This window comes from Pezoporus flaviventris, unplaced genomic scaffold (genome assembly GCF_033815535.1).
Source record: "Pezoporus flaviventris isolate CSIRO_AGI_PZ_B2104156 unplaced genomic scaffold, CSIRO_AGI_Pfla_v1 ptg000078l, whole genome shotgun sequence".
Lineage (NCBI taxonomy): Eukaryota > Metazoa > Chordata > Aves > Psittaciformes > Psittacidae > Pezoporus > Pezoporus flaviventris.
The window spans coordinates 12821671-12965849 of NW_026892626.1; the positions used below are offsets into that span (position 1 = coordinate 12821671).

The 144179-nt window shown below is 41.6% G+C and overlaps 1 protein-coding gene and 1 long non-coding RNA gene across 3 annotated transcripts in view; one reads left to right on the plus strand and one right to left on the minus strand.

The window, feature by feature from the left end:
- Positions 1 to 438: 438 nt before the first annotated feature.
- On the minus strand, positions 439 to 95421 carry LOC133279683 (uncharacterized). Its single transcript, XR_009746951.1, has 4 exons — positions 95349 to 95421; positions 62085 to 62183; positions 55191 to 55314; positions 439 to 2047 (listed from the first exon to the last, which is right to left on the minus strand). It is a non-coding gene; the product is annotated as an uncharacterized LOC133279683 (long non-coding RNA).
- A 1690-nt stretch (positions 95422 to 97111) lies between these two features.
- FAM20C (FAM20C golgi associated secretory pathway kinase) overlaps positions 97112 to 144179 on the plus strand; it is a 60060-nt gene continuing 12992 nt past the window's right edge. The window contains exons 1-5 of one of the 2 annotated variants that reach the window (XM_061474025.1): positions 97112 to 98885; positions 100686 to 100858; positions 109799 to 109877; positions 116510 to 116602; positions 142746 to 142838. In XM_061474025.1, the coding sequence (XP_061330009.1) occupies positions 98356 to 98885; positions 100686 to 100858; positions 109799 to 109877; positions 116510 to 116602; positions 142746 to 142838 (968 nt within the window). In that variant the 5' untranslated portion in view covers positions 97112 to 98355. The remainder of the gene's footprint in view (positions 98886 to 100685; positions 100859 to 109798; positions 109878 to 116509; positions 116603 to 142745; positions 142839 to 144179) is intronic. The other variant, XM_061474026.1, reaches the window with a different exon arrangement.

Sequence of the window (144179 nt, forward strand, 5' to 3'; positions counted from 1 at the left end):
TCTGCCACTGTGAAATATTACTGAAATAAGCCGTTTTCAAGCATGATGCTTTCAGTAAATCAGCGTTTCACTGGCAAGTCAAAAAACCATCCTTATTTATGCAAGACCCCTTGCAGAAACGTATTGTTTCTGGAAAAGGCAGCCATCATAAAATGTTTCTCTCAGGAAACACAGCTGTCATCCATGACAAAGAATTATCCAGATCTCAAAGCAAGACAGAAGCATGGAGAGTGAAGTGAAGAAGATGAAGCTTTGTTAATGGAAGGACGTCATTTTAATTCTGCTCTCTTTGCTTGGGAGGCTGTCAAGCCTTTCCTGCTACTGCTAAGGTTTCTTCTCCCTAGCAGCCTATGGACAGTGCCCTCTGCCAGCCCTTCTCTTAGCACACATTTGCATACAAACCATTTAACAAACAAGAAGTTTCTAGTTGATGAAACTCTAAAAAAAGTAGTAAAAAAATCTGTCCCCTCTTACAGATCCTGATGTCTGCTCTGCCTTTCCAAGACCTCCACTTCTGGAGAAAGGGATTGCATCCAGCCAAGGCTGCCACTGGGACTATGTGCCCTGAAGCAGGTCAGCCTAGGCATGTATTCCACTCTCTACAGACTCTGTGAGGCACCAATTGCCTGGATAAAAGAAAATGCTTAATACCCCCTAACACCATGAAGAAGTCTTCAGGTATAATCAAACCAGAATATTCCAGGAACAGTCAGAAATCTGTTCAAAACCACATAGCAAAGTTAGATTTCAAAATAAAGCATTGTTTGGGACAGGAGCAGGGTTTTGACACGCTTTCATCATCTGTGCTAATGGACATCAGCTTCTGCATAGGACAAGCATGTTACTCTGAAACAAAACCTGCCCATTTGATACAAGGGGGTCTGCCAAAGGGCCAGGTCTCTGCTGCTGTTCATATACTCTTTTTAAAGCCTACTTACCAAGAAACACAAGTAGATTATATAGATTCACTTTTTCAAAGTGGCTGGAGTAAAGGCTTGTGAGTTTTGAAAGGTCAGTCATGGTTATTGACTGCTTCATAACAGTACTAAAAGCCTTTTCATAGCAAAAGCACTTGATCACTGACAAAATATCGATTCAGGCACCAGAAAATACCACTATGTAGGACATGAAGCATATTGCAGAGCAGGAGAACTTAAACATACAAAGAACAATTCATAAAAGCTTTTCACAGTTAGCTTTAAAGAAAAAACATTAGCTATTTATTATTTTTAATTGCTACCTGAACAAACCACTGCTGCATTATGTTGATTTTAAGGAGCAATATAAACACATATGCTTTTTTTTTTGCCCTCTATGTGGTTTGCCCTCTTTGACTTTCCCTTCTTAGAGAATCTGTTGCCTGGCTTGTGGCAACTGTGGTATTCACGCCCAAGGGGTTGACTTCTCTCCATTCCTAAACAAAATCTCATTTCTTCACCTTTTGCATCATATCCAAGGCATTTGGGTATACAATGGGATTAGCTTGGAAAAATGGGACAGCACCTTTCAGCTGAACATTTTCTGTTGTTCCAGGTCATTGTTGCAATAGGTATTTTATTAAAAAGAGTACAAGTGCCTATACTTGGGAATAAGTGGATAAACGCCAATCCCACAGTCTACACCGTGAATGCACAAAACTTTGCAAGCCACAGATGTCAGGAGATTTTTTGAGTCTGCCAACACATATGCAAGGTTGCTTCCAGAAGGGACATTTGAATGCAGTTTTAGACAACTGCATGAATAGACAAAAGTGCCAAGCTGTCCCTCGGGAGTAAGTTCATGGCTGCAATGTTAACATGGAATGTCATTCTAGAGATACAGAAGTTGCTTAATCCAGGATTAAGATGTTACGGTTCCTTCTCTTAGGTTTCTAAAGCTCAGGTGGCAAACAAGGACAATTGAAGTCATGCATCCTCTGAGTCTATGCCATAAGAGGAACATACTATAAATAACTTGCCCAATATCCTGTGGCATTTTCTGGGGTTAAATCCTAGAAGAGGGGGTTAGTTGGCCTCAAATAACATCACAGTCAAAACCAGGGAATTTCCTGAAAACAGGAAAACAGAAATGAGCTATGGTGACCTGGAGTCAGCTTCTTCTACAGCTTCAGTGGTAGAAAAACCATAAGAAACATAATTATGACTTTGAAAAACTTAACTTGTGACACTGAATAAAGCATTAACTTATCTGGCATTTGCTTTGAAGCTTCAATAGCACCTTCTGTTTTAGTATTTGCTATACAAGATATACCTTGATCAATATCAAAATAAGATGTATTCCCCAACATAGTACCATCCCCACATGTGACGCTGACGTCCATCAACATATATTGTTCCAAAGCTTCCTAAATAATCAAACAACATGAATTTGGGAATGGCTTTTGCATCAGAGTTCAGAATTCAAATATACTTGCTGGAATAGAATCTTGGTTTTCTTCCCTAAGCAAAGCAACTTCAGTGGCAGTGGAATAGTTGTTTGCTACCCATTGAAAATTCACAAAGTTTTTCTAAAAAATAATCTCCAGTAATGCAGCTCAGTTGATTACTATCACACATTCTCTTCCTTACATTGCTGCAAGAGACCATTCAGGTTTCAGTCATAGGAGCCATGATTCACCAAGAGGCTACCCTCACTTCCATTAACATATTCTGGAGCAACTCTGTTTTCCAAGCCACAATTATATCTATAAGGGCTGGATGGTTTTGCAAATACACACACATACTTTATCAGTGCATCACTACAAGAGAGACAGATGTGTTACTGATGGTAATAGGAGCAAAAGAATCTCATGTTATCATCAGTCCATCCTGGAACAAAAAAAATCCGTTAAATCAATACCTAAATCCCAATGCATTTGGTCTATACTAGAGTATACATTAGCACAGTCTTTAAGACATGACAATCTAGGTTGTTTTTTTTTTCTTTATGTATTCTGTCTGCTATTCTACTTCTTCCATTACTGCATTTTCCTTTTTGCCTTTTCTCTACTCAGCTTCACAAACGCGGATAATAAAACCAAAGAAAAATGTTTTTTCTGCTGTGAGAGTCTCATTTTTTTAAGCAAATATCTTGCATTTAATACACTTAGGGAAAGTTCAATTTCTCTTCTTCACCACTGAAGAAGGAGAAAGATGCATCTGAAATTATTTACCTCTGGATAAAATGCTCTTGCTATGCAAGCAGGAACTGAAACCTGCTTTTTCCCTTCTGTAGGTAGGTCACCTACCTAGCACATGTGCTTCCAGATGCTATCTAGTCATAAGCACATAATGTAGATGTTTTACCCCAAGCCTGTAAGTAAAGAGGTACTCAAAGAGAACCACTTTAGAGGGATTTTGGAGAAGAATGAAAATCTTCCACAGACATCCTTAACAATTATCCCCATGCATGTAAGAAGAGATAAAGATTTAAACCACAGCAAAGAGGCTTTTCACTATAAAAACAGGACAACTTTTCATTTGCTGACTTGTGCACAGAGATCATTTTTGAACTGCTTATGTATGGAGAATGCATTTTTCACACCAGATAGCAAATATGTTCTTCTGAAAGCTAAAACCATACTCTGTGGCAGTGTTTGCTATATGTTCATTAGAGAAAGATTAATCATATAGGGCTAGTTTTTGAAGATGAGCTGTGTAGCACTTTGTTTGCATACTATTGTACTGAGCATATGTTTTCTGCTACAGTTGACAGGTGGTACTTTTTTATTGAAAACAATTAACATCAGGGTCAAAATGGTTGGATATTTCATTTTCCTGTTCCAGGTCTGGTAAAACCTAATTAAAAATAATAGACAGGTGCTTATATTAATCTTTAACCATGCTCATGCCCACTTGGCTGCATAAACAGCAGTTAAACCATAAACATGTTACACTGTTCATACCTCAAAAGGCAAATGAACATGTTAGACTTGAAAAGCTTATTTCCCTCTGAAGTGACACAAACCAACATACACGGAAATTTAGTAGTATCTTTTAGTAGCAGGGAAGTGAGGGGCTCAGTTGGCTTATAGGCAGATAAACCTCATTTATGAGGTCTAGCAAAAGCTTCCCCTTTGATAGATCCTGCATTTACACAGCTGGTGTTCACTTGGTCAGTTACAGGGTAATAAGGAAAATTGTAATTCCAACTCCTAATTTGGAGGTTTTATTCCTTCCCCAGCAAATATTTAAAGTAAGCGCAGAATTGCATATTTATTTTTTCCTATTTTAAAGACTTCCCAAATTTTCAGTAGCTTTGAAAATCCTAGGAAATATTTCCTTTGAAAATCTTGCCCTGATTTTCCCCAAATGACTAGTAAGCTCTGCCTACAGTGCACGGATCACCTGCCCTTTAGCTCTGTCTTCCGCTGCCCTCAACCGCCTGTTGCTTGTATAAATGAATAAATGCATATAACCTGCTTTTAAAATTTCAAATTGTAGGAGATTTAAGAAGTTGTAAGGTCCGTTCTTTAAAAAAAACCAACATTGGTCTACTTTTTGCTTAAAGTCTGGATTTTTTGTGATTTATTTTTTATTTCTGCTGAAATAAAAAGAAAAAAGCTCAAAGCAAGCAGTTGTGAGAATAAGATTAATACAGGAAGAATATTACAACTGGATTTTTATTTACAAGGATCCTTACATCTTTTGGTTTACCAAAATTAAGACTTTAAATTAATGACTAAGTAGAAAGTTAGTAAAATGCTCCTTTAATTACAGATTGTCCTCTAGTCTGAAGCAATTGTAGACAAAATACAGACTAAACTGAACCAGTATTTTAAGTGAACTTGTATCATTTAGTGCAGACAGAAATGAGGTTACAAACCCCATCAAACTAAAAAACCACCCAGTTTGTTCAAGCTTATTCACATCATTGTGGGGGGAAAAATGTACTAAACTATACTCAAATCAATAAATGAAATTTAGAATTTCAGAATAAATCTCTGAATAAAGCTGATCACCGACCTGCCATATTATAATCATTCCAACTAAGATGAATTTTAGAAGTTGTTCCAACTTATGTATTGGACCACTTAAGAATAAAGGATTGTACCTTGATAAAGTACATTGCCAGAGATGTGAGAAAATAAACACGTGTAATGTTTAGCATGAAGCCAGTATTAATGTAGCTATTAAAACTATTAATTCTGTCCACAGCTCTGTGATTTCTTAACCAGTTTCAATACAGTATTACTATTACCATTGTTAAGATTTATTTCCTGGCTTAATGTCCTATTTGAACTTTTAATTTCAAGCCATTTTAAACTCAGCATATAAACTGTCAGTTCAGAAAGCATGTTCATTAAATTATAGAAACAGGCAGAAATTTTGTAATTATCTCTGAGCTAGAATCCAGCTTCTAAACCACACATCCCGATTTTCCCATTATTTAAGAAAAACACTTACATGGGGGAAAAAGCTTCTGAAGTGTATTTAAAGGGAATTTTTATCATAGGGATTATGCCTTATCTAAGTTGATGTTATTTAATTTGGCCATCACAAGCACTAAGGTGTCCTCTGTAGATGAATACCAAGTCTCTGCAGCAGTTCTGGGATCAGTGTACATGTATCTGGCTGGCTGAGTTGCTAACTGCTGCGTATGACTCGGCTGAGGACTCAAAGAAAAGCAGGCAGTATGTCTAATACTCATAGATAGCATCCCCTATTCATACCTCAAACTCCAGTAGTGTTACTTACTGCTGTACCCAAATTAAAATTACTCCCTGATTGGTATGTGAGGTAGCAGTCTTCAGGACCTGTCACCTCAAGTACAAATTCACAACTTAGCCTAACATCTAACATGAATTTCTATCATGTGGAGCACCTCTCTGGCTATAAGAAGCTAACGTGGCAATGAGGAGAAACACTATCCCAGTGTGACCTATTCCTTCTGCTTTCAGCGGCCAGGACCACCCTTCGCATCACCATGCACAGTGCTCGGTCTCTGCCAGTTTACAGTACCTAAAACACCTTGATCTTTTTCCAATTTCCAGTGCATGTTGTGGCAGATTATTTTTAAGAATCCATAAAATAAAGCCAAACATTTTACATCAAGTAAAACACAGTACTTATTTTGCAGCCAAAATAAAGTCTTTCTCTTTTGTGGGAACTCAATTCAGCATCATCACATCAGCATACCAAAGTGGAAATGACACTGTGGGAACACAAATCTCAACATAAATCACTGTGAGCTGTCCCCTACCAGCACCTACCCCTCTCCTAGCAAGCAATAACATAGCTGACATTTCTTTTTTTCCCCCCAGGATATCCTGAAGCCAATTAATCTGTTGCATGGATTAATGAGATGAAAGAACACCCTGACAGGTAAAAAACCTGGAAGAACCATTTTGCCATATCTTTGTATTTTAAATGTTAAGAAGTGAGCATAAAATAGAGAAAACTTTTATTGGTAGAAACAAAGTTGTAGATCATGATGAATGGATCCGGAAGATCTGGTGCGACAGCGCATTGCTTTTAAACATGTATAGTTAAAATGCACTCCTACTAATAAGACTCTCAGAAGTCAAGTTTTTATCACTCAACTCCCATTTGCAAAACTGGTGCACTGTTTTGCACTACCACCTCTGCTGGCAGGACCCAAGGAGTTTATGATGCTAAATACATCACATTTTATAAAGGGAAGTGGCAGATGACTACCATAATCAATTATTCTTATGCTGTAACACCCACCCACAGCAGGAACTCTGCCTCAGACATAACAATCTCAATGACTTGATGCATTTTATCTGTTTGAATTTACAGATCATATAGTAGTATCCGAGATGCTCTTACAGACTCTGCTGGTGCTCACTGAAACTGAGTGCTAGTTTCAGTGCTTGTCTTTGGGGATTCAGAAAGACAAATTGGAGTCATTTTCTTTTAAACAGACAGTTGAAAACTTCATTTGCCACCCCTTATATAACAAAAGAACACAATCTAGCCAAAAAGAGATAAGAAACCTCAAAAAATAATAATTCCTCCATCCAACAACTCAGAAAAGCCTTTTATATTTATATCAATTTATAAATGTACACATTTGTATAATTTATAAATGCACTTTATATTTCATTTTGTGGCCTTTTATTTACAGGATGAGCCTTCTCCATGAAGTCATCAAGCTCGCTGTAGGGACAGCAAGTTTCACTTCCAGAACTCGTCACCCACCAAACTGATGATTCATGGAAATAAATGGCTTAACCATGCTTTAAAAAAATTACTCTCTTGAATAATACTTTCATTTTAATGCAGAAGCATCTCCATTATTGTTCCTGTGTTTAAAACCTGATTTGTCTCTTGCCAAGTACTTCAGAGATCCTTATTGAAAAATACTGGGAATTGCAGAAAAGATTTCATAGAAACTTACACTGCCTATCCAAAACAGCTCAAGTAATTGAAATATTTCCTCCCTAGAATCTGACAAGTCAAGTAGTGTGTATATAAGGTAATGATCCACATCTCCAACTAGAACAAAACAGAGATAAGAGCAAAAAGAGAGAAAATGGATGTACTCCAACTACTGTAGCTCTAAAGCAGGGGAACAGATAACCATAATATTATGTTCACATCGTTAAATATGCTTTAATGTAGACAATCATGTTTTAAGAGGATCCTCCGGTCAGACCTATGTGACATGGCCCAGACTACACTTTGAATTCCTATTCATGAGCCTAGTGAAGTGCTCTGGCTTAAGGGCACAACCTATGCTAGGATAAAATCTTTTTGGCTGTGTCTTGACTAGAAGCCACAGAAGCCTATTGTTTCACCTGAAAAGCTCTTCACCAGGGATATTATGTCTCACATTAAAAGTGTGCTTTACTTCTTAGCGTTTGCCTGACTCCATCTTTTAGCTACTGCCTCCTGCAAGACCGCACTGCTTAGATCCAGCATGGAATAAAATGCACAAAGAAAATCCTCAGTTTATGAACCCTCTTGCAGGAAATGTGAATCCAGTCAACTGCAGAAGCAGCCCTCACTCAGGACATGTCTTCCAACCTGAAAACCTGAAAACCACTGCTCCAACCTTCAATGCTCTCAACAGCTAAATATCAGCCATTTAACTCTCCAGCAGACAAGACAGGCTTGTTACTCCTGCATAGTTGTCAGCCCCTGCAAAGCAGCACCATGACGATGCTCATTTTCTCCACACAGAAGTGCATAGTACAGCCCTTGGTTAAGTGCATCATTATTTAAGTAGTAGAGTAAGTGCCCTGAAGAAAACATACACCTCTCTGAGCAGAGGACTACTGGAAATTCAGCCATGCTAATGGGGTTGCCTGAAGGGTGGTCTGGGCTCAAAACACAGTTTTCTGTACAACCTGAAGCTCAAAGACTCACAGCCACAGACCCAGCATTGGGGCAGGGTTCAAAGCTTTCTGCAGCTGATGCACCACTTCACCTCAGGCCAGCAGGAATGCAAGCACAGCTCCCCAAAAGCTCCAGGCTTTGAGAGGAGAATTCAGCTTCTTTGCTGCCCTTCCTCACGGAAGAAAGCAAAACACTTGGGCTTTCTGCAAGCAGACACCATATCTCTTGCTCCTTGCCAACTTTAATTCTGTTTAAACATAGGCACTGTAGGCTTCCTCCCTGTGCTGCCCTGCACTGCCTGTCTCCTTTGACCATCCTGACCAGAGCACAAAGACTGCCAACATCATTGTGAAAGTGGCCTGTTTCACTCAAGCACAAACAAGCCTTCTTTTGCCCTCCCTCCTGTTTTCCCCAATAATCTTCCGTCTTCTTGCCACACACTGCAAGTGTTGTTGTAAATAAAAATTCAAACAAAATCACCCCCCAAAACACCAGCTTCCTTAAATCCTCATTCTAACATCTTACACAAAAGATGCTGTTTAGTCCAAAGCGGTCTCAAATCAATATGCAGTTCTTGAGCTGAGTATCTGTAGTGTTCTGTGTAGGCTATAACAACTTGAAACTGTAAAGAATGAGCTAGGGCTGTTTTGTCACCATTTATTATGTTGATTGTGTATTTATTCCTTGAAGCGGGATTCTGCTTAATGTTCTGTGCTCTGAAAAAGCCTGGCAGCTGGTGTAAATGAGTTATAGACCCATTTGCCACCAAATCAAAGCCCAGAGCCAGATCAAAGCCAGATCAAAAAAATCATTTTTCTGTCACAGACTCGATGGCTTCTTCTTTGCCCTGTAAATAAAATTGATATTATTTCATCCAACTTCTATTTTCTCCTGATCAAAATATGATTATGTCTAATACTATCCTGTCCAGGGCACTGAAGTTATACGAGATGTGAAAGCTTATTGATGTATTCAATTACTGGATGCAGCTCCATTGTCTGCTGAGCAGAGATGCTCAGTTATCAGTCCTTTAGAGCTGTACATTTCTGCCTAACAAAGTCATAACTCCCACAATTACCTGCCTGATGGATGGAAAACAGAAATATCTCACGAGTCCAATGCCGTTATCAGCTCTTCTCCATCTCTAAAATTGTTTTATATTAATGAGATTAGGACTGTGAAAAAGGTATCACAAAATTTAATTATTTATATTTTTCCTCCTGTGGTAGCAACACTCATGTTTCTTGATCTGCATAATGATTTTTCTAAAGTACAGCATTTCCACAGTAAGAACTGGATGAAATATGAAAAGCAATGAAATGTAACCTTTCTAAAGGCTTAGGAGATTAGGACTTGCATATCTATTTTCCCACCATTTAGACGTGTAACCCATACACCACAGTAGTTGTCACAAGAGTCTTTAGCAGAACCTGCACTGAAAACATAAGAAACAACCTTGTGTTTAATTAGGCTGAACACACAGTGTAAGCCCTCAGTAGCTAAGTGAATCTACTGCAGGCATCCTTACTATTTATAAATGTACTGAATATCAGTGACATTTTTCTCCCTATAGCTTTCCAGCAACAACTGTCCATGCGCTATAACTGTACCAAGTAATGAGCTGGCAAATGCAGAATCCTGCTTGCCAAATGCCAATATATTTTCACCTATACTGTTTTCCTAGCAAATTTAGTTGGAGGTTATATGACCGCTGCTGGTGTATTTTACCCCTGCCTTAGGCTTGTACAAGTTTGGGGGCTTTTTTCATCAAATTGAAACACCTTCTCCTACTACAATTTACTCTGACGAGGCAGACAAAGAGAGATATTTTCCACACAGTTGTTGTGGGATAGCCTTGCAGTAAATGTTGAGATTTTAATATAAACAATATAGCTGTGATACAACACAACTGCCCTAAAGGCTGTTGAGGCTAGTTCTATGTTTATTAGTGTTTGTGTTACACAAAAAGGCATTTCAGCTTTGTCATCATTAAACAGAGCAAGTTTCAATCCCACAAGGAAGAAGTTATTGTGGGAGTGAAGCACATGGAGATGACCCTGTAAGTATAGCAAATGGAAAAAAATCCTGGTCCAAACTAGGCTTTTTTAAAATGCTGCTGCTCCCTGAAGTGTGCAAGTAAAATATTTAACCAACTAAGAGATTAAATTCGCTTTCCTTAACACTTGGTAATAGATGATTTTGGTTCGTTCCAGCACAGGGTGTAGTTTAATGCTGAGGCTCCCTTGACCTCCTGGGAGTGATTAGATCATTTAGCAGCACTTTCTGGCACTCCTGACTGCGTATTGCATGCAGTTGGTGACATTTAATTCATCATCCTCAGCTCCCAGGAGGTGGAATTATGGAGCTCTTGAGAAGTGACCGTACAGCCCCACATCCTGCTACTCCTCCCACCTACTTGTCTCTGCTTCTGACTGACGGTCTTTCAAACAAAAAGGGTTAAAGTGTCACTGCCACACAGATGATTTTAAGCGGTATTTCTCTTGCGCAGCTCATCATTCTGCAGCAGCCTGAGTGCTGCCACCCTCCTTTACTATATACAGCAGATGACAGGAGTAATCTTTAGTTCAGGGATGACAGTTTGTTTTATCAAAACCTTAGCATGGTGTACACAGTATTACTTGGTATCACTGGCACATAGCTTGAGGTACTCACACCAGTGACAGAAATAACATCTTTCCTTTAGGCCCCAAATTCACTTTGGATGCAGTAACATAGCATTTTTGCCAGAGTTCATCTGTTGTAATATTTAAGGAGGGAGACATTACACTTAAGGTCGATACTGCATTTCATTCAGAAAAGCAAAATAGGCATTTTTCGGACCAGAGTAATTAAAGCAGTATAGATAAAATCCTGGGACAGCAGCTTTGAAGGCTAAACATCTGCATTTATTTAATGATCTCTTTGGACTTGCACTTTTCACCATTTATCATGGTTTTCCTTCTTCACTCAAGAGCCTGTAGCTCTACTATAAGAAACTGCGAATCAAGATAGTTCATTGGTATTTGTTTAGAAAGCATATGTTATCATGTGAAGTGGAACTACTCATGACATTTTCAGAAAGCTATGAATAATCACACATCATTAAAACTGTTGATTGAAACAGTGCTTTGCCATGACATTTTTAATCCATGGCGTAAGAAATGTAAAATCTCCCTTGCAAAAGGAAAAACCCACCCAAAACTCAGAATATTATGCCCCAAAGCATTCCATCTACTGTATTCTAGATGTAAAATAAAGAAAAGGAATGAGTTACTGGCAAAGACAATAGTAAAACTTCCATTGATTTCAGTGGGATCAGGTTTACTCCAGTTGTGGTATTTCGTAGGGAATAAAGAGTATATGTTGCCTTTGGAAAGAAGCTCAAGGCTCTGTTCCCTCACACACTGAATCTTTCAATAGCTCTACATTCTTCACATTAAAAAGCTGCTTTATTTCACTGAATTCAGAATAACAGCCTACTCTGTTAAAACCCAAACCAGTAGTTTCTTGTAATGTACATGCTGGGAATAAATCCTCTTGTTTATAGAAATTGTTAAGACCCAGGAGAGTGAGAAATTGAAAGTATAAAATTTAGCCAGCACAGAGCATAGGAGAACTGGTTTACCAGAATATGGAGCAAGTTCTTCTCGTACCCCATGTGGTGGGAGTTGATAGATTTATCACCTACTGCATATGAACTCAGTACGTCTGAAACAGGCTGCCATTTCAAACCGCCCAGGAAACAGTCCTCACGAACATCAAGATACTACTTTTTGCCAAACATGTCTATTCTAAACAAGAAACAACCACCTAGGAAGAGACATTCGTTTCAAACCTGGTTTCTTAGTGGCCAACGGGAAGAAAACAAAGTACGTGATGCAGAACAGTCTTTCCTATCCTCCGTGGCAGACAATAGTATTTTAAGAATATTTCATTCCTGTAAAGCTAAACTGGAATTTTATATATATATATATTAAAAACTACTAACAAGGATGCTGTGTGTGGCTGACATTTCAGAAAAAAAAAAGAAGTCATTAAAAAGAAAATTAATCAGTAAAGAACATGATCCAATTTCCAGCAGAAAAATATCTTCATATAGAAGCTATGCACAGGAGAGCATTCCCCACCTTGTCTGCAAAGTCTCTACCCTCTGCTATGAACATTTTCAGGCAGCATCCAACTCTGCAATCTAAAGAGAACACCACCAGCCAGGTAGGTTTTCCCTTGTGTCCTAAACCTATTTCTTTAGTAGAACTAGGGGCACTTTCCCATGTGGCTCCACTTCCATTCAAGATTAGTAAGGAACAGGAGGTTGTGAGAGTGCAGCAGACAGCTTGTCTGACTGAAAATCTGAACCTTGCAGCAAGTGCAAGCATCATCCTGGACCTACCCACCTCCCTGTACCCCAGCTCCTTGTTTTATTTTCAGCCTCAATAGCTCTTTCCATATCTCTTAGTTCTACTAATCTCTCTGCAATACCATGAGTTGGGCACAGCTTTAGACAGAGGTGACTGTCAGCACATGCACATACCCGATGTGAGCTTGCCAAAGACAGAATTTAAGTTCCTAAACCTCTGTCCGAAAAAACCAAACCCAAGTATTTCTTTAAACAGAAAAACAAAGACAAACCCTGTTCAACCCTGAACTAAAGCATACTCAGCCAGATCACAATCAAGTTGGACTATTTTAGGCTGGATGGTATTGCTGAAGCTCATTTGCTCTACCACCATGGTCAGGCATTGTCAGAAAGGCCTGTCCTATCCTCTTAAGCCTGTGAATATTTATAGTATTTATCAATAACACACCTATTCTCTGCGAGATGAGTACATCACTGGAATGCGGACACAATATCTGCAAAACTCCAAAGGGCTACACTAGACCTTCACAGAAGCATTCCATTTTGAGCTTAACTAAAAACCATCAGTTCTCACTAGACTTTCTGGCTAGTTTTCCACAGGAAACCGTGGTCCAAGACAGATAACTAATTAACTTCCTCTCAAACTGGTGAAAGTTTGCCAAAATTACAAGCAACTGAAAATGGGTGCATATTACTCCTTAAGGGTAACTAATGTTTCCCAATGTCACTGCTTTCATCTTGCATAAGAGACTAATATACAGATTTTAAGAACCCCGCTCTAAATATTTCTCAATATTATGCATTTACCCACCTTAGAGAATTGCCCCAAACCAGGCACTGCTATTAAGCAGCAGGCTTTTCAGTTGAATCATATTCTACATCATTGAGACTCATTCCATTTCTCAGTTGTTTCTAAAATCCAGAATCCAGTAGCAAAGTTACAGTTGTGTCTGGTCCCTGTATCTAAGCAGGTGTAAGATATGACAATATCTTGAAAAAAGAAAAAAAAAAAGAAAAAAGAAAAAAAAAAAGAAATGCACACACTGAAATAAATCCTCACTGCTGTTTTCCATATGCTTTTTATTTCGGACCTAATCCAAAATCCACTGAATTCAGAAGAATGATATTCACTATATTTCGATAAAGCCATTTATGAAAAATACTGCTTCCAAGCATGCTCCGATTAAACATAATAATGTACCCACATCTCTCAAGCAGCAGATAGTCAAAGCAAACAATTTACAGGCTTTATTTACAAGATCTATGCAGCAAATACCTAGGAATAAATAATGTGTTTGCTGAAATCAGGGTCAACTCACACATCAGAGGGACAGAAAACCAAGACTAAATGAGGAATGAATTCATTTTCATTGCATGGGTTAGCCAGCTCTCACTATATGCAAACTGGACAGAGTTGAGCTGGCTTTGAGTTAATTTGATTGGGATTATTTTACTGCACTGCAGGAAAACTGTAGGTTTGGGACAAGGGAATCTGAGCTTTTTTAAAAACATACCACTCCACTCCCCCCACCAGAACATCACTAAAAAGCACACATGGCAAAGCTTCCACTTTGACACTTGGAAGCAGACAGTCAATAGGAAGAAACATAAACCCCAAATAAACAGCCACGTTATACAAAACATCATCCATCAGGAATGGCTGCACTGCCCTCCACAAAAACTCAGCCTGGCTTCATGCCTGCCAACGCGAGGATGGCAGGCAGCAAGCCATCAGCACTAAGCACTGGCAGCAAAACACCACACTGGCTTGCCCAAAATGACTGATAATTGCCTTGCACAAAAGCATATGAATTCCACAGAAATGTTGTCCAAGATGCCATAGAGATGTAGGGTGTGCGGCTGCTGGGGACCATCAGCTGAAATCCCACACACTGATGCTCTCCTTCCTTTATGCACTTTATGGTGTCATTCTGTGCTGGCAGTTGCTTTTCAGAGCTTCTGGCTCCAGTGAATTTTTAGCATATTCATTAAAAAACTTGGACTAAAGTTACTGCCTTTCTGCCAAGCAGATCTGTTTGTGAAGGTAATGTCACTGGTGGAGATATTTATCTTGAAACATCAACCTTTCAAGCTTATATTGTCCAGTGAATGGTTCAAACAACCTCAGATATCAAATAGTTCAACAGAATATACGTGAAACTTTATTCCCATTTACATTAGTATTACTCCTCTTACAGTTTAAACCAGAGGTGAAGTCTGAGACATATGGATCTGTTTACTGGCTGGAAGGAAAGTTTAGCTGCTCATTTTGTCCCTAGAAAATAGTCTGATAAAATAGTCAAATACACATCTCACTTATAAGTACAGCTTCCAGAAAGCAGCGTGAATACTTGCCTTATTCAGATTAATTTTTCAAGTGTGCAATTTTATTTCTGCAATAGCATGCAATGTAATATTGTTTAATGCTGTAAAATAGGATCCCTGGGATACCAAATTACCATCAACTACACCTTTTGCAAATGTAACCTAACTTGCTCTAGAAATGTTAGTGAGAGGCAAAACTTACTAGGAATTAAATATTGTCCCAAAAGTAATTAAAAATATTAATGATACTAAACAAGAATACAATTATGCCCTCTGGATGCCCAGTCTGAAGCAGTAAAAATAAGCTGTAGAAACAGAATATGGCAAATAGCTGGATTTCAGAAAGGGCCAAAGAGATTTTCTTGACACAATAACATTTATTTCAACTTCTTCAATATCAAATGAAAGCTGTAGCGCTTTCTGAAAACACAGTGCTCAACAGCAGCACCTGCTTGTGCACTTCATTCTGCATGCCAAATGCATAGGCAGGAAATCTTTAAACTCATTTAACTTCACAATTTTTACAAAATAAGAGCTGAACACATGCCAGATCTGAAAAACCTCTAAATATGGTTCAAGTTCAATGAAATAATCACATTTGATTTGTTTGCACTGAAATACTGCCTTTGACTCTTTTGTGGTAGAGATGGTCATAAATTTCAAGCCTCAAGAGGTTTTTATAGTGTCATCTTTTTTAAACTCTGATATTTTGCTCCCCAGAATCTTACAAGCCATAATACTCTTAACCGCACAGTCAGTTCAAGGGGATGCAGTTCTCAAAATGAGCCGCTATTAAAATTCCTTGCAACTGGATCACATTTTTTGGCAGTATTAGCAATAATTATTACATCCAAGCAAAAAACTTTTGACAGAAATCTGGGGGTTTGACCAAAGAGAATATTTATGAAAAGTATGTGGTTTTATTTTAAAGGAACTTTCCTTGGAGAAAGAACTTATTCTGATTGCTTTTGGTTTACAAAAACATGAAGTTGACATTTTCTGCAGGAAGTACAGCATTTTCTGATTAGCTCTAATAGCCACTTTTGGAAGATGCTGCAATTTATCCCAGCATTTGAAGTAGTTGAGTGTCATTAATTGCTATTCACTAGGGTATTGAAGGCACTTAGTACCTGGTAAAGATGGGAGCTAGAAATCAGACTGCAGGCCAGGACTGAACAAAACACTTCAACACACGAATGACGACTGAGCTTAACACAAAACTCATGCACTTTGCTGACCTGGAATTGTGCTTTATAAACCCCTGCAGATGTGTCAGATCAAGTGCTAGGTTAAGTATCCGATAGCAAAATGTGTGTCCCTTATTTGTTTTTCTAGTTTCAAAACCTAAGCATCTTTTTTCATATATAAAGTGCTGCTAGAAAGTTTCCAGATTTTCTCCCCCTACATCACTCTCTCTTCATTCTTCATGTTTCTCAAAAATACTCCCTGCAAACTAAATATCCTTCAGCTCAATATTAGAAACACAACTTTGTCACCCTGATAAACCACATCTTGATAATGACGAAGCTACAGTAATACGTAATTCTTGTCAAAAGAGTCACTTACTTCATTTCCCGTCCTCGGAGATTGGTTTCTGATGGAAACAAATGAAGGCAATGGTTTGTCTTGAATAATAAAGCACCTGCAGCTGTTTGCAGCATTTAGAATGATGGCTTATCATTAGCAGAAATGCTTATATATTCCAAACACCCTACATGCCTTGCAGGTAGGATGCCAGGGTCTGTGTCATTTACCTTAGTTTCTCATAATTTTCCAATAACAAGATCATCAAGGATGCAGCATATACATCACCTGCCTACGAGCCTGGATTCACTCTCGACAGCAACCTTTGAATAAGTTCCCTCTGCCCCTCACCAAATGTCAGTAGGAAAGATTTCCTTAGACTTGAATCTATAGAGCAGAACTTCCTTCTGGGTTCAGGAGTCAGTGAGCATAATGGGAGCCTGGCCTGTGGCTGGGCAGTGATAAATGCTAAAAAACTTCAGAAAGGATTTTAAGGGCAGTTGTACATGCAGGTATTCCCCAAGCTGGCAAAGCTTTGAAGACCAACTGCCAAGTTTGTCTGTCTTTGTTCTTAACAATCCCAATGAGGTAGGACCCATGCACACAATCCTGTGCAGACTTGAGCATGAAGCAGCAATACTGCTGGGGAACTGGAAGCAGGGCTGTGCCAGCCAGCTGATTTGGGGAACTGGAAGCAGCTTTTACAGTGAGTAACTCAACTTCATTCAAAATAGATTAACTTATTACAGAAAACAGGAGAATAAATTGCACAGAAATAACTGAAGGATTTTCAAGGGAGTTAATGCACTCTAAACCACCATGAAGATCCTGTATGACTAGAAAGGATGAATTTGTAGCAGCGTAATTTACAATTTAGAAAGTTCAAATAATTACACATGAATTGCTAAAATATTAATTAAGAGAACATGTCAGATCCCTTTACTCAATAGAATAGCTTTAGTTTTTTAACAATTCCATAAACACAGCCAGGTGAATCAGTTACTTGTCACTATCATTCAAATCTTTGGCGACCTATTAAGAAATAACAACTCCATGCAGCTACTGTTTCACGATTACATCTTTGAGTCAGCATTATCTCTAGCTGCAAACTGACAAGTTACAGCTCCAGTGCAGAGTTAATACTAGATCAATTACTATAATTAACAAGATCAATAATAGGTTAACAATAATGTATTTTTCCTCTTAGGATAAACTGTACTGCCTTCACTAAGCTAAAACAGATCCACAGCTGAACACAGAAGCATTAACATCAAGCACAGAACCTTCCTGCCAGTACTTGCATGAATCCCTTCCCAAACTCAGTCTGACATCTGGTTTTGCTTACAACAGACCATAATCAAAGCACAAAAATTAACTGGGCCAATTTTCACTGCCTTCCATGTAGTCTCATGCAGCCACACCATGGTCTTTGAAACACCACTGACCCAACCCAGCAACACATGTCCAGAAGGAGCTGTACCTGCTGTTTTCAGCATGATGGTAACCACATTTGGTTGCTGTGTCTCTGAGCATCCTGTACAGCTTTTGCTTGTCCTATTTTCAGTTTATTTCAGTTTAGACACTGCTGCCTTCAATTTCCTCCTACCCGTGAAAGGATATTCCCAATTCCTCTGCTCCCACTCTCTGCCTTCCCAAGTATGCTCCTTCCAAGAAGCAATACTCTCACAGACATTAGAGAAGACATCTTACAGCTCTACCAGTCCAACAGACCCATCTCCACCCATCTGAAGGCATACTGCAGCATGCTCCACAAGCCAATTTTTATATTTGCTGCATGCCATACACTATGCATCATCAACCTAGCCCACAACTGCTCTGTCCCAGAAGGAGAAATGAAGGAGGGCAGCTGCCTAACCTCCTCTTTGGCAGTATGAGGCTCAGTGCTACAGAGGAGTGGAGTAGTTTTGGACAAACACAACCAGTTTTCCCAGACAGCTCAGGGAGATTGTGGAAGTGGCACCAGACAAAAAAGAGCAGCAATCCGCAGCCAGCAAGATACAGTTCTCCTTTTGCTGAAAGGTTGATTTTAGCAGCCAGGAGACTGCTTAGTTGTATTTGCACTTTCAGTCAGGGCATGGGAGAGAAGCTGGGAGCTAATGTTGAATAGTCTGGCAGTGCTTCTAGATCAATTCCTGGCCTCCTACTGGCTTTCTGGCCAAAGCACCCTGTCCCACTTGATACAAGCCATGGTGTCTGATCTTCTTTCTGTCCCCACAGAGACTATGTGACCACTGGCTCCATCACCCCACACAAATGGGCACAGAGCAGGCAGGAGAGTGGAGGACAGGCTTGTGCCACACATAGAAGATGAGGGGATGGCTCCTTTCCCATGCATGATGCTTGTGAACAGCTGCACTCACACATGGAGTTAAGAGAAACCTATTTACAACACTGCCAACAAATGAAACTCTCCTTCCTTTGCTCCCCTCAGAAGAAACACGAAATCTTAGAAAAGTAGCACTTGAAAAGTCACATAATGTATGCCCTCAAACCCAAATCACCATCAAATGTATTCCTAGCAGACTTTGTCTAATCTAGCCTTTAAAAAGCTCTGGAGATGGAGGGGTTTTTTACTGTGCTTGGTTAGGCTATGCATAAATGTTAAGAGATTTAGGTAATAGCATGCAAGCTACTACAGCAAATTTTGCAAGCTTGTGCACAAGGCTATTATCATATTCCAATATTATTGGCCTTTACTTTTGCTGTGGGTTGCTGAACTAATATGAAATTCTGATTGAATTTGCACTGCCAGTGGAAAAGCTGGAAATCAGTAAACACACCAAGAGCAGACAGTGTCTGCAAGAGCACCCAGCAAAAGATTGTCATGGGAAGGAGGTAAAAGCCTTGAAGAAATGCTTCAGAGTGAACAAGCCCTGCTAAGCCCTCCAGAATTGCTGTGGGAAGTCCGCCCTTTGTTGCGGGGATGCCTGCAGTGGTTTGAAGCCAGTGGGTAACACATTATCTAATGGCAGTTGAAACAAGAGCAGAAAGAAGAAAAGCAGAGAGGAAGAGATTATTTCAGAAGCTTTGCTCACACCACAAAGAGGTTTCTGCTTTACAGAAAACATCATGTTACCTCGGATTTCTTATACAGCTGGATCTTATGCAATCTGTCAGAGATTACAGTTTGGGTTTATTTCCATGCATTTTCACATCTCTTTGGCGTGACCTTGAGAGCTGCCATTCTGCAGCAGCTGAGTTTCAGGGAATCAGCTTAGCTGAAGCATATCATCTGCAAGGCATTTCCCCTTTTCCTTCCACAAGCTTGTGCATTGATGTTAGTTACCAAACACTTGCAAGTCTGATAGAGCTCACATAGTCGCTTTGGCCCCCAAAAAGCCTTTTCTCTTGCATTAAGGCTCTGCCAGGCATGTTTTCCACAGTTCAAGATGAACAAGCATCACTTCCTTCTGAAAAAAGAAAAGGTGAACTCATGGGTAATGCCCAGAGGCCATGCTACTCCATCCCTGGACAGGCACATAAACTCACTGTGCCAAGTGAATCAACACTAAATATTACAGAGCTCCACTCTGGCTCTCAACCACCGCAAGGGACTTTAATATGTATTAATTTTATCCTGAACAAGTGCGTGCTTCAAAGTGGTGTTGCAGGCAGACATGGTTGCATACATCTCTTTTCAGTCCTTAATAAACATCTTCAAATGGATGTTTCATCTAAGCATAGACATATCCTATAGGACTGCTGTTAAAAAACCTAATTTTTCTGAACCAATGTAACAACGCTAATCATCACCCTCACTATTCTTTTTAGCTGTTCCCAAGTGATGACTGCACATGAGCAACACAGAAGTAAAATTCAGAATTATTCATGGTACCCAAAACACATTGACAACAATGCTACTCCTTCTTGTGTTCACTCTGGCTCTTGGTTTAGGAACAGAGAGCATAAATTAGGATTAGGAACAGAGTGGAAAGAGCCAGGACAAAGATTAGGATCCAATTGTTTATGTAGCAACCCGTTTTGCCTTGAATCATGGTTTATTTTTCATGTCAAGCCACACACAAAAGGTTTCAGGAGATCTACACTTCATTCCCAACACTTGTACAGATCTAATACACCTGTGACCAGGCCATTTTATTTCTCTATGACTCAGTTTCCCACACATGAAAAAGCAGCTAATTTTCAAAATAGGTCATTAAGATAAAATGAATAATGTTTGAATGGCTTAGCTATTATTGTGGTGGTCTATGTGACCCAAAATATAGCTGAAAGCAGTGCTCATTTAAAAGAACGTCTAGGGCAAACCAGCTTTCTAGATCAAAATGAGAAAATCTAATTTCAAATCAGAAAGGTAGTTACGCATTTATTTAATTATCTTGCAATTAATGCTTTTACTTCCCCCCCCCCCCCCCTTCCAACAGAGGATGTTCGGTTTCCTGAAGTGATTCTACAGACGCCTCTTTCAAACCTTAATTTCTCTGAATGAACCAGCCAGATTCAGGACTAACTAATGATTGAAACTGCCATTCATTCAGAAAAGCAATTTAATTTTGATCAGGACCTACCTCTCAGCTTTGAATTCAAATTAGGATAGACCACAATGTTTGAATGTAGTTACTTTTAAAATGGAAGAGATTTTGCTGCCTGCAAGAGACAGACTCCTACCATACCAAAAATTTGTGTTAGACAGTTGGTACTTGAAACACAATTCTCATTAGACTGGTTTGTAACATTCATGTCCTGAAAACATGAAGAATAGAGACTAATGGATTAATCCATGGAGAGTGCTACAATAATCTTTACCTTCTCCTTGCTAGAATAGCCCTCCTACAATCCCCTTTCCTTTATTCAACTTCTAACAAACAAGGAAGCCAAGCTGAAAACAATTCATTGAAATTAAAGTGGCCAAGAATCTTAAGCATGCCTCTAGTCGTATGGTGCGACATAGGTAATGGCACATCTGACTGCTCCATTAAGTCCAAAACTACCTTATAATATCTGCATGTAAGAGAATGTACATCCGAAAAACGTTTCCAATATTTACATTAGATACATTTTAATGAAAATGCACTATAAAAATAAAACAGCCTGTACCCACAAACCCCTCACTTGCATAATACCAAACAGCTGAGATTGGGTGGAATCAAATTTCATCCTTTCCAGCTGCAGTGATTTTTTAAAAATTAATTTCAAGTGATAGCATTTATCATCATGTACTTTTCTAAAAGGAGAATACATTGACTAGTTCACTGTATTTTAAAGCTCCTGTGATAAAGCCAGGAATTAGACATTTGCATGTGAAAAGTTCTGCAGAGGACTGCTCTTAGGCCAGTAATTCTGCCAGCTTCAGCATAGTGACCAGTGAATAGAAGACTTGACATTATACACATTTCATTTCTACTACTTCACCAATAATCTGACTGAAATATATCCATTGTAGATGCTAACTGTATTTAGAGATTAACTCTATAAAGATCACAGAAGTGATTAAATAACTCAGTAGGTGACTAGACTCATTGATGTAGGGGATCACTTTTGGTCCAATGTTCCCAATTTCATTGCCTATGACCTTGGAGGAGAAAGTCAATATCTGTGCTGCTCTAAAACTGGCATTTCATTACACTTCTGCTTTGCTGCTAAAACAGTCAGTACAGCCTGCACAAGCCACCATCCTTTCAGCTGTCCAGCTACACCGTTTGTAACTCATAATGAAAAGCTGCACACACTGATCTATGAACACATATATCAGCATATCCATCTAAAACAGCTCTGCTCAAACATCATGCAGGTTTATAAATTAGTGGGAAGGGGCAAGATGTGTCAGGCACAATTCTGATACAAGATCTGCCCAGTAGTTCAAAGCTTCTTAAACTTTGCAGTGTAGGATGCTTTCACACTGGTGAACAACCTCATTTTAGAGAGTCTGTAGCATAGGCCCAGCATGATTATTTATGAGACTTGGATAAAAAAAGCTGCCCAAGACCAGGAAGTGAACTGCAATGGTATGAATTTTTCTTGGGTACAGGTGAGCTAGCTCAGCTGTAGTGGGTGTTTGAGCCTTACCTGTGCATGAGAGCTACAGAGGTTTCTATCAATCAAGCAAATCTGGAAGGTATTAAGCAAGTGAGCAAGTGCTTAAAATCACCTTCCTCCATTAACATCCATAACAGCCCTGGAATATTACATATAATTGTATGAATAATGCCAAAATGGCCATTCTTTCAATCCTGACTGGACTGCAATGTCACATGGAGGAAACACAACTATGACTATTCAGTGTCTGACAATGGGGTTATCCAGAGAATGCCTTCCTTCCTGTACCAGTTGAGTGGCATGATGTGTTGTTGGTCTCCAAATCATACTAAGCAAGCTGTATTAACAGACAGAATTAACCAAGTGCACATCAAAAGAGATTAGTTAAAACTTGACTTAAAATTTGGTATCCAGCAGGTAGGATTTCAATTAGAGAGCCACTGCATAAAGAAGATGCACCTCTAAAAGTGAATATTCGAGTGTGAGCTTAGTTCAACTGAGAACTTAATTTTAACAGATTTTTGCCCTGCAGCAAAAGGTTTGCTGGGCTGAAAAAAAAAAAAAAAAAAAATCAGATATATAGTTAAAGTAGTCTGTTTTCAAAGTATTAAGAGAAGTGAATTGGTGTTTAAAGACTGCAACACTACAAAGCAATGGAGCCTTCCAGTGCCTTGCCTGGCAGGAAGAGTACAGAATTGAACTGAGCATACACAGCTTCAAAAGAAGTAAGTCTGCAAAGTCCCCTTGACTTTTCTATAGAGGTGGAATTAATATAATTGCATCAAAAGAAGCCAGAGTTCCCACCCCACTTTCCTTACCAGCAGTGACTTTTCAGAAGGAGCAGAAAGGAGGAGAGGAATTGTAGAATGTGTATAGAAACAGAGTCCTGTAACGCCAGAAAGGGCAGGTGACAGGAGTGGCAGATTCAATCTGGTTTGCTTTTATAGTTCCTCTGTTGCAGCAGCGTTGGCATCAGGGTAGTTTCATCTCTACACATCAGCAGCTCTTCTCCTCCAGTTTCACTTCTTGCTCTCCCCAAGGGGAACGCTGGTCTCACCCTCACCAACATAAGTCCACATTTGGTATTTTTAAAGCTAGTAATACAAGCGAGTTTGAAACCATAAAGCCAAGAGACTGGGAGTGGTTGGTGGAACACTACTCCACACAAATGGAAGCGCATGGATACAGGGCACTGCTCCCACCTTACTAAAAAGGCGCAATCTAGTGGAGGCCTGGGTACAGCCAGGCGTGAGTAGGGTCAGCCAGGTGTAATACTACACAAATCCTTCCAACCTTTTCATCATTTCTGCTGACACCAGAAACTAGTATAATCCTGGAATACACTAATGCTTAGAATTAAGGGCATAGATGTGGGGAAGTGAGAATCTTATTTCTTAGCATTAAGCTTGAAGATCCATCCAAACTACCCAAGAAGAATTTTCCAGTAGACTTTTATTACTCTGTTCATAACTTTCTATATAGATGATAATTAAGCTGTTACCATGTGAGGCAGTTAACTTTACATCACTGCTCAAAAGCAAACACTGCTTTTAAAGGAAATATTCTGGTCCATCATCTTTTATTTATTTTTGAGAGAGTGAATTTTAGTTGAAGACACTTCTGTCTGCAGCACAAGACAAAGAATCAAAGTCCAAAATAGGGATTTTATAATTCAGAGCAGTTCCACATGGCTGCCTATTCAACACATATAATTCATAACCAATCCCAACCCTGCTTACTCATTGTCATGTACCACTTATGGATTGGATTTTATCTGAAATGGTATTTAAATGGTCGCTAGCAGCATTTTAATATGAATCTACAGAAGTTTGATCACACAAAGTCCAATTAATAGCCCACATGTCTATGTAATCGAAAGACCTAACTCCAACACCTGTTTTGTATTTAACAGCAGGTCACAGCAACAAAGGTTGATAGAATACCAGAATAAACCAAAACTCTGTGTGAATATTCTCCCTCCATTGAACTACTAGCAGATGAACTATTAACCCCATGATGAAATTAACAGGGCACTTGAATTACTTTAAGAAAAAAAGATGGCCTTTACTTTACGTTCATTACTTGCTTTCTTTTACATTTAATTTACAGTGCAGATTTAGTGTGTACCTTGGCTAGATCTGATACTATTCAATCCCCAAAACAACTCTTTAATGTCTGGATCAAATAGACTCCCAAAAGTGTATTTTTCTGAAACAAGTTTCCAGTAGAGTTTTACAGATCTCATCGAAAGTGCTTTATAAACTTGGAGAGCTAGCACCAGAAAAAAGTGAAAATGGTTAAAACCATTTAGGTTTCTGGTTATTTTAGACAATAATTAACTCAAAGACAGGAGAATGATTTAGCCTTGACTGCACTAACCCTCCACAGAGGGTGCTCCTCATGTGCAATGCTGAGACATGATGACAAGAGGAGCAGACATGGCCCTCCTGAATGATGCTGCCATTGCCAATGGGAAATCTATGTCTTTGTCCTGGGTTCAGCAGTAGCAGTCATTTTTATCCTTCTTAGTAGCTGGCGCAGAGCTGTGGTTTTTGACTTTCAGCCTGAGAACAAAGCTGATGACACCGATGTTTTTAGTTGTTGCTAAGTAATGTTTATTCTGACCAAGGACTTTGAGTCTCATGCTTTACCAGGAAGGAGTGGAAGCCTGAAGGAAGCAGAGACAGGACACCTGACACAAACTAACCAAAGGCGTATTCCATACCACAGCACGTCATGCCCACTATATGAACTGAGTGGAGTTACCCAGAAGGCCCAGACTGCTGCTTAGGTCAGGCTTAGTTTCAGTCAGCAGGTGGTGCGCAGTTGTATTCTCTTTCCTTGTTGTTCCTCTTATCATTATTATTCTTGGTGGTAGCAGCAGTGGTTTGTGTTATACCTTAGTTACTGGACTGTTCTTATCTCAAACAGTGGGAATTAAATTCTTTTGGTTCTCCTCCCCATCCCTCCGGGAGTGGTGGGAGGAAGAAGGGAGGGAGGGAGTGAGCAGCTTCATGGCTCTGAGGTACTGCCTGGGCTTAAACCATGACAATCTTTGACATCAGTTCCTCATCTGGAGCAATTGTTCTGCCTGACACAATGCTCCTGATCCCCAAGCTGGGGAAAAAGGCCCAAAAGTGAAAAGCAGATGCTGTGTCCATTGCTCTTGGCTACATCTCACTATTATGGGACCTGCTGTTAAACTAAAGATGTGTGCAGGATAGTCGAGCGGTGAAAAGCCACACATTTCAAGCTAAAGAGTTATGGGAGCACACAGACACATATACTTGACACACATCAAGTCAGGGAAAGCTCCGAATACTAAGATGGTGATGGTGATATTGCCAGCCTGCTCCAGAGCAACATGCACCACTACATACCAGTTGATCTGGTAAAAAGAATTAATTTCCTTAGTACGGCTAGGCACAGTCAATGCCTAGAGACTAACATGACCTTAGATAGCTTGCATTTCTCGAAGTATGTTGTTACTTTTCCATCTGAGCCTACTTCATTAGAAAGGAAAACTGAAATACAATGCATGTCTTCTCCTTCCTCCATCTTCCAATGGAGGAATCATACCACAATTTGGTGTCCTAGCATGAACTGGAGCCTAAAGAATCAGCCTAACCTTGAGACTTCAATATAAGTTGCAGCCTTCGCTCACATGATAGTCTGAGAAACGCTGAATGCAGGTGATTGAAAACAAACATGTTCTCAAATTATAAAACCATAATGAACATTATGTGTTTATAAATGTTTAATGTATTTGTATGTAAGCATACACATGAAATGATAACCCTCTAGAAGAACATCTAGATTGAAAACCTAGTGTCATTCTTCCTGAACTTCTCTCCCTTTTAGTTACCGTTACGTACACTGAGGCCGAGACAATGTTCGTCCACACTTACACATACACCACAATTGTTATCTTAATCAACACAGCAAGAAGTAGATAGATGCTTTGTTGAGAATAAGTTTTAATCAAAATAGTGTATTTTGATCTAAACTGAAATAGTCATTCCACCTAAAATAAATACCAAGTGTGAAGTACCATGCAAATACAGTACCTGTAAAGACTGTAAATAGCTATATGTAAGGCAAAGTCAGAAATAGTAAAACCAGGATTCTGCTGAAACGAGAATTTGGAAAATTGGTGTAAATCGGGGGCAAGTTCTTGCCTATTTCTGTTCATCTGTGGAATTCATTACAGGCAAAAATGTGTGAGTTATTCCATGTGCGATTGTGTCATAATATGAGAAAGATATTCTTGTACCAACAGCTCCTTAACATGCCTGCATCACTGAGCAATATTGTGAAGGCAGTTTAGATTTAAGACCTCTTATTTTTGGAAAATATACCTGGAAACACAAATCACCAGACAAAACCCCCACATATTTCCACCTATTGAAATAAAGTTTCAGCATCACATATCTAAAAGAGCAGAGCAGGAGGCAGTGTTGTCGTCAGAGATGTAACGCATCAGAGTAACAGAAACTCGGGCTGACAACTGGCTGGATTTGTTCAGTGTTTGGAACAATCTAGTGGAAACAAAAGGAATTTAGAGCTTAGAATTGTTTTCGATTGTTATTTTCCAACTAGAGCATGAAAAATTAAAAAAAAAAAAAACACAAAAGAGAAGAATCTATTGGAAAAGATGCAACACTATCGGCTTTGGATCAAAACCATTGTCTTGTTAAAACTGAAGATATTTCAAAATCACGGTCGATGAAAAGAGTTCAGACACCCTATTTATTGTAGGTGCTCCACCCAGTTTTTTATTCAGTAATATTTTGCTCCTTCAGTGAAGGTTTTCAAATGATCTTATTGAGGATTTTTGCAAAAGTTACGTCAAAGTGGTAACCTGACATCTAAATAAGACTGAAATATGGAGAAATGAAAGCTTTTTCTACAGCTTCTGTGCATTCTGACAGACAAAACCAAGTCAAAATACCACATATCACTCATGCCCTGCAATCTGCAGTTGAAGGCTTAAACTTCAGCCCTCATCCTGCGATGCTCATACAGTCAGATGCATAGAAGTAATTCCCTTTGAGTTCAGCAAGGCTCAGCCTCATGGTTTGGGGTTTACTGTACATCCTGGCTCATTCTAGCACAGCAGATGCCAGTATATCATGGCAGTCAGAACCAGAGTTTTTACAGCAGGTTTTTAACTATTCTTTTTAATTCTACTGCAGCTGGGAAACTGTTTGCACTTTCCATTAGACATCTTGGACTAGCAACAGCCTTGTTGCTAAGCCCTCATCCCTCCCATCCTGCCATACACTCAAGCCCAACATTCACAGTGGCTGTTGGCCAGTGAAACTCAAGTGTTCATGGTCTTCCTCTCCCTACCACCCACCATGATGACACCGTAACGCACCTAGACTGGGGGAAAAACTATTTGGAAAGCAAGAGCTCCAAGGTTGTTTAGACATTGATCATGCTCTTCTTACTTTAGACATTGTTCATTTAACTTCTCTAAGTGGAGAGCTTGGAGGGCACCTGCAATGCAAATCCTGAATCATCAAAACCAAAAAGTGTTAGTCCCTGACTGTTTTGGAGAGCAGACGGACACTGTTACTGAGGCCCCAGGGCAGATTGCAAGTATATAAAGGCACTTTTCATGGTCTGGCACACACTTCACTAACTCATTTTTGCAAAATGGTGTTCATGCCTTCAAATGTTATCACACACTTCCATCATCCTAATTTTTCTCAAGCCTGGTTACAAGGGACACATCTGTTCTGGAGGATCTAGAATCCCCCAAATCCTACTTTCATACTAACTCCCTGCTGCAGAATCTGTGGTGCCATGAGAAGAGATTAACCTAAAATGTCAACATATTCCTCATAGGACATAACTGAGGCCTAACACAACTGCTGACTCAAAACCACTACCTAGCTCTTCATAGAATCATACAGTAGTCTGGGTTAGAAAGACCTCAAAGCTCATCTAGTTCCAAACCTCCTGCCACGGGCAGGGATACCTAGTGACAAGGAGACAGGGTCTCTCATAGGAACACAGAAGATAAGCTTCTAGTTACAGCCTGGCTTGGCAAAGAGAAATCATCTCTAGAGGAAAATGAAAGAAGCAAACACAAGATTTCTCTCAAGTACACAAGTTGCCTTATAAAAGGCAACTGACCTTTCTATTCCTTCATAAATAGTATCAACAAATATTTAATCTTAAAAAATTGGCTGGTACCTAGCAGGAAAACAAAAAAGCAATATCATAACTGATGATTTAGAGCTGATATAGCTGCCCATCTTCATTATCTGTTGCTGTCTATTTACTGCAAACTTCTCAGACCACATTGGTCATCATCACACATGCATGGGGTGGCAGGGTAAGTTCCTTAGTCCACTTAGCTAAACTTAGATTTCAGATATTAATACACAAGGCAGTGAAAGCATTTCCAAAGATCAGGAAAACATCGTTTGTTTTTAAAGTGGTAAAACTATATGACAGCCAATCTGAACCTTCACAGATTTGTAAGTAGGTAGCTATAAATCGCAGTATATTCTGACATTCTTTACCAACTATAACATTAAGCTGACAAATTATACTAATACAGTATGATTTCAAGGTGTATCCACATTTGCAGCATGTGTAAATTTCTCAAATAGAATCCGATGTTTGCTAATATGGTATGATCTAAGTTAATAAGATCAAATTATGTCTGATCATACTACATTAGTAAATGTCACATCAAATTAGTCATTTTCAGAATTATAATGAAGCACAGAAAGCAACCAAAAATAACTTTTCCAACACAAGTAAGCAGTGCTGAAACTGAAAACTGAGCTAAATACCAAGCCCCTAGAGAATGCTTTTTGAATTCAAGGTTAGCTGAATTTTCAGTCTTATTTCAGAGAGCTGTCACACATTACTTAAATAATGGTTCAAGTCACAGTAGAGTCTTGTCCAAAGGTCACTAATAGGGGCTGAAGATAAGGTCAAGAACTAGGAGAAGCTGATAAAATCTCTACTGAAAGGCTGTTAGCTCAGGGGTAGTCATCCGTCTGCATGGTTGTGCTCATTGTAAGGGCTCCAAGTAGGAAAATTCATTAAAATCCACTGAAAGGGAATTTTGAAAGAGAAAGCACTTTAAATAGGAAGTTGCATAAACACTTATTAAACTTTCCTCCTTTCAAGTGTTTTACCTGGAAGGTTGTAATTAGGCTTTGTAAGATTTATTTTTCTTTTGTGTTACTGAAACCAAATACCTGTCAGGTGTGCATTTAATATCATCTCATTTATTTGAAAACAGAGTGGGTTTGGTTTCTTTGAACACAGTAGGAAAACACTAACAGCTTCTTAGCTCAGGAAGTCCAGAGTCTGCCCTCACCAAGCTCCTCAGCCTGACATCCCTGGCCATATGCTGGATCTCTGACCCACAGGCTATTTTTTCCCATGTTCTCCTGCCAACGTGGGAAGCTTCCTACACATTTCCTCCATGTTCCAGTATGTAAAGGTAGAAAATATGTCTCAAATACCCACATTTAAACTGACCTGTCATGCAGCAGAGGCTTCCCAAATAGGGTGCCCACAATCTTAAAGCCTACCCTAAAAATAGAAGGCTGAAGTCAGTCCTGTCAGGCCTCAAGGATGTCTCACGCATAACCTTTCCCAGAACCTTTAACAAGGATAAAAACCCCTGGCATACGGCAGAAGCATAATGAGCAGAAATCTGAAGAAACATTCAGCTGCCCCACGTTCACTGGGAACATGAGGAATGTCAACCTCTCCAAAGCTCCCCTTCGTCTACTTCATTGAGAGACTGCAACAAGAGGAAGAAAAATCAACCCAAGACAGCCCAGTAAAGGCAGTATAGGACAAGAGAGATTTCTTCTGCAAAGCTGAGCAGCCTCCCTGTTGGAGAAGGAATTTTGCCCCTATGCCACCAGGTAAACCAGTGTCTAGGATTTCCCCAAGCCATTGCATCAACTCCAAGAGACACAGTTTTTGTCCCTTTTGATGAGCTAAGAGACACTGGAAGGCAACAGATACTTGAGTGATTTCATTTCTATGCCGAGTTAAAACATACCTATACAGCTACAGCTTTCTAAGTCTTCTGGATAAATCACCTTTATTCCCAGCTGAATAAATTAGTACCAGTGAAAACACTGCAAGCTCCAAGCTAAAAGCACTTTTCTGTAAAGTGTTTAAGAAAGTGAAGGCCAAGGTGGTGTTGGATACCTAAGTGAGCAGTTCAGTGGGTTTTTAAAAAGGCAGATTAAAAAACACACTAAAGATGTCCACTGTTAAAAGGAGAATTTCTAGCTATTTTCTCAGAAGGTGGAACATATGTTTATTATTGTGACCTATAGCGTTTAATATTAATTTTCTTGATTTAGTAGACACTGGCGTATGCTTCAGAGTATATTTTCCCCCACAATGGCTTTACCAGTTCCTATTGCTCATGAGCTTTGTTTATTTGCTTGATATTTGTTTCTTTTTAATCCAAGCTGTCTGCATGAATTTTAACTGAATTATGGGTGTTTATATAAGGCTGTCTGTTCAGGGACAAAGTTGTTGATCCCTAGAGAAAGCATTGTTCCTATCCTGCCTGTATTTCAGCAGATTAGGTTTAAACCAGACCTATCATCAAAATACACTCACTAGCACACAAGCTTTACATGTGTTTTAGTTTTAATGGAGTTGTTGTAATAGTCCAGCCTTTTGTTATTAGCAATTATGAATACTTCTGTTGATTCTGGTATGCCAGTGGACTAGGAACCCTTTGTAGTCTTTAAGCTAATGTCTACATTATTCTGCATTTTTTGCTGCTTCTAATCCTTCCCCTATCCTGAAGGATTTTAGCAACATCTTACTGACATTCCGTTATGAAACTTATTTTCCCTTGAGCATGTGGCAATTTCATTAGGTACCTGAGGATCGCATAAAAATCAAATGACAACATAAGCTCAGCAAAAAAAAAAAAAAAAACCAAAAAAAACATTTCTACTTAGCTCAAGACAAAAATAAAAGCACATGGGAGGAGGAGGGGAAAGAAAGAGAAAAATAAGTGAAGCATTATTAGCTGCATTTTGTTTAACTCTTTACTGGCTCTGTTTTGTGGTGGATCTCAAATGGTGGCTGTGCAGGAAAGCCTGTAGGCAGATCACTCGTGACTCCTGTGGTTGTCCACAAGCCTTTCTCCAGCCTGTGGCCTAGGACAGGGCACTGTGAGGCCAGGAGTATCCCCTCTCCACCAACTCTGCTGTGGAACTGGCAGCAATAAGTGTAACTTGAAGGTGGCAGCATTCGCTATTTTTGTATGGGTGCCTTTCCCTCTTTCATAAGGAAACACAAACTATATGCTGTAGTGATGTCCTTCCTCCACCTTGCTCTCCCCATGCCTCCCACCTACTCCTTTTGGCTGAACACAGCTTGAAATTAAAGTGTTGGAGGAAGTCAAGTGAAATTACACAGGATTGGACCTGATGACCCAGAAGACACTTCTGGTCTTTTCCCAGGGAAATTGTTTCAGCTAATCCCAGAAAAACACAGTCACATGTCACAGACTGCTCTACAAACTTCTACGATTCTGTCTCTGGCCAGATTAGACTGCTTTGGACTGCCTAGCTATTTTAATGGGACAAGGAAGAATTTCCACCATTTTAGCAGGGCAAAACCCTATCCTTCTCATTACATCAAGTTAGACAAGAGGTTCCTTCTCCTTGGGACTATTAATTATATGCTTGAGCATTTTCTGAAACATTATTTGGCTATACATAGACACAACTTGATGAGGGTTGTCCTATTGACCTCTGCTTGTAGAATCCAAGAGCCGCTCTTCTTACAACCTCATTCACATTCATTTGAAGTAGTCAGTCAGAAACTCAAGAGCTTGGACATGTAGTGTTTGCATTTACCAGATAAGGAATCTGGATATAGCTAACATCATCTAAAAATGGGTATAAATCAGGAGTAAACCACTCAAGCCAGTTTTCTGTGTAGCATCACTGTACAAAAGTTGGAATATACGTACATGTTCCAGCTAATTAAGCACAGTTCAACGACACCAATACAGTAAGCAGCATCGAAAAGCTGGCAACAAAGAAAACTACTTGGCAGAGAAGGCACTGTGTGCTGCTAATGCTGTATGAATAACATTTTAATTAAAGCCAGGTTTCCACAAGTCACAAGCCCCAATCTCTTGGCTTTGGCTTAAATCCTGGGTAATATTTCTGTTACACCCAAGCCCCCCTCTTAGGATATAGTATTGCTATGTTTTTACATACACATACACCCTGGAGAAAAGTAACATCAGTAAACAGCAACATCAATAAAATAAGCTTTTCATACATTAATTTATGGCCACAATGCATGGATGGTACCACACAGGCCTTTGCCAGGCACAGAAAAATGGAACGTAAGCTGGCCTTGTAGTGTGTCAGTACAGCAGCTGTGATGGATCACATTTTTCCAAAAAGGAGATTTTTAAATTTGAAAGTGGCTTATATAAAATTGGCTTAAAATGAATTGGTGCCAAATTAAACTGAATGCTTTCTAAATTCTTTCTTAGAATAGGGCTAAAAGACAGCAGAAACAGCTTTTGCTTGTGTTTCAGTGTCTTGAATGGGATTTTCAAAGCAAAGCATTTAACTGGCCAATGCTCATTAGGCTGAGGTGAGAACTGGGCAAACCTGAATTGGCTTTGATAAATGCAGTTTAATATTAGGAGTAGAAATAAAAATTCTCCTTTTGTTTTTAAAAGCAAGTCATGTTTACGAGCAAGAAAATTAGAACAGGTCTTTGTTCATCGCAGGAGAATTAAGATGTATTTGAAACATGCAAAACCTTTGCTTTTAATTCGTCCAGAGTTACCCACCCTGAGTGCTTGCCCTGCCTGACCTTTCCAAGAAGCAGTCCTTCCCTCTAAAACTGTTCACACCCTTTGGACACAAGAGGTGCCTACATCAAGACAGCCATCTAAGAACAGACCAGCATCCAGGCAACAGGAAGACTTAACCAAAGAGAGGTTTTAGTGAACAGAAGAGTTTCTTTCACTGCAAGCACAGCAAAGCTCTGTGTGTCCTGGCTAGCCCAGGCAGATGCTACAATATCTCAGTTTTATTATCTTCAGCATTACTAAACAATCGATTCCGGCCTCATCTAGTGCCCTTGAATTAAGCAGTGTAACAGCATTTTCATCTTTGCTTCCTAATGAGCAGCTCTCAATGACCTTTATGAACCGAGGTTGGCCAAGTCTATTATTCTTTGTTCAAGCACATTACGCAGCCCAACAGGACAGAGAAGACTAGTTCTACTGCTCCACTTACTCTAGCAGCAACCTAGTGCTTATTCTGTGACAGGCTGCTCATTTTAAAACTTTTCAGCCACTTGCAGCATTAGATGAAATGCAGACCTGTGTTTAAGGCAGTGGAAGACAAGGGTGGCCTAGGATTTAAGAGACCATCCAAACCGTAATTTTTCTTCTGTTTCTTTGCCAAAGCTAATCCACAGCTGGCCTGTGCCTACAGCACAACAGACAGACAGACACAAGGTTCAGCCCATTCTTTGGGCATTCACCCCAGGGTGGGATTAGACAGACACATTCAGCATCTATTTTCTTCTGTAGGGCTGTTTGAAAAGAGACAAAGAATCTCCCTATTTCCCTCTTACACGTGTGCATTGATAATTAATGAGCCCTATACAGTCAAAGTTCCAAGAGACAAAAACCCCATGATTACTCACTCTTTTCTCATACTGTACAGACTGTTTCCCATACCCAGACCACATCTAGCTAGAAGAATTAAAATAAAGCCCTTCTCCCAGTCTCTCAGCAATTCTGAGGATTTATCCATACCTTATAAAGCTCCATGTTACCAGAATACTCCTGAAAGTCTGCTTGCTACTTGCAGAAATGAGTAGTAAGGTGGACACCAGCCTCTTCCCATGCAGGATGCATGAAGCACAGAAGGGTTGCAGTGAGGTGTTGTTACCAGGACTGAGTCCTGCTCTGGAGAAGCTACCTCTTTGCTTGAAGACCTAGACATCAACAAAGACCACCTATTAAAAAACAGAAGTCTGAGGTCTGCAGACATTTGTGTATAAAGCTTTCTACTAAGATACCTTATGTTATCTCAGACCTATTGGTCTGTTTCATCAGTATTTGTTTCTTTTCCTCCCATTCCCTTCTCTGGTTTAATCTCCTGAGAGGTCTTCTGCCCATTTAATTTTTATTTTTGTGGGAAAAAAAAAGCACAGAAGCAGGAAGCAAACAGAGCTTCCTAGAACCAGCATCCAAATAGTCCCCGCAAAACCCACAGCAACCAGGCTTAGAGCACAGCAAAAAAGGCAATTCTGCTACTTTACCTAACTACACTCATAAGAGAAAGAAAAGGAAAACAAGTTAAAAAGCACAATTTTCTCCTTACCTCAAACCCTCACCAAGTCCTCCACCCACCTCAGCTTCAGTCAAACAAGCTTGCTGGAGCAAAGGGAATGTACAAGGGAATCCCCTAATTCAGGACAGCTGTCCCTGCCCTGACACCCCACCATGTACTTAGGGCATGCAGCTGGGGTCCCTCTTCTGCTAGGAAGAAAGACTTAATCCCTTTCCTGCTAATCCCAAATGAAGGCTACAGACACGAGAGCAGACAAAGTGAATGAGGCCAATGACTTTTTATGAAACCTTGTGCATGTGATTGCTATCAACTTTACAGCTGAAACAGATTCGATGTCCAAACAGAAACAATTGCCAGACATTGCTCTTCACCTGTGGAGTGACCACACCACATGCTATTCCAGTTCCCCCTTTTTATTCCAGTTTTCTTCTTTTCTGGGATTTCAGCACCTGGCAATGAAACATGGTCTCCAGAGGTTCCTGAATGATGCTGAGTTCAGTAGATCCACAGCATACAGAATAGAGATAACAGACGGTGAGTTTGCATTAGTGTGATAGTTCAAGACAGATAGACACTTCAAAGACAATTTCCCAAAGGCCCCCAAATTCAGTTCATCCTGCAGAGAGGTGCAGAACATGTGAAGTGGATTGCTTAGGTAACTTCAGAAGTATTACTCCATGTGCCAGAGGAAAATATCTCCCTGATAGCAAAGGTACCACCAGTAATTGCAAAAACCAGGTGGCAGAGAAAGATGAGGTAGGTGTTGCTATGGAATAGACCGTGTCCTTCATTCGGGTTAATGTGCTAGCTGAAGACGGAAGGGAGATTGTGCAAATCTCCCATCTTCTGTGAAGGCATTTTGCTCCCTCAGCCTCAATATTTCCCACACATATGCCCAATTCTAAGCCTTTGGACTTCGATCTTCTGTAAGGACCAGATCTCATTCTCCACTACACTACTGTACATGGGGGAAATTTAGTGGTTTACAGTGGTTTTACTGGAAGGACAAAAAGTCCCATGTGGAATTATAGAAAAAGGATTCTGTAAAGAAAAAAAAAAACAAACAACAATTTACAAAAACACAGGGCCCAGCCTGAAGCTTACTGTAGCCTATGTGAATCAGGAGTAACACGGAAAGCTGATGAATTTAAACGGACAGAAGTCAGAGCAGAAGAAGAAAACGGATCTTTTAGCCTTGTAAAAACCAGTATGTGTATTTATCCAAAGGCATTAAGAAGGGGGTTTAGTTCCCACTAGTACCACCAGCTGCCCCACACTCTCACTTTTCACATGATACCAATCATACGGCCTCAAGACACCTTCATTTTCCCATCAAGAGAGAGCTGCATCTGCTGTTAGCACATTTCAGATCTTATTTTGGATTCTGATTTGCCCTGTAAGCTGCTGCATGCCATTTGGCAAGGGTTTACGTCATTACACGCAATTAATCTGTGGCCTTTTCTCTTTGGATTGGGAAGAACAAGCTACAACTGTACTCAGCACACACCCTCAGTGGGCTGCAGCTTTTTATCCTGCATCTGGATCTGCTCACTGAGGAAACCAAGCGCTGTAAATATATTTTAAAAACACCAAGACTTGTAAACACTGCAAGAAATATTACTGTCTCTAAGGGATTGAGGAGAAATATGCCCTTTCACAAATGTGAACCGTCTGACCCCAGCAAAGATAAAAAATAAAGAACAAATGAGGGCAAGAAACTGCTATTGCTTGCAGTTGGCTTAATCCTAACTGCAGTACATCGACCTGACGCCGTTACGATTACATCTAATGTCACTGCATGTTGACCCCTCTTATAGATGTCAGAGGTAGATAATCCCTTCATATTTCCCAGTAGCTGGAACTTGTGTGGCCTTCAATACTGTAATCAGATGGACAACAATACTAGAGGCTTTCTGGTACATGGCTACATGGGAATGATCAGTTTAATTAATTTCTGGGTCATTATAGGAATCAATGCTGGTGTTGTGGCCCATTAAACTACTTTGGTTTGCCCCAGAGCACTTGGTCATTATTAGGTCAGAGTCAATAAGCCACATTGCACCACCGTTATTAATAGATGAAAGAGATTTTGTAGGAAAAGGAGAAAAAAAAAAAGGATGGATTTTGATCTCACTTAGATCAATAATTTCCCAGAAATTGGTGGAATTCCCTGATGCAAAATCAATGTGAGCAAGCTCAAAATTGAGTTGTTTTGCTTTGTCAAGAAGATAAAACTGAGAACTCAGGCTGTGCCTTTAAAGAGAGATGTTTATAGATTAAATATTATTTGCAATATCTGCTCCCCAGAGATTTTCTCCCCATTTATAACATAGAAATATCCGTGTTCAAGGGAGGAGAGGATAGAGGGATTTTGCACATCTGCCTGAACAGAAACTTTGATAGTGCTTTAGGTCAATCATTATTCACAAAAATATTTATTTTATCCTCTATCCTTACTTAAGATAGAGTAACTGTTGCTCCATTTAAAACCAGTATTTTCATTTAGGGCACAGCATTGGAGACATCTGATGTTTATTCCCCATGGTTTTAGCATTAGCCTAACATCCCTACCATGTAGTCTGGTCCAAATGTCACCCATGGGGATGTATCTTTAAGTGAGCAGCCCCATTACCCCATCCATTTTGTGTAAATGCATTATGATTGCAGGTGCACTTTTGAGTGCTGTTAGCATCAGACTATCTCACCCTGGGCTATAACATTCTATGGGATAAATCCCAGTGTGACAGAGATGGTGGCAGCCTTTAGGGACCCCTGGAGAGAAAAGCTGCTGAAGGATATATAGATGGGCCAATTCCATACAGTAGGTGTTTCCAAATCTTAGACTGAAATATGTACATAGGTAAAATAAGCTTTTTTTTTTTGCTAGTGATCTTCTTAAAAAGTTCCAAAATGCTTTTAGATTCCTAACCGGCAAATACCAAAGCATATTTCACACAGGACTAGAAGATGTGTGTAAAACCACACATAGTAGGCAAGTGCATGCTCTTCTAAGTTCAGACAGAATTTGTATGGCACCACTCAGTAAAATAGCAGGTTGTAAAATCATAGTTTTATGCATTAACTTGCTATGCACAAGCAAAAGAGGATCCCCTTATGCCTGCAAATTAACAAGTTATAGAAAGCTCTTCCTTCAAGTCCAAGCAGGACAAGGGATTAGTGAAACTGGTTTTCACCTCCGAAGTTTGAACTTGTGTTTGGCCACTCATCCGAGGAAGGTGTGAGTCAGTCGCATAGTCTTACACTTGTGAACATAATAAAAACCATGAATGCTACAAGACAGTGAAGCACACCTTCATGTAACAATCTGCCACTGCTTAAAATTTCAAAGGAAGCTTTTGGTGAAAGAATAAGGTGGTGTGCTGACTACAGTCCCTGAGAGCTCAGCATACCTCCAAGTCCGTGGTATCTGTGCAGCAAGTCAGAGGCTGTGATCTTCAAAGGGTACAGGCAGGGACTGCTGCAGCATTACCCTCAGTACGAACCTGTGGGCACTTGGTTATTTTATAGTAATTGCCTGTTTCTTGCTGCTGTAGCATTTTCTGCATATAAGAAAGTTCCCTTCTTAACTGAGGTACTGCTCATCTACTGGGTAGCTGATAGCAGTTCTTAGGGGTAGTCAAAAAGCTGCAACTTCAACACCTCTTTTTCACTGTAGTGATTTGTTAAGCTCCTTGTTCTGTAAGAAAGTTACAGCCCCAACAGCACTTTATAATCACTGATAACTGGTAATGGTGCTCCCCCGAGCTTCTTTGAAAACCCTAGCCAAAACTGTCATCTCCTTTAGTTATCAACTATCTCACTGACTTACAATGTAAGCCTATAAGATGGAAACACTAAGAAAAGTCATTCTACTACAGTTTTCAGGTTTGGGTTGTTTTTTTTTTTTTCCTTTCTCTTGCTTTTGGGGATCTTTTTTCTTTCTGCAAAATAGTACATCTGTGCCTGCTGTAGTTCATTTTAGAGTTTTGACATTTGGCAAGCCCCCAGAAGCCCCAAGTGTTCACTAACAGTATGAGCCAATATGCAGCAAGGGGTCTGACAGCGTGACACTGAACCCACCTCTTTAGGCTGAATCTTTGCAAAGAGGGAAAAAATGCAAATAGCTGAGAAAAGATGCAGATAGAAACTTCACACCCATTCTGCCCACCCAACTGAACATCAGCTCCTGTCCCTATTTCAACTCTTCTGCGGTTAATGGTTGCTTTGTAATGAATGTTGACTGTTAGGATGAGAAGCACTGTCAGCATGGAGTAAAAGTTGTGATTCAGAACACAGATTAGTTTCCAAATTATCTGTAAAAAATACTGGAGCATCATTATAAACCTGAAAGGGCTTTTGGCAATTCAATCTCCAACACCATTTATAAACTGTTTTGCTACAGCTACCTAAATGATGGTAGTGACAGCAAGATGTGATGACAAATTTTGCTCTGTGGACTCAGAGTGGAATTCTTTGCCTCTACCTTTCACCATCTAAGGAAAGTAAAATTATCACTGCTGTGAATTTTATGTGAGGGTGCACCAGAGGGTTGAATGAGTCCAGCTTTGAAGGTTAAGACAGTTCAGGCCTGAGCACAGTAAGTACTGTTTATCAGACTTTTCAGAGTGCCAATCAGTGCATGAAGCTAAACTCCATGAGACAGAGCAGCAGCTCTGCTGCCTTACAGGTGTATCTGTTTCTGATGTAACACATATCTGTGTTTCCAAAAAGCCACATGAATTGGTATTGTGTGCATTTTAATGTTTTGTTTGTTCTCCTTCCTTCTAGAAGAGTAATTATGGTCTTAACTCCTCTCATTCATTAAATCAAACCTTGCTCCCAGCACAATGATGAGCATTCACCACTAGATATACTTGCTCCTGCGCTGAGACTTTGTCGGCTCAGTTTCAGCCCAAAGCAAATTTTTCTGGCTGGGTTTATAAGCTCTTCAATATAAAGGTATTACAATGGAAATTGTAATTTTGCTTCAACTCTGAGAGCCTGCCTGCCCTGCAGTGTGACATTCAGAACCCTGCTAGACTACTGCACGTGCCCTTGTGCAGTGTGAAATGACCACTTTCTTGTGTGACAGCCAAACCTCATGACTCAATACAACTGTGTGGTGTGGTTCATTGCTCCACTGATTTGCTTTTGTAGGAGAATAATTAATTCGCAGTGACTGACATCGCTTTATTTCCACCCCATCACTGACATCTTGTCTGAGTTACATCATATCCCATAAGTTGCCTACCTTTTCTGGCTGCTGATGCTCTTTATTCCCTCTATTCCTTAGTATGATACTCATCATAATCTGCTCTCTTATACTAAGGCCAAGACTCCTGCTGTGTTTCCAGGTAAAGTATTATTTTATTGAGTGATTCATTGGGGAGGAGAGAGGGAAGAGAGAAGGAAAAGCCTTAAGAGGAAAAATATCCAAGTTCCATGATTTCAGAAACTCTGAAACAGCTCCAAAATTCCTTGGTGTTCTGGAGGTCTTTCCCTGCATGATGAAAGCATAGGTCTTTTGTGCTGTTTGCTTTCTTCTGCAGTATTTTATGGTTCTCATATATTCTGAGTTGTGTTGATTTGTGGCTAGTTTTTCATTATTAACCCAGGAGGAATTTTCCTTGGAAACGTAGGAAAGAAACAACGCCCTGAAGTAAGACACTGCAAATGAGCAACTGCCATCAGACGACGGATTCTGTTATTTACCCAGTTCTTGTAGAATACTGCAGTATTTGATCACCTCCTAAAATGATAAAGTGGAAATAAAAGCATCTTTCTTCTCCCCCCCCCCCCTTCCCATTTGCTTGCTGCATCAGCTCTGTAGGCTATTACATAGTGAAGAAGAAACATAGTCTTCCCCAGCCAGGGAAGTAGGCCCTGTGATTGAAGAGGTAAAAGTGGATACAAAACATGTCAGCTCAATTCCATCCTCCAACACATTTTCTGGAGCAAGCTACCTATTACAGAGCATTGAAGTCCCTTGATTTGTAATGAAACCAATAGAAATTATAGATCTAAATCTTGTTAGGAAGCAAGACTCCAGTCTCTGTCTCAGATGCAGTCTGTGAAATGAGGATATTAGCATCTCCCAGCTCACAGGCAATAATTGATCCACATAGAGACAGAAAGCACTCACATTCTGATGCGATGGGAGCTGTTGAAGTATCTACAAATGATGACTCCATCTCCCCTGCTCTTGGGTTATTCCTGATTTACAGAAATATGAATGAGACCAATTTCTCACCATTCCTATGTGAAAACACCTCCACAAAAACAGTGATTCCTTGAACACTAGAATTCAGGATCCTAATTTCCTGTGGATTTGCATTTCTATGCTAGGAGTCCCTCTGGATCCTCTAATAAGCACTGAATTCATGACACAGCCATTCTTTTAACTGGGCACCAATAGGATTTCTCCTCTTCAGGCAGCCACCTACATTCATGAAATGTGTTGAGATTATTCTCCCTACCTGTCTAACTGGCCACCAAGGCTTGTTTCCACTAAGAATCTGCCTTCACTAATTTAAAACATTCATACCTCAGCTGCTGTAGCAGAAAAGATATAAAGCCTAATACAATTAGTATCAAGCCAGCTTTACTTACATTGGAAAAAAACTATGCTTTCAGTGCTGATCTCCCAGGAGACTTCCAGCATTTCAAATTCTGTTGGTATATCCCTGGAACTACACTGACATCAAATCAGCATAAGTTAAGTGAGAATCAGTTAATGGAAATTTAATCTATATCACTTAAAATTTTGTTTATCAAGATCTTGGTGTCATTATACAGTGTAAGAGGTAGATACAGAGTATTCTCACTATAGCTTGTAGAACTACTCCCAGTGTGCTACTATAACTAAAAGCAAATCTGCAAATATATCTGTATCTAGGGAAAGCAGGTAAAATCACAGAATAGAATGCTAGAATCAACTAGGTTGGAAAAGACCTTTAAGATCATCAAGTCCAACCGTTACCCTAGGACTGCCAAGACCACCACTAAACAATATCACTGAGGGCCTCATCTATACGGGTTTTGAAAACTTGCAGGGACAGTGACTCCACCACTGCTCTCATGACCCTGTCTGTGAAGAAAGTGTTCCCAGTATCCAATCTAAACCTCCCCTGGCACAGCTTGAGGCTGTTACCTCTTGTCCTATCAATTGTTACTTGGGGAAGAGACTGACCCCCACCTCACTACAACCTCTTTTCAGACAGTTGTAGAGAGCGATAATCATAGAATTATAGAATCACAGAATAGCTAGGGTTGGAAAGGACCTTAAGATCATCCAGTTCCAGCCCTCCTACCATGGGCAGGGACACCTCACACTAAACCATGTCACCCAAGGCTCTGTCCAACCTGGCCTTGAACACTGCCAGGGATGGAGCATTCACAACCTCCCTGGGCAACCCATTCCGGTGCCTCACCACCCTAACAGTAAAGAATTTCCTCCTTATATCCAATCTAAACTTCCCATTTAAGTTAACCCCTTACCCCTTGTCCTATCACTACAGTCCCTAATGAAGAGTCCCTCCCCAGCATCCCTATAGGCCCCCTTCAGATACTGGAAGGCTGCTATGAGGTCTCCATGCAGCCTTCTCTTCTCCAGGCTGAAGAGCCCCAACTTCCTCAGCCTGTCTTCATACAGGAGGTGCTCCAGTCCCCTGATCATCCTTGTGGCCCTCCTCTGGACTTGTTCCAACAGTTCCATGTCCTTTTTATGTTGAGGACACCAGAACTGCACACAATACTCCAAGTGGGGTCTCATGAGAGCAGAGTAGAGGGGCAGGATCACCTCCGACCTGCTGGTCACGCTCCTTTTGATGCAGCCCAGGATACGGTTGGCTTTCTGGGCTGCGAGCGCACACTGAAGCTGGCTCATGTTCATTTTCTCATCAACCAGCACCCCCAAGTCCTTCTTGGCAGGGCTGCTCTGAACCTGTTCTCTGCCTGACCTGTAGCTGCGCCTGGGATTGCCCCAACCCAAGTGTAGGACTCTGCACTTGGCTTGGTTAAGCTTCATAAGGTTGGCATCAGCCCATGTCAACAAGCGTATCAAGGTCCCTCTGAATGGCATAAGGATGGATAATGTCCCGTTTGATCCTTCTCCACAGTAAAGCCCCCCAGTTCCCTCAGCTGCTCCCCATCACACTTTTGCTCCAGACCCTTCACCAGCTTCATTGCCAATTTCTTGACTCCCTCCAGCACCTCAATGTCTCTCTTGTAGTGAAGGGCCTAGAACTGAGCACAGGATTCAAGGTGCAGCCTCACCAGTGCTGAATACAGGGGATGATCATTACCCTGGTCCTGTTGGGCCACACTATTACTGATACAAGGAAGGATGCCACTGGCCTTGGCCACCTGGGCACAAGCTAGCTCATGTTCAGCCGCTGTTGACCAACATCCACAGGTCCTTTCCCACCAGGCACATTTCCAGCCGCTCTTCTTCCAGCCTGTAGTGTTGCAGGCTGTTGTGGCCCAAATGCAGGACCCAGCCCTCTGCCTTGTTGAACCTCATCCCCCTGAACACAACCCATCAATCCAGCATGTCCAGATCCCTCTGCAGAGCCTTCCTATTCTTCAGCAGATCAACATTCCCAGCCAACTTGGTGCTGTCTGCAAATTTACTGAAGGTGCACTCAATCCCCTCATCCAGATCATCAGTTAAGGTATTAAACAACAGTGGCTCTAACAATGGTCCATATTAAGCTCCTCCTGTTTGCTGCCCATGCTGCAGGCATTGTCATAAATGCATGCAAGTTGCCTGTGGATCCAGACTCCAACAGCAGCATGCTACCCCATGGCTCATTTCTAGTGAGCCTGATGTTATCCACTTTCCTCTTCAAAATCCTGCTTTCAGCTTTGTAGTTGAATGTATAGGGTAGCAATTTCAACCTGAGTTTTCTTGGGAGCAAGGAGGAGTGATTTCAGCAGCTTAGAAGGGTGTTTTCATGTCCCACATTGTTCCATAAAGGAAAATTAAAGCAGCAAAAGCTAATTTTCTTTGGAACTGGCTCTTGACTGAGTTTATAAAGACTTGTAATAAAGAAGCACCATCTTTGAAGCATGTATACATGCCCAGTTTTGAATGACAAGCTTCTGATGCAGTCCATATTTTTTACCTATAATTTTGCTTCAAAAGCAAATGAGTCTTTTTTTGGGTAACATATAGAACAATGTCTTTTGGATAGCTTTCACATTACGTGTCATTTTATGAAGCTGAGTTTCTTATTCTTGGCTACTCACACTAAAGCTGCAGCTCTTATGAGCACATTTTAATGTATCAATTTATATTCAGAACAAAGAACCTAGGGTTATCCCACCATCAGAAATCCTTATGAGCTTGATTTTTTACTGTTTCCATTATGTAGGGTTATGGTTTCCATAGAAAAAATAAAACAAGGTTTTCCTTTATTTTTCTTTTTTTTTTCCCCTCCTTTAGTTCCACAGTTTATTTTCAGAGTAGCAAATCTTGTGGGGGTTTTTGTTTTGCTTTGATTTTTCCCTGTGCTGTTTTTGGTTTTGTTTTGGTTTTTAACCAACAAGCATTTGTTGTGCATTATAAATCGGAATGGAATTTGCTTTTTCCCACAAACGCATTAACCTGCTAGCCAGATGTGTAGCTTGGCACACTGACTTAATGTTGTTTCTGTCATGTAATGACCCACAAGACAGTTTTGGGCATGATCCATGTTATCTAGTAGGGCAAAATTCTTACAGTATCAACCAGTATCAAAGAGGGGTTCCTTTCCTCCACGTTTTTTCAAAGCATTGAGGAAGCCTTATAAACTCAAACAATTCATGTGAAAGCATTTAAGTGCCTATTAAAGACGCTCAAGTAGGGAAATTTTCACTAGCATAAAGAAGCCAAAAAAAGAATAATCTGTTTCTTGCTGATACTCAGAGATCTGCTACTTATTCACAAGACAATGAGATGACATGTCAGTGTTGTACCATTTGCCAGAACGTATGTGTGTGTTTATCAAGGCAGCATGAGTCTACAATTCTCAAGGCAATCTTTTTTTCCAATTCAAAACTGCAAAAAGGCATCAATTCCTCCACCTTCAGAAATTGTATTTTCTTTTGAAAAGCATTTTGATTGAAAATTCCTACTCAGCTCTTCTTTGCATAAATTCTTATAGGTGTAGAAAGAGTAGTGTGAATTCTCCCATGCTCCTCAGTGGGCAACAACGTCCCTTGAGGGCAGAATCTCTTTGCAACTCTTCTTGTACAGAGCACCATCAGCCTCCAAGGACTGTGCACAGACATGTGTCAGACATGTGTCCTTGCAGGACCAAGCTCTTGCCTGGTATTTTTGAATGTTCATTTGCATAATCATCTGTGAAGAAACATGCTCTAAGTATTTTGCTCTTTTTAGGCCCATAATCTCAACTGAGGAAAGGGGAACGGAGACAGAATTAACACCAAGACAGAAAGGAGCTATGCTTCAGAAAAGTCTCTGTCCATCAGCTTAAATTTGTCTTTTTGTTGCCTTCTATACTATAATCACTTCACACAGCAAACTCCTTAGGCAATACCTTCAGGCTTTACACTATTTGGGTGTAGTGAACAATCTGCATTTTTACAGGGTGCTCCACCCCTTTCCTGGAGTCTTGACATGGCTTTGGAAGTCAAAAGAGCTGAGAATGAACCTGGGAATCAATCCAGCTGCGTATTTAAATCAGATAGTGCTGGAAAGATTTCTTCCTGAGACTGTACTCCTCAGAAAAGAATATATGCTGCATCCATGGAGAGAAAATGTGTTATAAAGAAAGCTGGAGTGCAGGAAAAGATCCCTAAACCTCACCCATAACACATCTTAAGAGAAATAGCACCCCACTAAACTACTGAAAGGTATCAAAGATCCTCAGGTTCATTTTGCAGAAGACTTTTGCTTTGGTTGCTTTCAAATCCTAGGGCTTGCTTTCTTTTCTATCTCTCACTCTGTTATTCCTTTAGTTACTTGAACTGAGATAGAGTTTGAAGGAGCTTCTTGAATGATACCACCTAGAAAAGTCCATGGACTGGAATTTATCCATCACTGATAGTAGAAATAGATACTTGGCATTCAATCCAAACATGTGACACTGCAGGAGAGAGCAATGGATGTCAAGAATATGTATTTATAAGGAAAAGATAATGGAGAAGAGCTGGGCTTTGGGTTTCTGTCCACTACTTTTCTCCACTTTAAATGTTTGCCCAGGCTTTGCTATATCTCTGCATATTGTATTATCCCTAGAGTTACATAGCTCTGCTTTCATTATTAACCTACAGAGGAATTACTGGATGTAATTTTGGTTAAATCACATAAACCCTCATAGGGCTGCTATGGCAGCATTCCCTTTTTAATTCCCTGGGGAATGGACTGATACTTCAGAGAAGCAAAATAAGTTGCCCAAACGTAAGTTACTTAGAGCTCAATATTATTACATTTTTCCCTGGAGAGGTGGTAACAAGAGACTAAACTGTATTTGGGGCTTCACTTTCTGTAACATCCACTTTTCTGCAAAAAACAAAGTCAACTTCATTGTTTATCCTCACTTAGGATTGCAAGAGATGTTCGGGATCCTGTGCAAGATGATTAATGTCTTCAGCTGCCAGTGAGGCAAATGGGAGTTAAAGATGCTCAGGTTCTCACTTTAGTTAAATAGATTTCTGCTTGGACCCAGCAACTGGACTGCAATGTCTGCTCCTATGGGAATGCCAGTGTCTATGGTTGCTTTGCAGTTAAGGAAGAGCTCCTGAAAACAGCCAGGCTGCACCAGAACAACACGCCAGGACTACCTGTTTCCAGGTGTGCTCATCAGAAGATGCTCGGGAAAAGTGGCTAAAAATGAGGATCTGTGTAAACCCACCCTTACCAGGTACAGCCAGTTGTCACCCGGAGCTTTATTTCTGCTTTGTGAAGGTGATGCTATTCTTCAATGTTTCCAGATTGTTCCCTGTTCATGGGACAATGGCATCTCTCTGCAAACAAAGGGCAACATTCTCCATTTTGACTTGTCTCTCTAACCTGCACTGCACATTTGAACCTTGTCCCTACCACCAGCAGCACAGATAAATAATTCTTCCAGCCCACCAAGAAGAGAAAGGGAATGAAGGACAAAAATGTCCTTTTATTTGTCTTTACATCCTGGGTTTTACTGCAGATTTATTAATGTCTGGGCAAAATCATTAGTATTCTTGAAAAAGTCTAACTCTCCAGCCAAAACTAAAATTAATTTGATAGATTGTCCTTGACTCTCAATTATTAGGTGAGTGCAGAAAATGTTCATAAACATGAGGGACCTTGACACTGCAATCTGAAAATTGCCCTCATAATAAATTAAAGATTTTTAATATCAATTCTCATTGTACTTTTTGCCCTGCTCCTTCTTCCAAAGAAGGCTTTTGTATGTATTTCAAGCTCCCTCACTTTCTCACAGTTGCAAGAACTTTTATGTGACTGAGCTGTGTATTTTGAAATATTACCTTTGACAAATGGTTCTAACAGCAAACACGAAATGAAAATGTGAGCTGTACTGTTCAGCATCACTTCAAGATTTCAGAGTGTTAGTTTGGTTCAGATGTTCACAAAGACATTCTAATTAAAATCCCAGTGGATTTGCTTTCTAAGAAAACTATCATTTACATGATAATGTTTTATGTCTCAGAGAGAATCTGCAAATAGGCACTGAAAAGAGAAAGAAAGGAAAAAAATGCCTGTGCTGCAAGGACATTTTTATATGAAAACTGGGTCAGAAATCACTTAAAGATTACAGCTATGAGAAATACTGCGTTTTCAGCTTGAAATTTGGTTTATCAAGCCGCTATATAACCTTGATGATCTGATTTGAAATCTGACATTGTAACCTGTGTACGATATCCTTCAGTCCTCCCACTTCCATGTAAAGGAGAACTTACCTAATGAGTTTGATGGCAGTCCACTTTAATAAGCAATGAGAGTTTGGGTCCAATATGAGACACAGATCTGAGGGGGGAGAAGCAGCATTGTGCTAGGCACAGGTATGACATTTTGTCACTGATATAATCCTGAAACATATTTTCCTGAATTTAAAACTCCAGAACCAAAGTACTGTGTAGCCACATATATTTTATTACATTATTCCTAAATCCCTATAAGCAAAATTTATTTCTTTTTCCCCTCTCTCTCTTTATATTATTCTTGGTGATAGTATCCGTGTCTCAAATGTTAGATAATTTTACAGACTCTATTTTGTCTTTTTTATAAATATTTACATTTTCTCATAGCACTGTTTCTTTCATCTAAGTCACACTGTCTCTGTCTCACCGCTGGTCACACACTTCCATTGCTTGTAAAACTGTACAACATTTTCATGCATGGTGAAAGTGACAAAATTCCCCTTTTGCTGGTGTCAGGAGCACTTCAAATTAATTTACTTCAAGATTCTCCTTGTTTTTTTTTCATATTTTAACAGCTAATAAATTGCTACTTTCTTTGGAGAAACTAAACATTTTACTTTCTCTGACAGTGTCAGAGGCTCGGTGCCAACCCTAATCACCACAAACCGCTGGAGACCTATTGATTTAGACAGAGCTAGATCACTCTAACTACTGAAGATCTGGTCGCTAATGTGCTGTGAAAATGAAGTTTTCCTGGAAATGCAGTGCAATGAACTTACAAGCTGAATAAAGAAAATGTGATCCTTCACTGCCTTTTTTACTGCTGGCCATTCATAAGGCACCCAGCATTATGGCCATCCTCAACCTCTATGTAGCTGGTTTGGAAGATGAAAAGGACACTCCAAGCAGTAGGCTTTAACTTTCAGCTTGGTCATATCCCAACCAGTTTCTCTACATTTTCAGGTGTTTTTTTTCCACAGTGAGGACTCAGACTACAGTGCTTTTGTCTCATGGCATTTTAGCACAACCGCTCTAAAATAAAATTGAAAAACCTATATAGAGAGGAGTTCAATGCACACACACACAGAGATATATATATGTATGTACGGGAAAGTTATTCTTTCTCCAGTCTTTGCATTCTTCAAAGCAGCTGAACTAGTTTAGTTCAGGCTGCCAGAAATAGCCTTTTCAGGCACACAGACAGCTTGTAAAATGATAGGTGAAGTTTTGAGTGACGGCAGCAGGGGACAGGGACAAAAGCTGCTAAGCCACCTTGGGTGTTTTCTGTGCTTGTGCTCCCACTGTGATTAACCAGTCAGCTGTATTGAGCTGGGATCCTAAACCCCACATCACCTCCTTTGCTCCAATGGTTCTTTTAAATCTGCAGAAGAACTTGGAAACAAATAGAAAAATGAGTCTGGTGACTTACTGTCGGTGGATGATTAATTGTTCTGAGATTGCAGTCATGATTACAGAGCTTTCATCTCAGATGACACTAATTAGGTTTTTCATTCTTCTGCACACATATGTTGTATCAGAGCAAATTCACTGTGATAGCGCTGGGGAGGATGTATGCAAACCTCTCTGTTTATCGTCCCCAATCAAACAGCCTTAAAAACTACCAGTCAAATAGACGGTTTATTGAAATAACGAACTGTCCAGTTTATGCAGTGCCTAAATCCCAAGGCCTCTGCTCAGGACAGTTTGCCAGTTGGGTTTAGGAATATAGTTTTACCACTCATGGTGAAGCTGTGCCAACGTATACCAGTCCACCCTGCAGCTACACTTCCTGCTGCAGAGCAGACAGACAGGAGATAAATCTGGTGTCTACGCAGCCAAGACAAAGTAAAACACAAGCACTTTTCTCATCAGTGTGTGGGTGAAGTTCAGGGAAACCCAGAAGCCATAGGAGACATCCACTTCTCCCTGGTCCCACTGAAGTGAAAGAGGACATGGGGATCCAGAAGAGCAGGAAATTAGCTTGCCATGCAGGCTGAGATCCACCAGCCTCAAAATGCCTGACAGTGGGTGAGAGCGCAGTCCCTGCTTCAGCTTGCAAATTCAAGTACAGTCAGAGGGAGCTGCAGAGAAGCCACACGCCCTAATGGGGACTGGGATGGGGCTGCTCTCCTCCTGCACACCCAGAGGTCTGGAGAGCACAGGGAACTAAGCTGGTTACGCCAGCGACGCTGCTAACGCAGGAAAACGAGGAGGAGAGAGGAGGTCAAAGCAAAGCATGGGAAAGCACATGGGAAATTTGAGAGTTAAAAAAAGAAATAAAACAGACTATAACTGCTTAGTAAACATAATTTTTTCTCACTCTGGGACAACCCTGCTTTTCTGAATGTATCCTACATCATAATGGCACATGGAACATATTAACTTGCAGCCATGACCTACATTAGGATCAGAAAAAGACTGTTTTAGCTAAAACAAAGTTGTGAGCTGATGTTGTCAAAATACTGAGCTGTTGTTTTTCTTACAGACTTTAGGATGATCCCCTGCAGCAAAAGGCTTCAATGGATTCAACAGCAAAGCCTGTCTGCTAATAGCTTTCAAGCATTTAAATCCTCAAATCCCTGGGAAGCAAGGCTATTCCTCAGTCATCAGGCTCATTTGATCTAATAGCACAAACATAAACAAGAGCAAAACCAGGGGACTGAGGGAGTAGAAACAACATTTCCCAGAAACATCCAGTAGATGTGAAGTTATCTGGAGTCCCCAGCATAACCACATCAAACTAGTGAGATATATATGTACTTGGCACATCCGTGCTGCTTTAGCCCTTTTGGAGTATAACCAAAGTAGGAAAAAGCCAGGACAATCTCCTTTTCTGCAGAAGAGGCAAAGCAATATTTGTTTGTTCAAGAGGCTGATGCACACAAATGAGCAATGCACCCAGAGCTTACTGACAGAATGGCTGGATCCTATTTTTGAAGCCGTATTTTTCACAACCTAAAGACGCAAACCTAAGAAGGCAGAGATGGGCCTTGAGTTCCCTCTGGTTTTACTTTTGGTGCATTTCCAGCAGCCTGGCTCCTGTGTTCACTCACATTACCCATGTTGCAAATTCATCCTATACCCTGTGTGTGGAAACCAGCCTCTTGTGAAAGGATTTGCAGCACTCTCCCATAACAAAAAGCTCCGCTGTGCTCTCCTTGTCACTCTATTCTCTGAGGCTCTTGAAGTGGATATACTAACCCATGAGCAAACAAGCTTTGCCAATGAACTTAGATACCCAGTTGCAATTAGGAGGCTGTGGCTGATGATGCATAACACAGAAAAGACTGACAAGACTGAAGGAGTGCCACAAAATGTCATCAGGCATTATCAACTGCCATTGGGCCTGGAGCTTTCCTGGGGAAGCCTGCCAAGGAGGCAAGTGAGTACAATGACTGCGACTCAATGGCAAGTAGTCTCAGACAGTGTAAGAGGCCCAGAGTTGTCACATATAAATCTCCAAAGACTGGTGAAAACAGCTAGTGAAAGCAAGTGAAGCAGCAGGGAGAGAACTCAGGAGGCAAATGTTAGAGCATCACCGAACCATATGCAACCCTACAAAGATAATGGCCCTAAATTACCTCTCACTTGCATTGGTTCATTAAGAATTTGATAGAGCTGTACTGGTGCCACTGAAAGCCTATTCAGAGAGCTAAGTGGACTCTGGATCAGGCCCTAGGACTGGAAAATATATTAGATCATGAAGTACACTATTACATATTTTATAAGGGAACAGCTATCAATGTCTGCTCCACCCAGAGAACATACAAAAAACAGCTGGAAATAAGAACAGCTGTGTATATCCCAGCCACTCTTTAGCTGCAGTTTCTTCCAGCTACTCCTGTGCTAATGTTAGACATTTCTATGGCTCCCTATTTGTAGAAGGAATCTTTAAACACTGAGTAAACAATTAGGTTCAGTGACATATGAGTAAAATAATTATAGCGTAAATAAGATATGCTTGACACTATTGTTAATTATTTGAGCTAACCTCTGGGTATGCAAATGTGGATGATGAGAGATGTGTTTGCAGGCATCTCTGGTAAGTGCTTCTTACACCACAACTTTTCAACCAAGATTTTGGTCTTTGCTAGCCAGATTTAAAACTAGTCTATGAATACACTGCAAAGGAGAGCATCCGTTGCTGATACAGACGGTTTTTCTATAAAGGTCTTCCGAGAACAATGGTCAGCGGAGATACATAGTGGCTGGAGGTGTTGCTAGTGAGACTACTACTTATTCCTAAAACAGAAACTTTCAGACCTGTACCAAATGACTTGCCTCTTGGGCAAAATATTTCACTCTTACTCAACAGAGCTAATTTTGATCACACGGTGTGCGCAAGACCCATTCGCAAGTCTAACATAATGTCATCTACACTTACAAGAGGGAAAAAGAGATGTATTAATCTGCAGATAGATGGATTCTGTATCTGGAAGTTGGACACCAATGGTGTTCTTTCACCATGATTTTCCTTCTCCTTTAGCCATATAAACTACAGTATGTGTTGCATTATGGCTGCTTGAGCATTGAATCTGAATATCCAACAATTGAGAAAGACATTTTATGGCATATAACCCTGGCTCCCTGGGAATAACAGAGAGGTATTTAATTAATAGGAACTTGCATTTTTTTTCTCCTAAAGATAAATGATAAAAAATACAAAATGCTGTATTTTGCAGAGTGCCCTTGTGAAAGAAAATGTATCTGAGTGGAAAACTTGGCCAGAGTTTTCCATAACACACCAAATTAAACATGAGCTCCATTTGGAAAAGACTTCGAGTGTGCCTAAGGCTGTTTTTAGTACTGCTCATATGGAAACGTCACACCGTGCATGTCTCCATTGTAACCCACACAAAACTGATATTGCTCCCCAGGAATGCAGTCTCATGGCCTGTGCTGGTGAAGTAATGTGTGTCAGTCTTCATGGATAATTGGGAGATTCCTGAGGTTTTAGCTCTCTCGATCAATGCTAGCCTGAAGTTGCATATAGGACAGAGTCTAGTAATTCACTGTCTCTTTCACTACAGCAGAGCTACAGAAGTCTATTCACAAGAGATGACTTTTGGAGTCTAGTGTTTCTAATGCATACATATATCACATATCTGTCCTGAAGTCTTATGTGAAATCCTTCTACCATCTGATATTATCTATATGATAAGAAATAGAATTTGTTCAATCATAACAGAAAAGCCCAAAGCTTATAATATCTGCCAATTTAATGTGAAAGTTGTCATGACAGAGGAATTCCTGGGTGTCACAATGCTGTAATGGCAGCTCCCCTTCCCAACACTTAATAAGAAAGCTATTGCCAATGAAGAGGAAGGGCACAGAGAATACCAGTGATGTTAAGTGTCCGGGCCACAAAGACCTAGCCTGTTGAAATTAGTTTTTAATAAATATGCTAAAACAAAAGAAATTCCTGAACACTGGACAACAGCAAGTGTGGTGCCAAAAGTCAAAAATGGAGCTGAAGTGTGAGCCAGCTGGCCAGCAACAATGGGAGGTGAGGCAAGGCAATGAAAAACTGATAAAAAAGAAAATTAATTGAAATAATAAAGCATAAAAATATAATTTAAACCGGCAATCCTGGTTTTACGGAAAACAGGCCTCATCATATATATCTGATGTTATTCTTCGATGAGATTACAAGTTTGGTTGATAAAGATAACTGCGTAGATGCAACACAGAGTTTGGTGAGTCAGAGAACTCCGCAGAACACAACATGCTGGCTATAAAAACATTACGAAACTTCTGTAGAAGAGAGGTTGTTTGTAGCAAGTTATGGTTGCAGGCCAACCACAGTCAATGGTTGGAAAGCTTCAGCAATCTGACATGCAGGAATTAACACCAGAAAATAAGAGGTTAATCATGGAGCATTATTTAGCAATTCTGGGCACTTAAAATCATTTTAATCCAGCCAAATGCAAATTTTCACAGCTGTCAATGAAGAATGTAGGCTGTACTTGCAGCAAGGAAGACTACTTGGAAATCAGTGAGAAGGGAAAGAGTTAATCAGCTGAATACAAGGCCTTGTTCTAGAAAAAGAAAAGAAAAGGAGAGGAGAGGAGAGGAGAGGAGAGGAGAGGAGAAAGAAAAAAGAAAAGAAAAAAGAAAAGAAAAGAGAAAAGAAAAGAAAAGAAAAGAAAAGAAAAGAAAAGAAAAGAAAAGAAAAAAGAAAAGAGAAAAGAAAAGAGAAAAGAAAAAAGAAAAGACAAACAAATTTGACCTTTGATTACACTAAAAGAAGAAGAGAATTGGAGAATGGATTTTTACCTCTGCATGCGGCACCAGCAAAACTATCCTGGTTTAGCACTTAATTTTTAAGGCTGCTAAATTTTGGAGTAGAAAAGTCTAAAATACTTTAGCAAAATGTTTTACATATTATGTATGGAATTCAATCAGTTTAATTAACCAGCAAGACAATGGAAAGGTGGCTTGATTGCAGTGTGTTTATACATACAAAAGAAGAAAATAGTGGGTATCAAAGGACCCTTTCATCTAAAGGAGCATAGCATAACAAGAAGCAAGGTCTGAGATGTGAAGCCATACTACTTGAAGTAAACAATTAAGAACACACTTTAATAGGGAAAGTAGAAAATTGTAGAAATTACTGAGGAAATGGCAGTTTACAAATGAAAACTAAATGCTAGTTGCTTTTCTGGAAAAAAAATCAACTAAGTTTTCAGGATAAATGCAGGGGTGACTGGCCTTCATTAAATAAAATGTCAAACTAAATGATCTAATGGTCCTTCCTGGTCATAAAGAAAATGAATCTCTGAAGGAACAGACACTGCTTTTTCTTTAAAAAATTGCATGATGACTTTTGGTTTTCAGCCAGTTGAAAACATGCTTTAAATTTTCCAGAGTTTTGACTGTTTTTTCCATTCTGCCTTGGGTATTTCAAGTATATCAGTATAAATGTTGATAAATGTATTTCCCACCAAAAAGGAGATTGTTCAGTCAATAGTTTCTACTGCCATCCATATATTTTTGTATGTTTATGACTAGCTTTACAAAGAGCTGGACTCCTCTGCATTTCCTGGTGAGAACCAGAACACTTTGTCATTGAAATGTCCATAAAACTTTGTTTTGTGTTTTTTTCTTACCTGAATTTAATATTTTGTGAGTAATCAATGAAGTGAATGAACTTGACATACAAAGTCATCGTTTATTCCTATCTTTGAAACCAAAAAGAGCTACATCAGTGCCATCTGCTAAAGTTTTTCATTTCTGTAGCACATGATGGGATCACATGAATGTGGAGCAGTTTCTCACTGCAGCACCATATGTGGTGTCACATTTTCTGCATACCTTCATTGCTACATGATACATCAGCTTAAAAGACAACTACGTGGATTTGTGCAAATTTTGGATCCCAAGCATATTAAAAAAAAAAAAAGATAAATGGAGAAATCTAATGGGACGGGACCTCCAGGACCAGTTTTTCCCAGCATTGCTTACAGCACGTCCTAGTTCTTCCCATCATTTTCCCCTCATGATGGGAAGGCGTTGTGCAGCTGGACCACGCGGCACTGATTCACGTGGTCTGCGCTGCTTGACACGGTTCACACCCACGTAGTGAAAACTGAAAGAAACAACATCCTTTTGTTTCACCAGCAAGATCAAGGCTGTTTTGTTTTTTTTTCTTTCTTAGTGATATAGCCAAATACGGGTTGGTTTATCACACTGGGGAATTCCACTTTGGGAAAACAAAGGATGAAGTGGTGTTTCCTAATGAAAAGCATACACTGCTGCAACCTACAGGCCACAGCCGGTATGAGTCTGCCAAGAAATGTTTTTTTTTTTTTTTCCCCCCTTGTATAAGAGATTTTTTACTCTGTTTTCCTCTCAGTGCTCTACTGATTGTAATGGAATTATTTCTGAATTGTTCGCTATCAATGAAAGGAGAATTAGCTGCACTCTGTTTCCAAACTCTTCCTTAACAAGTACCAACATGTTGTCCTCCATCTATCTTCCTCCCACTCTGGGCATTTAGTTTCTTCTAGCAGTACATTCAGAATTTAAAAAGGAAAAATCCTGCCACACACATTTGCTTAAGGTATATTTAAACAAGTACAAGGCAGAGTTGCAGTCGGAGCTGCACACTTCATAGCAAACCTTCCTCCAAATGAAGCGAAGGTCTCAGGGTAGGCAAATTACATAGAGGTATCAGTCTGGAGTAACCTTAGGCACCTTCACTAGGTTTTCCCCCATCTACCAAGTTTGAGAAGACAATTTGTCAAATAGCCTAGCTTGTATTTCAACTCCTTTACTACAGACATGCTTATAATGCTTGGAAACACTACCTCCTCCTTGAACAGGGTGCTCACAGCCCCTTAGTTTTTCTGATGACAGTCAAAACTCATTTCACATTTCTGCTCAAAGCATCAGTTGTAATTATGAGAAAGATCAACCTGGGACCCCATGGAGCAAGCCATAGGTTTTGCCCAGCAGGCAATGGTCTGACTTGCCATCTGTTCTTCCCTTTGCATTATTTTCCTGTTGGAGGACGGCTGCAACCATCAAATTACAAACTAAAAAAATAACGTGGCTGGTTACACTCCACAAATAATAAATAACCAGATCACCTAGAAGGCAGTACACACAGGACATGGAAACTGTGCTTTTCTGGTCTTTCAACGCTCATTTGCCACTCACATATCCTTTGTGCTTTTGAATACCTCCCTTTGTACATGAACACTTCATGTGCCGTCAATGATTTGCTTGAATCATACACATTTCCAAATAACTACATGGTCCAGCACCTAACAGTAAGCTCTGAAACCAGAAGCAGTTTGTAAATCATTCACAGAATCAAACAGAGAACAGAGCCTAGGAAAAGTACTATTTGAACAGCTATAATATACTTAAAATATTGCAATAAAACATTGATAGTTGGAAATCAATAGGGTCTGACAGACTAAGTATAACTCAGAGGTCACAAATATGAGTTTAACTAACTTCAGAAATATTACCTAGGCTGGATGAAGATGAAAATTGGCCTTTTCCTTTACTGAGTGAAGAAAGTGATTTCCTGCACTGTGATCATGTAGAGGTTTCACCTCTGCGCTGCTGTGCTGCTCTCCTGATAAGAAACTCTTTAATCTCCCTGACCCAGGGAACACTGATTTTCCTGATTTTCCAAAGGAAGTCATAACATGCAACATGCCTTCATCTCAGACATGTCCAGAGCCCTGAACAAAGCAGCATGACGGGACGTGCAACAGAGCTGCAGTGAGGCATGAGTCAGCCTCCTTTGGCCATAAATCTAAGTCATTGCAAAACTCCCTTCCATTTGTTCCATCTGATCCTCTCCTCTGATTAATTTTGCAATGGTGTAATTTTCACAGCACAGTTATACTCTCTGAAGGAGGTGCGGGATCTCTCGGGGAGTTTTGGAACAGTGTTGCCAACTCACATGATTTTTATCTCGAGTCTTATGATTTTTCAGCTTTCTTCTGCTTTGGCTGCCAGAAGCATGCAATGACATGAGAAACCCAGCTACCTTCCCTCTTAATTTTTATTAATAGCAATTTTCTAGTCGTTATGGCTGTACCCTAAAGACCCAGAAATCAAAACGCAAAAGAAAAAGAAGCCAATTTCATCATTTTAACTGTGATTTTTAAGATTACTTGGTAATTCATGAAACCCTGACTCAAGATATTTTTCTATTGAAGTTGGCAGCACTGTTTGTTTTTCATTCTCACTAAACTGCCCCTTAATATATTCCGTCTCGGTTATTAATGAAATGGGGAGTACAAACTTTGTAACTGGAGGCAGAACAGCAACCCAAGTCATTTTTTTGAGGTGCCTGCAAAGGGCTTGTTGGTACTGGATGAGGAACAGGGCCATCAGGACTCTGGGAAGGAGAAGGGATGGAGCTGTCCTAACTGGAAAGACAAAGAAGAGAAAGAGAATATAAACTTGGTCTCCTTAAGGAAATTCCCCTCCATAGAGATTCCTGGAGGAAGGATAGCCTCTTTGAGCTTTTTCCTCCACGAAGAGAAGAGATGGGCTGGCAAAAATCAAAGGCACCCACCATCTGCAAAGCAGGTCCCCATACACATGGCTGAGTCTGCTTTTCCTTCGGTTTTCACAGGGCTGCAACTAGAACCAGAACCAAGGAAATACTGTTCTTGGGGCAAAGAGGAGTCTGTATTTAGCCTCCTTTGAACCCAGAAAGGAAAATGATACATATTCGGCAGTTACCCAGCTTGCAAGCTGGGATTCTCCTTAGCCTTTCCAGGTGCCAGGGGCTGTGCACACAATACCCACAGTGTCACTGCTCTTCAAAAACATAAGGGCTTGCAAATAAACCGCAGGGGTTTAATTCTCTTCTCGGGCATTCAGTAAGGGTTTTGCTGAAGTCTAGTGTGACCAAACCATGCTACTCACAGGCCAAAATCCCTATGTTGTTAATATAGCAGACAAGCACTTATAAAGGGCAGCTTTGCTATGGACAACCAGTTTTGACCCTGAAGAGACATATGACCATCAAAGCTGCTGTTCCTCAAAGGTTGGCAGGAGGTTGTGCACAAGATGCTTTTTCCTCTCTAAGAAGACCTGCTTTAACATCAGTTAGGCAATAAAGGAAGTGCTTCTGCCCAAGAAAACTGTGGCAAAATATTCTCTGGGTGTATGTTCCCTTGCTGAGCTGTAGCACGGTCATGAGCTGGTGGCCACAACATGAGTACTGTCATGCTTGGCATCTTTCTGACAGTGTTACCTACTGAAAGCATTTAATTAACTGATAATTTAAAACCTTCAGAACAAACAAAACAAAACACAACACATTTAGCTCTGATGACTTTGGAGAAAACCTCAAAACCATAACCTGGGCATCCCTTGTAGGCAATAAAAGCAAGTGGTTTTGCCAGGTTTTGTGTTTTGCTTTCAGATACTGTGGTTATAAAGTCAAGCTCATGCTTTTAGAGGACCTGACATGATTTTTGCACGGCAGGAGGCATTAACAACTTATCTGGGCAGTATATTTGAGAGAAAAATCATTTAGTAGATATTAGCTATCTCTGGATAGTAATGGGCCAGTGAAGAAAAATGTGTTTTGCTGAAGAGTTCATTACCATTGCAAGTTTCACTTGCTTTAAAACAACTTGCATATTAAGTAGCAATAATGTAAGCCTCATTAGGAGCTGCTCATATGTCTGGCAGGGAAGGGATATATAGTTCTGTGACGTGTAAGCTCTTCCCAACCTTTTCTGCTGGCAATCTCACCCTACCAAGCTCCTCATCCAGGTGAAGGCTCCCACTTCAGCTACTGACCTGCAGTCATTCCTCTTCTCCTTTATGAATAGCTACTCACATATCTTTCCATCTGTCAAGTGGTGTATTACTCTGTAAGTGCAAAATGGATTACTGGTATGTCCATTACTAGATTGGAGTCACAGTGAAACAAAGTGATATTCAAGGAGGATGAGTAAATGTATCAAAATGCAGTACCCGGGAAGGATTCAGCCCACTACAAATGGAGAATTATGCTCAGCTGTACTGAGCTTTGCCCCAGAGAGGAGAAAAGAGACCTGGAGAGCTAAGTCCTATAGCCTGATATTATATACAATATTATTGGAAGAAGGTTTTTTGACAAATGGAACATGTAAATGTGCAGATTTGCATTTGTAAATTTGCAAACGTAAACTTGCACACAGAGATAGAGATTTCTAAGTGTACTGAATATTCTGGGAATATGGAATGCACCCCTTTGAGTGAAAAAAAAAAAAATCAAGATTTGGTGTATTAATAGCCAGACACAACTAATAATGAAAGAATTTCACCCAAAACTGTAAGATATGTTGTATTTTTCATGCCTCTAAGCAATGAATAATGGCATTTCCTGTAATCTATAATAAAAAACCCTTTAATTTCTGCCAAGTATGAAGTTCTTATGAAGTTAAAGGAATAAAAATTCTGACCTTCAAACGCAGTCATACCAATAGTAATAAACTACAAAATATGGACAATCTGGTTTACCATTATCCCTCAGTTAGATGAGATTAGCTAATCATGCAGTTTAGTTTCCAAACATCTATATAGTGCTATTATGTTTGCTTGTTTGTAGTTCTGGCAGACAAGCCTCAAAAGGATGAAAAACATGATTAAGGATTTATTTACATTTTCTTTAAATACCAGCAGCATTATATTACGAATGATGCTTTTAATCACCTACCCAATTCTGTGCTTATAATGCTGCCTATAAATTCTGAGCACTGATTTATTTTTTGACAAAGCATTGCTGGTTTTATGTGCAAACCTACAGAGCCTGATCTAACCCTCATTAGAGTCAAGAATCAATGGCTTTTACAGACATCTGAGCATTCAACCAGGTCCCACTGGTATCTTTTTAAATCAGTAGCAATCACACAAGAGCAACAGAGAACTTGCAGCTTCATTTCAAAATTTCAAGTCATGTTAAATCTACTGTTTTAAAGCCAGACCTTGAGAGGCAGAGGTGAATGCTCCCTTTTACAAGGAGCAGACCCTCTCCTGTGGGTGGCTTTTAGCAGTAGTTCTAAAATCAATGTACAGAAGAAGCATCTTGATCCCTAAATTTCAGATGAAACATGAAGTTACATGGCACACCTGAGCAGACCCATCGGTTTAACACTGCTAAATGTGGGAATTCCACTCCCTTTGCCAGGGCTGCTCCTTCCCCTTCCTTCCCTCACCCCTTGCTCCTGCCAGCACAGCTCCAGCCCCCACTTTGCACAGCCTGTCCCTTGTGAGACACTGAGTCAGCTCAGACCACTAATCTGGCAGAAAACTATCCACTTTTTCCACCTGGTTAGCCAGCTTACAGCACTTCCCTTAAACCCACACTTTTGCAGTTGCAAAGCCAACTTACCCGAGAACTGCCATATTATCACAACATTATGTAAAATTAGCAGCATCAAAAGCCTTGACCCTGACTTTACCCCCACTCACACAAACCAAGAGGAACTACACTAGCACATAAAAGAGCTGTAAGTGAGGGGAAACTCAAGGTTTCAAGATCTCTGAGTGTCCCAAACTACTCCTGCCTTTGTGGGCTGCACTCTGGCTGCCCACTCATCACCTTGGATGCTGCCTCTGAAAGGAAGGGGAAAAAAAATCAAAGGCTGAGAACAAAGAAGGTCATTCAGCAGCTGTTTCAATCCTATCTTTATTTAACCATAGGCCCCAAGAGCTGGAAAGACTTACTAGGTCATCCTAAGTCAACTGCATGCTAAAGCAGGAATGCACTGTGTAGTATTTTCTTTAGAGTTTTTATCAGTTTATATTTAAATGATTCAAGTAATGGGGATTCCACCATCAGCCAAACTTTGCTGTTTGGAAAAACACACGGACAGCTTACATTTCCTTCCGCTCCTTTTCATGCCATTCCTACTCACTGTGTCTCTTTCTACCAACACAACTTTCCCCGTGCTTCTAAAGCAGCTTCCCCATCCCTGCCATGGGGTCATGTTCCACTGGGACAGGGTGGAGTAAGAGGAAAGGTTTACTCATGTGAAATACAGCTTTAAGCACAAATTCATTTTCAAGCCCTTGGGAATATTTGCACCTTGGTCACTGACATAAAACACAGCAATCTTGGGAATGTCCTGAGAGGTTTTAAAGTGCAAGCTGGTGATCCTGACAAACTAGACCCTGCCCTGTTGGGTGACTCCAATGTCACTATGACAGCTGAATTACTCTGCTTCTTTCAGCTTTTATTTAAGCCATTCAGGCTTCTTTTAAACATCCCTCCATTTACAGCCCTCCCGCCCTAACTGACATCCTTCCAATCTGTGCAAAGGAGCCTTTGTTTCCCCGACCCACTCTAGAGAAACAAGGCCCTTTGCAAATTGCAGACCATCCTTTCAATTATACTTCTATAGTAATGCTGGCACATTAGTTCCACTTATCCTTGGTTAATAGTTCAGCTTATATTCAAACAGCCATTAACATAAAATCAACACAGCAATTTTGTATGAGTTCTCATATCATTAATCCATTTAAAGTGGATACACAGTTCACACTCCAAATTCACTTAATTATTAACTTCATAACATTTAAAGAGGCCATGGTCTTTGGATCCATTGGAATGCTTTGTTTTGTTATTATTTTTTCCCTTCTCCCTACTTCTATAGGTTTTCTGAAGAAGTTAATTTTGCAAGGTTTGGGTAATGCTTGGAGATAGGTCACCTCTGTGGGAAGCCCCCACCTAATTACGGGTTCAGCCTCATGAGGAATAGCCTTAAAGAGCCCATTGGCTGGCTGGTTGGCTCAATTGAAGGAGAGAGGGGAAATGTCCATGATGGGCTGCATAAAATGAACCCCATTTTTCCAAGCCCCTCTGCAGAAGGCAGCCCTGAGCATCCCAACCTGAAGCATCCCCCTGCAGGCTCCTTTTGGCCTCCTCCACTGCCATGAGATTCAGGAAGCCCTCATGTTGTCCTGCTCTGGTGGCAGCCACAAGCCCTGCTGAGGAAGGGGAGATAATTACATCTTCCTCTGTATCCAATATAATTAGCTCTCTAGCTCTGGCACAGACAGTGGATATATCATGATAATTTCTAAGTACTACACACAAAATTAATAGATTCATCAAAATTGTCTATGGAGAAGCTTGTTTGCCTCCATAATTTAATTCAATACTTCATTTTTCTCACTCCTTCCCCATCCCTCTCCTTTCTCTCCTTGTCGTCATCCATGGCAAATGATGTTCGCGCTTCAGCTGCTGTTACAGGGCAAAAGCAATCAGCAAGCAGCGGGTCTTGCATTTCACTTTGAAAAATGGCAGGTTAGGGCTTGTCTGAATCCTTGCACAATTTGTGCCGCTGTTGGAGGCCTTTCCCAGAGACTGGTCTTCCTCCAGTGGCTCCAGTGGGGTTTGGGAGCATGAACGAAGATCTGGGAAGGATCAGAAAGACATTCAGGTGCCATGGAGAAACGTGTGCATGGCTGATGGGTCTGGGCACTACCCCGAGGGTCCCAGTGACAGCAGAGAAGGGTGCCCAGCACCACGCAGTGACCCAGCCTGGATTCTACCTTGCTGTCATGCAAGGCAAGGCTATCAGACTCAAGCAATAGGTAGGTCCATGCTGGACATGCTGTTTGCCAAAGTCCTTGAAAAGTACTTTGTGCCACCCCTGTGATTATCATGGTTCATTTCATTACCTTAAAGCCATTTCTGCTTGCCCTGACTACATAGCAAGCTGCATCTTGCAGTACAGACATATCCTGAACACCCTTTCTCCTCTCCAAGACATCAGGACATGTCCATTTGTAGTACGATATTGGCAGGAAAATGTACTATAATAGACACAAGTAGATACTAATTACATTAGGCTTTCTGCTGGAGAAGGTTCATTTTAGCCTATGAGGTTACCCTGCTTTTCCCTGTCTTTCAGAGAGAAGTGAATGCTTGGAAGATGATATCAGTGGAGAGGAGCCAAAGTTTATTAATGCAGTCCTACCACAGACATCAGCAAAAGCACAATCATATATGCACAGTGCTGCAGGTTATAAGCAAAGGTTTTAATTTGGATACTGTAGTAAAGAAAAGAGCAGAACATCCCAGGACAGATAACTGCAGTGTGTGGTTTATTCTTCTCAACTGGGCCTTAGGATGTTTCCCACGTCTTCACCACACTTAACACTGTTACCTCTTAATTCAGGCACATGGGAATTCCCAGTTAGTGTTTCCTTCAGACTGCTTTTAAAAGAATGGGTAAGTACTTGATAAAACTAGGTGCAACTTTGCGCCTGTTTTATTGCTTGCTTGGTTATTGCTCTGAGAATAAATGTTGTTTCCTATTTGAGATTTGAGTGTTATCCATGCCTCTTACTGGTCCTTTTCTGTTTGTTGTATGCATCTACTTATAAGGTAATCCTGCTTTTACTATAAAACACAATAAAAACATTGAAAGGAGTTGTAAAACTGCCCTAGAACATTGTGACATTTCACAAATATTGGCAAACATCTCCATGTTCTTCCTAAATTTGCCAAAGGTTTTCTAAATATTGTGTTCAGAAAACACAGTCCTCATGAAGAACAGCTTCTCTAAACAAGATCCAGAGGCTGGTTTCAGGCATCATGCAGATGAGCGCTCTCACTGCAGGCACTTATGTGTTCCTTGGGACTATGGTCCCTCTAGCAGTTGCTGGGGAGTTGAAGTAATTGAGAACTTGTCTGTCCCTACCTGAGCATGAAGCAGTGATTGTGGCTCTTGGCAATTTGAAGAGTATCACAGGACAGGAGAAAGCCTACTGAAAACCACAGACTGCTCCTAAACAGCCAGATTCACATCAGGAGATTCATTATATCATCCAGGTAGTGCATGGTGCTCAGCACTCTGGAGAGTGTGACTACAGTAAGGACTGGACCTTGTGGTGGCATTACAGCACAGCCCAGCAGCTGAGCTTACTGCCCTATGGCACAGCCACCACATCGGAGGCTCGAGAGCACGAGAGGCTTTGTAACTGGAACAGCTATATTTCTACCTAGCATTTTTAAGAGGAAAAAAACGTTAAAACCAAACTCAAGCCGTGGAGGTACAGCACATGAACAGGCCAAGGTGCAGAGCACACCCACAGTCTGCCCAAGCAATTTGCATCAGACAAATCCCCATGCAGTGACTCAGACAGCGCATCCCCCAAGCCACGGGTTGGTGCATGCACTGCTGCCACAGGCAAGCTTTGCAGGCAGGCAGCCCTGCCAGCACTAATGGTCTCACTGTGCTGCTGCTCATCCTCAAACACCCAATCGAGGACGTGTCCAGACAAACAAGGCTACTGAGCTCTAGCCTCGAGCCAGAACGGACTCAGCAGCAGTAGTGGAAAAATACCTCTTTCCCATGTGTATCCATTCACTCCTATGGGCAGCTGCTCTTACCTCCCCATTCCTCTCCATACTACACATGAGTTAATATAAACTAACTTGGAGGGCTGCCCTGCTTTCGGGATTCACGTCATGTTGGGCCCCTCGCCATCCTCGTAAATATGTACTAAAGTTATGGTCTGTGTTCCCAGAATAGATCATGTTGTAATCAAATCTGGAATAATGTGGTTAAATATTTTCTCCATTTTACTGGGTCCAGCTATTTGCTGTGAAGAAACATCACTGGAGGAAACGATTTAAGGTTGAATGATCCCAAATTTACACCTTCCTTTTGATGAAGATACTTAAAAGGAAGAAAGGAATTGAGACAACGATGGGCTCTTTTGCAGTAACTGTCAGTGATACTCCGTTGGGGGGGATATAATGGATGCCCCAGATGTAACCAACTCCTGTACATATCTTCCCCTTTCCAAGGTGCTGCCTGAAAGGAGCACTGAGACGCTCAGAAATGCAATCTCAGAGATAAAGGTAATTTCCAGCAAGCCAGCAGTCTACATTCTCATTGACTTCAGTAGGATAAAGTTTCAGAGTGTAGCTGTAGGCCTGGAGACCATAAGAAGGTCCAGTAATGCCCAGTTGTAAATCAGAACAAACTCTGAGAACTGTCTGTCTCTGGAAGATGGAAGTTCCACAGATCCATTCATACACACCCCACGGCGTTGGCACATAGCAGGTATTACAAAAAGGATACTACAGCAGAGTCTGCTTTTCCTTTCTTGCAGAAACAGAAAAAGAAGAGAAACATTTAATTCCCATGTTTGTATGAAAACATAATCCTGATTATTGTATATGCTTCTTGAATGGTAGAAGGACACATCTATGCTTACATCATTTTATTAATGGAAATGAAAGAGGAAAATGAGAACACATGTTCATACCAATGAACAAGACAGGCTTTTCTGGTGTATGTTTTAGACAGATAGGCCTTTCTTAATGCCTTGGATTTTCGCTCTCCCCACTTTCTGCAGTGAAGATGCCCAGCCAACTGTTGAGTCTTTTTTCCTCTCTGTGCTGAAACAAGCCTACCCACAGAAAAAAAAAAACACCCAAACCCCTGTGTCCAGCCTTGTTTCACAGAACTGAGAATTCACCCTATTTTTTATAGAACGCTATCTCTGAATATAGAATTGAGCTCTACCTAAACTCCTTAGATCCTCTCATGATTTTCATTTAGAGCTCTATGATCTTACATAGGCCTGATCATTTCCACATAGATAAATGAGGTGCAGAAAGACTGAACTACTTGAATATAACATAAGAAAGTCTGTGTTAAGGAAAGGACTTAAAGCCAAATCCACCAAAGCCTTGCTGCTGCCCAGACCACTGGAGCTTTATCTGTAAGAGCATCTTATTGGAGCCCTGGGTCACAACTGGACATCTTGTTCCACGAAGTGTATGTTCAGATGCAGTTCTCCTCCACATCAGAAAACACCAATGTCCTGGGTTCAGCAGTAGCAGTCATTTTTCTCCTTCTTGGTAGCTGGTGCAGTGCAGTGTTTTGACTTTCAGCCTGGGAACAGTGCTGATAACACCGATGTTTACACTGACCAAGGACTTTGTGAGGCTCATGCTCTGACAGGAAGGAGGGGAGGCTGGGAGGAAGCAGAGACAGGACACCTGACCCAAACTAGCCAAAGAGGTATTCCATACCACAGCACATCATGCCCAGGATGTAACTGGGAGTTACCCAGAAGGGCACACTCTTCTTGATCGGGCTCATTTCAGCAGGTCGTATCGTATTCTCTTCCCTTGTTATTTCTCTTCTCATTATTATTACTGGTGGTAGCAACAGTGGTTTGTGTTATACCTTAGTTACTGGACTGTTCTTATCTCAACCCATGGGAGTTACATTCTTTTGATTCTCCTCCCCATCCACCCGGGAGCAGGGAAGGGGGAGTGAGGGGGGAAGGAAAGAAAGAGGAGAGTAGAAACTGTGTGGCTGTCTGGGTTTAAACCACACCGACCAACATTCAAAAATTCCTTGGAATAGAAATTCTGAAGTAAATAGCTGCTTTTGATGTAAAGACATTTGGGTTCTGCATGAATTATTTTCAATTTTTGACAGTTTGACAGTTGTAGAAATATAATTTGAAATTCCCCAAAGGGGAAGTGAAGTTTTCTGTTTTTCTACTGCAGATAGAGACCATCCCAATACTGTGTAATTTTCTGGTCTGTCTTTTTCTCTTTTCCCTTAACACCACCACCAACAAAAGACTAAACAGCATGATTTTACAATTTTGATTCTTGTGGAATTCAGTCCTTGACAGAAGGATACTCAATGAATATCCCTGCAAGCAGTCCTATCCTGTTGTCAGGGGTATGATCAACTGAACATCTGTAGCTGAACAAGCAGATTTTGCTCTTTTTTGTTTTCAGATGTGCATGTACTGCCCAAGCACAGGGTTGCTGTAGTACCACTGCCTCTGCCCTGCTTTATTTTCCTCCTTCCTTTCCTTTCTCAATGCAAGTCTTCTGCAGCAGACCGGGGCGTAAGGCTTGCGTTGGTCAAGCTGTAGCTCGCAGCATGATCCTATAAGTGCTAGGGTTCTCATTGTGAACAAGGATACTAAGAAGTATCTGCTGTAACATGAAGCAGATAGCTTACATTGACTTTTAGAGACGAGTAGGAATCTCAGATGCTCTTTAGGAAGAAAGGCCCATCTACAATTGTTACATCAGTTCTGCACTGGAGTTTCACAGTACTCCTGAACTACCTTGGGGGTTTGGGTAGATGTTTTTCACTGTGCCTCAAGTATGCACTGCTGTCCATGTGGGATTTTGCTGTAGGCTGCCACATATTTTGCTATTGTCTTTTCCTTCCCCCAAAGCCATTGAAAATGCCTCAGGCTTATGTTTTATTTACAAGTTTTTGTGGGATTGTGTTTTATCAGTGTGGCTGGGTGGGGGAAACTCAGTTTTATGGATTTTTTGCAGAAAATTGAAGAATAGCTTCTCTCAATCTCAGTCATGGTCTGCAATTTGTCAGGGACTAGGCTGCTCTGTATAACACAGAACATACATTTCTCTAATTTGGGTCCTGAACTGAAATAAGCTTTCCTCTGAGCAGGCTGCAGTACCAAGTGCTCAAGTCTTAACACTAGACCGAAACAAAACCAGTGTTGAAGTTCTGGTCACAAAGTAATCTGTGGCTGACAGCTTGTTTTCACTGTACTCACTGGATCAGGATAAAGCTCCTCCTACGTTACTCAGGAGTCAAAGATGGAAAACAGATTTCTGCCTTCAGAGTATCAGAATTCAAGGAAAAATGGAAGAAAGACAACATGCAAGTAAAAAAAAAACCTGTATATAAAGAGCTTAGAAAAAATGTTTGTGTGCAGCATTGTGTCCTTCTTGGGTAAAGATCATACAACTATTATTTCCTTTGCTGTCCAATCTATCTAGCAGAGCCTATAGCTCCACCTCAGCATGTGGTACATCAGGCAGCAGGTTGTACCAATCCATCCGAGTGATTCTTCCGGGAATCCATGCGCTGAACAGTCTTCCCCAGCCAACACACAGGAAAGAAACAGCTGTTTGACCCCTTGGGAACTGGGAACAAATGGGACTGAGGACCAGAAACATTTGTCTCTTGGAGCTAGCAAGAGGAAGAGATCTGCATGAAGTGTTCTGTTTGTCCAGAAGAAGAAAAGCCTCACTCTACACGAGAAGCCACCCACATTTTTTCAGCTGCATTCAGTACAATTTTATATTTGCATTTAAATCAGTACCCTTGGAACAGGGTGGAGTCCAGGTTTGAAAGCCAAGAGTCATTTGAAAACATCTTTCTGACTGAGCCAAACTTTTCTTATTTGATATGGCTAGAAAGATGGGAAATGCTTTAATGGGACCTTTGAGAGATGCTCGCTGTGAGGCATCCTTTGAGCCTCCATCCACACAATAGCTACACATTGCTCACAACACTCACTGCCTGGTATGGGTGCCCTTAAACTAGCAGAAGAATGTCTGTCCCAGTGTAGCGCATTCCTCCAAGCCTAGGACTGGCTTGCATTAGGAAGGATGTGCTGGTACAACTTGACCCCACAACACCCCTGAGGGAAATACAGCTCACACCCATAAAAATTCATTTGTCAGGATAGCTTCAGCTAGTTCTCTGAGCAACCAAGCTATTACAGCAAAAGGAGTTTGTTGCTGTATAAGTCTATCTCCATTACGACTTTTCTCAAGCTATGAACAAAACACATGTAGAAACATCATACTTCTGTGAAGCATGAAAGTGAAGATCAGCATTTGAGAAAAGATTATTTTTTTAGAAGGAAATATTTATAATCCTGATCATTTTCCACTTCACTGAAAGAAATCATGGGTAGATACTGTTATGAAACAGTTTTGAAGGGAATTCACAAAGTGGTGGTGGAAATTGGCTATTTAGAATTAGAGAGAAAAGCTCCTGTTCATGTACGGTACAATTTTACTCAAGTAACTAAGATGGGTGATAAATAACTCATCATACTGTTATTGTATTATTTATAATGCTTACTGCAAATGCAGGACAGATTTGAAATAGGAAGTCAAGCCAGGTTTTTAATTGCTAATGATAAAATGCTTTAAACTCTGCATTAGCTGCAACCAATACAGTGCCTTTGACTCCTCTAATTGACCTTAATTGATTAAATGAATGCACTTCATCTTTGGATTTTACTGCCAGCATATTCTGACACGTTCTATTACAATCCATTTTGGAAGATACCTGGTGATCATATCTGAATACCCTTCTATTTCCTTCTCACTTTCATCCTCTGATTAATTACCTGGTTTCAGCAAACCCAGAGCATGTGTGTCCCATTTCTCATGAAGAGATGGCCCCATTGGCTGCTAGCCAGCTGCTGACAACCCAGCTTTCTTACAGCAAGGGATTCCAGAAGAAACATCTAAAGCATGGCACATCCAACCTGACTAAGAGCAAAAACCTATTCTGCTCGAGGCTCCACCTCAGTCAAACGTTGCACTGCATAAAAGACCCTTTCGGCTCCTTTCCATTAAAGAATCTTTGGGCATTTTTTAATGACATCTCAACATTTGTTTCAATATTCAGCTCAAACCTAGTTAACATTAAGATTTGACATTTACTCTGGGTTTCAGGGTGCAATTCTTGTTCACCAGAGAACCTGCAGAGTGCCTATACAAAGGGGAGGGTAGTGGAGAAAACATTACGTTTGGATAATGTAAAAACTGCAACTGCATTATTCAAGCTAGAGACAAAAGAATTTATTCACCTAGAAAGGAAATACTCCCTGAGACAGCAACCAGTAGCACATCTAAATTATATTTTGCATAACGTTTAACATGAAAGTGTAGGTGCTCAAGTACTCACATAATGAGCAGTGTATTACAGAGTTACTAGAGGAATACAGGCCTGTATTTGGGTTATTTGTCCCTAGGGACTTCAGTCAGAGCTCATCATGCAAACTCAGAATACAGTCTGACCCATATATGCTATCAGAGAATTGCATAGAACACTGACTGGATTTCTGAATGCAAGGGGAAAAAAATGTGTTGGCACAATCCCTATAATCTATATTCATGAGAGCAAGTAATAGCTAGTGGGAAAGACAAACACCATCATTCCAAACATCCCCTTCTTCCTTCTTTCTCCAGCTTTATATGCTGAGCATGACATCATAGGGTAAGGAATATCCCTAGGATCAGTTGAGAGCAGCTGTCCTGGCTATTTTCCCTCCCAGCTTCTTGTGCATCCCCAGCCTCCTCGCGGGTGAGATGAGGAGCAGAAAAGGCCTTGACTCTGTGTAAGCACTGCTCTAGAATGACAAAAACATCTGTGTTATCAACAGTGTTTCAGCACAAATCCAAAATGTAGCCCCACACCAGCTAGTGTGAAGAAAATTAACTATCCCAGCCAAAACCAGCACATACAAAGATAAGACGAAACAGCAAATAAGTTCTGCAAGAGAAAAATGGACAATTTCTCTTGCTCTGTCATTGCTTCGAAGAGGTAGTGTTCCAAGGAAAGAGAACCCTCCTGCTTCATTTTGAGATATCCTAATGACTGGGGATGCTGTCATTACAGTGATTAGGTAAGGCTGATGAATGATAAACTTGTAAAAGGTCTGTGACTTCACCACAAAACAGAAATTCAAGAAATACTCATCTACATAAGCCTTGCAGCCTGCTAAGGTCAGCAATTTCTGCAAATGATTGCCATGTACGCTAACATGGCATGAAGGATACCTCAGAGCAAACAACTGAACTTCCCCAGCCTCCAAAAGCTCCAGAGGGGAGAATTACAACCTGCAGATGATGCCTTTGTTACAATCCAGTCTTCAACAGGAAGTACATCTGGAGCCAACAACTGGGATTTGCTTTTACTACCAGAACCGTAATTCCCCTATAACACGGTATAAATCAATGTCTATTTTCTTTTACAAACTGACGCCTGCTAAGTTTTGTCTCCTAGAAGATGCCTCTTCTAAGTTCCTGCTGCACTTAAAATTTATCTTATGCATAGATCTCTATCTTATCTACTGTATGAGTCAAGTAGGGGAAGAGGCTTTATCTTTCTTAGCCAACAGGGAAGAGCTTAATGAAAAAAATCCTATTGTTCTTCTGTAACAACTGCTTGCAGCTCCCAGTGAGGCTCTGATATCCAACGGAGATACACTGATATCCATCACACCACTACAAACATTTCTGTAGATCCAAATCACATGAGAGTTATTCCACAAGAGCCCAGGCAGTACTTTAGTTTTTAACTCCATGTTCTGGCCTTCTGAGCACGCAGATATTGCAATCCTTACTATTAATGAAGAAACTTCCCAGCTAAAGATCATTAAGTGTGATAAAGTTAATTATGTTTGCACACAAAAGGTGTTTCAGAGTAAGACAGCAGACTTTATCCTGTCACGGCTCTTTCTCAATAACTCCTTGTGCAGACAGCTGTAATTCCATAACATCCTCTCCAGAGCAGACCTTTATTTAGGGCATTCCTTGAATTCAGAAGTTAATACCTTTGCTGCCACAGTTTCAGGAAAGCTGGAAGACAATTTAGTCTTTCTAAAGAAATGCATTAACAAGTTTAACACCTAAAGGAGAGGCACCAAAAGACTATTCCTGCTGAAGTGCTAGGAAGTATTTTGACTTTGCTAATTTATTCCTGCAAGGAAAGGCAAATAAGCTACCCCAGCATATGTTAGCTTTTATGTTTTTAAAAGTTTCACACAGGAATTCATGCAGATGTAGTTTTTTCTTAGCCTTTCTGAATCACGGACACTAGAGACTCAATTCATCAGGTGTACCAAGGGCCACAGCCCTGACTGACTTTGTTTTCCTTTATCAAAAGGCAATTAATATACAAATTCCATCTTCTTGCATCAAATTTGTGAAAAGGAGCAATTTTCTTGCAATAAATTCATAAAGATTTCATGACATGAGCAGCAGAGCATAGAAGTGCATAATAAATCAGTCCAAATTCTAGCTGTGTCTAAAGGGTTTATGGAAAGCTCTCTATCCATTTTTTCACACTCCAAAATCTGAATTATAATTAATTTCAGGAATCAGCCAACCTACCCTTACTTTAAAAATGTCAAGCTGAGGAGTGCATTATGTGAGATTACAATTAATCAGAAGTGCAGGCGCGCACACACACACACACACACATCTTCCCACTTAAATTCTTCGGCCCAAAAAAGTATTACAGCAGCCTTGACAGGTACTAAATGATCTTTTCAAATAATACTCACTGGTAATAGATGTTACAGTTTTGCAGCCTCGTGCTAATACAGAGCTTTTCGGCAGCAAACAGGAAACATTTGACAACTCCTGCGTTAACTCTAATGACATGCTGATGGCCATGACAGCTTTCCTTCTCCCTCTCCCATCTGGAAAGAGCTCCAAGGATGGAAGAACACAGCATGCTAAATTATACAGAAAGAATTATCAACATTCACAAAACAGTAATGAAACATTAAAGATAACTGTTTCTTAGGACAATGCTGTTGCTTACTCATTTTCCTGCAGATTATAAGTTGCTATCTTCAGCCCCAGTGGTGCTTTCTAGTCTTATACTGCTCTGATGAAAGGCAATGGGGCTTTCTCTGCCTCTTTAACCTATATGACTGCAACCCAGGCTACCCAAATATCCTCACAAAAAGCAGTTTCATATTTAAAGAAGAGCATGATATGCGTTTACCTATATGGCAGGAGTGAAGGGTCAGGGCTCTGTGGGCACCCAGCAGGCACTGCCTTCTCTGGACAGTGTCTTTTCCATGCTCTGTTTGCTCCGCATCTCTGCCTGTTCTTCAGTGGCCCACCAGCCCTACAGATAGGAAGGGAGATCCAGATCACGGACACCTCCCATGGTTAAAGCAAACCAAAATATGAGTGATGAGCTTTCCCTCCCCTCCTCTGCAGCAATAGCAGACCTTCCCTCTGCTCCCACCCAGGCACTTTTCCCAGATCTTTCTGCCTGGTAATCACACCAAGGACAGGATTTTACTCAGCCTCAGTTCCTGAGGCGATAATGGAAAAATCGGACAGTCTGTATAAAACAATGGCCCTAGAAATATCATTTTGCTTCACTGTCACCTGCAAGGAGTGAGCAACAAAAATAACTGCTCCCTAATTTAATATGGACTTCAAACACAAACACTTCCTCACCCATTTATCTACCCGTGGAGCTATTTTTGTCCAGTTCACTGGGAGAATTGTTACATTCCCTTGTGCCTAAAATATTCTGCTTCTTTAATCACTGCACAGGGCTTCTACCTGGAGTAAATGAACTGAGCTGACAAGAGAAATTTATTACAGCCACCAGACAGAGATCAAATTCTTCTCCCATCAATTATTTGGGCCACTATTGTTTCTAGCAGCTTCTACTCTTAATAAAACTGATCACAGCTGGGTATTTGGCTGCTTCTGTAGGAAGTGCCAAGACCTGTTATTTCATTATACATGTGTTCTCTTTCCTTGCATATTTTCTGGAAGGGTTTTACACATAAGTGATGAGCATTGTCTGGCTGACTAAAGTACAAGCCAAAGAGCTGGAAGATAAATTAATCCTCTCTGCTGCCACTGATTTTCTATGCAACAGTTAATAAAAAGCACTTTCCTTTTACCCCTCTATCAGAGGCAGAGCTGGAAGTTTCCTTTTAAGGGGAGAGGAAAAAGAATAAAGGAGGGAGTCTGAGAAAAGTCCATCCATCCAGTCCAGCATTGAGGACACAGCTTCTGTACAACTGTCCATGGAAGGTTTAATAGAGCACTGGATGGTATTTTCCAAAAGAAAGCTCTTCCATACACTGGGAAACAAATGCAGTGATCAAGGGATATGGACCTAGAACATACATTACTTTACCTCATGAAGAGTCACATCTCTGCAGTGACATGACTCCTGTGAGCTGAGGATCAGGAAGCTGGAAACAAATGCATCCCAGGCCCCTGTATAGGGGGCTCTGGCACAGGACATGATGCAGAAAAGGACTTTGTCATCTCAGGAGCTAGCCAGCTTATTTCTAAGACCTGCCAGTTGCTGGAAGGTGAAGCTGGATCACAGGGTTTATCACTGGAAGCACAGATGATTTGCTGGAGGAGCTATCCTGACAACTTCACAGAAACAAGTGATCACAGCGGCATGCAGGGAGACAAGCAAGGTTTGCCTGCCACCGTGAGCTTGGCACTGGTGGAAAGGCAGCAGTGAGGGAGCTGCTAGGATCAGGCCTATTTCCATATGTTTGTTTTTGAGCATGGCATTGCCTTGGGAGGGATTAATGTGATCAGGGCTCTTCCGTAGGCTAACAGGAACTCAACATTCCAGAAAAGATAAACTGGCAGCTTTGGGGACCCTATGTACACAGGTCTGAAGCAACATGCTACAGGAAAAACACTTCCTTACTCTTGAATGAAGGGCTTTAGCATATTGCATATTGCTGTGCACACACGCAGGGTGCTCCTGTTGGAGGACTAAGAACCATGCTCTCGCCTCCACAGAATGAAAAGAGAAACCAAAGAGAAGGAGCTAAGAGCCCATAAAAAGCACTGAAACACAGAGCATGTTCCTATGGTTATAAGCCTTCACTTTGGCAAAGGTGCCATGAGTAATTCTTGCCAGGGATGGGCACTAAGCAAGCTAAAGCAGCACAGACACAGAGAGGCCTGATTGTATCTCAAGGACTTTCCTCATTCATCCTAAAAGCAGCTATTACAGCAGCTTTCCTAATGGCATTAAGGCAAACATCTTACAGCTACTCTAGTTCAAACTTGCTTCATGGATTTTCCCTGAACTCTAGTTCAACAGCCTTAACCAAAGATCACTTAAAAAGTCTTTAAAAGAACATGTTTCCAGAATTTTTTTTTCCAGCTCTTTCTACTGTCTCTACAACATTTACTCAAAGGCAACTGAGAAATAACAGCAAAAAAAAAAAGCAGGTGCTATAAAACTTTTTACCCTGTGCTTGCAAGCCTCATCACCCAAGCAGCCAGGAGTAAAGACTTCTGCTGTGAGAGACAAAGCAGACAAGGTGCTGAAGGCAATTACTCCAGCATCAGCAGGAAGATCCAGGGCTAACCCATTAGGGCACCTCTGAGCTACATTGCTCTGTCAGGGCATGTAAGCTCTCAGAAACACAGGATTCAAAAGCTGGGAGGTTTAACATCTCTCCCACTTAATGAACTGAAATTTTATTCCCTTAAGATGACTTCTGGGTGCCGTTCATGTTTCTGAAGATATTTCCTGGCTGGAAGTGAAGCTCCCTTAACAGTGTAGATGCAACTATGATAGTAAACGCCATTGACTTAATCTGCCAGCAAATCCATCCACTACCTAGTGGTACAGCACAAAATACTCTTAATTTTTGTTTCACGGATTGTAGGGCTTCACACAACAGAGAAAATATCTTGGTTTAGGCTTTTTGTAGAACTGGATTGCACATTTTCCTTGTGACATGAAGTGGAAAGAAATTACAGTCAGTGCATGTCTTATTCCTGACCGACCATTTCTATATGTTTTTTGAAAATACATCATTCTGCAGCCCCAATCTGGGATTTCACTGAAGTCAGTGAAGACTCTGCTTTGAAGACTTTTGAATCACTTGACCACTTGAATTTTCCTCCCATGTTTCTCAAAACTTGCCCTCTTATTTTCAGCTATGGTTCATTGAATGAGAAGTTTCAGAGGTCAAAACCCAAAACACCTCAAAGCTCCAGGTTTATTTTCATTCTTCTATTTCTAACCAACTAGGAAAGTAAGAAAGTAAAGGTAAGACTCAGACCTCATTCACCCAGAACATAGAAGTTGGGTCACCCTTTTAAGAAAGCTCACCTAGCCTGGCTGAGCACCTACGTGCACATAAGCAGTGTGAAGAGCAAATTAAGCTAGAGAGAAAGGTTTGTATGCATCCTCCACTGGCTCTGAAGATATTTGCACTGAGTCTCATTTGCCCCAATTCAGAAGATGAGCACCAAAACCACTGCAATGAATGGGGTCTTGCCATTCACAATGAGGACTTCCGGATTACCTCTTTGATCATGCACATTTCACCTCTCTTTTGTACACTTTATCACTTTGGAAAGTGAGAATAAAAGTATTCTTCTACGTGACTGAATTACCTTTGAAATCTCCCAGTTTACCTTTGAGGTCTCCCAGTGGAAATTGCCAGTCTGTATTATTACAGTTAGATCAGTTTAAGACCAGCACTGGCAAAGCACATCAGGAGACCTCAACCTTGGAGGGCTAATCAGAGCTCCAGATTCTAGCGGGAACAGAGTGCTTAATCTAGAATATGAAGAAATTGTCTTGAATCTACTCTATAAATTGATTTAAGAGATAGATGAAAAATTAAATGGTATAATTACAAAGGTTAACAAACTCAAGGGAGTCATTAGACAAACTGTGAAAAGATCATCAGTTTTTAAAAAAGAGCAGAATTAAAGATAATGGAATTCAACCCTTTAAACTCAGCCTTCCTCGTTTTCCTCAGTTGAGAAAACATTGTAAGCCCATGTCAAACAAAAGTGTTAAATGGTAATTTCTACATCGTTTATCTTTGACTATTAGGTTTAAGAGAGGCTTTATATGGTAAATGCTGGTGACTATTTAACCTGCATCAGTGGAAAAGTATTTAAGATATTAAACATGACCTAAAACTATTGCTCTAGCCCATCATTTCCTAATCCCTTAAATCTTAGGGAGGATTTAAATTATATAAACTTTAGTAAACAAATAAATATACCATATAGGAAACTAAAACCAAAACAGACTACCTGAGAAGGAAACATGCATATTTCAAGTAAGGTTTAAGGGAGAATTTTATGAAGTACCTCAATGAATGAAGAACCTAATTCTCATTTACAGAAACACTTAAGAGCTATGATAAGGAAAGATTTTCTCTAGGAAAATTTTTAACTAGAATTATGTGACAGAAGTACTTATTTTATGATTTTTATGACAACAAAAATACACAGTGCAAAAAGGCTCCTGATCACTTTCATTTCATTTCTCACCACAAAAGTGAAACATGAGAATGAAGGGAAGATTATATTGCCAGGTTTCTCATTATTAATGGTGAAGGAAATAGCTGCCTTGATGCATTTGATTATATCTTAATAATCACAGCCACTCAGTTCCTTTTTAAACATGCCAAATTCTGTAACAGAAAAATATCTTTACACCGACCACAAACTTTTTAGCCCTGACCACTGACAAGTTGTGACAACTGCACCAAGCCTTCTGGGAGAGTGTAAATATAACTGGCTTTGCACCCGCGTGAGTATCATCTGTCAGGATGAGAGCATTATCAAAGCTGCAAGGCAGGGCTGTGCACTGCAGAAGTTTCCTGAGGTGCTTCGGGAATAATAAAGAGAGCAGTGCACGTGTATATATAGGAAAAGGTTGCTCAGTAGAAGCGTGCAATGTAAGAGCTGCTCTCTGAACTCCTGATGTTCCCAGAGTATTCCTGGAGAAAATAAAAAAATAGGGTTTTTTTTATACTGTAGAGCCAGTTGAGGAAAGTTCTCCATCTAAAGTACACCCAAATGCTCAGATAGGACTACCAAGTGTGCCAAGCTGTCAAAAACTCCTGATCTTTAATAGAAAGATAAATCACTGGAATGTAACTGAAACGTCACAACCTAGAAATGGGCTTTCTTGGATTCGAGCTAAAGCAGTGCAGAGGACTTTTAGGAGCTGCTTCCCTTCTCTTTTTTTGGTTTTATATCTATCTCAAGCTTTTAGGTATCTCCCGAAAGGCCGACCAAGCAAGGCTTGTAGAAATTGCAGCATGGCTTGTAAACTGCACCAGACTTAGCCTTTTGTTTGCTGCCCAACAGAACCAAAATTCAGCATCAGAACTGAGACTCCTTTGTGAGGAGCGAGTCAGCGGTCACACGGAAAGAACAAGAATGCCAATCTACCACCCAGCTTCCTGGGAAAACAGAGACCTTTGAGCAGCAGCTGTGTTTGACCACTGCTTTGCCTTCTTTCTCACTGTTAAGTAAAAGAAATTAGAAGCTTGAGAATTAAATGTTAAAAAGCACCACTATCTCAAAGTCAAACGCAGAGGCTTGCATACTGGCACTTGGCATTCTGATACTCTCTGATGAGATAAATCAAGGCAGAGATGAAGAATTTCTTCTACATACTAGACTATCTTGTTGCCTAAAACCCTAGGAACATAGTCTCAGCTCCCTTCTTGGTCCCTTACAGGTGGTTGTCCTGAGCAAGATCCTAGAGAGATGGAAATGAGAGGTGTGAAAATTTGCAGTAAGGGACACACACACATGGAGTAACAGTAGCTTAGCACTGCCCTGAGACTGCTGTAAAACGATGCTGCAGATGGGAAGGGAATAATCTATTCTTCATGTGCGTGGTAGGTTAGATGAGAAACAGAGAGATAAAATTACAGCTAGGGAAATTCAATTCAGACATCAGGAAATACTTTCTAATAGTAAAGACTGTTATGCCCTGGAACAGATAGCTTGGGGAGCCTGGGGAATATATGGTGCTGGTGGTTTAAAGAGACAGATGAACTAAATGATCTCCTGAGGCCCCTTCTAAGACCACTTTCTTTAATTTAGGGTAAAGAATTTCAAGTTTCTCCATAGACCCTTGTACCTGAATGACCTCTAACTTTCCAGACTTGGTGGATGTGCTTACTTGGGAATTAACAGTGCCTTTGGGTTATCTGAGAACAGTATATAAAACAAGTAATAATTACAGTATTTTATGATAATTTTACCACAATTATACACAGACTGTAGCTCCACTTAATCCAAGAATGGCTTTAGGCATCTGGCTATGCAGCCTTCATTCAGTCAAGAACATCAGTCGTTTCAGATCATATTCTTCAGCTGCTCCCAAACAACATTCACAGGTTACAAGGCATCAGACTGTATTTAACTGCCTCAGACACTTCAGTGTTGTTAACCGGCATGGCTCAGTTTGTCATTACTGAACAGCCTGATATTGTGCATTGTAAAAATTCTGTGAGAGAAGAACTTTTGGGGGGTGATTTATTTAGTGTTGCCACTTAATTTTATCAAAATCTCAACTTGAAGAGCAGACCTTAGGAGTCAATAAATGAATCCATACAGATCTCCTGCATGCAAAAACCAAAGCAAGACTCTGGTGATCACTACAAATCCAATCTTGCCACCCATTGCACACACACTGGCATCAACCCAGCAAAGCACTTCAGTGCATGCTTCGTTTTAAGCATACAGGTAGTGCCATTTAAGCTAATGGAATCACGTAAGTGCTTTGTTGGATGAGGGCCAGTCTCCTCAGCATCTTGCAGTGTCAAGTACATGAAGCAAGGGCTTCATTTAAGTGCATCAGACTTTAATTGACAAAAATCAAACTAATGCAGCATTCAGACTGAGCCCATCTCTCTAAGGCAGCTATTACAATCACAGGTAGCAGGACGTGGTTTGTTTGTGCTGCCCCAGTGCCTGAAGTGTCCTGTTGGACTTGATCCACCATGCCTCATCTCTGGTATAAGTCCTTTCTCAGCAAGTCTTGTCTAAGTCTTCCATCCAGTATGCTCTTATCGAAACAACTGACTTGTCCACCCACCAGAGATGATTACATTAACTTCTCCTGTAACATCTTTCATACCAAGTATGTTCTACCGTTTGCTGTTATCTGCTCTTGATGTATGCTCAATGCTTAGGCTGTGGACCCTTTTCCAAAAGAGTTTTCACTTGTGCTTTGAAACTTTTCATGCATCTGTGGAACTACAAAAAAAAAAAAAAAGATAAATCAGGAGAAATGCTATTGATGCTGCAGCAACTGAAGACAGCTCATCACATAGTGGACTAACATGTAGTTACAGAGATGTTAGGCACACAGGCCTAACATCCCCATAACCTGAAGAACAAAACTCTCTAGATATCTCATTATTCAACTTCCAAGCAAAGGAATAGTGCGCATGTGACCCGTTAGCTTAGATAGGCTCACCTCTACATAATGCTCTAGAACAGCAACACTGCAGTTCTGAAACAGTTGATTTCAGTAAAAACACCCCAAACCTAAGGCAACCAATAGAGCACAGATGTAGAATTAACTTCTCACCACAGTGCATTCTTGTAAACAATTATGAAAAAGGAATAACATGTCTGGGAATTTGTCAGGCTATCAAATTTAATGTAATTACTGAAAAAAGGAGGGTTGAGAGCTTTGTTAGTAGTGTGGCTAGAGCACGGTGACAGCAAAGTGCAAGTGCTCCTGCACCTGCACAACCCTGCCCACATAAGCAAGCCCCGTGCTTTAATTGCTTTTACCTAAGCATGCATGATGCAAGTGTAAGGCTAAGCCACAGGAAACATTCAAGATACAGCAACCGAAAGAGTAACTGGGAATGGAGGGTTTCCAGAAACACAATGGGTATTTGTAGCATGTTTTGTCACTGCATTTTTCCATGATCATACTTAGAAAATAATCATCTTTCATCTACAGCTGCTGAATAGACCTCTGACTGAAAGGCACATTTCCCTATCAAACAGGGAAATACCAAGAAGGAGATGGGGAGGATCATGTAGTTGGACCTTGCAATAGCAGTGTTTCTGTAGTAGCTCTCTGAAATGTAACCATGCCTTCAGAAACACAACCACATTTTCCTGTGCCTTCTGCAGGAAGTGGATTTATGCAGTTACGAGCTCAGGAAGCAGTTTTTCACAACACCTAGAAACAACATGCCACTGAACATTGCCCATCTTTGCAGCAGCTGAAGGAAGTGAAGTCCCTTAGATCTACAGCATCTCTACTCTGTGCTCTGGTAGAACCTGTGCTGCAAACATGTCGTGACACAGGGATGGAGGCAAGAATAATTCAAATATAGAGGTAACGTTTAACATGAACACATTTAAGTTAGCATGTTCGCAAACAGGATTTACCTTTCTGCACACTCCTCTGTATTGAAGAAGTTGTGTTGAATTTTAAAGTTCTTTGCCATTCCAGACTTCTGTCGAAAGTAAGTCATATGCAGCAGCTTGGAATACATGAAATTTCAAAGGCAACTTTAAACAGGTTTTTTTCAGGGAAAAAAGACCTCGCTTGTTAGCAACCTCATAAAGAACGTCTTTTGTAATAACCTTTTAGAGTTTGAGCCCTTGTATGCACTTATAAACCAGGTAAAAATTAGTGATCCTCAATGAACACAGTTATATGCATGTGAATTTGGATACAGTGGCAATTTTGAAACGCTAAGTGTACCTTCACATTTCACTGGTAATACAGTGAGTCATTGGGACTCTTCTAAGATTACATTATTCCAGACCCTGGACGAATGCATGAACTCTCCAATTGCCCTTTGCAGCTACCTCATGTGTAAGAATAACTTTCTAAAACACATGTGCAAGACAAATTTACAGTATAAAGATCAATTCGAGGAAAAACTATTTTTAAAATGTCAACAAGGCTCTCTCAGCATTTACTAAGATCTCATACCAAGCCTTACAACTCTAAAGTGGCTGCTTCTACCAGAGCTTTTTCTCCTAAAAACCACATGCTAGCTGCAAAAATAATCTGAACATGTTTTTCTCTTTTGTGCCTGTCCCCCAGAAAATGACTTTCAGTTATTAACTGAAAATTTAGCTTTTAATCATATCTGCTCAGAACAGAGCTGAAGCTGTGATGCAATTGCACAGCCTTCCTGCAAAGCATATGGTACTTGAAAAGCAAGTAGAAGGGAAAAACAGCAGACAGGAAAAGGTTCAGACTCCTATAGCCTGGGTTTTGCACTGCGGGGTAATTACACTGAAGAATTCATGACTCACTTTGGTGCACTACTGTGCACTGCTAAATTAGAAGTCTGGCAAGGACACCAGACAAATGATGAAATATATAATATTGGTTTCCCCAGCATAACTCATCACTATAGTCTCATGGTGTTTCAAAGGTCTTTTTTTAGTGCTCTAAGAAAACAAGTTCTTTTTTAAATGAGAGCAACATATTGAATCAAAAATGTACTGTACAAAAGTTGACAGAAATAGGTAAAATCCTCTTCAAAAATCAGCCTTGCAGGTAGCTTGGTTAACTGCTCCCTAAAGCCTTCTGAGTCTACACGGAGTATCTTACATGGAGACTATTTAACACTGTTGTGTATTAAAGCATAAATGTGATGTGGAGATGAAGCTCTTCCACTATATAACATTCATAAAGGAAGAAAATGTTTTCTTTACAACAGCTTACAAATGTGTATAGGCAAAACGACTTAGATAAAAGCTCCCTAGTCATTTGACAGCTACAATGAGGCCAAGCACACTGAAAGACGTACACATTGGGACAGCACTTAAATTAACTCTTAAAGACAAATCGTTTTTCTCACAAGGACTGCAGTAAGTCTGGAGTTATGCAGCACACTGAATTAATACAGTTTTTCCAGATGCAACCAATCCTCTATGTAATGCTGAACTAGTTATTCTGATTTGTGATGAGAAAGAATTGATACCAGTCATAAGAGGCACCAGCGTTAAAAGCTTGCTGTGTGAGCCAGAATTAACTTATCCGGCTAAAAACCAAAACAAAACGCCCAACTCTCCAGTAGGTTGGGGATGAGAACTTCTAGTAAGCATTTGCACATCTTTTCACAAAAGTTACTGTAACATGCAAGGGGTCATAAAGATTTTCGCAGCTCATAGCAGTCAGAGGGTTTGAACATAGAGATAGTGCTTAAAATGTTAGCAGAAATCCTGCCTATGAAATTTGTCATTAACTTCAAGCCCCCCCTGCATAAGCCTGGCAAACTTTCAGAAATAGTGGAGGCAATTAATGTTAAAGCCTCCATATGCTAAACAACCACTGCTCTGCATATTACGTATTTTGTTTAAAGCACAGAGATTGAAAACAGTTATTTTTAACTCTTTTCAGTATACAGTACATCTGTTGTGGTTTTGATTTCCATTAAAAATCAGAGTCATTTACCGATCTGGATGTCATCCAGATTTCTACACAAAACACATGAACTAAGCCCAAATAATGTTGTTTTATGCGCATGGGTGCATGTATTGTATTTATTATCTGCTTCAATAATTAGAAACACAGCTAAAAATGCTGGGGGGGCTTTGAAGGAACAGACTATCATACTTAAATTCTCATTTCCTCAAAGTCCCTGGGCTTAAAAACATTAAGAACAAGACCATGAAAACTTTATGTTTACATGCTGCTGCTGGGACATACAATCCCATTGACTCTACTTACTTGAGAAGGGGATGCTGAGGCTGGCTCTAAAAGGGACACAGATCAGGGTGTGCCAGATACCTTGAACATAGCTTTAAAGAACAGGCATCAAGAAAAAATCTCCAACAGTAACGAGCTACCAAATTATCTGCCAACATGGACCTCAGCCAGTAAGTCAAGCAAATTAAAAGCTGCAATCACTTCTCTGACAATTCTCCAGCAAAACTTGTCCCGAGTTTTTGTTCCCTGGTGAAAACCAGAAGATAATCAGCATGCACCAGAGGTCAGTAGGTTCAGACTATCAAAGACCAGCAAAAGGAGGTTCTGCAAGGGCACTGCGGAGTGCCTTGCCAGCAGCCTTTTACAAGCTTGCTCCAAAGCCTGTTGAAGTCAGCTTGACTCTTTCTATAGATGCCACCAGCTTCAGGTCACATCCTAGCTTGTTGCAGGGCTCCAGCACCATCCTCTCTGCTGATTATAGAGGTGGCAATGCAGCATTAGAGAAAAGGACTCTTTCAAATAAGAGCTGAATTAGGGCTAGAGAGGTCAACACACCACAACACTGCTCTTAACAGCAACTCTGAGCTGAGGAGAGAAAATATAAAGACCCTTAAATTTGAAAATGAATTCCAAGGTCATTGTCTTGGCAACCTTTCAGCATTTGCTTCCTATGCCTGCATGCAGAGACCCATTTCTAAACACGACCCTTATGAAATCAGCAGGCCTAAAACATGAACAGCCAGATGTTCAGAAAAAGGTGAAATCCAAATTGTGTATTTGATTTCTGATGTGATTGCATAACTGTCCTGGAGAAGATGAGCCTATACCCTGTGGCTTATGCAAGCAACCCAGATGGAGCTTTGCTCGTAAGGCAATTCCTGTTATTATTAGCAAAGGCACATCTGGCTGGCCAGGCCAATCACAGCCACAACCAATCCCTAGAACATGTAGGTCCCAGCCCATTACCATTACAAGACAGTCCTCAGCAGGGTGAGTTGCAAAGCTTGTCTACCTTCTATGGAAGATCATAACGCAGAGATGCTACTGGGTTCCTTCACCCCAAGCAGAACAAGCACTCACCATGTGCCCACTCATCCCCTGGACAAATGAGAAAGTACAGTTGTTCCAGATGTGCACAGTTTCAAATATTCCCCCCCTCTTTAAAGGACAAAGTGATCTTCTCTCCTTATGATTTATCTCCCTGGCCTTTATAAGCCTGCTGCATATGGTACTAATTTCACACCCTTTTTCAGATGATGCAATGAAATTAAATGACACGGCCGCAGTCACACAGGGATGGCAGCACTAACACTGACTCTGGGAAGAGCTCCTTGTTCTTTTGCTCTAAGTATGGGTGTACCATTTCTTTCATATTGTGTTACCACTCTACAGCTGTCAAGCTGACAATACCATCTTATGTTACAAAACCTGCAGTTCAATTTAACTTTCCTTCAGAAGTTAAACTTCCATGGGAAATTATTGTTGGAGAAATATGGCTTGCATCTGTTTGTGCCAGAAAGCCATTTCTGCCGCTTTTCTCCACAACTGTGATTCCTGCATTTTTATTTTTATTTTAATCATGACTCAGAAAGACTAAATAAAAGTTAGCTTGAGTTTCAAGAATGCAAATGTGCATATTCAGCACTCAGGACAAGCTTTCCCACCACTGGCATTAGCCTGCCCAATGAAAAGGGTAGCACTTCCAGAGCATGGGCCTGGCAGTGATTGGAGTCTCTGCCTGCCCTTTGGACACTGGGGTCTGGAGAGCAAAGAGAAGAAAATTCTCTACAGACCTTCCACTAGAAGGCTTCAGAACCAATTGCCACTGCTATCTCTCTCCCCTCTTTGAGACTCCTTGTGTGCTGTTTCTCAGCCCTTCTAGCTGTCAGGTACTAATAAGCAAAGAACTAAATTACTTTAGATGGCACTTACTGTGGGGTACAAACAAGAATGCATTTGCAGTCTTTGCCCGTTTCTTGCTGCCACTGCAATGGAGAAGCAGGTGAATTGCTGCATGAGAACACAGCCTCTATAAATTTAACAGCAGGAAGAGGCTACAGGGGCATACAAACTGCCAATATTTTCCTCTGGGGTAAGGCTATGTGTTGGGTTTGCAAGGCAAGGTTCTGGTAGCAGGGAGCTACAGGGGTGACTTCTGCAAGAAGCTGCTAGAAGCTTCCCCCATGTCCAACAAAGCCAATGCCAGCTGGCTCCAACACAGACCCACTGCTGGCCAAGGCCATCAGCAATAGCAGCAGTCCCTCTGGGATAATGTATTTAAGAAGTGGGGGCAGGGAAGTGCACAATCACAGTCAGAGAAAGAACTCAAAATAGACGAGAATCTGCTCTGCATACATCAAGGAGAGTGAAGGAGGATGGAGGAGGTGTCCCCGGTGCTGGAGCAGAGATGCCCCCTCAGCCCGAGGTGCATACGATGCTGTGGCCAGCTGTGCCTCACAGCCAGTGAAGGACCACAGTGGAGCAGATACCTATCTGCAGCCCAGGGAGGACCCCATGCCAGGCCAGGGGGATGCCCAAAGGAAGTGGTGACCCCATGGAAAGCCCATGCTGGAGCAGGCTCCTAGCAGGACCTGGGGCCCCATGGAGAGAGGAGCCCATGCTGGAGCAGGTGTGATGCAGGACTTGAACTACAGCCCATGGGAAGGACTCACATTGGAGAAGTTCATGGAGGACTGCCTCCTGTGGGATGGACCCCATGTTAGAACAGGGAACTGTGTGAGAAGTCCTCCCATGAAGAGGAAGGAGCAGCAGACACAACATTTGATGAACTGACTGCAAACCCCATTCATCATCTCCCATGCCACTGGGAAGGGAGGAGATAGAAAAGAAATGGGAGTGAAGTTGAGCCTGGGAAAAGGAGAGGGGTGGGGGGAAGGTGTTCCTAAGATTTGGGTTTATTTCTCATTATACTAGTCTGATTTGGCGATAGGTTAAACTAATTTTCCCAAGTCAAATCTGTTTTGCCCATGACGGTAACTGGTGAGTCATCTCCGCATCCTTACCTCAACCCATGAGCCTTTTGTTCCATTTTCTCTCCCCTATCCAGCTGAGGAAAGAAGTGATAAAGCAGCTTTGGTGGGCACCCAGCATCCAGCCACAGTCAACTCATCACAGGTTATTCATACTTCTGTGCCTTCCAGCATCCTTACCTCTCCTGACCTGTTTTACAGCAATGCCGATGTCACGCTTCCGAGAATAAACCAAAACACCAAACAAAGTATGGAGGGGGAGGTTCAACTATTTTCTATGCAGCCGTTTACAAGGAAAACAGTTTGGGTCTGGATGGAGTCATGAGATCCATTGGCCATTTCAGTCCCATTTTGCCACAGGTTTATAACACTGAAACAGGTGGAAAATACAGTGATTAAGCTCCGCGGCTTTTGTGCTGCCTCTGTAACAGGTTCACCCTGGAGTGTGCTTGGGCATCTGTTACACACTGTGCATCCACAGCAAGCCTTGTCCTTACGCCAGTGCTGCTGTCACCGTGCTCTCAGCATCAGGGCAGGGGGAGCACATTTGGAGCAGCTGCACAGCAGAACCTTTTGGCCCCAATTTATATGCTGATCTCCATGAGCTTTCAAGTAACAGCTACATGGTAAGAATCTAGGAAATAGCATCTTCCTTAGTGCATAAAGTAGCCCTGTGGACTTTATTGGCAGTGGTACTTCCTATGTTCTTCTGCACCTCTCTGCATCTGGCAGATAGGACAAGTCACACATTGTCAGACCTTCATCAAAGACTTCCTAGGGAAAGCAACCTCCTTCCTATCCCCACACAACCTTCACCCTGCCATTAAGCACGCTCCCAAATCCTGCCCAAACTTAAATACATACTAGTGCTGTGCCCTTTGCCATCTCTAAGCTTCCTGACCACATCTGCCACTATTAGTGGTACAAAGCAAAGCACCCAAACAGCTCTTGACTACTCACAGTGCTATTTGTGTTATCCCTAGGGACTAGAGGTAGAAGTCACAGCTTACCTGTATTTATTAATAGAAGGTACCTATAATTATCTTCTCTGGGTTAAGGAACAATAAGATATATGAAAGCAAAAACAGGAAAAATAAAGCAAGTTTTCACATAGGAATGCAATCACCTACAAATATAGCTCAAACCACCCTCATAACCCAAACTGCCCCCATAGCCCTTGATATTCCCTTGTTTCATTATTCCTCATGTACTTCATTTTCAGTCCTTCTGAACAAGACATTTTGTTCTCTTACTCCATAATTTTGTTCTTTAATTTATTTGTCCCTATTTCCTTTTGTTCTTCTTTTGATGTTTATCCTTTTAATGTTTCTTTCCAAAAGCTGCTTTTTTTTTTCCTCAAACCCTCCCAGTTTCAGTGTGCTGCCTTTGAAGCAATTTTTTTGGATTTGCTGCTACTTTGCTCTTCATGCAATTTTTACTTTTCTTGCTGGCTTATTTGTTATCTGTGGCACAGAAGCAATCAGATACCACGAACCTTACTGCATCACTCCACATCTTAAAGCAAAAGTTAAATTTAGTATTTGCATTTAGTTGTTACCTCTCGCACTTGACTAACCTATCGCATTTCCATTTGTAGACTGGAATTCCAAAGTGGACCTTAGAAATAATAAGCAAAAAATCTGTGGCTTTAAATTCCATGAAGGTCTCCACTATTATGAACATGTATCTTGCAAAACTTAGTCCAGCAAACTGTTGACCATTTGCGAGTTGACTGGAACCTCTACTCACATCAATGGTGTTACGCAATGAGGTCTCCACCATGAGCTGAGCTGGACCTCTACTCCTGGCGAGTGCATTATGTGCAAAGGCTTCAATAGCCTTTCAACTCAACCTGTTCAGTCATCGAACATCAAACTGCTGAGATGAAGATCCATGATCAGAGCTTCTGTTGACTTCAGTGAGGAAACAAAGAGGCCAGCCAGGTCTTGCTGCCATCTCAAGCTGAGGGAAACCGACTCAACTGCAACAGCCTCTTCCCTGCCGCATCAAGGCAAGGAGCTACAGGGATCCATGGCACTACCCCTTTGGGGACCTCAAGCATAAGTCCTTTTTCAGAGTTTTCTGGCTACAACAGTGCTGAAAGGAGTAACACCTAAGAGGCACAGAGATGCCCTGTTCCTGTGCACTGACTAAGGCATGATCTATATTTGAAGACAGCTGGAGAGGAAAGAGGGAGCTGTATACCTTCACGCAGCAAAATGAGAGCATAGCAGAGCTTTGCATTCACTGTTACTACAAAACCCTTGTGCTCTTGAAACTATTAGCTCCATTAGAAACAGCAGATACACCATTTGAAGGGTTCATATTTCTATGCATCACCATATCAGCATTTGTATGTATGGCAGTCATGTTTAAAGGGTCCCAGCTGAGATCTGGGCCGCATGAGCCCTGCTCTAGTTAGCTTTGAGTCTCTGAAATATTTTGAGACAACAGCTACTATACTGGCTTGTACCTACTCTGCATGTTTTTCCATGAGAAAGGGCAGAAATCAGAGCAGACAGCCATGTACAGAATGCTAATCTAAAAGATAATAGGAAAAGCCTTGCAAGGAGAGAACTCAATTCACTTTATAACAAGAAAATGTTCATTTTCCACAGTGACACCCAGAATGGTCAAAGCTTGATTCCTGCAGGCTCAAGTCTGTATACAAAGGTCATGATATTTTGTCAGCAAAGAAAACAAAGGCGCTGAGGTGGACTAGTCAATAATTGACTGAGCCTTGTTACTCTCTGCAATCTCTATCTTGTCACGATGTTCCTGTCTCAAGGTTTCAGCTACAACTAGTGAATCGCTTCACTGAAAGAGACTTCTTACCTTGAAGAAAAGAAATCACCACCATTGACAACAACAACAAAGACTTCCTATCTGGTTTTGTCAAAGGTCACTCAGCAGTTAGGTCTATTTACACTGTGACTTCTATCAGATGTGAAGAACACAGAACAAAGCACCCACTAATATTCACTCCTTTGGCTTCAAAAATTTCCATGGAAACCTTCTTTTTAAGTTACCTCCATCTTCAAAGAGCCAGAGAAGGAAAAAGGCTGCACTCAAAACCACTTCCACTTTGCAGGTCTGACATTCCTGTTTGCAGCCCACCTGAGAGGTATAACCTTGACATATTTCTTGGCAACTGCCCAAAATTTTATCTTCCAGCAGAGAAGGTAAGTGAGCAACTGCTTTCACTACTGGGTTACAGGCATATTATCCCCATCCTTCTTCTAACCTGTATTCCACCTGAGGACACTGCTCTCCTCCTGTAGGCACTGTACAAACAGAAAAAAAGGATGGGCCCTATCTCAAAGCATTTCCATTCTGAAGAAATAGAGCAGATAAATCAAGTCTTATTACTCCAGCCTATATATGGAACACTGTTGGTGTCACCCAACTAAATGACAACCCTAAAGGCAATTAGGTCTGACTTACAAGGGAGTATGTAGCAATCATGCTTCTAGCTCAGGCACCTGAGCTGTCTCAAGTATTTGAACACATCCCTTGGAGAAGCCCAAGACCTGACAGAAAGTAAGAGAGCCAGAAAACAAACCTGCTCCTAGCACCCTGACACATTCCCATACTCGTAGATCATCCCTCTCTCGTAACAGCACAGCTGTTTTACCATGAGGTCTACACACATCCTCCCACCTTCAACAGCAAATGCAAAATAACCATATTTCATGACTAGAGTTTACTATTGCAGCATATCAATAGGACAAGGCAAGGAAGTGAGACAGCGTGAAAAAGCCCTTAGGGAAGCAGACAAACTTAGGACTCAAGAAGTGCAAATCACTGACAACAAAATTCTTCCAGGAAACCCCATCCTGCTGATGGAAAGTGAGGGAGAGAAACACCAGAGATGCTCATCACCTCCCTTGGCAAGCCAACAGCAGACTCCCCACTTCATTAAGGGAACAGAAAGCCAGCTCTGGCCCACCTAACTCAGGCTAGAGCAGTTTAATTCAGATCAAGGGTGTATAGCAGGAATTGTCACCATTAGAGTTGCTGCCTTGGCAGGGTAGCAGCAGCATCAGGATGCCCCGGCAGAATTGGGGAATTGAACAAGGAGAAGCCTGAGACACAGGGTAAGGGGCAATTCATTAGAAAGGAATATAGCACCTAGCTAATAAATTAAGAAAAATTTATTAGGGACTAGGAATACAGAAAGTAGATTTTTTTTAATATTTACAAAACTATGCTTCCACTACAAAACCTACTAAGTAACAATTCATAAGGTGGGAAAGAAAAAGGGCTGCTGTAAACTCAAGTACCCCTTGCAAGCACCTGCCTTTTGCATGTGTTTCTCTAACCTTACAGTGGATTGTGTAGCAAGGTTTGATCAGACAAATATCATCAACTGGTGGGAAAAGAGGAACCATTCCTTATTTTTTTAATTTTTAACTATTACACAGGAATCTTCCATGGTCAAAGTTTTCAGTGTCTTTAATATAAAAATCACCAAAAGCAGATTTGTGATTGTGTTTGAACAGTGCTCAGGAAAACACTGTAAGGACAGGATGCAAACAAAACATGAGGTAGCAGAAAACCAGAAGGGACTGGGGGAAAGAGGAGGTGCAAGGGGGCTCTCATGAGGCCCTGTATCACTGGAGAGACTCGCTGTGCTCTGCACTTCCAGTCATGTCACACTGTTCTTCGGGATACATGATTGGTTATATATACATAAGGTCACTACTAAGTTTAAGGGGTTTCATGACTCAAGGACTCACCAGAAGTCCCAGTGTTTCAGGCCTTCCTATGTAGAATATTCTTAAGAGTTTCAGTTCCTTCTGGGTTAAAGTCAGGAGTATGAATCATTTTCCAAATAAGTGAGACTTCAAATATCATCATTTTCTCTCTTATAGTGGCTTTTATTAATAGATCTCAAAATGCTCCATGGTATCCTTCCTATCACATGAGGAAACAGAACTGAAGCATCTTTTCAGCATCACATATAGCCAAGGAGCATCCAAGCTAGATAACAGTCCTGGTGTCTCCTGGGGGCAGAGGAATTCACAGCCTGTTAGGTTACACTGCCTAGTTGTAAGACTCTCCCATGAGGGTATTTTATTAGTATTTTAATTTCTATTTCAGGCTGTGGCATGCTTAAAATTTCTTTGTGGTTTGCTCTCTTACTTCAAGTTTTAAAGATATCTGGTTGAAAATTTATCCAACAAAGAGGGGGGAAAAAAAGCTCAATTTAAGAAGTCAAAACATCCATACAAATCAAAATTAGACAGCAACAAAAAAAAATGAATCCCCAGAACAGCTTCCTAAATATACTATTAAACTGTTCATGTGTGCATGCATTTATTTATTCACATGCACTCAAATGGGTCTGTGTGTGACTGCACACTGCAGCATGCAGAAGCTCCCTCTGTTCATGTGTAACTACATCTTGTTTTACCATCAGGACACATTTTCTCCGGGCATAAATCATGCAGCTCCATCAATTTCTATGAATTTGCAAAATAATTGTGTAATTTAGCAAGCCATGTTTTATACACTTTGAGAAGATTCATCCACTATTACTTGAACTCAGAAAGTCCACAAGGAATACAGTTATTGAAAACAGAAAACAGTCGTTATAGAAAGATGAAGTTATGGTAACTCAAGTAGAGCATGCTCTTATGTCATGCACATCAAGATAATTTGTTTTGACTTAATTTAAATAGTAATGTAGATAAGAACACAACTTAACAGCTGATTTTCTTTACAACATCTTAGCACTTCAGAATGAGATTTATCAGCCCCTCCATAATGTAGCTATATGCTAGATTACTACTCCACTTAATGACTAGAGCAAATGTGATCCCTCCAAAGGCCAATCACATTGCTTTAGCAACAACAGTAACAGGTTTTGTTCTTGCATTGCCAGGCAGCTTTTTGTTCCAGCCAATAGAATAATTAAGCATTGTGGACCAGATCCTCAGCTGATATAATTAGATGGCATTTCATTGAAATCAAGGCCAGCTGACACCAGCTGAGGAGCTAACCCTTGATCTACAGCAGCAACAGCTGAGGCCTTGCAAAACAGGCAGGGGAAAGCCTTCTGTTTCACTGCCTTAATGTAATAATGAGTCCTCTGCTTACAACAGATTTATCAAGCAACCAGTGGGGTTTTGGATCATTTAGAATACCGGATCCCAAATTAAAGAACTGGAACACTCAAAGCAAAAGGTTGAATCTGGAAGCTTTGGCTTTCTGAAATCAGTTGGGAGTGGTGATGCATTTCCAGGATGAGCTACCCAGCTCTGATGATCTGACAGCACCAGCCAGCTCTGCTGGCAACATGGGAAGCCAATCACATGTCCCTCCTTTCATCACTATTTAGCTCAAGCCTGCAGCTTAATGCCCCTCCAGTCAACCTTAGCAAACCATCACAGGAAGGAATGCTGGCCACACCACCTGGTTGATCTGGGGGAAGTGATTTGGTCAAGACTTATTAAAAAACATCACATAGCTAACAAAATCCTGGTGCTGGAAGGCAACCAAGGCAACATTAGTTTGACTTCTTTTTTTTTTCCCCTCCTCATAATATATTAACACACCACTTCAAAGAGGTCTCACTGATCCTTCATGCACCAACAAGAAGTTTACTATGAAATAATCAAGCTTATGGAATTTCCTTCTGTTCAGTACCAAGCATATTCCTTAGCAATAAAGGTGATTTCACAGTGTGGGAGCTTAATATGCAGTACCCACTAGATTGCCAGAGTGATTTGTGTTTACAAGGCAAAGCACCAATAAATTGGATCAGCACATGAATCTTCAGAGGGAGGAAAGAGAGTGAGAGCAGGAAGAGCACCCTAGGCAGCATCACCACAGGGGCCAAGAAAAGCACATGATGCCCTTGGGACTTCCAGAATCATGGATAGATGTTTTCAGAAAGGAAAATCCATTTTTCCATTAGGACTAACAATAGAAATATTACCTTGATTGAAAATGTGCAATCAGGCCTGACTTACAGTTAGCCCTGCTGCATTCAGGCTTTACATCAGAAGGCTGTAAACCATTGTAACAGAAAATAGCTGGTATGTTTACTCACCCAAAACCATGCTTCATTTATTTACCTGTGTACATTATCACATACACTCACCATTGTTGCTGCTCAGCGAGGCAAGCAGACAAAAATGGGGAAAATAAACATCTACACAGATTTCATCAGCAGATAAGCTATTAATTCTTGCACAAAAACAATGAAGAAATGGCAGGATATACTACAGTAACCACTCCTGAATTCTTGATTAAATAAAAGCAATGGTACAACATGCAAAAAAAAAGCGCTTAGTGTTAATTTGTAATATCAAATTAAAAAGTGTGTTGAGATCCAAAGCAATCTTGGCTTGTGATTGTAGTAATGCAGTGTGAAATTTCCACTAACATTCAAATACTTCCAAGAAAATAGAGGAAAGACATTTTAATTCAATGGCCAAAACAAGAAAATGAGGAGTTGATGTAAAGGACTTGATTTCATTGAAGCTATTGAGATGTATGTAATAACTTATTAATGTCAAAATATTCCATTAAGAACTTATTATGTCCTTGTTTACATCATGCTAGCAATTAAAGGGGTAATGTTGGTCCAACACACAGCACAGCAGAAATGAAAAGCTGTTTGCCATGTACTGGAATTCAATATGAAAGCACAGTTTAGATAAGGAGAAATATTTACATTTTTCTTACTGAGCCCAAGACCTCAGAAAGTAAAATAATAAACAACTAACTTCTGAAACTACCCAAATCAGGCTTTATTACATAGACCCCATGGCTCTACATACACAAGCTCTGTGGTTAAAAGCTTGTTTGAAGAAAAGGCTGAACAACAGTCAGCAGTTACCAAGAATTTTTGTTTTCCCATCAACTCCAAGTCTTGAAGGCAAATGTCTGAAGCAGGAGGAGGTAACCTGCCTGTGAACACTGCACTTGCACTGAAAGGGGATGGGCCAGAGGATCAAGGTACATAAGCAGTGAGGTAGAGCTGAAATTCAACCAGCTGGACACAAATCCCCATTTCTTCCCTTGCAGCGGAAAAATGGCACCATTCTTTATTAGGAGCAGCTCACACACAACCCAGACAACAGCAAAGCACAAAAGCTCTCCTGCACCAAACTCACATATGCCCACAGTCGGCAATAAGGTTGTCCTGGGAAGGACAGCCTTGGTAGCCCTTGGACTTGGTCCCTGAGCCTTCCTGCCCTGCCTGCTCCTTATCTTGTACCTGCTGCCCAATTTCCAGGCTATCCTGACCTTCAACCCAGCTCCTGACTTGTCTCAGTAGCTTCCTGACCACAAGTCATCTCAGCCCTCCCAACCCAGTAGATATTCAGGTTCTCATCTCCAGCCTGACCCTAACATCAGGCTCCCTGACAGCCCCATGGAGCTACCAACAGGAACGCAAACACGAGATTGTCACTTACTCTGTGTACCCAGACAGATTATTAGAGAGGCAGGGGGATCCCCTTCACTTACACGGCTCCAAATCAAGATCAGGATTGCATTCTTGAACTTCTTAATGGGAAAGAACAACGGGAAAGTATGGAGGCTGGTATCCTCCTCATGTTAAGATGTGCTGGAGATGTTTTCCCCATTCCAGTATGCGCTGCTAGGTATCTCTTGGCTTCACGCCCTTGCTTTACCAATCAGCAGATCTTAGAGGTACAGTGGGCTATAATACACTAGTGGTGCTGATCATTAGCAGACTGACTCCAGAATGGAGGAAGAAAGGCTTGGGACTCACATGTTGCCCCACAGTCCCAAGCAAAGCCACAAACTTGCTCTCTGATAGTGTTGGTCAACTAGCCAGTACCTCTCATTTAGCAGATGACCACATCAGTGGATAAAGGCATTAAGAAGCAAAGAATTACCTGGTGTTATTTTACTTTAAAGCTTGCTTTATTGCACTAAATGAAGAGAAAAAAAGAAAGAAAAATCTGATTAAGGTAACAGCACCTGCTAATGCCAGCTGGGAAAGACTGAAGCCTGAAAGATAGCAGGCAATTTAAGGAAAAATATGCCTGCAGACCATCAACAGGAACACAAAGCTTCACACTGACGGCAGCCTCAGTTAGCCACTTTGTGAGATAATTCCCAAGACCACTCACCCATCCTGAAGCACTGGCTTTAACTGCTCCCTCCATCACTCCACTCACCAAGGCACAGACACTTGCTTCCACCTGCCTCCTTTTGTCTCCTTGGGCTTGATTGGTAATCCAGCTCAGCTGAGTTCCCTAAAAGACAGCACCAGAAGCTCAGCAGGAGATAGGCTGCAGCCGCAGGCAGGCAAAAAGAAAACAAACAACAAAACAAAACACAAAACCAGATGTTTTTCTACATGCTATTCATGCTGGGCCCTCATCAGATATCATATCCCCTTCCAGCAGCGGTGCGCTCCCCAGTTGAACCAAAGCTGACAGACTCTGCCTGATGCACCTAAAATGTCAATTTGCTAAACTAGATTAAAATAAGCTGAACTTTAGCATACTACATAGAGAGGTAGTTAGCTTATGAACAGACCTTGATTTCCCAGGAAGAACCATACAGACTTGCTTTTGAGCAGTGGTGGGAGGCAATGACGCACAAGGAACCAGTGTTACTGTCCTCTTGGTCAATTGATCAGATGCCCTTTGACTGAACTGATCTTGGTGGAAAAGCTGATGAAAGATGGGAAGCCTTGCCTTTGGCTTCATAGCAGAATGGTTTGCTATGATTAATATACCAGTTCTTGAAGGATCCAGGGTGAAAGAATGGCTTCTAAGAGAATCAAAGTGCTGTACCTACACTGAGCTGTACCTCTGAACTAAAGTATTACGAGGTCCCCGTAGGAGAGCAAATCTTGTCCCTCCATAAAGGTACAGCGCAGTCCATGGGACCATGGCCCTGTCAGCTCTTTTTGTTCATAAATTTTCTTTTTCTGTGGGAAAAGCATTACTTCCATTGTGCAAAACATGATGACACTGTAACAGTGCATGGATGTGCTTCAGGGGAGTGCATAGCACAAGGCTCTACATAAGCACCCAGTGCAGGAACAGTGCTTGATGGAGTCTGGCAGGGGAGGGATACTTTTTTGGGGGAAAGAAATACTTTAATATTGTTTAATCCAGGGAAAAATGGGCCAGCATGATCAGTGTTGAGACGACTCTGTGGATAGGTGGTGGTGGGTATGCAGAAGCGCTTTGCCACTCTCATTCCTACTGAAGCCATTCTGTTTGAGCCCTGCTAAGGACCATAAAATCCGGGGGACCCCCTGCCCAAAGTCAGAATCAGCAGCACAGAGCATCCCTGCCTCATCACCTGAAGACCATTGGAGTGGCTTGTCCCTTCCTCCAGATTTAGACAACCACCAAGAGCACCCCTTGGGGTCCAGAGGCTGCCCGGGTCCCAGGACCACCAGCTCTACTAGCCATTAGGCCACCCAGCCACAGAGCCAACTGCACAGCTAACAGCAGCAGGAAAGAGGGCAGATTACCCTGCAGTGTGCTCACGGATTATGACAGCCCACAGGATCTCAGATTAAAACTAAGGGCTGCTCCTCCAGAGGAAGCAAAGCACACGGCTTTCCTTGATGACCTTGCTCCGGCGAGGGGCTGGGAGGGAGGGGGAGCTGGACAATGACAGAGCAGAATCGCAGCTCCCAGCCTGGGCACAGACCACGCTGACACTTTGCAATGCCATCCGTGCAGATTCCTCTCTCTGCTACCACTTTTTTCCCTTCCTTTTTTATTTTTTTGCAAACCTTTGTGGAACAGACGCCCTCTCCTTGCCCCAGTTGGAGCTGCAGTAGAATGAAAAGGGGGGTGGGAAGGAGGGAGGAGAGAAAAAAAAAACGCTTTTGGTTGAGGTTTTCCTGTTACTATCACTGTAGCGTTTATTTAGCCAATCTCCTAACTATGACGTGAGGAAGGCAGGAATCATGGCTCGCTCATAATATTTAACACACCCACTGAAAGCTGGAGCTGCAGAGCTACTAGTCCAACCAGTCTCCAGAATTCAGTGTAGCTGAAAGAGGTTTTCACTCTGCACCTGCCAAAGATCTCTCCCCCCTCTTCCCTTCTCTCTCCCCCCTTCTCTCTTCCTTTCTCTCTCTCTCTCTAAAAGGCAGATCTGTAAGACCCAGCAGAGATCAAAGACGGGAACTCTTTGCTTAAAAGAACCTCTACTGATTTATATTAGTTTCTTTCCTCTAGTCCTTCCTCTCTCCCCCCCCCCCTTTTTTTTTCTGTGCCATATTTAACCTTTATGTTGCAGTTGTGCCACCAGACAGTTTTGCTGCCAAAAAAACCCAACCCAAGCCAAAGCAAAAGCCCAGCTTGGATACAGCAGCCACCCAGACTTGATCTCAGTTGAACATACTAATCTCTCCCAAGCACTGGACGCGATGGATGAAGAAACTGGAACCGCTCAAAGAAAATGATTTTCCAGCCAATGTTCTTAAACAGTCTCAGAGAAGAGAGGGAGCGAGCGGGAGAGCGCTTCTGCTGCATCACTGGGCACATTCAAAGGAAGGGAGTCAGCGTTTCCAGCACAGCCAAATATTATGGATGATTTTTTATCTTCTGTCGCCTTTCCGTACAGGTTTTCTTAATATTATTCTCCTCCCCTCCTCCACCCCGTCTTTTTTTTTCTTTTTCTCCTTAGTTTTTTACATTTTATTTAATTAGAGCTAGTGTCTGATGCCGGTTTCTCTTCAAGAATCAGTTTTCCCTATTTGTTGTGATCCCTGTAATAAAAAGAGAGAGAAATCGTGAGCAGATGGCTTTATACATTGCAATGCCGCTGGCATTGTTTTCCTCTTCATTTTAAAAGCCCGGTCCGGTGCTCCTTTATTTTTTATTTTTCCTTTTATTTTTTTTTTTTCTTTCTTCCCCCTCCTAAGTTCTTGATGATACTGAGACATGAGGACCTATTGTTTTTAGCCTGTTTATTTCTCGGCGCCTATGGAGGTAACTTTATTGACTTGATCGCTCGCTTCCCGATCCGAAGGGAGACAGCCAAAGTCCCGGGGGGGGAGCTGGAAGACCCACTCCTGCCCGGGCTTTCTCCGCCAAAGCGCTCCCGACCGACCCGGCCGCCTCCCCTCCCTTCCCCGGTAATTTATTAGCCGCCCCGGCCATGAAAATGCTCCTGGTCCGCAAGTTCCGGGTGCTGATCCTCATGGTGTTCCTCGTTGCCTGCACCATGCACATCATGATCGACCTGCTGCCGCGGCTGGAGCGGCGGGGGACCGAGGGCCGCCCCGGCTGCTCCTGCCCGCCGCCCGCCGCCGCGCCGCCCCGCGCCGCCCCGCGCTGGCCCAGCAAGCACACGCTGCGGATCCTGCAGGACTTCAGCGCCGAGCCGGGCTCCAACCTCTCCTCGCAGTCGCGGGAAGCGGCGGAGCGGGCAGCGGGCGGCGGCGGCGGCGGCGGTGGCGGCGCGGGAGGCGGGGGGGGCACGGCGGCGGCGCGGACACGGAGACTGATCGGCCCCGGGGCGCCGCGCCCGCCGCCCCCCGCCGCCGCCGCCGCCGCCGCCCCGCTGGCCGCCCTCTTCCAGCACCCGCTGTACCGCGCCGCCCTGCCCCCGCTCGCCGACGGCGACCTCCTCTTCAATGTCAACAGCGACATCAGGTTCAACCCGCGGGCGGCCGAGCACACCGAGTGGTGAGTACGGCGGGGCACGGGGCTCAGGGACCGGTTTGCCGGGGTAGGGGTATCCCTCGGGTTTGGGGTGGGGGGGTGAAGTGAAGAGGAAGGCAAAGGGTCTCTGGGTGGACGGTGTGGAAACGTGGCGCGGCGCTTCCCCGGGTCGCTGCCTTCCCGCTTATAACGTAGGGTTTCACCGGGCGGTCAGGAGAATGGATGTAATAGCTGGTTTGGAGCGAGCAGAGGGTTGAACTGGACGATTCGGTGTCACCGGCTAAAAAGGGGGCTTGTACACAGGCGTGACCAGTTGTGCTTCTCGGAAAAAGAAATAAAACAAAGCCCAAAAGCCATGAAATACAGAATAATCACAGGAACAGGCTGGGGTGACGAGGCTGAAGGGTCTGTGTGCCCCAGCTGTAGCCAGAGGCAGATGTTAGCAGTAAAAAGTAGAAGGAGGAGTGAGCCTCCTCTCCAGCACCTTCCTGGTCTCCCAGCAGTGGGACCAGGCAGTAACACATGAACTTCCTTCAAAATCAAGGTCTGGTATCACAAAGGCATTTATCCTGGCAGGTATTTCTGCCTTCGGGGTCTGATCCGTGCTCCATTTTTCATTCTCAATTAATTCCCAGTCCTAGCACCTCTTCTGCTTTCCAGCCTTCAAAGCAGTTGGTTGCCTCTGTGAATACTATGCCCTGTTGGCTAGTAAGAAATGCTGAGAAATTTCAGTGACTGAAAAATCAAAAGGGTTGTCTAATACAACAGCACCCTCTTCCAAACACACTGACACTGTGATGTTTAAACAGCTGCATTGTACCGTGCAAAAGCTCTGTCAAGCCGCAGAGCAGCCAATGTGAGAGGAGAAGTATTTCTGATTTCTGCCCCATGAGCATGTGAATTGTCCAGGCCCCTTCCATCTAATAAAAAAAAAAACAACTTGGCTGTGAAGTGGAATAGCCTGAAAAGTTCTGGTTTATCTGAGAGGGAAAATAAAAAGTCGTAATTATATGAACATATGGAGATGACTAAAACCATGCAGGACTTACGGATTGAAGATATGTGATGGTTTATGCGGTAGGTGGAGAGTGAAACTATCACTGATGTCCACAATGCAGCTGCCTCTTGTACATATTTTCCTTGGTGGCTGCAGCCAAAGTTCACAGAACTAACATGAAGTTTAGGAGTTAAAAGCCACTTTAACAGTCATTTTCTGTAACAGTATCCTACTGCTAGGGAAGGGGCAAAACCATCCAGAGTTATTCTTTAGTAACCAGTTTGGAATGATCCAGTTTCTTCTCATTCTTTCTATTTAGAAAAAGAAGAGAGAGTGGGAGCATTTGGTACAACAGGTCAGCTTACTGCTGCGCTCTCCGTTTCGACCCAGGTCCCTGTTAAACAAAGGTTCAGGGTGATGCTGTCCTTTGAGTCAAAGTTGTAAAAGATACGTGCAAAGTAATAAAACCTAAAGATGATACAAATCTTGCAGCTCTGTGTTTCTGCTATATAAGGGCCTCTGCTAACGCTCAGTGATGTCACTCTGAGTTTAGCTCGTGACTTTCATGGGCTTTAAATCAGGCATGATGAGTGGAAGTGAAAACCCATCTCCCATTTAGCCCCAGGTGGGAACAGGCTCCTGGTGTGCTGCCGGCACAGGGACAACCTGGGGGCTTCTCCCCTCACTGTAGTGCTTTGCCTTTCCAGGTTGTCACATTTTGAAGCCCTGTTTCTTGATGCCTGTTACAAACTGTAACATTATTTCTTTCTCCTCATTTTTATTGTGTTGTTCTTTATGATTTTTTTATTTATTTTTTTTGGTGGTAGGCAAAATGAAGATCATGAAGAATTTTTGCCAACTGGAGAAACCTCCATAGACTCCTACCCAAACTGGTTAAAATTCCACATTGGCATTAATCGGTACGAGTTGTATTCCAGACATAATCCTGCAATTGAGGCTTTACTGCAAGACCTGGTCTCCCAAAAGATAACCAGTGTTGGTATGTTCATATATACATATATATATATAATTTTTTTTTACCATTATTTGCTCATTGTTCAGGATCTCATTGCTGTTTGAATATTAATATTTTGCATGGCTTCTCTCCGGCATGCCTACAGCATTGCTTCCCGACTTCCGTGCTCATTTTCCCTGTTGAACATAAAGAGATATTGCCATCTCTATATTACCTGAATAATTGCAAAGTCTGCCAGCGAGGCAAACCCCATTCATTTTGGAGATATTTTAGACACGATCACACTGAAAGTGCCCAATTTGGTTATTTAAAATAAATAGGGTCATAAAAAAAAGATGGCAAAAAGCAGGTAGCATCGTGCAGGAGCTAGGCCGGTATTATTAGCTGATTTTTATTTAAAAGGCTGTGTCTGGCAGCACTCCTCTTCCCAAGGAAGGAGCAAGGCAGCTGACCTGCAGCCCTGCAGCGATGGCTGCAGGAGCATCCAGGACCGCGGGGCTCTGCGGCTCAGCAGAGCTGCAGCTTCCCCAGGCATCGTGCAGGGAGCTCCAGCCTCCCGCTGAGCAGAGTTCAGCTCTGTTTATTCTGCCTGTAGATCCACAACAGGGAAGTGCCCATGTCAACCTTTGGCTCTGGTTAAACAAGGTGACACAGTTCGGGGCTTTTCTCCAGGGCTGGTTAATGACAATGTGTCTTTCCTTGAATTTAGCTGCGTAGATGCGCAGGGAAAAAATAACCTCAACCCCAAATGAAAGCTCTGGGACACTAAACAAATGCACAGCCAGTGGTTTCCAGAGGTGGAGAGCTGTAGCACATGCAGTGGTTTCCGTTGACCGTGCAGAAAATGAAGTTACTTGTGCTGACCACAAAGTCTGTTTCGGAGGGATGAAATAGCATGAGCTCTGGAAAAGTGCTGGTGGTGTGTTGGCACCAGGGGATGAGGTCAGCAGGTCTTTAACCCTGCAAGGCAAAAATTCCCCTGGCTTCAGCAGGAAATGGCTTGGGCAAGAATAGCATGAGCAGCCCTAAGGTTTACATTTTTCTTTGTGTGAATCACAGCAGCTGCTGAGCAGGGAGCTCCTGGGTCATCAAGAGTGGGCTTATTTAGCTGATGTGGATGGAGTAGGTATGAAACACAGGATGCCACAGGAGAGCTTTGCCTCCGTGAATTGAGCTGCCCGGTGGCTGTACTCAGCACACAGCTCTGCTCTGAGCTCTGCTGGGACAGGATTTGGAGTAGAGCAGTTTGTGGTACACAGGTGCTATCTCTCATGTTGGATTCAAGGGACACCTAGTTTATGAAAGATGACAAACACAGGCTCAATTATTAACCTGTGATGGGTTTTCTGTCCCCAAAACTCTGGATTGGAGTGATTCATTAAGGAGCTCAGGTTTGACAAGCCAGGTATTTCCCCTCCTGTAGCTCAGATCTGACACTGTAGGTAGCAGCAGACTTTGCCCATGCTTCTCTGGCCTGTGCTGGAGGGTAACAAGGGCACTGGTGATTTTCTCCTTGACATGAGCCCTTTCTTGACCTCTTCCCTCAATACAACTGATTTCTGGAATATTAGTGACATGTGAGAATGGAGATTGAGCCAGTGCTTGGTAATACATGAGTTAACATTGATCTTCAAGCACATCCATGGAGGAAGAAAAGATGCAGGCTGTACCCTTACCCATCCCCTGAAGGCAGCAGCAGTGTCCCAGGCAGTGACCAGCCTGTCCCCAGCTCTGGGCAGAGGTGATGCTCAGCCAAACCATCTCCTGTCTAATCTATTGAGGTTTACACAAAATGCATTAACCACAGTAATGTTTTGTACTGCATGGGTGCTAAGAGTATAGATCTCTATTTACCTCTTCAACACTTCAGTGTTCAGCCGTGTTGTCTATGCAGGAGGAGAGCAGTGTTTGCAGCACACTTGGCAGCGTTTGAGCCATGAAGTCTGTCACTTCTGCAGAGCAGTGGGATGCTAAGGTTATGTAGGGACATAGGAGGTGGTGGCAGAAAAAGGGAGGTAGGAATGAAAAATAATAGTTTAGTACTCACTCTTCACTTGATCTTCACTTATGCTTCCGGGCATGTTGCTTAACCTCTGTATGCTTCAGTTAACCTAGCAGAAAATGGTTATCAAAAAAATAGGAGTGAAGTCGTGACCCTGGTGACGTAAGTGGAAGCTTTGCCATTTGCTTCCCTGGGGCCATGACTTCACTAATGTGTCGTATAGATGTGTCATGAGGTTTCCATTAATTATGATTTTGATAGAGCTTTCAGATCAGCGGGGAGAAAGGGCTATGGGACCACAGAGGAAGATTTATGGTTGGCTTTTAGTGATTTCCTGTGGGATTGTCTCTCTGTTAATGTTTGAAGAAGGCTCTTCAGAACATGATAGGGCCTCTTATGCTCATAAGAAAAGCACAGAGAAATGGTTTCTATCAATGATTCAGTATAATTTCCATAAACTAAAACATGAGGCACATTTGTTATTGGTATTGGTCATTGTGGGAACTGACAGGGAATTATTTCTACACATCAATCCCAGTCTAAAATCAAGTATATGGAAATGAAAGGGGACTTTTGCCAATGTAGAATACCAGTATCTGAATTTTGCTGGTAGGTAGCATCTGCTTCTTGCCCCTGTGGGGATTTAGGAGCTTTGTCAGGTTTCAAAGCAAGAAAGAGCATTTTGTGAATACACTATCCTTTTTTTTTGTTTGTTTTTATTACACAGTGCAGCATCTTTTATGTGGCAAATTCTTTGGGTGTTTAAAAGTACATGTTTTAAAATAATACTTGCCAGTTTTCAGCTTTACTGCAGAGCAGCAGCAGGGATTCAAAAGTGTGTAAGCTGATTAATGGAGAGTAATATATTTGACCAAAGGACATTTATAGAGTTGTTACATTCTTTTGCATATTCCTGCATATCTTTTCTTTTTTTTTCCTTTTTTTTTTTGTTATAGTCAATTTTTATTGTTTTGCAGTTTTTATTTTTTTAAGGCAGCTGTGAAGATGCCAGGTTAGAAGTATAAAATAAATGGAAACCTTCATAAATGGCCAATCTTCAGGCTTCTTTTTTCAAGCAGGGCAATTAAATATAGAGGCTTACATGTATTAGATGAGGTAGGATATTGCTATATCCAGTTTCTTTCCAGTGTCCAGATTTGCCTTGGCTCTAATAAAATTAGGTGATTTGCTGTGTGAGTTCTTGATACCTATAGTAATTAGATCCAATCTGCCGCTAAACAGCTTTCTTAGCCATGTTGTCATTTCTCTGGTCAGCTTACATTATTTATGGAGGAGAGTGGTGACCAGATTGATCCCCTGCCATCTATTAGAACTGCTCACATAACTCTGTAACATGCAGTGTTATTTTAAAATGAAAACGGTGACAGAAGCAATTCCCAAGAGCAGGGAGCGCCAAGGTGACATTTTCTTGATGTTAAAGTTTAAATGGAACAAATCCGTGGATGGGAAGGAGCATCACATTCAGCTCCCACAGTGACACCTACAGCTGGCCTTGAAAAGGACAGGGTTACCCAGAGCTTTGAAGCTGAGGATGTGTTCTGTGCCCTGCATCGATATATATATTTCGTATTCATTTTATTCAGCATAAAAGGGATAGCTCTTAATTTGATTTAATTCACTGAAAATTTCCTCTTGCCAGAAATAGGAGCCTAGAGAGAATTGGTTTTTCGTTGAGCACTGAAACACAGTTTTCAGAAGAAGCACACGGACAGGCAATTACATACTTCCTTTGCCTTTCATAACTGTTTATTGCATGCATAAATAACCACAGTTAGCTATTTTCTTGCATATTTACAAGACGTCCATGCATAATTGTGGTAGCACTGTCAGCAGTTTAACAACAAATATGGCATGGTGCATTGTAGAGACAGTGTGGTCTTGATCTTGATTGTACTGATGTCCAGAGGAGCTGTGTTGTGGGATTGCCTGTGAGCAGAATAGATTTTTGTAATTCCTGTGTTTAGTTGGGTTTGGGTTTTTTTTGATTCTTTAAATTCCCTGGTTGGTAGGGTTTGGAAACATTACCTGACTGAGTTAATTTCTGAACCTGCAATGCCTTCAGTTTGTACAAGCAGTGATTAGAAAGCAAGCATGCAAAATTACTCACACAGTGAATAAATGCTGCAATTAACTGAGGTGGACTCTGCTTCAAGTCAGGGGAAAAAAAAAAAGACAAGATGCTTAACATTGAATGTAAATTCTGGTGCTAAAGGAAATTATTAAAATCTCAGCCAAAGGAAGAGAAAAAATGCTGTTGAGAACATGTGAAAAACATAATTAAATGTAGTGCCATTGATTTACTTTATAAGAAAACAACGAATCTGCCAAGAGTCAACAGATTGATTTAATGTACAATTCCAGATGAAAGGAGGGACTTAACATGTACATCAAAGCCTCTGAATGATTTCACAGATCTCTTCCCCTCTACAAGTCTTTTACTGTCTTGACTAAACCAAGAAAGGCCTTTAAAAACAAGTTAGCAGAATTGGCTCAGCAAGAACAAATTAAGAGATGATGAGGGATTGAATTTGTTCTGAGATCTGTTTTTTACGGTGTGTACAGGGCCATGTCTCTAGCCTGGGGCAGAATATTACTTTTTAAAGCCAACCAGCACATTTACATTAAATTTAAGCTTGGCCTATAAATAGGAATCCAAAATGGATCTGTATGTCCTCTGTTTCAGATGTTAACTGCACCCCAGGCTTCAACTGGATCTCACTTCTCAGGCATTAGTGTTGGATAATTAAATACATTTTAAGAAGTCTGTGGATCCTGACCAGGGTCAGAAGTCCTGTTGGGACTCGTGTTCTCCATCAGAAGACCATAAGGTCTGGACAAGCCAGTAGGATGAGGGCTATCATGAAGCAAAGGAGGAGCTCGAAAGCCAGATCAGTTTAAATTCCAGATCCTTTTGGGTCAAATCCGTTTGGGCAATATTGTGCCTCTGCTAGGAGTTAGTATCAGATACTAACTAGAAACAGTAGCATACAGTTATAAGAAGATGATTTGGAAATGATATACTGTGCATGTTTTATACTGGATGGTATCTGTGGATCAGGAAGGGAATTTGGGTTTTGTATGGGTGGGGAGACAAGGTGGGGAAGCAGCAGACATGGCATGTGGCTGTGAGAACTGCCACATGATTTACAGATGTAAATGGAGTGGGGATTTTTGGAGGCTTGATTCAAAGTCCGTCAGAGAAAGCAGAAGTAATATCACCAGTTTCACTAGTCTTGTACAAGACTGTAATCCCACAGATACTCAAGCTAAAAAGCTATCTTGGAATATTTTGCAAAGCCTCCTAAAATTAGGAAGATTTCTCATCATATCTGGAAGCTCTTGCACTGGGTTAACAGGAAGGGTTAATGCTGCTTTCCATTTCCTTCTACCTTGGGAGGCAAAAGAGAGACTTGAGATACCCTGAAGATAAAAAGCAATGATGGTATTGGGATTTGTTTTTAACACTGTGCCAGTGTGTCCAGCAGCGGTATGAGACTTGATTTGAGGTACCTGCTGTGAGCTACTAGGTTTATAAAGTCTTTTACAGAGCTATTCATGACCTGTGATGTTAAAGTGTATTCAGAAACCTTAAAGTGAATTCAGAGTGTGACTAGCAGTTCCCTTGGAGTCAGTACAGCTTCACATTGCAAGGCCTCCTTAAAAATACCTCAGCCTGCCAATCATAGTTGTGGCATTTCTTGGATGATTGTATATGCTGCTTCTGGGTTTTATGAATTCTTCAGAAGTGTTCCTGTGGGCAGTAGGGGAAGGCACAAGAGCATCTCCACATGAGCAAACAGTGTTTGGGAATAAGCTCCTGGAGGACAACGGGGCTTCCGCTGTTCAGCCATAATGGTTTAACTGAGGTCTGAGAAGGAAAGGGAGTTACTGAAGGAATAATACAGCTTAGAAAATGAGAGGGAAGCCAACATGCAGATGTAACACTAAATTAGGACAAGGGAAATAATCTGACCTAGAGGTCTGAGCAAATCATCTTCAATGAGATCTGCTCTTTTCTGACACTGCCACCCCCAAGATTTAGGCGACTCCCAAAGTCAGTTTAGTTTAGAGGTGCATGAAGGGTTGCGTTGAGCTCAGAAGGACTGTCTTAGATGAGGAGATTGCAGGGATTTCAATGTTAGGCTTTAACTGGTCTGGACTTGGAGGGTGGCTTTGAATCATCTGCAGCCTGGCCAGCAGTTCTGCGACACTAAGTGAGCAGCCAGAGTGGGAATATCTGTGTGCGAATCCAGATGATGTGGGGAGAAGCCAACATGGACCTCTGGCACGGGTTGTTGCTCACGATGCCTGCCGTAAGGTGTGATGGAACACCATTCCCACCAATGTCACCCTCTGTTTCGGGGAGGTCCAAAGTTTACCCCTAGCAGCAGCAGAGAGACAACTTGCCAGCAAAACTTGTGTTTGGTCAAGGCTACTATTGCAACCAATTAAGGCAATAATACAGTAAGATGGATCTAAAAAGACCATGCTTTTTAGATGCTTTTGTCTTACTTCAGCATAATTCCTTCTGTCAGGAAACCAGGCCTTTGTGAAGAATTATTCTGAATTGTTAATCTTCACACATTTCCCTGCTTGGTGATGACACACTGGTGGTTGAGTTCATCTGCTATTGAAATCCTCTGTTGAATGGCTTCAGTTTTCTGAGAAACAAGTCTCTTAGTGTATCTGAAACTTTGTGCTTACAAAAGGGCATGCTGGAACATCCTTTCTTCTTGGCATTGCTGTGATTTCCCAAAAGCTTGGCTTCACAGGCATGCCCCAAAATAGGCTCTATCTTTGCATTTTCTCTCACGGGTTTACAGGATCTTTGGTGTATTTTGGACATACATGTCTCTCAGAGGAGATGGGGCCAGTCTCCAAGCCCCAAGCTCCTCAAAATTGAGTGAAAAAGGATAAATTGCATCATTTTTAGAGAAAAAACAGTCTTCAGTTGGTGTGAGCAGTCTACAAGCAGCTGTGTTGAGGTCGATGGGATGGAGAGAGTTGTATCTGACAGACAGGAGGCAATTCTGCCCTTTGATTCTGAGGCTGATATTACTGACCTATTTGGAGATAGCCCATGCAAACAGCAGTGCATGGTTGTGCCTTAAAAGAGTTGGGCAAGTTGTACCTTCAGCAGAGGCTGGGCCAGGAAGGTGGTGGGGGATCTCCTAGGCAGGACCATGTGTCCCTGCAGGCATGAGGCAAGGGCAGCTCCAGCTCCTTGGTTGCTGTCCAGACTAACCAGGAGTGTTTCCAGGGTGCATAGCTGGGCTGTGATGGTCCACATGTACATTTGTGGGGGGAGGATTGCTGCTTCTCAAAGCCTGGGCTGAAGGCCTATGCTCCTTCTTCCCTCAGGTGCATATCAACTGACCTGCTCTGCACAAGAGAGGGAGTTTAATATGTGAAAGCCATGTTCTGCTTTACCTGTTCAGTGCAAACTATTTAATGCCCTTTAATTTCTAATTATTTATTTGTTCCTTTGGGATAAAGTGGAAATGCAAGAGAAGGCTGGGATCAGCAAAACAGCAAGGCAGGAGGGATTTTATTCTAGGAAAAGTATAATTACACTCACCAGATTTACATAGCATTTTCTTGCAGAAATATAGATTACAAGTGCTGAAAGGGAGATGATGACCTATCAGTAATAAGGCACAGAGATGAGTAATTAAAAAGATGTGCAGCTAATAGCATTGGTTAGAGACAAAAATGTACAAGCTATATAGGTACAACAAGGGCAGCTTTAACATAAAACTTGCAGAGCAAGGTAACTTGACATTTATGTTATTCTCCAGTTGACATGGGTTTTGTCAGAACTGTAGAGAAAGGGCTTAATTATCTGATAATTCTTAGGAAGCATTTTTAAAGGACTAACTTATCCACACAGACACAACTGCCGTGGCCTGCCTATCTGAACACAGAAGTGAATAAAGGAGACAGGGTATAGGTCATTTCATTTATTCAGAGCAGTTTTGATTGAGTAGAAAAGCAGCTAGTTTGCCAAAGTATATATTTATCTTTTTAAAGTAGCCTTAGAATTAAGTAAAATGCATTTTTATGAGTTCTTACATTAAAAAAAACCCCTCTCTCCGACTTTAGAAACACCATGATCTGTCTGTTAACATGATACTGTCCAAATAGTTCAAACTGATTTGAATAAATGTCAGTCTTAAATTCCCATTAGCTGTCAGCTGGGAAGTGAGCGTATTTAATGTTTGAGCAAAGATGGCCCTTGGTATGCAGTGTGGACCTCAGTCCTTGCTACCTCCACATGTCCTGTCCTACCCTCCCAGCAGAGCCAGCAACCTGCTCTGCACAGCTCTGCTTTCAAGTATGAACTACCCTGGGATCCCATGAAGCTACCGGATGGGCTTGGATACATACCCATTGTGCATAGAGGAGATGAATTTACACACCTCTACTACTCAGCAGCAGTTATTAAAATCGCAGCAGAGATCAGAGATTGTTGTAGTATCTGCTCGTACTGTTAAGGAAGGAGGTGTCTGCTGAGCATTGGACTGTACATCCCAGCTGCAGTTGTCTTCAGTAGCATCCTATCGCCTTTCCCAATGTGGGTCCCTTGTTGAAAGGAATTCCAAAAGCGATTGAACATGGAGAAAACAAGACTCCCATGGCTGTTCCTATACGTGCTGTTCAGTTAAGGTGCTTACAGAGCCCAGAGTGGCCAACTGAAGAAGACAAAGACATGTCGGGAAGTACAATCCATTTTTAGTCCTGGTTGGCAGCTCAAAGCCCTCCCCTGTACTCTGCCCCTGCTGAATAATCTGTTGCCCAGTTAGGATTACTCTGTTTGGTGCTCAGATACTGCAGTGCTGAATCTAATACAGAGAAAAAGAGACATGGTTTTATTTCAAGGAAGCTGAATGTAAGTAGATCCACATGTAGCATTTTAAAGGGGTTTTGTTTTTTTCCCACAGCAATGAAATCAGGAGGCACCCAGCTGAAGCTGATCATGACGTTCCAGAACTATGGACAAGCATTGTTCAAACCAATGAAGTAAGTAAAAAAAGTCTGTGTTGTAAAGTGAAATGGTGTTGGAATAGTCTGTTGCTGTTTTCTAAGTCATTGAAAGTTTGTTGTAGTATCTCTCGAGGTTAATGTGTTGAGTTCCCTAGGCTTGCTGCTAAGTGCAGAGCTTCAGGGTCTATTGAAACCTTGCCCTGCTAGACTGGTCTTTGGAAGAGATACTGAGAAAGCTTCAGATACATTACAGTCTTCTCAGGAATGTTATTCACTCTGATCTCTGTCAAATCTTCCATCATAAATACAGGATGTTTTCAGCATTTCTATTTTATATAAACTTACTCTGCAGATCTGAGCTTTATCTAGTGTCAGTGCTCCTCTGGAATATGGCCAGATGAGAGAGATGGCTCAGAGCAGCTTTGAGAGAGCTAAATAGTATTTGTCTGATAAATTATAGTTTAATCCGTTGATTTATTGTTGTTTGTATTAAAGGATTGTATTAGTCATTTGGCTGTGGCTCTGCTGACTCTGCGAAAATGAGTTTATCTGAGAGTGGTACTGCAAGGTAATGAATCTAGAAAGAAAGGGAAGGACTAGGATGATACAGCCTTGATTTGTGCCTGCCCAGATCCCATTGAGATGAGAGAAGTTATTGAGATACAAAGCAGATGTAAATGAGTTCTGAATCCTGACCTGTGTGTTTGTGTTGTAATAAGGAAAATGACTCTCTGCTTATTGTAGAGGGTTTAGTAAAGACACTTGGGGCTGCAAGATGTTTAATGAAGCTACTCAGTATCTGTGTCGAGGGTAGCACTGGAGTAATAAATTAATTTCCTTCCTTTGTTCCCACTGTAGGGAAGTTCAGTTAATTTCCTCTAAGGTGGTCCATGAAAGACTAAAGTAACTGAGAACGAGTGATTTGGAATATGTGTTGGCACTGTGTTGTAGCTATTGAGGGGATACAGCTGCTGGTTGGAGACTGAGAAATTCCGTGTTTCACTATAGATTTTGCTATAGACTGACCTCAGACAAATACAGACTTGACTTGATCTTATTTGACTGCCAGAACAGTCAAAGAATTGGTCTCACTTTCCTTCAACCCAAGTTTGAGTAGGACCCCTCCCTATGTGCATTCATCCTGGGAATAGCAAGGAAATCCCATGAACTTCCAGGCATTGCAAGACGTTGTTGCAAAGGCCAAATGCCTTTGTGCTATTTCCCAAATTGCACACAAATTTCTCCATGTTTCCAGTGGATCGGTGATTGCCTGGGAGAGGTCAGAGGAAGCACAGATAATACTGATGAGTCAGGAAGGAGGTATCAGAGCACCTACTCCAACATCTCTCTCTGCCCTCTCCTCAAATGTTGAGATCATCAGATCACCAATGAATGGGTCCATCCCCTATGTCTGCAAATTTGATGTGTATAGGCACAATTCTTAATTGTGTCTTATCCCACGTGCAGAATAAAGAACCATGTGGGTTAAAACAGCCTTTAAGTATTCAGCAGAATTGTGGTTGTGCTGTTGGCTTTTTACGTAGTGTGTGATTTGTTTTTTGCTCAGATGCAGATAACCTCAGTCTTTGTCACTGGTATGACACTGTAATTCTGCAAATGCTAATGAGGTCAAATAAAAAGTTTACCGTTTCTACTGTGCTATACACAGCCTCAGCAAGATGATGGATGATTATAGAGGTACAGCCACGTTCCTGAGTAGAAGCAGTTACTACCATCCACTAGAACAATAACAGAAATTGATGATGTCTTAATCATTCCCTTTAGTTGATTTGAAGGGCAGCAACACCCTGTTTTCTCACTGCTCTTTGCATTAGATATACCACTGGAAAAAGCAGCGTTAGAGCACTCAGCAGCTGTGTTGCCAGTCACCACACCTTACAGTATCAATGGTGCTGCATTTGTGTGGAGCATCCCTGAACACATTAGTGATTTTGAATAAGGATGTTTGCAAGCACTTGTCTTCGTTCTGATTAACAGTGAAAAAGGAGCCAGATGCTTGGCTAGCATAAATCTTTCTAGGTCCTTTGGCATATGCTCCCATTGGCTTCATTCTCCAGCTTATGGACTGTTGTTGATGAAGTTCTTCGAGAGGTTTGCAGCATCATTTCTTTGTACAGAAATAAGCAGCCTAGAAATAAAATAAAAAAATAAAATCAGGTTTTAAAGCTATGAGACTTCTTATTACAGGACCTTCTTCAGGCCTAGATACCTTTCAGGCTGTTTCTGGTGATCCCTCTTTACTGCAGGGTATCCTTCTGATCCAAGCTTAAAGCTGGGTGTGTCTTCCCAGGACAGGGGGCTATTGGGAGCTCACAGAGCAGGGACAGCCATTTCTGGTAGTGTGAAGGGCATTTCTACATAGCTTAGCTTGAGGACCATAAAATACAATGCTGGCAGCTTGCTTCAGGTAAGCTCATTGAAGGAAGCTCTTGGTGGATAGTCAGGATGTTTCCATTTGATGTATCCTATGTATTCCATATGTGTTACTGTGTTATCAGATCTGTGGCTTTTCAAAGCAGCAGAAATAATGCTTTTTTTTTCTCCCGAGATGATAAATCTCATCATACAAGCACCCTTCTTCATGAACCCCAGATAATGCAACCATTAAATAGTACTGGGTGTCCATCTGCAAATAAAAAGTGGGGCCTCAGTTTACCTTGTAGTGCTGGAGGGAGCAATATGAGTTGCATCTATGTTAAACTGAGCCACTGTTGCTTTTAGAAAGTATTGTTAGCATCAGTAGGATTTCAGGCCTGATCCCAAGGAAAATTGGTAATCGGGAGATTCCCTCCCACCTGGGATGTGAAATTCTGAAAGCTGAATGGTGTGAGGTGCATGTAGAATAGTGCGTAGACATGAGGCCAGTCTCTGCTTGGTTGTGATTCATTTGCACTACCTGGAAAGCTGGTTTTGTTATAGATAACTGTACTCAGCATTTTCCAAACTGAATTAATACCAGTTCGAACAGGATTGTGGCAAATAGGGGAGGCAATGAAAACCCTTCCCTGATACAGCTGGGCATCTGCTAGTGGAAGGGCAGGTTTCCATACCTTTGGCAGTGACTTCTGCAGGGCAGTCACAGCAAAATGTACTCTCTGGCAAATAGCTTGAAACCCTGCAGAACTCATCTTACTTGCTCTGCCCTTTCCCAGCCTCCCAATTCCACACTGAATTTATCCAGGAAGTAAGCCAGCTCCACAAAGGCCCAGGCAGGATTTGGAAATGGGGAAACCAGAATCTGCCTTTGGCACATTTTGTGCTCAGTGTTTGACATTAACTGACAACTCTTCATCTGGTCATTGATTCATGCTGGTGGAGTAACGGGAGGAGGGATACTTAACAGTCAGGGAAATGCGATAGTGGTAAATAAAGCCTGATCAGCTGCAATTATTTTATTTATTCGTGGCTCTGCATCTTCATTCCTGAAATAATTGCCCAGAAAGTATTGCAGAGGAAGCCAAATCTATTTATAAAGCCTATGGCCCAGCGTAGATTCCTTTGCTAATTCTAAATGCATCATAGAAAAAGCGTGTATTTGCTAAAACTCCAGGGAAGATTTAATGTACTTGCAATGTATCTTACAGTTAATGTGTAGTTTTATTTAGCTCATAACAGTTCAATCATACAAAATTATTACCATATGGGACAGGAAAAAAATAGCAACCTCCCCTTCTCCCATGATTAGTGTGTCTAACTGTACTAATATTATACAGCATAATAAAATTTATTTACATGATCACTGATATCTGCAGCTGCAGCTTTGTATATGATTTATCAGGTAGGGATAGTGTAGAGCCATAAATTCCAAAGGGTTTTGGCTTATTTGTCTAAAAGGAACATGTGCTTTATAGTTTTATTTGGTTTCCCTTTGTTTCTGCTAGCTGGTGGAGTTAAACAGCTGGCTCAGCAACAAAACCAACACACTGTTTTTTAACTCCCAAGGCTTTATTCTTGAAGGGACAAACTCTGCTCCAGCAGAGTCAGTGTTAGGATTCCTATTGTATATGCTGGTGCCAGGATTTTGAGAGAGGTTTTTTACAGTTCCTTATGGAAAAGCCAAATAGGATCAAATAGAAAATGATACCTTGCTATTGGGGTTGTGAGAAAAGTGTCCTGTGGTCTGTGTTTAAGAATGACATCTCTCATTCCCAGTTTCATAGACTGCCTTGTAGAAATGTGTAGGAAGGATATTGAGGTTTATTTGTTCAATTCAAAGAAATAATACTGTATCCAGTGAACTCACTTTGGACTGAAACAGGTAAAAGCCAGTTCTGTTCCAGCTTTAGATTTTGCTTGGTATTTTTAACATCACTTTTCTTTTCTTCTGCTTCTACAAGTCACACTGCAGGATTGCTAAAAGCCACATGGCTGTTTCTTTCAGTAGCTGAAGTTTGTGGTCTTAATTAGCAGCAGAGTGGTATCAGGACAGAAGAGGCTTTTGGGGTCATGGAATCTAGCCTCCTTGAATCACAGCAAATCATCCCATGAAACCCCAGTGCCAGCCACAAAATAAGCTGGAAGTCATGGTCTAGTGGAAAGCTAGTGCTCTACAGAAGTGAACCAAGCACACTCACTGTTCAGCTTCTGTAACATTCCTATAGCATATCTGTTGGCTGAAGGCAAAGGTGCTCTTAGCTGGGCTGAAATCTAGCAGTCAAGGTCATGGGGAAGATAATATTTTTGTTTGCATTGGCAAAGCACAGCTCTTTATTGGCTTTTAAATGTCATAGCGACAAAGGATTAGCAACGTTCTTTGAGTTTCTCTTTGATTTCCTTTTAGGATTGCTCAACAAATAATGCATTTTTTGATTGGGACATTAAAAGGCCAAACAATCCCTGTAATAGAAACAGCTGTTAATCGCTTTCATTTCCTACAGTTATATTCCCTTTCCGAAGCTGCAGTGTGACTGTTGTACCTGTGAAATGCAGCCTCCAGGCCTGATTATCATATCAATTAGGTTGATGTAATTCTTCCGAATCGGTACCAAAGCTTCCAAATCAGAGGGCTTGGAATGAACTTCAGAATCAGGGCCACTGGAAGATTGCTTTCCTTATTACATTGCATATCATGCTGTTTTGAGGAAATACATTTTTTCAAACCTGTTGCATTTCAGCTGGCAGGCATCCAGTATAAACACACTGTTATAAGTCAACATAGCAATTAAATCAAATTGCAATGTTTTCTCTGAGCAGCTAGAGAACTGATATGCATCCAGTAGCTGCTATGCTAGAAGCCTTCCAGGATTAACACTTCAGCATGCTGGAATGTGCCATGCAAGACCTTACTGAGTAGTGGCTGGTCAAAGTACAAACCCAGCCGCTACGTTTTGTCACTTGGCTTAAGCCATGTTACTGTACCAGTCACTGGAGAACGCTGGTTATGTGCAAGGTGTGTTACTGGAGACCTAATGTTGAGACCTCATAGCAGCATTCCAGTATCTGAAGGGGGCCTACAAGGATGCTGGAGAGGGACTCTTCATTAGGGACTGTAGTGATAGGGGAGAGGATAGCAGGTTCCAATTTATACAGAGGAAGTTCAGATTAGATATAAGGAAGAAGTTCTTTACTGTGAGGGCGGTGAGGCACTGGAATGGATTGCCCAAAGAAGTAGTAAATGCTCCATTCCTGGCAGTGTTCAAGACCAGGTTGGATAGAGTCTTGGGTGACATGGTCTAGGGTGAGGCATCCCTGCCCATGGCAGGGGATTGGAACTAGATGATCTTAAGGTCCTTTCCAACCCCAACTATTCTATGATTCTCTGATTCTATGAATAAACTGGTAGGAAAGGTTAAAGCTGCTAATCCCAGCATTCAGTTTATATAGATGTATTTTAAAATTACAAGGAGTGCTGTCTCATTACATCATGAAGAAGAGATCATGTTTTTTTGCTGCTGGAAGTAATAATCAGTAATCAGATATTCTGTGGACCTCAACCCTGAGAATTTGGGCTTTTTAAGGGCATTCAAATCCTTACCTACCAAATCCCTGCTGAAATGTTTACCTGAGTGAGACTGACAGGCAGATTTGATTGTACTTACATCAGGAATAAGTCTGGAGTAAACTGGACGAATTATATCACTTGATATTTAAAGTACATGAGACCTGAATGTGCTCCTAAATAAGGACAGTAGAGGTTGCCATGTAGTATTTTAGCTCTTTAATTTTTGGTATATTATGCATGAACTGTGTTTCTCTTGCAACTAATCCTGTTCATCACATCAGTCTTCTTCAGTATTTCAATGCCAATTGTGTTTTAAGAGTCAGCAGTGCCTCTGGTCCAAATCTCATTTATGCAGATTGGTAAATTTGCAGTGACTTCAAGGAGAGCTGGATCAGGATTGAGGCTGACTGATGGCTCTGGACAGCAATGAAATCCAGTCTGTCTGTCACTGTGCACTGTGTTTTCCTTTGCCACAGCTCAGCAACTGCTGCCTAAAATAAATGATCAATCCCATTCAGCCCAGGAGCAATTTGTTCTCAAATTCTGAGAGCATGTTTATGAAATGTCCTGAGAGTCAAAGTCTGCAAAGTCCAGGTAGCTCAAAGGTTGTCCATTCCGATTAGGATTTGTAGGGATCTGTGGTAGCAGTGTTTCATCATGCTAGCAGCCAGGACAGCCAAAACAAACTTCTGTCCCTCTCTTTTAGTACCAGCTCAGTTGTGCAGTCTCAGGCCTGGGTTATCCCTGGAGCTGCAAAGGAACTGCTTGGAGCCAGGATGGAACAAAATGAGTCCCAGAGGTGAGGGGGAGCAGACCTTCTTTCGGCAAACCTGGGCTGTTTTGCTGGATATCACCATGTCCATGGGATTCAGCCCGATCCCCCTTCCTGTCACTGGGAAGCTGCTATCCACCACTGCTGGTGGATTCTCCCCAAAGTCCTTCTCCCCTGACTCCCCCATGGCATCTTCAGCTCCTGACAGGGGAAGACTTCACTCTGCAGCTTACAGAAATGCCAGCCCCATGGTCTCTGTGAATAAGCCTTTTGCAAAAATAATTCAAGCCTTGCATTTGTTTTCAACTGATTTGGGGTTTCTCCAGCAGATGATAACGCAATGCTCAACGTGTGCTTTTGTTCTTGTCTTACACAGACACAAGTGGCCACAGATACTGACTGTACCTGCCCCTTATCACCATTTTAAGGGAGAGCTGAGTGGACAGTCGTATTTTACAGTAGTGAAGTGTCTCTGCTTGATTAGCTGCCTTTTATCTAAGTGCTTATATACTCTTGCTAATTAGTCTTTAGGAATAAAGACATGCTGCTGCTTATTCTTTTTTCTTTAAACTAGTTATTGCAGCAGCTAACAGGTTTTTTTACATGTTACCACAATGTGTTAGGAAAGAAGCATCTTCAGTGTCTGATTTTAATGAAGCTACTTCTTCATTTTAATTGTCTGTGTACCAAGAAATGCAGTCCTGTGGCTTCATCTTTTACTCAGAGACCCAATTTCAGTTCCTCAGTTTCTTATTTAAAACATTTTACCCTGCATTGGCAGTGCAGAAAAGCAGCAAACGTTATCAAGGGAAGAGCTGGCCTGAAATGCATAACCTGTAATTTACTGCTAAGTAACAGGGCTTGGTACACGGGGGACTCGGTGTAGCAGTGAGGTTAGATGTCCTTAGTAAATCTAACCAAAAAAATATGCCCAAAATGTTTTCAGTGGGATACGCAGGCAACACTACCCTGAAATATTTCATGGCAATTTGCCTCCATTTCTCTACAATTTATAATCCTTAAACTAGGCTCAAGAGACTGAAATTCAGGGAGGGAAAACAATTTGTGCAAGACTCGTGGCGTAAACCAGAGGCTGAAGCTGTTTTCTCTCTGGAGCAGCACGTATGGCTTTATCCTGGAGATGAGTTGGGCTGTGCTCATATTCCCCCTTGGAAGCAGTTATTTTTAGATGTTTTATGGAGCTAAATTGCTCCCTCTCTGCTCCTGGTCTTATCTGACACAGGGATAGCTCTGGGGATCCCCACCGCTTTGGAGGAGGCAGATGGGGATTTGGCCACTTGCGCTGAGATTTGTTTGAAGTTTGTGCTCTTGTTACAAGAGCTCTCAACATTTCTGCAGGTTTCTTGAGTTAGGGCAGCTGGCAGTGGGAAAGGGCAGGAGCTAAGCAGCAGTCAGATGGATCTGATGAAATAAATAGCTAGGACCCACGTCCAGCTCTGCTGGAGGTCACTGGTTCAGGCGATGCAGCCCCATGGTCAGTGATGACGTGAAAGCAGGGTGGCTTTGGGAGAAACTCACAACTGGAGTAAGAGCATCTTGCAGGTTGAGACTGGAAGGTTTTGACAAAGCTGAGAGGCTTAAGAGTGCACACAGCGCACGTCCAAATTATGCTCTTGGCACAGTGCTGTTGGTGACTCACTCCTGTAAACAAACAAAACTGTGTGTTTGAAATAGGCGTAATACCTGTTAATAATATGGCTGTAGGACACACTGGGTATCTCTGGCTTTTTGTTTCTTCATTTACAGTGTCTGGCTCAATAGTGTTAGCACCTTTCTTGTTAACATTTTTCCACCCTCCTGCATGTGGGTAAATACAAGTGAGAAAGCCTGGAAGACTCATTTGCATGTGAAGAAGTAGCAGAAACCCAGAGTAAATAGCATCTGCAAATGTGTGGGAGCTGGAGAGTAGGGGGGGGACAGCAAAACTGTTGTAAATAGAAGCAGTTGAAAGTGCTGGATTATGTGCTGTGGATAATAAAACACCCCAAGCAGCACGTAAGCCAGATACTGTTCTCAGCAGCAGAATCCAACTGATCCTGTTAGCACTTCAAGCTCCTTTTGCTAATTGGGGGTCCAAATTCTTCATGTAGGGGTGGTCAACCAGCCAGAGAGTAAGTAATGCCATGGCTGTACATGGAGACCTGTAACAGCAGAAATACTGCATGCAGACTTCAGATACACACAGTCTGTATATGGATTTTAAATTACTTTGATTAGCTGGCATGAAGCAGCAAAATAAATGAAGATATTACATTAATCTGTAGATTTAGGCAGAAATCTAGCAATGACTGGTGTATTTCCTTTGCTTTTCAGTACGACTGGCTTGTATTTTGATTCTACCTCTTGAAACAGAAGATTTTGACCCAGCATATTTGCGTTTCCTTCTCTTTTGTGCCTGTTTGAATCACCAGAGTATGATAAACCATCCAGAATTTTCAAGCCAACCTCTTTTGCATCTGATTCTTTAGAGGTTTATTAAGCAGAAAATCTGATTCCTGGGGCATAAACCCCAGAGGTTTTTCAGCCTTTCATGTTGCAAACCCAGGTTTTGTGTCAGGGCCCTGAGTGAGCCTCAGCCAGGAGGAGGGGAGAGCGATGCTGTGATTCGATCACCAGCTCTGCCTCCTGGGGCTGAAGATGGCAGAGGCAACTTAAAGCATAATCCTGCTTTTCTCCATCAGATTGAAATGTGGGGCTGGGGATGGCTGCCAGCAGAAGGACAGGGTGCAGTAAGGAGGGTTTGTGCCAGCCCTGTGCAAAGCAGGGACAGCATCTGTCCCCTTCAGCGTGGACCCAGTGCCACCACAAGCCTCCAGGTCTCCCCCCATTCACAGTAGCAGCCAACATGACATCTCAGGGCTCTGACACCAGCGAAACAGGGTACACAAAGAGGGGGACAGCCTGGGGTCACCGTTGCCTGCTTGATCTTCCTATTCCCAGAGCCAGCTTCAAGTTGAAATCATCTTTTTCTGCAGCCTCCTGACCCTGGGTACAAGAGCTGGGTAACTGGGAGTTTAGCCCAAAACATGCCCTTTTTTGCTTTGCCTGACCTACTTGTCACTGCCCACAGGGAGCCACGGGGTTTGTGATCCTCTCATGCCTTTGCTTTGGAGTCAAGCTTTTGTGCTGCTGATTATATCACTGTACCTTGAAGTTATCTTGGTGTGCACTGGGTATTTCGGTACAGAAGCTGCTTTTTATGAGCTTCTGTAGCACTCAGGGGCACTGAAGCATCAACGAAGCCTCCTCTTTGGTGCTGCGGTACCACGGGGCAGTGCCAGTTGAAGCAAGTCCATGGCTCCAGGAGGCATGAGGTATAGCTAGGTCCTGCTCTGTTAGCAGTCGGCAAGGCCATGTAGAAGAGATGGGTTTTGCAGCATATCCAGGCCACCTATTCAAGTCCAGGCTCTTCTGAAACCCGTGAAATTGTCTGACAACTTGTGAGCAGGCACCGTGCCATGCCAGCAGATGGGCATGAATGTCCTGGCTGCCAAGAGCCTGGGATGTTCATCTGACAGAGGAGCGAGAGCAGAGCTCCTCAGTGCTCGTGTCCAAATGCCTGTCCCTCCTGAAGTTACCATGGAAAGACTGGGCACAGCAATGGGGTGTCTGGTTTGGGCATGGGGTGTTTCACAGCAGAGATGGTACCCCCACATTTTCCCTCTGGTTGCTGCTACTCCATCGCTGAGGACAAGCTAGTTTCTGAGCTGCTGTCAGCCCAAGCTCCTCAGTCCATTGGGGACAGCCAGTTCCTGGCACTTTCCTGTGTCCTCCAGAGACTCACCTTGAAGACAGCAGCACAGCAATTCTTTTTTTACTACCTCTGCTAGGTGGCTTTTCAATGAGAGCCTGGCTCTTGCCAAAAGTGAATCCTGAGATAAAAGGATTAAAAAAGGCTTCACAGAAATTGTCACAAGAGCTTTCTTTAAAACAGAACTCCAGAGAAGGCCTTAATGCTTCTTGGCCTGAGGGGCAGCTTTTCTCACACAGGCATACTTCTCATGATGATTGACACATCATTAATTAACTGTTATTAATTAACCCCATAATCTGAAGGGATGGGGGTGGAATTCCTTGCAGGCCTGGATCCCGTCATTTCTTTGAACGCAAGTCCTCTGTTCTGCTGCACTTCCAAACCCATCTGTCTTTGGGACCGAAGAAGCTCATAAAGAAGACAGAATTAATGAACAACCTTTTATAGCCCCCCTTCAACCGCCTTCATTTCCTGACAGCCGCAGTTTGAACATGATTTGTAGGAGCGAGACTATTTTATCTGTTACTCTGAGTTTAGAGGAAGGGAAACGTGGAAACAAAATCAGTTGTTGCCTTTCAGCCTCCCCTTGTTCCCTGCTGTGTGGGATATGATGCTGTGAAGGATATGGGATCCATCTGTAACATAACGCTGGGTCCGTGTGTGGATGGTCACACGCCTCCTTGTAGGCTTGTGGTGCTATGAAAGCTCAAAATTAAAGCAGAAAAGCACTCTTGCCTCTCTGTTTTAGCCATGCTAAAGTGCTGAGCTGCACCCCCAACAGCAGCAGAAGGGACAAATTCTTCCTGTGCTGACTTCAGTTGGCTTTGCCAGTGTCCTTGAAGACTTTATTTTGCTCGAATCATTTTGAGCCAGCCCATATCTTCTGCCAGTTCTGCCTGGTGGCCTCTAATAATCTCATATGTCAGGCAGCAGAGTGATTATAGCTTTATTTAACTTACTTTGTCTGCATTTGCCTTTCAAGGAGCAACAATGCAGCAATTCTGTAAGCTAAATGTGGCCTTAGAAAAGAAATTTCCTGTTTATCCACAAATACCAGATTCTTGGGAGGATGCCAATCTTGATAAGACATCAGTGGTGCTGATAAGCCAATAGTCATAATCTTTGATAAGCGTTTTGCTGATGTTTTGGCAAGGTTTTGTGTCCAATATTGTTGACCCTATGCTTTTCCTATTATGTACTGTATCCTTTGGCAAGAGAATGACCTTCTCAGGGATCATAATGGTACCTATATTGCAGGAGGTGCCTAAACCCCATTATGTTTGGCATGGCTTGTTCTTTTTATTCAGAGTTGCGTATCAGGGTTCATCTCTCCCGTGCAATCTCAGCCACAGCAATACTAATCCTGCCATTTCGCATCACTGCAATTGGGAGCAGCCTCGCATTGCTGACATCTGAATTACATTTTTAACAACAATTTCCTTTGTTATATAAAATGAAGCCAAAACAAACACTGGAGTTGGAGGCTCACTTTCTGGTTTAAACAACACGGACCTTTAAATGGATGAGGGTTATGAATCATTTTTGTGTAGGTTTTGGGTTGTTTACTTGCTTGTTTGTGAAGGAGTTTGTTGCCTTTTTGTTGTTTCATTGTTTTCCCCTGGCAATGTAAGTCTGTCACTCTTGGAGCAGTAGACAGTTTGGAAAAGCTCCCTGGTCCCTCTTATCTAATGGTACTGTTATTAGATTATTGGATACTCGCTTCTCTCTCTTCCCCTAAAAATTCCCTCACTAAAAGAGTGAAATTGCAGTGTACTGAATTGCCTGATATTGCACTGATTCTTTATTGCAGCATCTTCTAGATTTTAATAGCTACAGGCTTTGAAACTATTTTGGTGTTACCAGACACATTTAATATCTGTGAACTTACAGCAGGTATTTTCTGACAGTCAGCAATGACTCCAAAGCCCCAAAGAATTTCACTGAACAACCCTGAATTTCAAAGCCTGACATCACTTCAAGCAAGGAATACAAATCCATCAACAGGAGCGGGATTTTAATTGTTTTGTGAATGATTCTATAGAAATCTAAAATTGCTTTGTGGAATGGAAAAAAAAATCCCCACTTTTATCTGTGAAGAGGTTTTAATTCTGGTGAATAAAATAAGTGACTGCTGTAATAATACAAGATTTTTTTCCCTCTGACTGTGTAGCTGTTCCTTCAGCCCCTGCCTGCTGGGATTTTATCCTTAAGCAGTGAGACATCGGAGTTCATCAGATATTATACATGGCAACTGCCAAACCAGGAGATGCTCTTCAGTGGCTAGAAGATTTGTGTTTCTATTATGTTAGCTGTTAAAAAATGAGACCACCTGCATTCTTCCGCAATGTGACCTTCTCTAGCTGGTCATATGCTACGTTTTCTCTGTGATCTGGTCTGGTTTTAAGGGTAATCAAAAGGCCAACAGTGCTTTAAAACCCAGTAATACATTGACTGTTGCTTTACAGTTTTCTTTTCCTTTTCTCCCCCCCCTTTTTTTTATGAAAGAAACTGAAACCTCTGCAAACATTTCTACATCTGGCTTAGCTTCTGCTTAAACACATCCTCAGGGAATGCTGGAAAATATTACTTCTGTTTAGAAGAGAAGTAAATGAGTCATATTTTCCAAAATAGTTTTCAAGGAAAAGGATATCAGATCTTGTTTGTATTTTCCTGTTTAATGGCTCTGGTGAATACTTAAAAATGATCTGCATCACAGGAGAAACACCACCAGAGTGTGACTATTTCTATTGCCTTGGCAAATGGCAAATGCCTTTACAGCTGGCATGGATCAAGAAAGTGTATATCCTTATATCCCAGGGACAGTGCAGGTTGTAATGATCCCTTCCCTGTCTCACCTATCTGTCCTGTGTGCAGTCAAATAATGTGGCTGCACCTTGGACTGATATGGGGACAGAGTCATATCAGTGAAGGGTGGAGGAGGGCAGCATGTCTCCTACCCTAGGCAGGTTTGCAGGTGTAGCAGAAGCCCTTTTCCTGCTCCTTCACCCCTTTGGTGGACTCCAAGGGGGGTCATGTCGATCTTCAGGGGTTTGGGGCTCTCATGTCTCTGCAGGTGCAGTGGAAGGACTCTCCTGAGTTTCTTGTCTTACCTCAGCATTTCTGTTTGTGAATCAGCTGGAGGAATCCCCTTTCCCTCACCTAAAATATTCAGGATGCCTGAGGGGCGAATCACAGAAGGGGAGATATTCAGGGACCCCAAACTGGAGACCATAGTGGAGGTGGGGGCTCATATCCCACCTCCCCACTTGGCTTCTTTGCTAGAGAAACCATTTCTGAAACCCTGAACAAGCCTCATCCCAGGCCAGGGCATGAAAAAGGCATCGTATCCCCCATCTCCACTCCAACCAGCATCACCAATATAGCTAAACCTTTGCAAAGGCTCTCAAGGACGTGAGCAAGCAGCTCTCAAGTGGAGCCATAATAGCATCTAATACTGCTCAGCAATAACATTTTCTTATCCAGGCATTAAAATTATTATTGAGCTGGCTTTAGAGAAAAAATAAAAGATGAACTAGTATTTTGTATTTTAATTAGAATTAAACCTACAAAAACATGATTGGTTGCAGAATCTGAAATTCTGCACTGATATTTTCCCTGTCATTTGAAGCATGTTGATATTGACATGGATTAAAGTACGTAAAACCTTCCTATTGAGGGCTTTAAAAGATCTTTAGTTGTTTTCAGAAATAAACCTAGCCATTACTGTATCTTTGAAGGGCAATTATTTTGTCCTTTCTTGCATAACTACACATTTAAAAATACATTTTAAAATAATTATTTTTAATTTTTGTTTTTTTCTTCAAATTGACCATAACAAACCAGAGCTATCTCTTCAGGATTAATTTTCCACCTAGCTGAAGAAATTAGCTACTGCATTCTCCCTCCCACCTTGAAGCCTTGCTACAATGGTTACCTGGATACCCTGCCTGTAAAGGATGTATGTGCTGAAGCAATTTAAATAGCCTGATTTGTCATCTAACTGCAGACATCATTAGCAAAGCATTATTTGGCTGGAACATTGTAGGCTGAACATGGATAACTCCTCTCTGTTGAGGAGAGATTCAATTTAACCACCTTGTGACCACGTATTGCCTCCTGAGTGTGGAGTTGCAGCAAGTCTAGTGTGAAGAATATGAGCAGTATCTGGGTGGGAAATCGTTTTCCTGTGGTGTATAGCTATTGGAAATGTATTCTGCAGCAGGATGAAAAGAGGGTCTTTTAAATATGTTGTTTCAGAATCTACTGATTTATTTGGGGGTAAGGAGGTAATTTCATATGATGGAGAAGAGGGAAGGGAAGCCTGGCTTTTGCTTTTTTCCCTATGGCTTTTCTCGTCGTCACATTCCCACTTTCAGTTTATTCCTCTGGTTATCATCTCTCGTTTCAAAATGGCACATCTGTCGGGATGGAAGGACCCCTACAAGCAGGATTTTAAAAACAAGACAGTGAAATTACAATGATGACTTAAAATTAATTTTACCATATATGATAGTGTGTAAAGTAGAAAACAGTGGCCTCCGCTGATAAATCAGAAGGCAAAAATAGTAATTTCCCTGGCATTTGACTATTGGGCATGGTCAAGGAGGCAGTCAGTGCATAACAATAAAGGAACATGTAAAAACAAAACTAAGCTTTAAAAAGAGCATTTTGTTAGTTACCAGATCACTTTTTAGGTCTGGAATGACCCAAACATACTATTTTAAGGCTTTAAGTCAGATCAGGTTATTTATTAATGATTCCAATATGATTTGGATAACTCAGCTGGAGTCTGGAGATTTGTCAGTTAGGTTCAATAGACCTGCATCCTCCCATCTAAACTAAATCTGCAGCTATAGCTGAATTGTAGGAGCACCACAATTGCATTCCTGCCAGTTACGTATTCCTGAACATCCTTCTTGGCAAATCAACTCGCAAATCATGTTCAGGAGTCATAGTCTTAAATGAAGCACGGCTGCAAAATATTCTTGCTGATCTGTGGTGCAAGTCCTTTTCCTTTAGTCATAATTGATGTTGCAAAATATTTTATGGCTTCTGTCATTAGTATTCCCAATTGGCTCAATCTGCAATTTATTTCATGCTGTAAAAATGCTAAGAATTTTCTACTGATGAGCAGCAACAGCAGGGCATGTTTCTAGATTTATAGGCATGGGATATTTTTGGGTGGGTGAGGAGTCTTTTGTCTTTGAATTAAAATGTGTCTAGACGCTCTTTTTTGTTACAAATCTAGCAAAACGAAGACACTTTTGAAGCAGGAATTAAATTCCTTCAGTGACATTCAGTATACTGTGCACAAGGCTTCAGTATAATTTCCAGGAAATCTACAGTATTTTCCTTGCCATTTGTAGGACTCAGCATATAAATAATGCAGTCCATGCTGTGCTGCTTTTCAGTTCATCCCAGGAAATTATGCCATTAAAAATGCCACGCTTCTTTCAGGCACACACAGACACAGCAGGTAAAGAGAATATTCATGAGATGAACAGTGGCAGAAGCAGCATCAGCTAAAACCTAACCCTGCAAAGCACACCTCAGACCATGAAATTGTTTGCGGTAATTATAGTGTAGAGCGAGACTATTGATTAACTTAACATTGTGGCAGTCAAACTATGATCCATCAAAGTGGGCTCTGGATTTGGGACCCAGGGTTAGGACTTGGTGCAAAATAAGGTGAAGAGAAATGATGAGCACTGGAGCCTCTCCTGCCACCCCAAACACGCAAGGCCAATAACTGTAGTGAAAATGAAACTTCATTTGAGCAGTTTTTGAAATAAAAGGTCCCCATAAATTCCTGATAGACTTGCTTTTGTACGTGAGCACATGTTGCTATTTGAAATCTTCAATTCAGACATTAAAAAATCCCCTCTGCAAAAATAGTGGTCGCTCCTGCAGTGTTCAGATAGCAAAGATCACCCAGTGTGTAAAACCAAAGATGTGCCCCTTTGCTCAGGAAAGTAAGAATGTTCTGTATGTTTAAGATGGAGAATTTGCCATCTATCATTTCATATGCATTACTTATGCATAAGCAGAGCTTTAGTACATGTTGCAAATGGAAATGAAGTACATGATGTGCCTGGAAGGAGTTTATCTAACTATTTATGGGCTGATCACATTTTGAGGTAGAACTGACTTGGTTATTTTTAGTTAAATAACGTTACAGTTGTAGTTGCTTTTATAAAGAACCAAGAAAATTCTCCTGCAGTTCACAGACCTTTCTTGCTGGGTCTCATTTCAAACCTTAATGGCCCCATGCTCAGCTGCTCCCTGGAGGAGAAGCTGAAAATCTAATAGCATGGGGCTGCCAGTCTAATTGCAGATCAAGGAGTTGCAGCTCAGAGACAGACTTTAAACAACCACGAAGCAGCTTTATATGTCTTTGTGCCTTTCTTTCTTCCCTCCAAGATGCACACAGAGCACTCAAATGGGTTTTGCCAACTTGGAGCCACCTGCTCTGGTTTGGAAGTGGACCATGTCTGCTCTCTGGCAATCCATGTTAGGCTCTCCCAGCCTTCAAAGGTGGTACCCACGTGGAGTGCATGTTTGCCTGGTGCTTTTGGCAGAGATTAGTTTTCAGAGTTGGAGTTAGGTGTAACTGGTACAAAGGGACTTTGTACAGGAGTGGATTCAGCTGAGCATGAGGCTCATGTGTGAGAAGTTTTTGCTGGATCTCTCAGAACAGTTCAAAAAGCCCCAAATTCTCACTGTCTCCAAAAAAAAAAGCCTCAGTCTGCTCTCTCATCTTTATTTTCATGATAAAAATCAACAATTTCAGGCAGTTGCTCTTTGATAAGCCTTTAGAAAGGCATTCCAGTAACTTTAAAGTTGAAGATGTAAAACATAGCTACAGCACATCATTAGCATGAGTGACTATTCCTTTTCTCTAATAAAAAAGGAACAGAAAACCATTAAAAATCACAAAATAATAAGGCAGAAGCATCTAATTTAATATGGTCATCTATTTAAAAATGTGCATTGTGCATAAATAATCAGATGCATCAGCAGGGGATCCATAGCCGTCTAACAAGTAAGTTGTTTTGCAATTGCCATCTGACCTGTGGATAAGTGGAAACAATGTCTTCATTAAACTTGCAGAACTGAATATTAATCATTAGCAAAACCAGCACTGCAATATGCAAGGGAAGTCTTGCTATGTCCCCAGGAGCTGTGTGCGTGTACCTAATGGCGGGATTTAACTATTAAGGTCATATCAAAAATAGATCTGCTGTTTGTCTACAGTGCTTACTGGCCTCCTACAAAGGCAATCAATCGGATTTAGGAGGTAGTTTAAAGACTTACTGTATGCTGGGGGAGGAAAAGTTGTATCTAGAAGTATGTCCTAGAAGGCTTGACTTCACAGGTGGTGTCCAATGAAGAGTCTTTACTGGGGATGAACTGGGTTTTTAGTGGGGATGAATGTTGTACTGAATGTTCTTTCTTAGGGACAGAGTCGCTCCACTGCTCCAGCAAGCTACGAAGCAACCTGTACTAGTGCAGAGCTTTTGGAAAGCACGTTCTGCAACCCTGCCTCAGACTGCTTTAGCCTGGTCTAGTCTGTGTAGGTTTCTCCAGTGACATCCAATAGCACTGAGCTGGGAGACTAATATTTTTGAGGTGTGGTTTGTTCTCTTTTCCTCTTATTTTCTCCTCTGGGTGTAAAAGATTAAGAACAATTGAGTGGTTAATTTTCATAGGACTTTACAGAAGGTGTAGTTTTGTTTTCATTGTTTGCACTGCACTGTCTTCTGCTCCCTGTTGGCAGAGGTGGCCCAGAGGAGGGTGGTGGGAGCAGGAGGTGGCAATGCCTGAGATTTCAGGGGCAGTCCATATCTCACTTTCAGACTGCATAGTGGTTATGTAGGTGATATCCCTAGTTTAAAGAATATGATTGATGTGATAGTGTGGCACCAGTATAGGCAGTGCTGGAAAATCAGAGGATGAAGCTAATATTTTTAAAGATCTATGCATGTGTAGAAAATGGAATGGCAAATTTAATCCTGCTTTACACTTTCGTGTCATTTTGCAGGTATTTCTGTAGGTGAGCAATGAACCCCCTTTATTTTGTTTCCTTTGTCTTCCTCTTCTACCTGTTTCAACCAATAAACCAATTCAGTCAGAACGTAGACTGTCTGTAAGTAATCCCATAATACTTCCTTGACATTCATATTGCTGTGGAGCATTTATGTCAAAACAGTCGTTGCCCGTGAGCTGCATGGAAAACAGTGCACAGGGAAAAAAATAATGCAGGTTTCATTCTTACCAATATTTGTGATAAAATGAAGATCTCCACTCAACTTTACTGGAATTTACTCAGGCATTTAGTAATAGCAGCCGAATGGAGACTGCTAAGGAGGGAACTCAAGAGACCTGATAAAACACAAGAAGGTGGCTTGCGTATTCTTTTTATCCAAGATCTCAGCCCTGAAAGTGTCAGACACGCGGTGTGCTTTGGGCAGAGCTGAAATTCCAAGATTAATTTAAGACTCTTCCACTCCTGCACTTGCTTAATCCTGCAATATCCGCCTTGATATTAGCAGGAGCTGTGAAATGTGTCTTGGGTGCGCTTAAACTAAACACTAAAAACAGAGGTTGTATCTTCTGTCCTTCACATACAGGCATGGACAAGAACAGGGTGTTTGCTGTCACAGACAGCATGTTTAGTTATTCACTTTAATCTGCATCTGTTCCACCCTGCACTGAAGTCAACAGGAGGCTTTTCCCATGGCTTGGCTGGCCTTTAAATTTGAGTACAGGCAAGTTGGGTCCCAGTTTATGAACTGGCGTTGTCCTTCTTTATCCGGTTCACCTTGAAAGCAGTGGGAGACCTTGCACTGAGTAGAAGGAAAGTTGGATTAGACTCAGAGAAAAACAGTAAGTGCTGAAGGAATGAGATGGTGAAGTCCAGTGATTAAATCATGCAATCGCTTTGCTCCTCCATACACTTATCCTCACAGTTAATATTAAAAGGTAGGATATATATATATATATATAATACAATCATCGTTGGCTTTAAGAAAAACATAGTCCTCTCATTGAAACCAGTCTCCTACAAAACTCCCGTGGGCTATGCACACACATATTTATTGCATTGTACAGTAGATAAGCTTCATATTTTATAGACATTTAAATGCAGCTAAAAATTCAAGGAGAGGTAACCAGACATGCACTGTTAAATAAAAGCAGCTGCATGTCATAAATCAGCTCCATCTAAAAAAAAATTTGGCAACAATGTCATTTCACTAAAGGTTTTACTGCACATCTTTGGCAGATTTTTCTTCCCTCCTCCTGTCCTCTATTCTTGACTCTTTCTCCTTGTGCTGTTTCTTCTAAGCTCTGCTTTTACTGTCAACCCTTACGTACTATATTGTAATCTCCCGTTATCTTACCAAGCGACTTCAGCATAGGTAGGCTTTTAAGTTTAAACTGATTTCTAACTATTGTGAATAGGAGCACACCAGATTCGCACTGAACAACAACTCAGCTGGGTCTGGCCAACAAAAAGTGTTTCCCTCTGCCTATATGCACACACATACACACATACACATGCGTGTATCCTTCTTTATCTTCACTCCAGGTTTGAGTGGATGTGTTTTTGTGATCCACCAAGCGTGAACATTTCTCTGCACCTTAAGCGCGGGAGTTCACTGAACGCATTGCACTTGATGGGAGATGTTTATATACAACAGCAATTGCCCTGAGCAGCCGAGCCAGTGAGAGTGTTTCTTCCCTTGTAGTGCCATGGAGCAGTTCCCCTACCATCCTTCTGGTGTTAATTTTTTCATATGGGATATTTTTCAGAGATTTCAATAGGTCTTTATTTTCACTTAAAAGGAGCAGTTTAGGCCAATATTGAGCCCTTTTGAAGTCCTGTCTCTACTGACTTTTTAAGTGATGCTCCTCAAAACCTCCTCCTGTATTATTTTTTTCCTGAAATGCTGTGACTATAACTAGGATTAAAGGAGGAGAGAGATAATGCTCTATGGAGAGTGGGGACTGCACTTGCAGCTCCCAGCAGTGGGGCCCATGTGGAGGCCGGGAGGTGAAAATCCTCCTTCTCCGTGGAGATGCAGAATTGGGAAGAGATGCTAATACGGCTTGATTTTCCCCTGGAGTAACACAGTGACTCCCTGTGGGCTGTGGAGCGTTAACCCACCCTTTATCCAGACGTTTGCAAGCTAAAAGGACCCTGATGTGTAATTTCCAATGTAATTTGTGACTGTGTGGTGTCCTTAAAATAAAGCACGGATTAGCACTGGGGGTTTCCAGCCTGGAAGAGGAGAAGTTTAGAGGGAAAGTAAAGTTTTTTATAGTTTTGTAAAGCAGCACGATTAATCTGTGAAACGGCTACAAAAAAGGGCTCCCAACCCAGTATATTCTTATGTATTCTGAAATGAGCATCCAAGGTTGACAAAGATGCAGTTAGTTATTTCAAATGTAGCCAGGGATTAGAACGTTTGGATTGATACTAGGGTGGTCCTTGGATCCTTCCTTCTTGAAAAGTTATGGTATCCTCTGAGGCTGAGAAACACTATTCTCAAGTGATGAAGAGGTTTAAGAGCACCCTGGAGTATTTGCACTTGTAAATCACATTGGCAGCCCCTGGACAGAAAGTAACTATGTGAGAAATGCTCAAAATGGCAAAGTGGTGATGCCAGCACATTCCCAATGATGCAGATGGACGTAACCCAGATGGGATATGTTGGTCAGGGGAAATTGGCTTCAGAGGTGTGTTGCCAGCCACTGGTGTTGGCAGCAGGATGGGGCCAGTGCCCATGCCAGTGCCAGCTGGGAAATGGTGAGCAACAAATGTTCTGTATTCCCTGTTCAGGCAGAATTCTGGTTGGGAAGAAAACACATGAAAAAAGGGAGGTTTGCCTGTGGACTACAGAACCAGCTTCAGGCAAAGAATAAGCTAGACAACCTTCATGGAGGTTGTGTTTGCTGACAGGAGTAGTAATGACACGTGGTAAAAATAAAAGAAGAGGGAGGTTACACGGTTTGCTTTATTAGAGCAATGAAATACCACACCATATCAAAGCAATTCCTGTTTCTTTTGTAACCACAAAGTGGTCTGAAACAGGCAATTACACCTCCTTTCCAGCTCAGAGAGGCACATCACCCTTTGCTACACATTAAGGAATGTTAATAGCAGCGGTAAGGCGAGTTCAGGGGTGGGTGTGCTTTATTGGGAAATCACACCTCCGAGGAACTAGAAACACTCAGCCCTGGGGAGTGATTATCATGCAGTAACCAAATGACTGCTGTCCTCACTGGAATAATTATGGAAGATTCTCAGGATTTGGGATTAAAGCAAGCTTGAAAAGCAGAACTTCCCCTCTGGCCAGCCGAAGGGCTGGGCACCAGCACATCCTTGTGTGTGTGGCACCCATAGTAGAGAGCTGATGTGTAGTGGCTTTGGCTGAACTGCCTGCTGGCACTCAGAAGACCTGGGGTTTGCAGGAGGAAATTGCGCAAGAAGCTTTGTTGTTCTGATCCCGTTTCTCATTTTGCAGTGGATGTGAGAACAGTATCCAGGCTTCGCGATCCATAGATGCTAAAAGCAGCTCACTGTACAAATGAGGATTTCATGCTTTTTTTATGTATTGGTTTGCTCACACACCCCATGTAGGCTCTGTCCTAGTAATGATTTTGACGGTAATTATTTATCTGCAAAATCTTGGGCACTTGGTTAACTCCAGTGCAATTCATTATCCAGCAGCTCTCGCATGGTGAATTATAAACAAAATTCCAAAGTGTTTGACTTCCACATAGGTAGGCAGGAAGGGAGGAGGGAGCATGCTGTAAGTTAGCATGGTTACTCCTTTGGGGTCCTTGGGAAAGTGGAGCTCCTCTCTACAAGTGCAGACATACAGGTCACCCGTGACAGAAAACAGTGAAATTTTAACGGAGTTTTCATTTTCATAGCTGGAACCTCAGCATCTTTTTATTTATTCTTCCAAGCTACAATAAAATGACAGCCTCATTGTATGGGTGATAGAGAGGTGTGATTATATTAGATTTTATCCTTATTATATGATCTTAAGGACTGCAAACATTTCATCTGAGGGAGAGAGAGAAGAAAACTACAAACTGGAAGAGGTAGCGGTACCAAATGGGCTGAATACAGAGTGCAGACACTGTGGTGCTTGGAACTGTCAGTATTCAATCCAAGCAACTTCTTCCCCTTGGGCTGGAGAGGAAAGTGTGTTGCTCATATATTCTGCCTGTGGCCCTTCAACCCATTCCTGTACCTGGTACAGCTCACATGGTGTTTCTGGAACACAAGAAGCCATAAGATTTGCCTGAGCTTTACTGGATCTATTTTTATTTCCCTGTGTGTTGGGCAGAAGACACGTTGAAAGCCAGGATTTGAGTCTTATTTCTGGTTAATCTGACAATAGAAGTAAGAAAAGTTATTTTTTGTTCAGAGGTGGTGCAGTGCTTTTTGTGGTGCAGATATTCAGGTACAAGGAGTCTTGAGCACACCTAGGACCTGCAGACCTCAGAGTCAACCTGAAACATGACATCTGGGATCTAATGAAGCCCATAGCCAAACCAACAGTTACTGTTGGCAGAGTGACACTTTTCTTCCCTGAAGTAGTTGCTGTCGTGGAAGAAGAAGAAGAAATAAAAAACAAGTGTTGAGTCTGGAAGTGGATGGGGTGAGCAGCTAGAGCTGCTGCAGGGATCTGGTACTTATCACTGGCTTGTTCTTGCAAAGTGCTGAGCACAAAAGAGCTCCAAGGAAGTATTAAGTCTATGCTTCACTGTCAAGGACACACATAGTTCACTGGCTATATGTGTGCCCAAAGTTAAGCATGTGCTTAATGAGGCTAGAGCGCTTCGCTTAGGGCAGAGCTGAATCCTTAATAGCTCTTTTGCTGAAAAAAAGGGGCTAATATTTTCCTGCTTCTTGGGAGATTCTGAGGACAAGCTTACTTGCGTTCATGGTTCTCGTAATGATGGCAAGGAAACTTATGAATAAAAAGGAAGAAGTAATGTATCAGATTCACAGTAATTACTTTTTCCAACCTATTTTGAACTGGACCGTATTGTGAACTCTGGAATTTCAGTGGCACATATATCACGTTCAGCGGGAAGAAAAAATCCAGCAAGCTGAAAGAAATTTGAGCTCCGCTATGCTTCTAATATGTTTAATGTTATTGTTCCGTTAAATCCCTGCCCTTAATGACCCCAGACATATTAAATAACATTCTCAGGGCTGAAGAAATGCTTCAGACTTCTAATTTTACACATATTTTTCCACTTGCACTCTCCAAGCTCTACAAGTATTGTATCTTGAAAAACCTCTGTAGAAAGTATTAATGCAGTCTTTTTCCTGAGGAAAGGCTGAAGGTACCTGGGAACTCTGTCTGCACTGCCTGTTTTTCAAAAATAGGCTTTTCAGTTGTATCATTTTTCATGCTTGCAATATATGGCTAGCAGACGATGTACAACAGAGCCTCAAAGGGATACATCAAGGGGAAAGATGACAGATATCATGGGCTTGGCATGGCGAAAATACTCATGCCACTTGTTTAAGAGCACAAAAGGAATGCTAGCCGTACAGGGGCAGAAAATACTGATAGCGCTACAGTTTCTTAATATAACTTACAGAAAGATATAAAATATCATCGTAATACCTCATTAATGAGGCCTCCTGCTTATTTAATTGCTGTGAGGCTTTTTTCTCTTTGCTGGGGCAACATCATTAACTGTGTTAACATCGGCACTGGGAACTCTTTTGCTGTGATGTTAAATACCTCTTAAATTTTTCAATTCCTGTATGCCAAGCCGGGTTTCTATCTCAAAGATGAGCCAAACCTTATTTCTGGGTTAAGAATTCTTTTGTCTGCAAACTGAATTTGTGACAGGAGCTTCCCAGAGCTTGCCTTTCTCTTCGTACCGTGACTCATTTGTCTTTCTGTACAAGCCTGCTTTTTTGGATCATAGAAAAACATTTCTAGCCAACAGGTACTGCCACTTAGCCAACCATGGCATCAATGTTTATCTGTTCTTCGTGCCACATCCCCTCTTCCCACCAGCATCCCAAAAAAGAGAGACAATGAATTTGTAGCAAGACCCACACCTTTGCGCACCTGCAGTTTCTGCATGCGTGTGCTGCCTCTTGCTCAATCAGCATACACAAGTACGGATAATATACCTCCCACCAAGCTCCCTGTGCAGAGCGTAGGCTTCTTTAAATCAAGGTATGAAGACCTGAGCTTCTAATTTTGGAAATACATACTTCAATCCCCACTGCTGGCCAAAAAGCAGCCGTGCGTGCCATTACTTACAACAGAAGCACCCCGTACATGGCTTACGAAAGCAGCTATGAAAAGCATCCTTATTGCACTTACCCCAACATTTTGGTAATAACCAAGATCAGCCCCTATTCTGTAGTATTGGAAAACCTCATCTTAACTGAAATATGTTAAACTTGCATGCTTTCTAACAGTGTGCCTGCCTCTTAAATTTGAGATGTCTGTGGGGTGCGGGAGAAATACAGGCAAATGTTATAAAGAACGATCCTACTTGTCTGCTCACATCATGTCCAGTACCACAGCAGCAGTATGAGATATTGTTGGAAGTGTTGGATGATACGTTAGGTGCACCTGCATACATCAGTCTAGAGTTTGGTAGCACTGGAGCTTATCTCTCTGGTTTTGTTTGGCTTACCTGCTTTGTAAGAGCATTTCATTGTGCTTTCTTTTCAGCCAGCTTGTAAATAATAATAATAATCCCCATAAACAACTGTGAATCTGAGATGTGACCAGGCTGAGAGTGCAGTCCCTAGCACAGGGACCCTCTCTCTTTAGCTGTGTTCCCTGGGAGCAGGAAGGGGACCTCTGGCTGTCACGCTGAAAAGCAGGGCTGAGGAAGACATCCTGACAAATGTGCTTACACTGGTATTTTTTTTCCCATTTGTTTTTCCTGTGGTGACAGGCAGCTACTTACTGGGCAGGGCTGGAAGTAATATTCTGAACTGCTGAAGGAAATTTTCCCAGTTGATCAAATTCGTTATGTGGTTTGTGCTGATCAGAGATTCTCTTCATGTCTTCTGTATCTGAAAGCACCAAAGAGTGAACGGAAAAAAGAGCTATTCTGTGCTGATAGACAATGAAATGATGATTGGTGAGATTACGCCTTGACTTTACTGTCAGCACAATGTCAGGGAAGGCAATGGTATAGAGAGGGTACATTTTACAATATTAATACCAAATTCAGATCACTAGAAGGAACAGAAAAGCCCCAGAGAGGAGGAAAACGTCTGGTTTTATTATTATTTTTATAGTTTAGTGCAGAATAAAATAAATATTTCATATTCTTGGGGCATATTAGTTACCCCGGTTATTCATCCCTTCATATTGTATCTGCTTGTGTAGTCAGGAGTGGCAACTCATGTTTTGCTCAGGTGAAAATCTGGTTTTAAATATGTATATATACACACACATATACACACACATGCACACGCACGTACCTCTGTGTGAGATGTCAGGAACCTTTCTCTGGTGCTCCTCCGAACAAGGGACTGGTTTTGCACAGCCTTTTCACAAATGCCATAATCTACATACAGAAATCAGAGGTTCCTTCCTTGTCTTCTCAAAACAGTGCTGGTTTTAAGGGGAAAGCCTAAAGCAGGCTTTCAAAGTTTGAATTGCTTGGGGTTTTAATAAATTAAAAATAAATGAATTGTCCATAGTAAGGAAAGGGCCTCTGAGCTGAAGAATATGCAGTCTAAAGGTATTAAGGCTTAATCCCCAGGTCTTGGCTAGGAGACGTTTGTTTCAGGAATGGGAGTCAGTTGTTCTGGCATGTCTATTGCATATATTCCTCCCTCAGAAAGGCACTCACATCAACTGCAGCAAGTCTTACGGTCGTGGTTTTGCCTTGATCATGGAGTGAGGAGGTAAACTGAGACTGGAAATTAACAGAAGAGTAAAGCCAGCACATGGGGACAAAGAGGAGAAGGCTGTAGCTACGGGATTGTGAAGGGCATTTTGAAGATCGTGTTGTAACAACATCTGTCAAGAATGGTTTAGGTCTAGCTGATCTTGCCCTGGGACCAGGGATTGGTTTAGGTGACCTCCTGCGTGATTTTTGTCTCCTAAATGGAAAGAAAACCACCTTAATAAACTGCTTCCCTGTAGATTTTCTTTCCCTCTTCCCCTCACTGTCCTCCTGTGCCAGGTAACAAGATACTTATATATAAAAATGCTTTTTTTGGAAGCTTATTGTCGTTCTCTTCATCAGAAGTTTATGATTTATATTAAGCTAACTGGTCCTTGAGCATGTGCTGTTGTCAAGCTCTCTTCGTCTGATCAGCAGAAGAGCACTCCGGGGCTGGCATGCAACAGCATGATCTTGGTATTTATCCTTTTGGCGGTTTGCTAATTATTCCTATTGCTATCACATCCCCGTGCGAATTTCTGTCTTTGTGCCACTGTAAATATTTTCTCTTTTTTTTTCTAGCTGCAGAACTGCTGCTTTAATGGGAGAAGCCGGAATATCCTGCAGAGGCACATATTGTCATTTCAGTGATAGCGATTAAATGGGCCAAACATCCTTTCTGTACCACTTCAATTGCATGTCTTTGCATTCATGGATTGGCCGCTCATTTGCTGGCCTGTATTCTGCTCTTGTAAACAGCTCGTATGGGAGTGCTCTTTGTAGCAGAATGCTTTGATAAAGCCAAAACCATCAGCTGCCAAGACTCCTTATGGAGTCAGAAATAGGCACCAGATATCCTTGCTACTGTAGTTGTAGCTGCATTAGCAATATCATTTATCTTCCTAAGGACTTACTAAGCCACTGAAACATACTGTAAAATTAAATGGCATTTTTTTCCACCTGCTCCAACTGGTGGCAAACTCATAGAAAGCCTTCCTGGATGATACAACTCTGCATGCAAAATCTAAGCACCCTCCTAAGGTCTGCAGCTGCCTCAGAGACATTGTTTTATTTTCCACGGGCTGCCTCTTTCACTTAGAATAATAAGCTTTAGATTATCTCAGGGCACTCTAGATCCCTCTGCCGCACAATCCAACTTGACATAAGTGTTGGGGCAGGGGGAGCAGAAAATCTTGCAAGCAGACGCTGGACTTTCAGTCTGAGCTTTCGACTAGTACGAAGAACAAGTTCACAGGCGAGGGCTGGGGTGGTTTCATGCCTGTCTGTGTTGGAAGAAAAGCTCTCCAGACTTGATAGAACATCTGTGCTTCAGTTGTTTGCCAGAGCAAGGGGCTGCCTACAAAGCTCTACCATGGTGCTTCCAAATGCGAGAAATCCCCAGGTTCCCACAGAGTAATTGAAACAGCAGCCCACTGCCTTTTAGTCTTGTTTTAACTATACTTTAGCATTTAGGTAACACTGTATATAAACTGTTGAGCCTGCAATTCAGCTCCAGGACAGATATTTAAACACCTTAAATACTCCATGGAAAGAGAGGAAGGCTGCTTTCCAAAGAAGAATAGCAGCCTACAGCTGTGGGTAGACTCAGGTAATCCCCAGTTACCTGTTCGGATAGGCACATTACTCTGTTAACCAACGTCGGTCCTGTCCCTGCCAGTGCGATTACCATTCCTTATTGGCCTGTTATGTCTCTGAGTGGTTTTTCTGCTGCCAAATTTCCCTGGCCAGAGGGGTCACGGTCGCCGCCTGCGAAATTATCCAACCCAAGCAAACCTGCTTCCTGCTGCAGAAAAAGCTTGTTGTTGTGATCCATAATCATCCCTAATCCCTGTGGCTGATTCCCCTGATTACGTGTCGGAACAGGAGCACAACCTATTTAAAAGGAGCTGTTTTCAAATCAGCAGCACGTCTGTTCATTAGTTAAGATACCCGCATTTGACACAAAACGTGTCTCTGAACTATCTCTGGACTGCGGCATAGGAAGACAGCATGTGTCTGTCAGGATAACACTTAACTCAGATTGGGCTGTTTGCCCTGTTTTCTAGCTTTTTGGCTGCTGTACAGATAAGAGGACCCCTCTGGAGCAGAGGAAGTCTGGCAGTGAGGCAGGATTCTTTCAAGTCATACATGGCCCTGGTGGGTATTAATCCTGGTAATTTAGGCAGGTGTAAGCAAGTGATCCTGGAAACTAAATATAGATTTATGTTAAAGGTTTAGTTTCTATAACAGTGTTTTCTGATACGCCAGAGAGCTTGCAGAGCTCATCCTGGTGATAAGGTTTATAAATGGCAGAACAAAAAACCCAAACCAAACTAAACCCCAGTAAATTATTAACGTTGCCTTTGGCAGAATCAAGTAATTGGCAAAAAAAAATGTTTACAGAAGCATTTAAGAAAAGCTTGAGGCTTTGCAATTATTTCTGCACGCAAATCACCACGTTGGCTTATCCGAATACTACTGAATACCAAAACATGTCCCGACCATAGCTAGAATGGAGCTGACTCACCAGATTTATTCATGACTGTTCATTTATCAGAGGAGCTTTATTTCTTCTACCTGTAAGCATGAGTTGCTTTTGTAGCCACAACATGAGATCACAGTTGCACCTCGTCTTGTGTCAATGCAAGCGTGTCTATGTCCTGCTTAAAGTCATTCCTTACTTCCTGTGTTTTCTCTGAGTTGTGCCATGGTGGGGAATTTTTTTAAGGGTTTGATTTCCCCATAGCTCTTATTTCTCCTCTACTAGTGTTACCATGCTGATTTGTCTTTTCCTCGTGCTGTAATTGGTCTGGTGCCACTGTGTAATTTTTAACTGTGTGCAGTATCAACAGACCTCCATCTGTCTCTCCTCCAGAGCTTCCCAGCCTGCCATTGTATCTGCCAAATCCTTCTCCAGAGAAAGGATCACCAGATTCCAACTGTTTGCAAAATAAGAGCCACTGCCAGCCTCTCCCACCGTTTGCAACCTGTGCAGAACCCGTGTCCTGCATGTTGTGAGATGTTACTGCTGGCACTGGGGACCTCTGACCCTTGCTTTCATTTATTGTCCTTCAGGAGCATACACTTCTGCAGAGGGTTCAGTATATTGGTCTCTTTGTTCAAATACCTCGTTATTCATGGCTTTTTATTATTAACCTTCAATAGCCATCAGGTAGTAAAACCAAAGTAACTTGAGGGCTGGGGGGGGCAGGTGGTTCCCCTGTAAAATGCAATGCTGATTGAAAACATGCTGGGTGGGTGTTTTATAAGATACTTTACTTGATCTGGAAGGGACACAGAGTGCATGAGAGAGACTAAGGGCCAGTTACCATGATCAGAGTAACTGACAGGATTTGCTGATTGTACATCGACGTTGCTGAAAGTAGAATTTGGTCTTCCACCTGTCTATACATATGCATCAGAATAAATCACTGGAAGAATTAGCACCAAACCAGGCAATGCATTGATTAGATTGCACACATGAAGAAATAGCAACTATTTAACATGGATGAAATAACATTATGTATAAACATATTTGGATAAAGTGAAAAATATAGATGATGATGTAAATATAGATGATGATGTAGGTGCTCTTTTAACACTGTTAAAGGCATTTTCATAACAGTCCATGAATTCCATTGAGTCAAAGCTGTGTTAGGCTCATGTGGCTTTTTAAATTCAGTGTGCACCTTAGGCTGTAAGTGTTTGCTGGTGGTATAGCAGCTTACTGTGGCTGAGGTGCTGTTGCAGACATCAATTAACAATAAATGTATGTTTAGATAAAACTTATCAGCTAAAGTCAGATGCAAGCAACAAGGTTCCTGTTCCATGCATGTGGAATAAGTCATCAGAAAGGGTTTTTCAAGATTATTTTGGAGAAGGTTTCATGTTTGGATCTGCTACGTCTCAGAACTTTGCAGAGGAACATAAAATGTAAAGCAGTTTGGGAGTTTGATAAATCTTCTTTCCTAACTACATGCAGAATAAACCAATATTTCCAAGACACAAAAAAGTGGGTACCATATTGGTTTGCCGTGGGTATTGACCAAGCACCTGAAGCACCAAAGAATCTCAGGAATCTGTTTCATGATGTATAGTCAGCTTCAAAAAATACTGCTATTTCCATTGTCTGGATAGCACTGTGTATCTGGTGTTCATTTCTGAAGGTTTTAGGACAATCAAGTTCATGATTTTCTAGGAGGGTGTGCTATGACTTAATAATACATTATGACAGGAGAGAAATAAGTACAAACAAGTCTAAGCCTGCAGGACAGCTGTACTTGCTCACAAATGAATAAAATATTCGGCCATTGCCGGGGGTGGCAGGGACCAAATAGAAAAGTGAAATTAGAGAGACCGGACTATCCCGGAGGTGATGTACTGACTGCCCAGCATGTCAAGTTTGCAGCTCAGAGGAGCTGGGCTGGGGGTATAGCTGTGCTTGCAAGACTGAGATCTAGCCCTTATTTAAGTCTGATTTTCTGGAGCAAGACTTTCTTGTAAAGGAACAGCATGATTTGTTTAAAGTCTTTGGGAAATAAAAAGCGGATGGCATTGATTAACTAATTGTTAATATTTTCTGCAACTTACTGGCTGTGCTGGTATGCGTAAAGTTTGCAAAAGCTTCGGATGAATCTTTCTCTCTTTGACTTGTTCAAGTAATTGAATATTTTAAAATCTGGAGGGGAGGGAAAGTTACATACAAATGTGTAATTTTCTGCCCAACAGAAATATGTTAATATCTTCCTTTGAATTTATATTTAGGGCTTGTTTCTTCATTTTTGAAGGGTATATTCATAACAAGGTTGCAGCTCTCCTAGCTCTTGTCTTGGTTGCATGGTGTGTTGTGTAACGTGCCATAGGTTTCTGGCTCTGCCCTGTTTCTTTTTATAGGTGAGCTCCTTCCATTTTTGCATTTATTAGGAAGACAAAGCAGAATATTTTTTATTTTATGCCAGGCTCACTTTTAGCTTGTCTCCTTGTGAACCCTTTGCAGCCGCAGCAGAATCCTAGTGGGGCTTCTGCCAACTGTTGGCCACCTCTGTGAACACTTCTATGACAGTGATCAGTGCTACTTTGGCTAGAGCATCACTGGGGTGTTGGAGGCTCCCCTGACCTTGAATTACATTGGGTGCAAGTCAAGTACCTTGATGTTTTTTCTGTGATGGCACTTGTTCATCATTTAGGGTGAGACAGAATACCTTGTCAAGATACTAATATAAAGAAGAATGTCTGAGAAAGGATGTCAGCCTTTCAAACCCTGGTGGTTGCATAGCAAAGTCTTCATATAGCCAAAACACACAAGACTTATCCAGTTACTTCAGCAAGGTGGATACAGGGGTCTCCTGGGCAGATACCAGTCCTGGTAGTCATGGTGGTGGGTGATCACAGCTTTGGGTTCCCAACAACCCCCATAATTAGGACTTACTGCAAATTCTTTGAAGGTTTGGGCTCTGAACCAGCAAATTCTGAACAAGCCCAAAGCCTTCCAGGCAACAAGGTTCTAGTGCAGATGCTCTTTTAATTGGTGTATTTTAAGTGTATAGCACGGGTGACGCACAAGCTGTCACCTGGCCACCTGTGACAGTGGGGAATGAGAAAGAGCTTCGTTTTCCTCTTCTGCGGAACTGTCCTCCCTTGCAGATGCTCTGCAGAATAGCTTTGCAGTGCTTGTCTCCCATTTAAGATTTCCAAATAGGGCACGATGCAGGTTGAGGTGGGGCACAGGCATTGTACTGGTCAACTTCATGAGTTGTGCTCCGTTCAAAAGCCATCAGAACTGAAAATTGCCTAAAGTGAGACAGGTTTGCTCGTCTGTTATGCAGAGCTTTCTGTTTTCCATGGCATTCAGTACTGTATCCTTAGCCTTCCTATTTCCATCAGAATGACATATTTTATTGGTTCTCAAACTGAAGAAACAACAAGTTCTTCACCGTCTCTGGAGCATGGTCTTGTTAATGTTCTTTGAAACATGACATGTGTCATGGCCGTCAAACTGCAATGATCCCATTTCTTCTGAAATAAGAAAAACATGTCACTTTTGGCTCTCCTAATACAAAGGGAGAGTCATATTTTAGATAAGAGCTGCATGGCTGCCAAAGATGAAAGAAAAAATGTTATTACTTTTGGAAATTTCATAATTACAGTTAATGATAATTTAATGAAATGACATTGTCTTCACCACTATCACTAATGAAATGTTTGAGAGTGATAAAGCAGATCTTGTTAAATAGAGCGAAGAGTCTTGAGTGGAATAGCTTTGTGACAGCGGCCTGCGTGTACAAGTGTTGAATTCCTATTTTTTGTTGCAGTAGTTTAAAAAAAGTAGATAAAACGAAGGCTACGTGGCAAATAATGCACATATGGTGTATTTAAAGGCCTTCCACTAAGCAAACAATACTGAACTCCTGAATAACATGCTAATGACTGAGTACTGCTCCTTAGAAATGCTAACCCTTCATTAAACACTTTCCTTGTTTTTCTTTGCAGACAAACCAGAGAACAAGAAACCCCACCAGACTTTTTTTATTTCTCAGACTATGAAAGACATAATGCAGAAATAGCAGCATTTCATTTGGACAGGCAAGTAAAACGGGTTTGCATTAAAAGAAAAGTGGAAATATTGTGATATGTTTCTGCACTTGGCCAGCCCTGTGACTGAATTACTTTTAAAAGAGGGGAAAATGAAACAAATGTGGGCAAATGCCATGAATAAATGAAATGGCAGTTGATGAAAGGGTAGGTTAATTATTAGGAAGTGTGACTTGCTTTGGGAATGAGAAACCTGGCAATAAGTACTTCTCAAAAAGAACGAGAAATTATATTGAAGGGAAGATGAGAAATGAATTTCCCCTGGGATCTTGAAGTGCATATGGAGAGGACCCATCTCCCAGGGAATATGTCATGTAAGTGTAACAGGAGTCTGGCTCACCCCAATTAGCTCCAGGGCATGCAAATCCAAGCAAGACATGGGGAATGGTGTAAGTATTCAAAGAGGAATAATTGAGATAGGGAGGGAGGTCTGGTTTCACAGCAAAAAGCTGGGGCTCTCCCATATCAGGAGCAGGCCACAGGACAGTGGGAAGGAGAGGGCAATGGTAGTCATCCTGTACTCCTGTTAGCTGAAAATGTCCCCTTGGGCAGAGGTAGTGCAGGGTATAGTGAATACCCCAAGACTGGCGAGAGACTGCAGTCCCCTCAGCCTGCCTGGATTAGGAGTGGGAATTAATGATGAAGTATGAACACTATGGGTAGAAACCATGCCATTTCACAGGCTGTTAGAACTGAAGCATCTTTCACACCCTGGAGTACCAAGAAATATCCTTCCAAAAGCTTGAAGCTTCAGGGCCACAGATTATTTGGGGGGTAGTATTGCTGCCTTCTGGGTTGATGGTTAGGATGAGGAAAACTATCAGCAGCTGACTCAGGGTAGGTTTGCCATTAAGAGCCATGCTGGTCTGATTCTTCAAGGATCTTCCATATTTTACTGTTGTTGACCTTGGTGTTGATCCCTTCTGCTTTACATTTTATATTGCCATTTTAAGCAGATGGTGCTGTAGGAAAAAAAAACATTCATGGAGTTCCTACAGGAAGAAATGTTAAATATCCACACACTAAGCAGAAAAAGCAGTTGCTACCCAACGTATAAAATCTTACCAGCAGACAGCGGACATAGAAACACCACCTGTGGCGAGGCTTTGTATGGGGACTTTGCTCATTTACTGTATCTAATAGCAATGCTTTGTAGGGAATTTTTAATCTACTAAGGCAGGGAAGTTTGGAGTAGAAAAAGGCTCTTCGCTCAGCCTTTGACAGCAGGAAAATCTTTGGTCTCAGGAAGATTGTTTAGGTTGGTATAAGGGTATTAAAAGAGAGAGGAGCAGAAGCAAATAAATCAAACAATTACTAAGACTGTCAGAAAAG